Source organism: Pleuronectes platessa, chromosome 24 (genome assembly GCF_947347685.1).
Source record: "Pleuronectes platessa chromosome 24, fPlePla1.1, whole genome shotgun sequence".
In the NCBI taxonomy this organism is placed as follows: domain Eukaryota; kingdom Metazoa; phylum Chordata; class Actinopteri; order Pleuronectiformes; family Pleuronectidae; genus Pleuronectes; species Pleuronectes platessa.
In genome coordinates, this window is record NC_070649.1 from 3,295,138 (window position 1) to 3,409,859 (window position 114,722).

The 114,722-nt window shown below is 44.5% G+C and overlaps 2 protein-coding genes across 2 annotated transcripts; one reads left to right on the plus strand and one right to left on the minus strand.

Annotated features, from left to right (window-relative positions):
- Positions 1–2,727: 2,727 nt before the first annotated feature.
- On the minus strand, positions 2,728–40,276 carry LOC128430841 (R3H domain-containing protein 1-like). Its single transcript, XM_053416925.1, is given in 29 exon segments — positions 2,728–3,827; positions 3,829–3,940; positions 3,942–4,032; positions 4,854–4,938; positions 5,057–5,154; positions 5,544–5,688; positions 6,285–6,466; positions 7,953–8,053; positions 9,481–9,614; positions 9,939–10,096; positions 13,200–13,443; positions 13,658–14,017; positions 14,957–15,067; positions 15,477–15,631; positions 16,082–16,351; positions 17,734–17,966; positions 18,604–18,657; positions 18,853–18,878; positions 19,228–19,323; positions 19,470–19,578; positions 19,830–19,970; positions 20,057–20,116; positions 20,368–20,446; positions 22,084–22,207; positions 24,842–24,931; positions 25,533–25,550; positions 28,278–28,476; positions 31,856–32,015; positions 39,974–40,276. Coding segments are annotated over 27 exon segments (3,639 nt in total). The 5' UTR covers positions 28,437–28,476; positions 31,856–32,015; positions 39,974–40,276; the 3' UTR covers positions 2,728–3,623.
- zranb3 (zinc finger, RAN-binding domain containing 3) lies at positions 40,119–103,509 on the plus strand. Its single transcript, XM_053416926.1, has 22 exons — positions 40,119–40,379; positions 41,698–41,887; positions 48,265–48,289; positions 48,552–48,730; positions 50,921–51,152; positions 54,880–54,965; positions 56,462–56,633; positions 60,239–60,373; positions 64,307–64,426; positions 67,579–67,698; positions 68,538–68,717; positions 69,100–69,276; positions 70,775–71,231; positions 75,597–75,905; positions 80,210–80,364; positions 85,634–85,738; positions 89,006–89,148; positions 95,315–95,455; positions 98,213–98,371; positions 99,286–99,478; positions 101,985–102,116; positions 102,830–103,509. Exons 2-22 carry the CDS (start codon positions 41,715–41,717, stop codon positions 102,926–102,928), a joined length of 3,492 nt encoding a protein of 1,163 aa, XP_053272901.1. The 5' UTR covers positions 40,119–40,379; positions 41,698–41,714; the 3' UTR covers positions 102,929–103,509.
- The last annotated feature ends 11,213 nt before the right edge of the window (positions 103,510–114,722 follow it).

The window sequence follows — 114,722 nt, forward strand, 5'->3', positions numbered from 1 at the left end:
CCCTACTGTCCACTGATGGTACAGGATTCTGATTAAAAGAAAAGCCTGAAAACTAATTTTCAAGTTGTTCAATTATTAGTATTAATATGATTCCTTCTGGCATCAGGATGATTTTGCACTAATACGCAAACTTATTCTCTTTATATTCAATTATTTCTAAATCTGACGTCACAAATACTTAAAGATGTCGATCTTGGATCAATACACAACAAACAAAAATGACAGTTTTGTTAAACTTGATATTCTCCACGGAAGGACGTCTGTTTTTCTTTTGTCAATCTGGCACAAAATATACAATCAAAATAAAAGTTGAACCCATGTGATGATGGAGTGAATGTCTGCACGACAGAATCAACAGGAAGTTGTGCTATTGGACGACAGGTTGGCGTCTCTCCGTTTGGTTTCTAACCAGAAGAGTATCTGTTTTGAATTAAGATGTGAGGAGGTTAATGAAGATTCATCTCTGCTGCTGTGAGAACCTTGTTTGGATTAAGACCTGGTGTTTGAAAGAGAATAATTATTGATCCATACGTGAACAAAGCTGCAGAAACCGAGACAAAGAAACATCACAGGAGGATGTGTTTCAATTAAAATCTTTGTTTATTCTTTATCAACAGAATATTAATACATTTCTAGAAATATTATTTGTGAATCAAATTAGTTGTTGAGCTGCAACTACAAACTTTTATTATTGTCAACAAAATAAGACAAATGGCTGTAGGAGCTGCTGTAATGAATATGCAGCACAGCAGCACCACCCTGTGGCCACTGATTATTACATGTATCTATTCAGCTCCAGTCCCCCCCCCCCCCCCCCCTCCTTGTAGAACAGGAGACTGGAAACTGAAGGGCTGACAAATGTGAGGCAGGAATCCTCAAACACAAAATTCTATTCTTTGCAGATCTGGACGAGTTTCTGTCTGTGAGGCTTCCTGTCCTCGTCCTCCTCGGAGACTCTGAGGTCTTTCGAGGCCTCCTGGATCCTTGAAGCCGTCATGGCGTCCTGCTTCTCGCTCAGCAGAGTCCCCAGGAGGCCGGTTCCTTGAACCCACTGGACGGACACCTCGAGGCCTTCCAAGCCTCAAGAGGGACGAAGCTTCACGGAGACAGCTGAGATGCTCTGATCTGATTCCTCCAGATAGTTTGTCCTGTTGTGGACGGAGCTCAAATGATTCTCCCTGAAATCCTTTCTTGTGTTGCTCCCTTGAGCTTTGTGTGCGTCCATCCTCTGTGGACAAACCCATGATGAGACATTAGCCTCAGATTGAGGAGGGATCTTCTGGGCCCTGCAGTGGCAATAGAGAGTAAAACCGTGGAATGAAGCAGTTTCAATCTCTTGTCCGTCCTTTTCCTCCTTTTGCACAAAGATCTTTCGTCTTATAACGATTGCATAGAAATTTCCCGTGCACACAATCTGACTCCACTCATCACTACGTACACACGCATGTTTCCTTTATCTTTCACCTCTCTACACACTGTAGCTTTAAGTTATTCCAATTACAGCAACAGTTTATTTAAGGTATATCAGGGTTTTCATTTCTAGTAAATAATAATAAAAAAATACATTTTGCCTGTTTACGCACATCCTGGCTCTTAGGCTTTTTATTTTATTTATTTTTTATATAATAAAATATTAATTAATACGAAATAATGAAACATCAAAGTGTCCCTTCCTCTAAACATGTGTTAATTCATGTTGATATTTCATCGCTCTTCACAGAGCAGAGGTTTATGTGTTGGGTTTAATTCCACGTTCACCTGAATGTGTTTTTCTGCTCTCACCTTAAATCTTGAACACTGGTGACGTCATTACTTTCTCAGACTGAAAATAAAGTTGGATGACGTGACAGGTCCCTACAAGAGGTCTCCATCGCCACCTGGTGGCTGGCTGCAGTAATGGTCAAAGACCCTGCCTGCCCCATGTTAGTGGATGGGACATGGGGGGGGGGGGGATACCTTAAGAGGTGGCTCAATCATGATGCTTCAACCCGTTTCATAACGTACATCATTACATTATTAACTAACACTGACGAGCTACACTGCAGCACCAGGTGGAGGTTGAGACATTTTGGCTTCACTTTGGAGCATGGTCATGTCGGCCATCTTTAAACCAGATGCTAATATTATTATATGATCTTTAACAGGTTTGATTAGATGACAGATGAATTAGCTTGTAGCCTGACTTTAGCTCATACATTTGTTTGTACCTTCAGCTTTGTCCAGTGACGTGTGCGACTCCGGCCATGTTGGAGACAGTGACCTCCTCCACGTCTCCTCCTGCAGCTCTGGAAGTGAACAGTCCGCTTGTCCACCGTCCTTCAGGTGGACAACAGGTGGTCGGGGACACAGGACACAAACCACCACCCTGCTACTGTCCCCATCACAGTTCACTCTGCTTGAAGCTGTGAAATAACATCTGCAGTTACACCCTTTGGCCACTAAGAGTCGCTGTTTCCCCACATTTGAATCACTCTGCAGCTTTAAATGCAAACCGGCTGATTTATGCAGTTGGAAATGAGGCTACAAAGAAAAACAAATATCTGTGCAATGCCCAACAGGCCCAGATACAAGCTGCACGGCAACATGCACAGAGAAGTTGCCTCATCTGATACGCTCTTTTAAAAACATCCTCCCACGAGCAGACGTTCAATTAGAGCGTCCATTTGCTGGCTGTGAATTATTACTCGTCCTGTTTTTTGGGCTTTCAGAGAAAGTTATGTCGACACGTGTGGTGAAAACATTTATTAGAGTCGAACAAGAATAAAAAGAAAGGCCACGCCGGACACAGAACTCCTCTTATGAGTCACACAAAGAGGAAAAAAAACCAAAACAAAATGAAGTAGTGACAAACTCGATTGCATTTTTCTTGTGCATATAAACATTTTTAATTAAATATAAAAGAAAGTGGCCTGGCTGAGTGCAACAAACAGGTATGAGGGGTTAAAAAGAGGAGAATCCAGGCCCCGTCGGATTCAAATCAAATCTCCGTCCTTGATCGTCACTTCAGTGCAAACGCAACATTCACTGTGTAGAAACGTGATGTTAAATTATTCAGGTAGTGGATCTATTATTCAGTGTTTATTATTGTATGGGCTCACATGGTACAAGTGCTGCGGCGTGTTTTATTGTCAGGAGCATGTTATACAAGAGACGACACCCGTTCATGTGATTAACACACTTTCACACTGGAGCACGGCAACAAATGTACTGATCCACGTCAATTAAATCACTTAAATTAACTGAATTCGATGCGGATGCAAAATTGAAATCGAAATAATATCCTCTAATTGTCTAAAGCGGCCAGAAAAACCTTCTCGAACCAGACTCCGGTTGATTATGTGGATGTTATGCTGGATATGGTGCTGCGGTCACACTCGTGCACCTGCTATGAAAAGAGCCACAGTGGAGACACAAACACTTTAGCTCGCAAATAAATCCTAAAGCTTTTGGAACACTTTTAAACAGCAAACTTTTTCTTTTCTTTTTTTTTTTAGAAAAGAGGAAGCCTCAAATTGATCTCAGCGGCCATTTTACTAACGAGCCCCGAAGTGGGGGGGTGCTGCTGCCTGTTTGGCCAGAGAAGAATTAAAAAGAAACTAAAACAAAATAAAAATAAGGAACATTCATTCTTCAAACATTAGATACTGTTTTTGGATTTGGACAGGGTCTGGGGAGACGGTCCAGACTGAGGCAGCAGAGGCAGGTGGTTGGATGTGCGTTGATGTGGCGCTCCTTAGGTGCACCGAGATCTCGGCGGCTGTGAGGCGGCTTGTCTCCGAGTTGCGCCGCTCCCGCTCGTGTCTGGTGTTTACTGGGAGTTTAAAAGGAAGCCCGGGGGCTGCGGTGGTGGAGCGCGGTGCTTGGGACAGCGTATCTGGAGGGTAGCATGGCAAAGAGAGAGTGTGATGAGGCCAGGTCTCTGCTGGGAGCGGCTCTGGTGGCCCCCGTCACAGAGCTCTGCCAGGAGGTGGTTGGAGTCTGTACAGCTGATCCCCTCTGGAGGATCTGTCCCTTCCAGGGGGTGAGTGCTCACTGCAGACACACACACAGAGACACACAGACACACACAGTGAGCAGCAGTGGCAGTAAATAAATACAACTGTCATGGGTGTAGAGAAAAATCAGACCTGGACCATCGGGAGGCTTCGATAAACGGCTGCAGTCGGTTTTAAGTGTTTGGGTCGATCGGCGGGCAAACCTGTTGCAGTGCGCTCCAGCTAATATAATATAAAATATATGGTTGGGTTTTTAATGCTTTTTGGTAGATTAAAGAATTTAAAAATAGATTCTGTTCTAAGATAAGAAATAACCAAGAGGCGGCTGCATATGAGCTCCTCCCTGTTGATTGGACCGGAGGGATTGTTGACGCGAGCACCTGAACAACGCAGGAAACAGCTCGGAGAGTGAGAGAGAAAATTACGCCGCCATATTTGAAATAATCAGCACTTTTCTTTCTGCAACAATACCGCCAGGGCTGCAGGTTGCACTGCCAGGTGTGGATTCTGCCCCGTCTGTAATTTATTCTGCTTACATTCACAAACACGACGCCTTCCTCCGCGGCATCGGAGCGCAGCAAGCATATTCTGACACAATAAAAAAAAAACGTTATTTCAGTTAATCTGCCGAACAGACGACGCAGCAGCTGGATGTATCACGGGATTCACTTTTATGACTGACGTCTTCCAACCTGATGTTTGACAGCGAATCGCCTGAATTCCCGCACAAAACTAAGGAGGTAAGACTTCATTATATAGGAGATTGATATCGGGCGCCTCTTGCCGCGGAGAAGACGTCTGACTGCCGGCGACACGAAGGTTCACTGAGCTCAAGCCTCCCTCCGGACTTCCTTTTACCTGGTTCACCTACACTGAGATCTGAAGACAGAGGTTTCCTGCTGGCCTTCCTCACATGACCGCTACGCCAAACCCCCAGTGGACCCTGAGGACACAGAGGACAGTTAGAGGTGGACACGTGGGAGGAGCGCAGACCAATAACATCATTTTCTTAACAAATCCCATGTGTTAGTGATAGAAGACGTTTGGTGAAGGTGACCAACCTGGTGTTTGGTCACCATGTGGGCGGTGTGGATCAGCGGAGGTCTGATGGAGGGTTTGTAATGCAGAGGTTGGCCCAGTAGAGAGTAGTGGGCTTCACCTGAAGGTCACAGCAACAACACTGTATGAATTACCACTGTATACAAAATGAAATCATTTGAATTTGAGCAAACAGGAAGTCGTGTCTGATTGGCTGCCTTAGTGAGCGTGCACGCTAAATTCAAAGTGTTATGAGAGACGTTATCATCGAGAGCTCATGGTGATACTTTCAGATTTTCTTTATTTGCTGTAATGAAAATCATTTTTGTGAGAAAAGCTTCTCGACAAAATATAATTAACTTGACTGCCAACAGGTTTTTTTCTGTGATTAAAATGTACCAGACTCGGGATTAAGGCACAAACATAATTTCCTCTGTTTTAATTAGGCGGCCATGTTGGCGAGCATGTCTTCTGCTGAACGTGTGACTGAGTGAAGTCCAGTGGCCTGACCTTGTCCACTGTGGCAGAAGGCTGTAGGGAGCTGCGGGTGGTGGGCCATGACAGGGATGGGCGTGATGCCTGGTGGGAGCAGGCCCTTGACGCTGGGCGGCTGGCCGGGCGAGGGAGTGAGCGCCGGGGACGAGGGCAGGCTGCTCTACACACAACACACCGACGGGGGCGGCGGGAGAGGGCGGGGAGAGAAACACAAAAAAAACACTTTCATTCAACAAAAAGCAAACCTCAGCTCCGGCTTCCTTCCACAGAGTCATTTTGTCGCTCGAGCCGTTGCTTTAATGCACCATTCCACCCACATTAGTCCCACTAATGTACCATTACAGCCTAATGCTAAGGACTATTTTCTCCTCATTTTCAGGTTGCAGCAGTGCTGACTTCATTTGCAGAGCCTGTTTACTCCGACATTAACCTAACTGGCAGCAGGGAGGCTGCGTTTAGCCCGAGGAGACAAGGCTCAGTCAAACACACACACACACATTTAACACTGACATCTGCACTGTCCTGTGAACAACCTCTTCTCAGCACACTTATACTCTAACTTGAAATGCTCAGGAAGAAGCTGAACCTCTGGGCCACTAATTAAATTAAACGTTTTCAAAAGGCACAAGACAATAAAAGAGGTTAAAAGGTTGTAAATACAATCTTATCACTTTTAACCATTATGGGGAAAATGGCTTTTATTGTATTTTGTGCGATCCTCTCCTCCTAGTCTTTGCACTTGGGCAGCGTTTGTACCTGGGTGAGGTCTGGAAGCGGCGGGAGCTCGGTGGGTCTGCGGCTGCGCTGGTTCTCGGGCCCTGGGTGTTTGTAGCCGGGCTGCTTCCGCTGGCAGGGGGAGGGGGCCCGGGGCTGCTGGCAGGGGGCCGCTGTCATCTGCAGCATCATCATGCCACTGGTGGGGGCCGGCGGCAACAACCCTACACACACACACACACACACACACACACACACACACACACACACACACGTCAAAATAAATAGATGCAAACACAAGCTGTAATATAAAATGACAGATTGGTGTTCGACAAGAGGAAAATCATGTCAGACACCTTATATAAGTATTTTTCATTTAATTCATCAGCTCAACTCGTCATCTGTGCACCAGAGTGAACTCAAACTAAATGCGTCTGGGCCCAGAGCTGCCTCTCAGCACTTCTGTTCGGCACCGAGCCTCATCAGTGAAAACTCTCACACCGTTAGCTGCTGAACAATTAGGCTCTAAGTGCCTTGATTATAAAAGGCACATCCGTGGTGCATTAACAGAGCGTTCCCTTCTCCGGCTAAATCCACCGCTGTGATCCGAGCGATCCAATTATCTGACGAGTTTCTGACGCATGCCGGTGAATAATGTGACTTTAAAGGAAAAGAACAAACACGTGGAGATGTGACCTCCTGCTCGGTGAACTCAGAAAATCATACAACACGTTTCCATCTTATTAATTTCTCTTTACATAGTAACTGGAATTCGTATGGCAAACTTTACTCAGCGGACGCCGCTGTTGATTTATGGAATAATACCTAATAACAGTCGCAAGGACAGTGGATATTTGGACTTAATCTGCCGATTATTTCTGGCCCCGGCGCAGCCAATTAAAAATGTTTACTGGTGAGGCTGTAGGTAAGGCGGCCGCGAGACCTTCATCTGACCTCATTACTGACGAGCTGGAAATGATGGCTCCCTCCGCTGCTCTGCCGTGATATCAGACATGAATAATAAAGGTCATTAGTGAGGAGGCCGCCCCGCCCGAGTCTCTGGACAGTGATTCTGAGAGTCTTCTAAAGGCCAACACCGAACAGGCGAGACATTAAAACACTGTCTCATACCTCAAAAAGACCAATCCCTGCTAGAAGCCATTCTACCACCTGTACTCTTCCAACTGTTTAACATCTTGCGTTGTACAGATCTTTGTCGTCCATCTTGCATTGGTCACAAGAACGTACAATTTATCTATCGAACTCAGCCAACATATCGTTATCACTTTATTCAAACCCTGAAATGTCAATACTGGTATTGACTTCAATAATCAAGTCAGGACATCCCATCCATCATCCACTTATTATGTTAGTAGCTTGGACTGTGGAAATACTAAAAAATAAAGTTTATTAAGTTTCTGTGTGAAAAACGTTAATACCACATTTGATCACTTACATTTTTATTTCTTTAATCAAACATAATACAATTACTCCTTTATTCCTTCCCTGTTACAAGATGATTAAAATGTATTTATGAGGAGCTTCTTGTAAATAGCTGTGCTGCCATCACATGATGAACTACACAGAATCTTCATTTAGGAGGACACAGTGGGGGAAACAATGAATTGAATGGACAAAGTGAAAACGCTCATTTCACCACATGATCCACCTGCAGATGTTGGAGTTTCAGAGCTTTAGAGGTGAGCGTACCTGCGTACTGGCCCGGGTGCTGCTGGGAGACACAAGGGGACTGGGACTGAGGAAACTGGAGCTGCTCCATCATCTGGGCGGGCAGGAAACTCACCGTTGAACTGGGAACGAACACACAGAGCAAGTTTTTCGAGGGGGTTGTATTAAGACATTAAATACTTCCAAGTCTAATATGATGCTCACAGTCACCGCGGCCTTTTCAAAAATCCCCTGTGAACCTGCACAGACGTGAATCTGCCGGAGCTGCAAGATCCTCGCGCTGCAGCTGAGGTATTAAATGTGAAATTTATCAGCTTGGTCCATCTGCAGAGTCGGCAGGCGGCACGGTGAGCAGCCCGTCTGCAGGGACTCGTGTGCAGCTGGTGAAAAGCCGGCTGCAGGTGGACGGTGGATCCTCGGGGGAGAAGAGTGAGCTGCTCGGAGCGCTGCCGCATAAATCATCCACCACGACTGCCCTACTAACGCAGCCTCATTTTACAGCTGGGGCAGAGAGAAAGTCACCTCTCTGTGCGCACGTGTGTGTGTGTGTGTGTGTGTGTGTGTGTGTGTGTGTGTGTGTGTGTGTGTGTGTGTGTGTTTCGTTGTTCTCCTGCAGGTGATGACTCCGTGCGCGCGGTTGTGTTGGTGTCTGGTGTTTGTGTACGCACGGCCGTCCCAGTAGTGCCCCACTCAACACTATCCAGATTGATTGGGTCCACGAAGAGGAAACTAATTACATGTTTTGCTTTCTGCGAACCAGTTCTATCAATCAGCCATAATGAGAGAGGGTCTGGTGATGCACACTGCTCCACAGCAGCAGCAGCAGCGGAGGAGGACTGGAGGACTGGAGGAAAAGGACCCCGGCTCTAGGAGAGGGTGTCGGAGTCGACATTCATCAGCTGCAGACCCAGTTCGCCAAAAGCATTCTGGTGATAACTTCATTTCTCCCCCCCCGGTGAACAATGATGACCTTGGCTCAGAGGGGCTGTGGGGATTCACTCATCAGGCCCGTTAGGTCTATAAATCGAGAGGCACCTTCACAAGTGAGAAACGGCTTCGAGAGCCCGCAAATCGGTTTGTGGGACGGAGCCGAGCTAATAACTCAATGTAAACCCGATTAGAGCGACTCCAGCGATTAGAAGCTGTCATAATACAGGGACAGCCATAAATCAGAACAGGTGCATTATCAGTGTAAACATGACTTAAGTTCATTTGGGCCGCAACAGAAAACTAAATTAATGTAAATCGGATTCTTTCGGACTTTAAACTGATTATTAAATGAGTCAATGTAAAGTGGGTTAGTGCTGAAATCATGTTAACACCAGAAAATGTAGGAAATATTGCTGCTTACAAATTTCTCCAAGGAATCAAAACAAATAATTAGATTTTGAAATGTCAGTATTTTATCTTTAATATTAAAATTTTACGCTAAATGTTCTGCTCTGAAAAACTTAAAAGCCACGATATCGATTTGATAAATTCTGTCCTATTGGTCAAAAATATAAAATAAAATAAAAAAGGATTTGGAATGCTCGTCCTTCAGTCGTACCTCATGGTGGTGTGCTGGTTCGGGGGGAGCAGGCTGTAGTAGGGCTGCATGCCAGCAACAGCCATTGCCCCCTGTCCCGGCTGGCAGGACACGAACACTGGCTGCTGGTACGTCTGCTGTGGCACAGAAACCTGCTGCGGAAGAAAACAACACATTGTACAACCACGAATCAAGTGAGTCACATAGAAAACAGATTTTATAAGCACACAGAGAGAAATGTTAGATCATTGGAAAAGGCTTGTGCAAATGAAAAGAACATGCAACTAGATTTATTCAGGACAAATAACTCAGAGGTCAATAAAAACATGTTTGTGCACTTGATTAACCTCGTTCCTCTAAAAAGACCAAGATCAGCCTGAAAACAGCAAATCTCAATCATAACTAAATGAGGTGAAAGCTATTTGATGATTTTATAATATCTGACAGTCATAAGAAAAGCCTCCCTTGATAAAACCTACCTGATAAGACTGCATTGGAGGGTACTGGACCATCATGCCTTGCATCTGGTTGCCCATATTGCTTTGCTGGTTGCCAGTGAGGGCGAGGTTGGGTGTTGGCTGCACGCCCACTACAGTCTGGTAGCTGGACGCTGGGTTTGGCATCACGGCTTGGTGCACTGGGGCAAAAGGAGAAAAGGCATAGCGGCGTGACCGGATGAAAGGTGACTCTGGATTATAAGAATATGTCACATGAAACCATGAGATATTCAGGATTCATGTGCAACACAGCAGGAGGGGATGCTTATAAAACCAGTTGAAAGACTCAAGATTTTACAAGAAAATAAAAGACAAATAGCTGTTAAATTTCCTTTTAAAAATAATTAGACTAAAGAGACATTAAATGAAGGAACCTGCAGCAGATTGAGAGACAGTGGAAGTCGGGACTGTGCTCAGGGAGTCGAGCTGTTACAGCTTAGCAGCTTTGAGGCTCTTGAAATAAATGAGAAAGTCAATATATTTGATTTAGCCTGTGGTGGCCTGGACATGCAACCTGAGTGTCCGGGGCCACGTCACTGCCTGGGAAAAAAAAATAATTCTACGAGTGATTTGGTCGAGTGGGTAAACACAAAATAGGATCGCACTTCTAAAGTACTTATTAAAAAATGCATTTAGAGCACGCCAAAGAAAACGTCGCACAAAAAGACGACAAAGTCACACAGGTACAGCCATTTTGCGGATTGGCCTAAAATGGCGGCGCCTGTTCCGAGCCTGAGGGGAGGAGGGGGGTAGAGACGGACCCTTAAATGTCAAGGTGACAAAAAAAGACATTTGAAAATAGGGTCCCTGGTGACACACAGATGTGGAAATCCAAGTGACAAAGGAGAGGACGTCCTTTTGTGAAGGTGTCTCTACAGTCTGCCGCCCTGGGAGGAAAGTACAGCTAGACAATGAAAATGCTCCGAGAGGAACCGATGGGGGGAGGACTATTTTTATCCACCCATCTCCCACCTTACAAACCGAGCATGAAATGAGCCTAATATCAAATGCACACAGTTTGATTCCGTACCATCGGGCAGCAGATGAGGGGAGACTGTGCTGTCTTTATTTAGAACATTCCTTCAGAGGCAGGTTAATGAGAGTCCGGCCGTCGATCACTGCCCTGCTTGTGGACGGGGACAGTTTGGTGCAGTTTCAACAGGGATGGAGCAAAGAGTTTTTAAGTTACACAACTCCCGTCCTGGTTCAGTGACTGCTCCACAGTGGGTCTCCGGTCACAGAGACTGACGGGTCCCTGTACGTCCTGCAGGTGAGGAGTGAGGGGCTGAAAAAGAGACCGGTTCACTGTGAGATTCATAGAGGTCTCTCAGACAGCGTCCCGGCCCCGCATCCCGCCTCTCAGACTCAGGACATCCCACACACGATCCATCCCTCTCCGACCAGAGATCTGAACCACATCGTTTGTATGCAATAATTATTGATGGACAATATTTATTGGATTTCTAGAAACTCGCACATTTCTTTATTGGTAAAACCCAGGATCTGTTATAAAATAAAAACGTCAAGATGTTTTAAAAACCCAAGATGAGAGGGAATTGTAACATTTAAGAACCACACAAAAAAATGTATCTGATTTCTGACTATTTACCTGCATCATTCAACCCATAATTGATCGTGTTCAACCTTTGCATTTTTTTCAATCAATGGCTGATTAATTTCTCTGTTCATCATTTTCTCTCAAAAGAAGAATTGCTTCTTCAAATTAAATTTGTATGACAATCATCATTACTTATAATAAAAGCTGGTTCTTTCATTTTACAGTAATATTAATTTAATTATCAACCTTTTTGACAATCTATTAATCATTAAAAAGCATTTTCCTTTTTTGATTCAGCTCGTGAAAATAAGCTTCCCCTCATTTAAACTGAATATTTGGTTCTTTGACTGTTGCTGGATTGATCCAGACGTCTGATGACATCCACTCTGGGGTCGAGGAAACGACGATGGGCATTTTCATATCAAAGAACCTCTTAATAACCTCTAGCATCACATAATAGTAAAGACTAAAGAAAGATCTGTCGTTCCTTCACATTAAATATGAAAGGCTTTACTCAGAATGACCATGACTGAAGCCGAAGCCCTGTGGTGACCGGGACTGTCTGATGCAAGTGAGTGGAAACATTCACAGGTTTCTCTGTGGACACCGACTGGGCCCTCGGAGAATTGCCACTGATCAATTATTTATTGTGTGTGCCCCCCGTGCTGCCGTGTCTTCACCTTTAGATGGTCCTATATGTATTGTTTTTAATTATGGCAAAAAAACAGGAGGGACACGAGGCGCTGGAGTCATTTTTCCCACCATTTCCCTGAGAAATAATTGCTGTCCTTTGCCTTTGTAGGTCAGCTTCATTTGTCTGCTGTCTATTCCCCGGGTCCCCAGCAGGGAAGGAACATTTGCAATCTACAGATGACAGAATAGTGCCGCAGCCACTTAAAGAGACGTGTGTGCAGTGTGTGTGTGTGTGCATGACTGTACAGGCTACAACTGTACAAAGACTACATCCAGCATTGGGAAAGAGAGGGAGTGTGAGTGTGTGCATGTGTGTGTGTGTGTGTGTGTGTGGAGAGAGAGACTGAGCAGGAGCTAACAATCTCAGCTCCTGTGGTGAAAGAGGAAAAAAAAAAAGACGACAGAGAAGCAGAATAATCAAGCAGATGACTCCCGGGGAGACATCTGAACTCGTACAAACAAACAAACAAACCGGGAGGAAAGCAAGGGAGAAATATTTGTCCTTCACTAGAGCCGTCGGACTGCGGCTGGTGCAGATCCCTCACGGAGAAAACAAATAAGACGAGGAAGAACAACAAAAATGCAATCTAGGCACTCAAAGCAGGAGGTGAACAAAGTCTTTTGATAACGCAGGAGGGCCGGGCCTCGCTGTGAACCCCACGAAGTCTGGAGATTCAAGGAAAAGCTGCTTCCCCATCAGAGACTATGGATCTTATTCATTAAAATACCCTTTGATTTGACCAATGTAACTATTTCAAAGCTCTACTTTAAAGACACAGAAATAAAAAGACGACCTGCTGCCTTCTTGGTTCCCCCGGAGCGTTTGCTTTGCAACTCAATATTTAATAGGATATAATGACAATAAAGGTGAAAGACAGACTTTTTGTAAAAAAAAGGGCTGTGTGTGGATGTGTGTAAAATAATTGGACTTTCTAGACAAATTCAAAAAGCAATACCTAACATGTATTTCTGTATAAAAAAAGACTTATTACCTTGTTGGGGCAGGTTTTGGCTCTGAGGGCAGTTATAGGTCAGTGTGTTGACGGGGGGGCGGTAGTGGTGCTGCTGCTGCTGATGATGATGCTGCTGTTGCTGATGATGCTGCTGTTGCTGATGCTGATGATGCTGCTGCTGCAGCTGATGATGATGCTGCTGCTGCTGCTGCTGCTGCTGCTGCTGATGATGCTGAGTGGAGCAGTGTGGGTGGTGGGCTGAGGAGCAGTAGCATGTGGACATCTGTAGGAGACACAGAACACAAATTCAAGGATTGTGTAACACGTCAGCCGCCATTTAATCCATTCCCCAGCAACAAGAGAAACGAGGGATTAGTCATAAAAGCTGGTTTCTGCTGCAGGAACGACACATGGTTACAAATTAGCACATTTTCAAACAGCTTTGGAGAGAGCGCATGATTTGAGAAGCACAGCGGGGGGGTCCGTACCTGCTGTACCTGCTGTACAGGCTGCTGGAAGTAAGCGTGCTGCTGGAGTAACGGCTGGTTCAACGTGGCCCCGGGAAAAGCAGTGGGGCCCGGTGTGGAGCTGGAGTAGGCTTGGTTGAGGCCTGGAGTTGGGAGTGGGACAGGATGACCCTGCAGCACCCCTGAGTGTCCTCCTGATGGCCCTGCCATCATGTAGCCAGCAACCTGCTGTTGAGGGGCTCCCTGCAGCACCATAGGGGAGGGGTGGTGGTGGTGGTGGTACAAAGTTGGGTAGTGGCGGGTGTCTTGAGCTGCGGCTCCGCTGTCACTGGGAGGCTGCTGCTGCTGCGTCAGAGTCATGTGACTGAACTGGGCGTTTAGGACGTCGGGCTGGAAGGAGAACTCAGGGTTACATTTGTGAAGAACTAAATTAAATCCAATTTTACACACACAACACAAATAAACACACAACACAAGCAATGACAGTGAAACCTGGGTCACAGTTTTTAATTCTCTCAGCATATGGATCAATTAACCTCACCCCCCAGGGACAGTCAAATGGTTTCTGAGCTCAGTGCTGAATCAAAGACATTTGTCCGATCGACGTCCACGTGAGGATTTAAACAACCGGCGTATTTAAATCTGACCCAGGTCTGCAGAGACGAGCTGACTCCAGTGAACTGTTTATCTGTATCGCCAGCGCTCACTGGTCCAGGTCATCTCTGACATGTTGTTGGAAGAGTAGTGTTTTAGTCATGGATTATTCAGCGCTAACATCTGCTGATGAATTAAATATTAATGGGACTTTCTACAGGCATAATTAGTCACAGAGGCATGTCTTTCACTAAAACCAGGTCAGAAATGAGGTTAAGTGAATGCATGATCTATATATGTGGGTAATGGCTCCTGCTGGATTTAGATGCACCTTTACACCAAGAAAAAAAAATCTAAAATGGAATAGTTAATAGGAGAAATAATAGGGTCTGTGTTTGGAAGGGGAGAGAATCTTGAGCTTGATTTTACATATCACTACAAAGACCTTATTATACTAAACCTGCAGTAACGAGGAGTCGACAAATTGATAAACAACTAAATTCACAATTTAAAACAAACATAAAAGCCACGTAGATAAAAGTATGAAGACCTGGATCAAAACAGAGCTCAGAGCTTTTCTTAAGCTTGAGTAGAATCTTTCTGGGGTTTTCTAGACCTGTTTAATTGAATTTCACAGCTCAGAGAAAAGTGTAGATAAACCCTTAATGAGCCAGGTCTGTCAGGAGATGGGACGGAGGAGGAATAATAAAACGGAAGAAGAAAAAAGTTCTGTACCACAGTGTACTGTTGGTTAGGACAGATGGGCAGGAACTGAGAAGGAGGAAGAGGATAAGAGACCATTGGGTTGTGGACAGGCTCAGAGGACGGCTGGAGAGGACAGATCGGCTGAGGGAGGAAGGGGAAGAAGAAGAAGACGGACAGAGGGACAGGGCATGAGACTTGGAAGGGTGTTGATAGGAAAATGGTGGAAGCTTCAAGTGACCATTTGCTAAGTTGCTGTCACTGCACCTGTTAGATGCACAGTTTACACAAATAACGTCAATTTTACCAGTTGAAATGGGAAGTGGGCCACCAGCTCAAAACTCGACTTGTCAGGCTGCGATATGGGAGCTAGGTGATGATTGGACGATTGCTTTTTGGGGGGAGGGGTTTTTGGTGAATCATTAATTAAACGGTTTTGTGAAGCTCCTAACATCCCACCATCAGCTCCAGTTTCAACACGATAAGTTAGTGAGGTGAAAAAAAGGTGACAAATCCCACGATCCAACTGGAACATTAAGCCCCACCCACTGACCTGGGAGTGCAGATGATTGGTGGTCTGATGCTGGCCTGCGGCAGAGATTGGCTGCTGTAGGGGTTTCCCCTGCTGTGGATTCCTGCCAGCAGCGGGGACGATGCTTCCCGGGTTATAAAGTACAGCGCTGCCGTCGGGATGGATGAAAGGCTTGCCTGTTAAATGAAATGCATAAGGAGACACTGATGTGAGCTGTGTGTGCACGTACTAATAACTCAGCCTCCTAAAGGAAAACACCGGATTGATGGTGCTAGTGACAGTGCAGGACACAGCCAGTGCTCGAGAGGAACTGGCAGCAACAGAAGTTCAGTTTGCAGCTCATCATGAATATTTTCAGATTCCTCTCATCTGTCCGATGCATTTTCATCAGCCTGCTTTGGTCTGACAAACCGAGTGCAGCCTCATGCCAACATGTAATTCTGTCCCGATGCAATGAAGTTTCATTGGGACACCAGATATTTAAAAAGGACATGGAGATTTATTTTGGGGAAAAAAATACTTTAGATTTAATTCAGGAGATTGGGTTTGGGTTTAGAAAATCTTTTTAATTTCCTGGTGATTAGTGATTCGCTGAGAGAATCACTGGAGGGACGTCTATCACCCACCTGTGTGTGGGTTGACCAGAACGCTGCCAGGTGGGATCGCTGAGGGTTCCAGCGGCAACACGTAATAGTTGGTTGTGTCTATAGCTGGCGGCGGCTGCGATGGGATGCTCTTGATCATCTCCGGGTGTCCGGGGCCTCTGGAGTCGGCGGCCGGGTGGATTAACTGCGTGTTGAGGAGGTTGGATCGGGTTGCGGCCGAAGCTGGGAGCGGCAGCTGGGGACGGGAGAGCGAGCTGGACGAGGAGCCGACGCTACTGCATGATTCAGAACCTGAACAAAAATCAGGAGCAAAAAACATTATCATCTACTTCAAATAATAATGAGTTTATTCATAAAGCACTTTTCAAAACACAGCTACCAAGTGCTATGCAATAAAAAAAGAGATATTTAAGAAAGATAAGACAATAAAACAAACTAAGAGTACTAAAAACTAATGACATTATAAAACACAAGGAGGAAAATTAACTCAAAAGCCATAAAGTTAAATCCCTGAAAAGCACTTTCAAACAAGTGGGTGTATTTCAATGAGGCAGAGTTCGGTGCCCTGATCTCCTCAGGGAAGTCATTCTGAAAAGGCTCAGTCACCTTTGTTTTTCAATCAAAGGATCCACGAGCAACACATCTGGGGATCTGAGGGCGAGGGACATACATGGCAGAAACAAATCTGATACACAGCTTGGGGAAAAAGCTTCTCAGAGCTTTCTTAGTAATCGATAGAAATTTAAAATCCTGAAAAGGGCCAGTGAGTGAATTTATCCTTTCAAAGATGAGCTCCTTGTTTCAGATGGAGTCGTCTCACTGCCTGTTGCAAAGAAAGGTTATTTTAGGGCCGAGGAGGACAAGGCTAGATGTCTCCTCCACTTATGCTCCCAAAACACTAAGCGAGGGCAGCCAGCCACCTCGTAAACAACTTTCTAAAAGAGCTACTCGTCCAAGAAGCGTAAATGAGAAGACGAGCCCGCAGCGAGGAACGCGTTTCATCTAATCTCAGCCAATCAACTTACAAATGCATCATTTTGTGGAGTAAGCACTCACAGCTGGGGAGAGGCCCTAACTTCATCTTGGTGACTCGCGTGGTACATTATGCAGCAGCTCCTCATTGCTGAGTTTGATACTGCTGCTGTTACAACACTTTTTAAGAGCCTCGTCCATCAGTGTGTTGCTGCACGGTAATTACTCCTGACAGCTGTCCGGCTCCGGGGCCGGCCCACAGACGTTATTGACCACGGCAGGACGACAGACATTTGTTCTCATAACACCTCAAGTGCCTCGAATGGCAGAGGGCTTTGCTTGACAATGCTAAATGTACGTTTCTGTTCCTCCTCCGCCCATTTGTAAAATAAAATGACTGAATTTTTCCTCTAAAAGCTGAGATGCAGTGTTTCTTTCTCGTGTCTGGGGAAAAGAAAAAAGAACAGCTACACAAATCCCTCTGAATTTACATTAAAATATAATTACCATGAATCATAAGGTAATAAAGCACGACTTGTTTTCTGTGTTGATGGCAGAATATCGTCTAATACTGTTGTTGTGTTTTAAACATCATTTTAAACAACCTGAGGTTATTCTGAGAACGTTGTCTGCAGCATCTTGGCAGATTCTAAATATTGTATAGCGGCCGTGTGACGCAGCTCCTCCTCTGCCTCACTCACCTGTTTTGGAGAGCCTCCCGGTGCTCTTGCTGCTGGCTGTGCTGTCCCCTCGGACGAGGCCGGGGGAGATGCCGCTGAAGCTGCTGGCCTTGGTGATGGCGGGTCGCGGGGCGAGCCGGTTGGAGCTGTCCGAGCTGTCGGTGCTGCTCCACGGCCGAGGCTCGCCGTGCCGCGGCAGCGTGTCCGTCTCTGAGCTGCTCTGGCGGCTGGCGCCTGACCGGCCGGCCCGTAGCCTGTGGAGGGAAACCACAACAAGTTGAAAAATGATTTTTATCAACAGTCCAAAAAGGAGTTCAAATGACAAGTAGATGAAAACTTAAGATTACTTAGAGAATATGGAACGAGGGCATTTTTGACATTAATCATTTATCAAATGACTCATTGCTTCATCTACTTGTTTCAGATCTTATTTTCAAATAAGCTATATTAATTTTTTTTGCTGTTCTGCCATAAAATTAAACACCAGAGTGTATATTGTTTATTTCTAAATTTCTCAATGGCCGACACATTAATCTTATCAAAACATATTAATCAATTCTCTTATAGATTTAACAGCATGACTGCGTTTTTACCCACAAAAAAAACTATTCTTGATCAATAATAGATGACATTTAGAGAAATGCTTTCATGGTTTAATGGTTTAATTGGCCGGCTTTGGTCCGAGTAGCCTGTCCAACACGAAGAGGCCTGGGCTGAAAAATCCCATTTCACAGAAGCTTTCTTGAGCAGCAGAAAAACAAATCCTCAGATCAGCACTCCTGTTCCTGAGCGAGCCGATTAAGACAGACGCTGATTCACAGGGTCCCCCCCACCCCCGCGGTGCAGTCTCTGAAAGGGGCTGAATGATGTGTGACCAAAGGGTGGGCCTACCTGAACATTTGCCGCCTCTGTTGGGTGCTCATGCATGCGTCTTCATCCTGCGCGCTGGAGGGAGGAGAGAGCTGTTACGGAACAGGCGATGACACAATGAGACATCCACCATTTTAAAAAACATGACGGAGCCGACAGGAAAGAACCAACACAAGTGATTCGTTTCAAAAAGTTGCTCGATTAACAATTCATGCAGGAGAGGAGAAGAGAAGCTGGTGTTCATGGGATCAATGCAGTTTAACAGCTTACCTTCTATCTAGTATATAGTGATCTACCTGTGGGGGAAAAGAAAATTACAGTCAATTAAAGTAGTTCAAAACATTTAAGGTCTTCTTAAAGGTACATCTCCAAAAAATCCTGTATCTTTATGGATTCGATTCTATAATATTTATCAATTTATCAATATATTTAAAACATTTTACATTTCCTAGCAGTTGCTTTGAAGCCAGTACAACTGCCTGCAGGTCTACAAAGGGGAACTAACCGTCTAGAAATTCATAAATCCAGCAGTGGTAATTGGTAGCAAGAAATCTACCGAATTTGCACATGAATAGAAATGACACAAAGATTTGTGCAACATGGCGCCCCACCCCCCCCCAGCCCGCCTACACTAACAGCTCTCACATCATGTGCAAATATCCTTTCTCTGGCTCGCTGGTACTCCTCCTCCCGCTCCTCCATCGATTTGCTCCTCTTGTCAGCTTTCAAACGCATTCGAATCTGGCAAGGACACACCACACACACACACATGCTTCTTTAGCAGCTATGTATGGGACGCCAGATTGTCCCACTCTTACCAACACGTCAGAAATGAAAGTGACAGCTTGGTAGAAGAGAAAAAAAATAAAAAAATACCCAACACCCACCGCGCTGTCTTCACGATCAAAGCTGGAGTTGTCTCGTTTGAGAATGTAGCGTTTCTGAAAGTCGTCCGCCCTGTCATCCTTGATGTGCTCCGAGAATTTCTGATCGGGTCTGTCGGGGGGGAATTCACAGGAGTTTTTAGTGGCAGCTTCATTCCAGGCAGATGCTGACAGCAACATATGCTAAGTAACGAGGACGGGCTGGAAAATAACTCATCTGTCAACTGACTTCAGCTTTTAAGGCTACAGCACATTTACCACCATTTAACAGGTAAATGGATATTATCATGTCTCCTTCAAGTGTCTGATACTAAAGTTATTTATACTCAGTGTTTGAAGGGGAATCAGGAAAGAGAGGCTCACATTCTAGTGTTGGTGGTTTTGTTGATAACCACTGATTTTCCACTGGGATCCACATTGTGGTCCATTCCAAAGTAGGCTGCCACTCGGTGTAACAGCATCCTATGGTAAGGCGTCATGGGTGGAAACTTTCTCTTTTGACTTCTAGAGAGGGAAATATGACATTTTATGAAATTATGAAATACACCCATACAGTACCAATCACTGGTGTTTAAATTATTGTTTCTTACTCGTTATTGCTGATGAAGTCTAAGATGTCCTGTTCCAGTTTCAGAAGCATGCTCCGGTCCCTGGAAAAACAAAAACGTGTGAGCAGGGTTCTGTAGCCACACCAAAAGCTTGAGTGCCTTTCAAACTCATCAATGGTCACACCAGGAAGGAGCACAACAACATTCATACAGGAGTTCTAACAGAATGTGAGGATCTAGAAGATGAGTTTTAAAGTTGTGTGAGATTATGTGGCCTCAGTGTGTTGAAGAGGTGTAAACTGCTGGTATGAGCCTTTGGAGGGTCAGTGCTTGAAGGTTAATGTTGAACATACTTGGGGTTGCCCTTCAGTGTGTTGACCAGGAACTCATGGAGATCTATGCCAGTTGAATCTGTGTAGTCTTGACTGGAATCTGAAAAAAGAACCGTTTCAAGTGATCAAAATAATGCAGCTCATTTCTAAAAAAGCAGATTCCATAGTTATTGTTCCCTGCACATTAAGAACCTGCGTACACCACTGCAACACAACTATCCTTCAAATACCAGAGAAGAACGCTGTGTTCCCAGTAACACTGGGCGAGGCAGATGCCTGTGTATGGTGATGGGGTGCAGTGATGCCAAATTTAGCTGCAAACTTGTAATAAGACCTAGCAGTGTGAATAAAATGTACAGAAACCAGTATGTAGCCGCCATTGTTGTCATTGTTTCCAGTAAATGCTCATAACACAAAGCTACATCGGGCGAAGGGAAATCATTGTTTTCCAAATGCTCCGTATTGCAAGGAGTAAAGAAGTAATCTCCATGAGCTCAAACCTCCTGATTTATCGAGCAGCTCCTCATCTGAACCTCCTCAATATGGTTTCCTCTCCATGAATAATAAAGAACTGTTCCACCTCGTTAACCCCCCCGAATTAATGATAAACTGCTAATGGAACGGCCGTTATGAATATTGATATGCAAATCAGGCAGCTCGTCATTCAGCTCTTTGTGAGTGACTAAGTAAAAGTCACACGACACTGCGGTGGGAGAACAACTTCACAATGTGAGCAAGGAGGAAGAGAGAGAGAGAGAAGTGTGGCAGCTTGAATCAGCAGCAGTGAGTTCTGAAGTGGACGGGTAACGACGTTGACACCGGAAGAAAAAAGCATGTTCCCGTGTGCCAAGCCGAAGAATAGGAGCCGTCAGTGGGAGTCGGGAGACGCCGGCGCTCACTCCCCTTCTGTGGGTGTCTGCTTTCTATAATTGGAGGCTGCCTCATCAGGAGTGTTGCTCCACAGAGGGAAGCAGACACCTTTCCACGCCTGTGGGAATCTGTATAATTGCTTCACACCTTGAGCTTGTCGCAATTAACTGAATCACGCCAATTATCGGCCCATAATGAGATATCATTTCAAATGGAGAAGTGCTTTTGGTCAAACTGGAGGGCACGGCGCCAGAGGAGGGAAAAAAAAAATGTTTAGGATCGGATTTTCCTCGTGACAAGGTAAAGGATGTAATTATTAGAAGGCTGTAATTTGGCTGAGTGACAAGGATTGTATGATCAGTATCATTAAAGCATTTGGCTTCATTTCCACACTTTGCCATCAGATACCCTGTCACCATGATATAATGGATTATATGTATTACATTAACGGCGCACGCCACAATTTCCTACATATGAATTCCAAATTCCGGATGTAGGAGAAGCACATGCTCCTTCCCAGCTGCTTTTTGGGAGTAAGCAATGTTTATAAATGAGGCCCCAGGTGCGTGTGATGTAAAGGAAGCTGAGGTGTTGATGGAAATATTCCAGCTCCCGCCTCCGCAGAAAAGTAAATCAGTTTCGGTCTCATCAGGACTTTATGAAAGATTTTAACCGTAAAAATCAAACCAAACCTGTATAAAATAGATTTAAATACATCTTTCACTGAAGGATCAAGGACATGAATCTGTTTAAAATGCACCAGAATGAGAAGTCAAGGTTACGATGTGCAGGGAAAATTATAATATAGCAAAGAGACAACCCCCAAAAAGATGAATCGTGCACCGTGGGTTTAATTTCATCTCTCACCTCTCGACAGCCGTTTCCTCTGCGGTTTCTCAGGTTTGTCCACCTTGTCACAGACGTCCTCTTTCTCGGCTTGGTCCTGCGTTCCTCGTTCTTCCTTTTCAAAGGGCTGGAGAGGGAATCCATCCTGTTCGACGGGGGGGGAATATCACCAATTTTAAAAAGGTGCGCGTTTGGTGGAATGTGTGAATTTAACCAAGTCTGACATATCAGCATTTTTGAGATAAACGTCACCCAGGACTCTTCTGATCGATGAGCAGGCGTAAGATATTAATTTAGAAAGGAGGTGTTTTAATACGAGGCATTTCATTCTCCATGATCTTGCCCGAGGTTCGAGGTTAATTAGAGAATAGCTCGGAAAAACAGAGGCCACTGTAAGACACCTAATAAACTCTCCTGGTTTATCTTCAAAAACCTGTTTCCTGCCTGGCAATAATGCGCCAGCGTCCATTAATTCCAAATCACTATGGCAATTAATCTGCCGGATTAGCTTGTTTTTATTAAGCCATCTGAATTATACATGAATCGGATCCTGAAATCAAACAACACAGCACATTTTCATTCCATAAAACTTCATCAGAAATGAGGAGTTTCACTGTCATCCCAAACAAAACTGTAAAAATAAAGAAATATATTCAGAAGATCAACTGGTCTGGATGGTTTGAGAGATCTATTAAAAATGGCCTGAGTTTACTCCAGTCGTACGCCTCCTCACCACACACACACACACACACACACACACACACACACACACACACACACACACACACACACACACACACACACACACACACACACACACACACACACACACACACACACACACACACACACACACACACACACACACACACACACACACACACACACACACACACACACACACACGACTCAGAGCAGGATCTGATTTGCTTTTCAGGCGGCTCCACAAAGCCTGAAAAGGAAAGCTGAATAGAGGAGAGGGGTTGCCGGTTCACGGTAAGTGGATTAAACACAACTCTGAAAAGCTAACATCATAGAGAGAGAGCGTGTGTGAGAGTGTGTGCGTGTGTGTGTGTGTGTTTGTTAAGAGAGAGAAGTGAATGAATGAAGGCGTGAGAGAAGGAGGTGACCCAGTGGTCAGGAGAGCAGCTCAGAGCCGAGAAAGGTCACGGGTTTGATCCCGGTAACAGCTGCGGAGCCAGATAATGAGCCGCTACGTTCTCCTTCATTTTAAGACGCGGCGATTATATGTGAAAATGTAATATGCTAATGAGAAGGGGACTGACTAATTGCCTGAGCGAGCCTGGGAGAAAGTGAAAATGTGTCTAGGATTGCGTGTTCTTGAAGTGACAGCGACTTTGGATGTATATATATGTGTGTGTGTTTTTCAAAGCAAAAGGACCCCCCCCACCCCCCCGCCTGCTTCTCCTGGCATGAAGCGCTGATGTTTGCTACTTAATGCCACCCTCGGCATCACGTGCACGCCGCCCGGTTGATGTGCAGCTGTTGCGAGCCGCCTCATTTGTTTCCTGACATCCATTTACCTTCAGATAAAAGAAGAACAGCGGGGAAATGATGGCCCTCTGAATACGTAATGAATGTGCTGTCAGTCTGAAACAAAAAGTGCGCTGTGTATTCAGACACCCGCGACTATCGGGCCGTTGATTCGAGCTGACAGCCAGGCGTGCATGGTGAGGGTGGTGTGTGGTTCTAAAGATGCACCACCTTTAGAACCACACAGGCCTTTTTCCCCTCATATTTTGACAGTGTGGTGTAAAATGGTGAACAACGGGAAATGTTTTCGATTTGACTGAGAATCTGTGATCCTGCAGCTGCATGTGTACTCCACTAATGTGTTTTCCCCCCCTCTTTCTTTATTGCTTTACCTCGTCCCCTCTAGGTTAGTTTGCCGCAGAAGGAGTCTCGACTCCGGGCCCAATAACAGTAGCGGGGGAAATATCAGGAGTATTCAATTAGAGCGCTCCACAGCTCTCTGCAGCTGACGTGTGGAAATTGTAATTTCCCGGACATGATTGATGGCAGTAATACAAGACGTCGTGTGAGTGCAGACGATGCGAGACTGTTGTGGGAATAACACCCGCCCTCTGGTTATGGAGCTCGGTGCTGACTGGCTGAAACGCCGGGAACAGACTCACCTGTGTGTGTCTGTGTGTGTGTGTGTGTGTGTGTGTGTGTGTGAAAGCATGCCGGGAGCTGTGCAGAGTGGCATGTAATGGACTAAGTTTGATAGGCGAGGGGGGGGGGCTCTGTCCGGTCATTCGGTGTAAAGAGAAGTTGAATTAGCAGAGTAACGACCGGCTCGCCGTCGGCGCTCCACGCCTTCTGTTTTGATGATGGTGATGTTTTCATCAGGCGGTCCCGGCCAGGTATTTAATCATAGCTGTCAGACGAAGGACACTAATCAAGCATCAGAGGTCTACCTGCTCGGTTATAATGAGCTGGAAGGGAGAACTGATCCAGGGTCAGCATAACAGAGCGCTGCATGTGGGCCTGACGTTAACAAATTGGGCTGAGGTGTCGGGGGAAGCAGCTACTTCACACTGGGCTCGATGAGATGAAGGTAAATTGAAAAAAAAGAAAAATCTACTGAATATGAACAGAGTGTAGTTTCAATTAGAGAGGTGCCAGTATCAAATATTCAAAAAATATATATTTAAACTTTAAGGAAAAACTACCTTCACTATGATTCCCTTAAAGTTAGAAATCTAACCCCATCTCCAATGTGAGTGCACTCTGGGTATTTACAGAGACAGTTTACCTGAGGTGCTGCTGAAGGCTCAGGAATAGGACAAGGGAAGGACTCTTCACACACTGCCAGGCTCCGCACCAGCTTGAGCCTGGTGTTGGACTAAGGGGGGTGCAGGTAGGTGGGTAAAGTTAAAACCATGCACACACTCACACAACTGCATCAATATCATCACGCATCACAGTGACAAGCCAAAGTAAAAAGAGAGAAAACAGCCAGCGAGCACAATCAGGTCGTGCAAGCACAAATCATACAGATTTGATATTTCACATTTTCGCTGACAAATCTGGTTCCAGAGCTTTTTCGCCGCTGAGATGAAGATCAGCTGCAGATTCTCTCCGATAACTTGATCAGAACAATCTTAAGTCAAAGAAACGGAGTAAGCGTTTTCACATAAACCTAATCCTCATGTTTTTTCCTGAGGGAACATCAACAGCAATGCAGCAAGCACACAGGATATGTCCGTTTCAAACTATCTGTGTTCTCAGGCACAGCTCAGACTTCACTTCACTTAATGGCATCTCAATATATTGTACTGGAGGAAAGTTTATACATCCGCAGCAATGTGTACGATGACAACTTGCTCGACAGGAAACACAGGTACAACAACTTCCAACTCAATCCAAGCAAACAACGCAATCCAAGTGCACATGAGACGCGTTCGGAGCAGCCTCCCACGACATGCATATCGAGCGTACCGTACCTTAGAGTACTTCACAGGCTGTCCATAGGAAGGAGGGGGGGTGCAGGGAAGAGGTGCACAGGAAAAACAAATCAAACAAACCACAGAAGTTTGGAAAGGGGAGATGAGGATTGAAACTTTTTTTGAAAAAGTGCAGAAGTTTGAATTAAATATGACTGGCCTACATTTTGTGCATTCACGCACTACCAGCTCTGCAAAAGAGCAGAAACATTTCAAGACTGTGACAAAAAAAAAAAAACATCATCCCGAACTGCCTGCGATTTAATGTTTGTTCCTAAAGTGAAACATTTTAGAGGCAGTGATCTGGCAAAAATAAAAGAAAGAAAGAAAATCCTCTTTGCAGCTTGAAATCTCAAGTTGAACGTTCACAATTTCCTGGGAGCGTGAATTAATTTCTGCAGCATATGGTTCTGAAGCGGTTGCACTGTAGGGCCACTTTCTCTCTCTCTCTCTCTAACTCCCTTTCTCTCTCTCTCACACGGAGCTGAAAACAAAAGCCAGACATTCGGCTGCACAGGCGTCAGGTCAGTTCTATGTGCAGATCCCGGCTCCATTTAGCTGTCATGTGAATCAGACCCAGGCGCTGGGGGTGAGATGCAGAGAGCAGAGAGAAACCAGCCGCCCAACAGTGTGTGAGACAGCTCGGTGCCTCAGCGCTTTACGCACTAGTGGCTTTGTGTGTGTGTGTGTGTGTGTGTGTGTACGTACGTATAAACAGAAGGTCGCTCAGTAAGTGCGCACAGAGAGGGGGGGGGACCTGGCAGGAGTCATTTCAGTCTAAATTGTAACAGAGCCAAGTCCTCTGATTCCTGATCCCAACATATATCCACACACACACACACACACTCATGCACACAGAGCTCTGTCCTTCCCACCTGTCCTCTAAAAATCAAAAGGACAACCCCTCCCCTCCCTCATTGAGCTTCAGGGCCAAATAACGCCAATAAAAAAACCCTGAAATGGACCAGTGCTCGCCCATCTCCAGCGCCTGTGACCTGCCGCGCCCCGTTTCTGTAGCAGGTAATGTGGATGTGGAGGTGGTGGTGGTGGTGGGGGGAGAGGACTGGGACCGTGAGTGCACCGCTACACCGGCTAATTGAGTGGCGTGGGGCCGGTGGGGAATGAACAATGCCGGCAGGAGATAAAGGAATGGGGAAAGGGGGGAGAGGGAAAGGGCTGAAGTCAGCAGAAGTAGGGCAGCCACCAGCCACCTGTCCTGCTGCAGAGGACGGAGCTGGAGGCAGATGGTGGCAAAGTCACCCAGTCTTTGTAACCCCCTCCTTTCTCCTCTGTCGGAATGCTATTCTGCATCCCCCTGTTCCTTCTCCTCACTCCCTACCTCCTCCCTTTCTCCCACAATGAGTTGTCCAGGCGTTTAACCGTCGCTGGTACGCAGAGCGGTGGAATTAGAAATTACGATCAGAAAGGTCAGGGGCTTCAGAGCCGTCGGCATATGTTGGCATATCCCATGGACACGGTCTAATCATGCCAGGGTGCGTTTGAGGAGAAGGAGCAGAATGAGTGGTAAGTAGTTAGCCTACATCTGGAGAGGTCACAAGAAACACCACAGGGGGCTCGGACATTAACTACTTCAATTAAAGGGTAGAGTTGAGCTGGTAGTTAAAACCATATATTTTTTGTCTTTAGAATAATGATAAATGGAGGAGAAATCAATCTTAATTCTTATATTGTCCTTTTTCTCCTGCTCCTCCTGAGACATTTTCTCCAACACCATCATGCTCCTCTACCTCCCTCCTCCTTACCAAACTCTCAACTCCTCCCTCCCTCCTGCGCCCCCTCCTCTCTCGACTGAGACTCCCCCATGCTGGTGTCATTCTGTTCCCCGGGCTAGCGCAGACACAGGAAGTCGGTCGATAAGCCAGGATTTGGGCTCCAGATTATCTGCTTGCCTGCCTCCAACCACAAGGCCAGATTGGCCTGAATCCTATTTTAAGGCTGCGGCCAAACAGACAATCCTTTCCCTTTCCTGGATTTTTGTTTCCTTGACCACACTTGAGGAATTGTTTTGCCACTTTTGCCTTTTTTTTTTGCATCCATTCCTCTGTGGCCACAAACCAGTCTGCACAGGCTTTACTTTAAAAAGGCAAATTAACAAGTGAATATTTTCTGTGGTCCCCAAGCACATTTGTTGCAGTGACATAGTGACCTAATTAATTAGCAATTTATCTGAGGGTGATCTCAGCTGTCCAGGATCCCCAGTAGAGTACTGCCTAAATGTCTCCCATGGAGGATACATGAGATTCACACGACCAGATGATTTCTACAACAGCAGCGAGGAGCCTCTCTCTCTCCCTCCCTCTCTCTCTCTCTCTCTCTTTCTTTCTCCCTCTCTCTCTCGCTGACTGACCTTGTGGGGAAGTAAAGTCGTGCAACACATTATTATTTCAGTCTGTGCACACTCTCTACTTTTCAGGAATAATTTTGCCCGCTGAAGCAGCCGGGAGAATCATCTCCAGTGCTGCAGGTGACAGGAGCTCCCGGAGGCGGTTTGTGTTTGACGCTGACTGTTACTGAATCTTCATGGAGACGAGTTTGGAGAAAAAGTGAAATTATTCGGTAAAGTGTCAACTGTCCTCGGCCCGGGGTTCGGTCAGGCTGCTGACGTCTGGAACCCGACACTTGCTTTAACAAAAGTGCCCAATCACTGTGGCCGGTGGGACCAGGACCTGTCTTCAGAGTGAACATGAATCTCAGTGAGTTGCAGGAGACGTCTCTGTTTCTTACCTGAACGTCCCTCGTACTGTTGCTGCCCTGCTCATCGCTGCAGCTCTGGCTCGGGTCTGAAACCTCGGACTTGGTGGCATTGTGGTTTGGAGACGCCGCCGGGTCGGGGGCCTCGGAAACCTTCGTCGCTTCACTGTCGGCGGTATCGGACATTCTCATTGCAAAGTCTTACTGGGAGGTGCTGGCGAGGAGAGAGAACCTGAAAGGAAGGGGTAGGTCTGTAAGGGGCCAAGTTCTTGGAGGAAGAAGTTTGAGACTGCACTTGAATCTGAAAATACTGAGTGATACATTACAAATATGACAAAGACATTGTTTTTTATTGAGAATCATGTCAGAATTCAGAAGTTGCATTATAGTTTATTTTTCACCTGTAAATACAAGCATCACATTGCACATTTTGTGATTTAGATTTATTGTTTCAGAAATACCACAACTTAAAAACAAGCAAATTAATGTTGAAAATTCACAATTAAGAGACACAAGTTAAAAACAAATGTAAAAGCAGATTTCTGTGAGTTCACAATAAAAATAACACAACAGACGTGGAGGCATCATCATCATCTTCATGTTTCTTCTCCTTGAGGCTGTGACAGATGGAAAAGTTCAGAATTATTTACTTTTCTAATAAGAATTTCGTATTAATTGATAACTACGACAATGTGGGCGTACATTTTGACAGTGGGTGTTTCCATGTGGTCGGCATTAAGGTGATAAAAATATTTAAAACATTTATTTACTAACTGATAAAGCATAAAGTAATGAATGAAACTTACTTGCTCTTCATTTGTGTGGCTGTCCACCTCTTGGCTTGAGGAGTGTTAAACATCTGCATGAATCCACCCACTGCCTTATGGGTATTATTTTAAAAGAGAGAATAATACTGCAGGAGTAAAGACAGTGGGTTTGCCTCGAGTAAAGATACGAATTTCCCAGAGAGCAGCCGAGCAAATACGTTTGTGTTGCACATGACAAGTGGCTGAGACTCTGTTGTGTATCCACGTCCCTTAACAGCTGAGACATGGAGCAGGAGTCGCTTTCTTTAAAAAACTGGTTCAACTGATCATTTTAATAACGGCTCAATATGTAAATTCGGATTCAGCCATTAATAGAGAACAAGGCAGTGTCGTCGACCCTGTCTGTAGTCGTCAGTCACTGGTTCCCTTTCACAGCTCTGCAGCTGTTCAGAGACACAATGGACCTGACTGGACAAGACGCAGCAGGACGGTTTGCTCCTATGAGATTTAACAGATTTAAATTACTGTCTTCATTTCCACTCCTACTCACCATTTATTAATTTTGTCCTTAACGTCACTTGGTATTAAACTGGTGTAAAATATGATTTGTTAGGTACGTTATTAAATTGCGTTTTCCCAAAAGAGACCTCTTTCTTTCTTTTTGATTCCTGGAACAAAATGATATTATAGCTAAAATCCTCTGTGTATAAGTCGTAAACTTTAATTCTGCTGAATAAAAGGATAGTTTTCAAAATGAAATAACTTCAAGTTGTAACTGATTGTGTAACATGATTTGCTCTGCACCTGTTGTAGGAATTATCTGTGTAATACTTTGACCTCCCTGTGTTGAAGTCGTGGTGCGAGTTCATCCTGCTGATATGCCCTCATTATACAGTTAGGCCCCATGCAGTGAAACACACACACAGACACACACACACACGAGGAGGGAGGGCAGACATCTGGTACATGAGAGCTATGATTAATAGGTTAATTAGAAACGGGCTCATCAAATTCACTTTGTACATCAAAAACTGGATCCACACACACGACAGCGCCTCCTCGAGTGTGTACGTGACCGGCTGCGTGTGCGTCTCAGCCAATCAGCGGGGCCTCCACCTATTCGCCCGGCAGTGATCAGAGTCGTTTCCCTATCTGATCGCCGAGCCGCAAAGTGGCCGGCTGAGACTCGATTGTTTATCTCCGTCCCGAAAGAGCTGAGACGGCGAGATGGAGGCGCTCTCTTTAAAAAGGTGGCATCCAATTCCTCTGTGTCAGAGCAATTGACTTTGAGTGAGGTCGGCTGCCTGGCAAATGGACCGCTCAGCCAATGCTGCGCGAGGCTCAGAGGTGAGCGGTGGCGAGTGGCGAGTCAGATGTTGAATTTCAATGACCTGTCAGAGGTTTGACAAAAGCAACACCAGCTGCTGCTTTACATTATTTTTACATTCTGAAAGAAAACAGCTTAATACTCCAGAGTGCCGCGCACGCCTCGGAATATTCAGTGTCTGTCGCTGACATTTTGATGAGTGAAGTCTCTTGAGTCACTCGCTTGAAGATTTGCAATATTGGACAGATATTTTCAAGAGCCGGGCTGGTGATGGATAGCTATTTTGTCCCTCACCGAATCACTCATTCTTCCAAACACATTTTATCATGAGACTGGAGTGTTGGAGTACATTTGGCTCCAGACTTTGATGCATTCGAGTTCCACCGTCTCATCTCTCAAGGCTGAGGTAATTGCACTGTGTGCCTGTTTGGAATCCCTGATGTTTTGCCTGCATAAGTAATATGGATCATCATTTGATCCTTACTGTAGCATTAAAGAAACGTCGGAGAATTCAGGGGAAGCAAATTGGTCCCTTATGAGACGGGGAACAGACAGCAGCATATATTTCCTAAACATATATTATATATATATATAATGTGACATTATGGATCATAAGTGATGATCAGAAGAGGCTGCAGGAGGGAAACTTTTAATTTGAGCCACAACCAGTCATGTGTTTTGCAGCATAACTGACAGATCTGAATTAATTCCCACTTTCCTCGACTCCACAGGTTAATAAAGACACCGACTCGTTTCATTTTAACACTGCACCAAACTATTCCATCGGGGTCGAGAGTATGTAAATGTTCAACGTTTACTTTAGTTTGAATTTAAAACATTTCCATGATTCAATTGTGCAAATATTACCTTTGTATATGGTTCATTAATATACTTTATTTATATTTAGGAAGACACCAGTTAGCACAGGGTGATTCAAAAGAGTTCTGAAAAACAAACACTTTTGACTGATGTCATTTTCTCAACTGTAACACTGTTAAATTGGTGTGTGGTTTCCTTAAGCTGAAAAATACCATCTGATACAATGAGGGAACGTCTGAGACAGAATATGACAGTACATCATATTATCTATTGACCAAACATGTATCATAGTTCTTACATCAAAATGAATCCAAATAGAAATTCAATCACAGTTTATGACAATGTGAGATATTCTTATTATGAAATAACGAATATTGTACCGTAACACAGCATTAAAAAGTATTATTAAATATTATGATGCCCAATTTCTATTAAGGTGTCACTCACAGACATGAAACCAAAAGGGAGGTCACACTTTTACCATGTTTTCCACCATTTGAGATTTGACTGGGGATCTGTTAACTTTGCTTTCTATCTACTGTGTCCCCTTCATCTGCAAAAGGTTTAATGACAACAATTAGACGACTACTTCATAAGAGCAGTGGATCGAAATACATAATTTCCCATTAAAATGTGTCCTGGGAGATCCTCACATTCCCTAAACACTCTCATCAAACAGAAACAAACAGTGGACGTACTTGATTCGAAGCCAGTGGTGGTTGTGGCGCAGGAGGATGTAGCTGGTGAAGTCGATGAGGCTGGGCCTATCGTTGCCATCCGAGACTTCTCTGGCCATGTCTGCTTCAGCTGCTCTGAACAGCGACCGGGGCCTCCGACACCCTCATGACCCCTGCTGACCTGTGGATGAAAGAGGCACGGGGTTAGCACTGTGGGGTCACAGAGGTCGCAGGTTTGAAGCGCCCCTGACACAGAGGTCGCACACGAATTGACAGCAGTCGGGATGTCAGCAACTCTGAAATATTTGTGTGAGTCAGAGTAAAAAAACAGTAAAAGTGGGGTGAGTGTGTGTTCCTGGGCCTGTGCGTGCCGATGTGCCATAAATAATGGATGAGCGCCGGGATGGGAGTGCGGCGGAGGCAACAGGAGAAGGCCCCCCTACCAACCTCGTAAAAACCAGGCATTAGGAATTCAGAGAGCAGCGGGGGGAAGATAGCACTTCTCAGCTGAAAATCCGCTGCCATTTGGTGCCACACAAATTTCAGATCGTCTAGTGTGCAATCTCTGCTTCCCTGCAAACTGCTTTATAGCCTCACTACAGGATGACACCGGCTGCGCAGGGCGGACAAATGGAAACACCGACAACAAAGGAGCTGCAGATAAAGAGACATATTGTTGGGAAGAAATGTGAGAATCAGATATTTTCTGTGCACTTCACTTGACAATCTGACGAATGAAAACTACAATTGGTTACCAGCCTGCGCTAGATTGTGAAATTATGCTTGAAGTTGCCAAATGAGGCAGTTAAATATCAGATTAAGGCAGAAAGTAATGATTTTTTTTTTTCAATACATAGTGATCTCAGATTGTTTACTCCATTAATTCATTGATTTCTTTGATCTATAAAACATCAGAAACCCGTGAAAAGACCATTTAAATTCCCTGGAGCCTGAGTTTATGTGAAACCTCTTGTTTTGTGCAACGAGCAGTTTAAACCCAAAAGATAATTAGTTTATGAAAATATGAAACACAGAAGAGCTCAAAATCCTCTCAACTGAGAAGAACCAGTTCTTGTTTGGGGCTTTTTTTTTTTTAAACCAGGGAATAAAAGTTGAAAGGTTCTGAATCATTTTCTGACAAACAACCTATCAATGACTAAGTCAAGCATCAGATCACTTAATACTGTTTATTCTCCTCCATCAAACCCGGGTCCAGGCTTCTCACTGTCTCCCTACTTCTGTCCCCCCCTCTCAGTCAGCAGGCGAGGTGCCACGCTGACTCTGGCACCCGACGGTGCCAAGGCTTGGCTGCTGCTCCCAACATGGTCTTGGTGCGACCACCCCCCCCACCGCCCCCCCCCCCAACCTCCTGGTGCCAGGCAAAAAAGGTCAAGTGGAATCCCTGCTCACTTCATAATCTCCTTTCTCATGACACCGCCAGTCGCAGCCGGAGCTGACTGCAGACTGAGATGATGATGATGGGTGGGAGAGACGTGCCGAGGAACAGTCGCCATTTGGTGCAATGCTTTTGTTTCGGCTGCCTCACAGAACCCAGAGTGTTAACGCTTAACGAGACAGATAAACAGAGATTACAAAATCTGATTGGCATCTTAGCGAATCTGTGAGGAACATTTCTCCTTGGCTTCGGCAAACGGTCGAGTGAAGCCCCAGGCTGGATCCATTCATCAAGATTACATCTGGAGAGTGCGAAAACCAGTAAATGCAGTTTGTGGCCAGGTAATCTGACAATGTATGTTTCTCATCTTAAGACAGAATCACCTCTCCCCTCAGAATCTCTTCCCTCTTGTTATAAGATGCTCTTATCGTCAGCACTTCGCTCTTTTCTCACCTCTTATCTCGTTTTAAATGCAGCCTGAGCTTTTTACGTCTTTGTTCATGTGTGACAGGACTATCATCTCTGTGCGGCGGCTCTAGGTGTTTGCCCTCCTTGCTCCTGGTTGAAGGCACAAGTGTTGCCGTTTCCTGCCGTTGCACTAAGGAGTGCAAGCTAAATGTCTTTAAAGGAAAAATGTGTGTAATTTAGTGCCGCTCCTGCAGCTATCACACAGACACACACACACACACACGAGCAGAGAGTAAAAGTTGCTCTGACAGCAGTGCGGCTGAGTCTGGCCGTGGGCGCTCCAGGTTTTATGACCAGAGCTGCTGAGCGGACAGTGCAGCCGCGGCTTAGCTGGCTGGCTTCAGGACTTCACACTGAGCCTGTCTGTGTGTGTAGCATAGTGTAGACTGTCCAATGAATGCTAATGGTGCAAACAATGCCTGCCTACCCCCCCCCCCCCAATTTATTTTTGACAGACTGGGACACAGAGAGACATCACCCCCTGATTGATGCTCAACAGCCTCTCACACAGCCTCCATCCACACAGGCGTAGCAGTGAACTCATAGTTACGCTCCGTCTGCCTGTGCGTATTGTGCTGTAGCTGACAGGGAGTGGTTCATTGGTATTACAGTCGCCGCAGAGCGCAGCCACCTTAAAGAGGCTCCCTCAGGCATCGTTCAGTGACACACCGCCTCCTCACACCGCCTTTATCGCCTTGCTCGATGGCACAGCAGCAGAAACACACACACACCCGTACACATGCACATCATACCTCAGAATTAACACACAATAATAAATAAAATGTATATACGAATTTATTAAAATTACACATATGCTAACAAAGATGAAAAATGCAGTGATTGCAATCAATAAGCAAAATAAAGCACCCAATAAAAATCGGAATACTCTAAAAAATCATTAAGGTTGTTGCAGCAGCCCTTCAGGCACACATACAAGTGTCTGCACATTAATTCTTGGTGGAAACAAATTCTTATAAAACCCACAGCGGGACGAGTCTTTATGGTGGTCGACGACTGAGCAGAGCTAATCATACACCGGGCTCTTAGAGGACCGCTCTCACAGACAATTATGTTTGATGGCAAGCTAATGAGAAATTTCTCAGTCATTGCGAAGCGCACAGGAGCCTGCCGCTGATGGCACACAAACACAAACACACACACACTTTTATTCCTCTTCATACAAGCACAAACACACACCTGCCTCTCTCTCATCCTCGCTGAAGCTGACCTTTCCCTCCCACACCTCTGCTCTGTTGTGTTCCGCTCGGCGCCGCGTGGATCAGGGCTCTTGTCTTGGTTATAACCAGATCCACTGGAGGTGAAGGACCCTCAATCCCTCCCTCTATCTGCTGCTCTATCCCCGGCTGTGCTCCTGACAGAACGAGGAGATGAGTCAAACGCGGGGTGGAGAGGAACAAGCCGTCACCTTCACAAGCTCCTGAGTGATCACAAAGAAAATCCACCCAGGATTTCCAAGCGCCTGAGCAAAGAGAGAAAAAAATATGATAAAAAAAAAGGGAAAGCAGTGGAGGAATCTTTCTTCATGCAGGCGCAGCTCGGGTGTTGGGAAATAATTCAGGCTTTATTGCAGCCGATGAGCTTTCGCAAGTGTCACATAAAAAAAGGACAATGGCAGGAGCGGCGCCAAACATCTGGGATATTGTCTGCCGAGATGTTGAATACTAAACAGAGCTCTGCTCGCTACCAAGAGACAAAAGCACTGACACAAACACAAAAGGTACTGCCATGTCTGTGGGTTACAGCTTTGTGTCACCGGCTTGCCAATTACCAGGCATTCTTAGTTTCTACAAACACAGAGAAGGCTGCCAAACATTTTATGGCAACGAAATTGATTTCTGACTTGCACACGCAGCCAGAAAGAGACAGATTTAGGGTAAGCCAGCCTCAGCAGAGGGCAGGACGTGCACCCTGGCAAATAAAATCAAGCATCAAATAAACTGTTAAATAGCTTTCTAATACTGGTTCACATTTGTGGTCCTGCAATAAAATTGATTTCTGAGTTTTGCTAAACTGAGTTTCTAATCTCCCATTTTCTAGCCGTTTCTGCTAATTGCAAAGCAAGAGAAGCACTGACAGGGGAGCTATATAATTGCACCAGGAAAACGATTAGTGCAAAGCCTATGAAATGATATCACTTTCATACACTGCTCGCCTCAATTTCAGGGCGACTGAGGCGGTGTCAGTTTAAGGAACCGCCTGTAATAGCTCAGATGGAATTAACAGAAAAAACATAAACAGGCACAAATGAGCCTCTAATTGCGCTGCTCTCTGCCTCCAGGTCACATAAGGCAGTGAGAGTGTGGTGTGGCGCAGCAGAAGCGCACCAGCCAGCATTAATAAATTAAATTCACGGCAGAGCATGTAGGTAATCCATTACCTATCCCATAGGACAGCTTCCAGGGGAATATCAATCTAGGCAATTAGAGGAGAAACAATAAACACAGAAAACTAACATGCAAGTCTAGCAGCTTTAATCTACGGAGCCTTTTGAGAGAGGAATATCTCAAAAAGTCCGCCAGAGTCATTAAAAGTCAATTTGCACACAACACCTGCAGAATAAACAGAGAGAGCCGGGGAGACGGAGGATGAGCTTGGCTGGAGAACAATGCGGAGCAGAGCCTCTTATTGGCTGATCTGGGGTAATTATCCTCCTAATGAAAAGCAGAAGCAGCTCTGGCAAACTGGAGGGGAGATTTTGAAAAAAAGAAAAGAAGCTCTGGCTCGGCTCCGTGAGTAGCACGGCACTGACAGCACACCACATCTCACGCTGGGCTTAGTTTAACAAGGCAAAGAAAAAGACGGCACACTTGCTTACTGACTTGCTACCATGCGAGGATAAAAAGAAACAGAAAGCTGCTGCAGCTTCTCGTGTCACTTCTGAAGCAGCCGTGAACAGAACATGTGTTCACTTTGTGTGGCGACAAACAGCAGAAACAACAGCTTTAAAGACAGAGACAATGTTCAAAAACACAAAGTAGAAACATTAATTGGAAGTCAATAACCAGAAAAAGGCAAGTGAGGTCCATGCCCACTCTCTAGCAAAGTGGCTGGAAAGTGTGGGACCTACCTGCCCGGCAGCTCTGCCCTCCATCCCTTCTGCTACTCGACCGTTTAGTTTCCATTGTACAGGAGGCGCAATTGGCTGGAGAGGAGGCTGGAGTCGCCTCCCAGCTCGCTCCTCGGCAGCTGCCTGCTGCCTCTTGTACGCTCGCTCAACTGAGTGAGTGTGTAAGATGGGGAGAGGGGAGTGTAAAGGGAGAGGGGGAGTGGGTGTCACAGAGTGAGGAAGAGAGAGAGAGAGAGAGAGAGAGAGCGAGAGAGTGCTGCGCGAGCACAAGTCTACCTGCCACAAGCCATCAAGCCAGCCAGCCTTGGAGACAGCGCCAAATCAACAGCTGGCCCCTGTGTGATGTCAGAGCCTGAACAGCCAGTCACGGCAGCCGAGGCCGGCCGGCGCAACCGAGCGCTGACTGAACTAAAGTCCCCGGCTAAATGGGGCTCTTCATTAGCTACTCTGCTTTAGGATGGAGGCGGGGTGAGGAGGAGGAGGAGGAAAGGGCAGCCAGCGACATGGGATGGATAGAAGGAGAGACTGGGAGGAAGAGGAGGGCGGGTGGGCGATAGAGCGGTGGGAGAGAAAAGGCAAAAGAAAAGCTCAGAGGAAGCGAAGGAGAAAGAGAGGTGACCAGCAGCGAGGTGGAGAGGACAGGGGGACAGGAGCGACATGTCCGCAGCCAGCTAGGTGCTCAAAGACCAGGTGGAGAGACGATGGGGAAGCGCTGGCCGCTGAGAGGCCGAGCTGTTCACTGGGCTACCTTCCCATTAAAGCTGGCACCCTGCTTCTCACACAAGGCTACAGATAATCCAAGTGACTTAGAGAGAGAAACACCACCTGAAATATGCCCAGCACCGAAACACAAGAGTGAAATACGGCGATGAACATCTCAAATAAGCTTATACACGGATTAAGACGAAAACATAGACGAGGAGCAGCTGCTTTTTTATGATAAAACCACGCCCCTGATTCTCCTCCAGATCATCCACACCTACCTTTAACGACTTTAGAGGATTTAACAGGGAAACAATAAGCGATTATCACCTCCTCTTGTCCTCGATTGGCCTGTTAATTTCATTAAAGATCGAGTGCTCTGTGGAGGAGAGAGACTGGATAAGAGTGATAATTGGGCTCTAAAAATAATCTACTTCATGAAGCTTTCACCGCTAAGTGACTGACAGGCTGTCAAAGACACAGGAAGTCACACACAGAAGTCTAGACTGCCGTAATGTGATTGTTTTTGTCCTTTTCAGTCACTCAGACTTCAACAGCAAACACAGTGGGCGGAAAAGTTCCTGCTGTCACTAAGCAACCAACACCGGGCTGCGACAACCGATCCGATCCGGCCTCATAATTGTACCATTCGTTATGCCAGGTCTCTGAAGAATTTATTATTGTGCTTCCTTAATCCCACGAAAAGGTCACCGATTGAACAAACAATTTATGGATAGGCGGATGAATTATTTAAGCGGCCCTGACCAAATATTATGGGAAAGAGAGATTTTCACCCCCCTGGAAGGCGATGAATTATTTAGTCATCGGGCCACATCGCTGGTGAAAGCTATTACACAGGATCCTCAGCCTCCATATCTGATAATGTCATCAGCTTCAAATATACGGCCCCAACCTGTGTAATGAATGTCAACAGAGCCGCGGCTGCAGTGGCCCGAGCGGCAGCAGGTGAAACAGTTCCGGCAAACAATTATTGGCATTTTATTTAAAGCCTTGGAGGAGACGTGCGGCGACCACAGGAGAGCCTCCGAGACGTGATCCGACCACTTCACCTCACCGCGCAGGAGAAGCAGCTGCTGAAACCCATCACTCTCCCATTAGGGAACTTCCAAATGACTGCAGCTCTCACAAATATCAATTATGGTCACGGTGCTGCAATGAGGGCATGTTACAGTGAACACACACACACACACCTAATAAAGACTAGGATGCCGGACAGCATCGTAGAGACGAACGCCATCGTCTCCCCTCAGCAGCCGCACACGAGGACTGAACCAGCAGCCACTCTCCACCCACCAGGCTCCACCGGTGCCTTGCTGGAAGACAATACCACTGTGGCAGCTTGGTCTCCGTAGTAAGTTTACACTTCCAATCTCGGTCCGAGTGTGTGAGGCGAACGCTGTCAGTGCATGGGAATGACGGTGGATGGGGGTTTCAGGTTAACAAGGAAACCAAAGTGAGCTGTTAGATGAATGATCTCTGGGCTGTCACCGGCGTAAATGCGTTTATAACCTCTGACAGCAATCGTGTGGTATTGAAATAGTGCACGTGTCAATGTTTAAAACAAATATTCAGTCAAAAAAGGGTCATACAAATCAAATGATCAACAAAGACAGATTGCATCACATTCATTTCAAGTCAATTTTACAATTAATTTCCCTGCTATTGATCTTTAAATAATAGATTTGCCCTTATTTGGTCAATTCTTCTGCTTGGGTCCCCTTGAATAATACATGTGTTTGACTTTGGTGTGAGACGTGTTCTTCCACGAGTCCATGGAAAAAAGAACCAGTTATATTACCAGTCACAGAGGAAGAAGATGTGCAGACAGCCAGTCGATGTTTGCTTTGCTTAATCCTGCTGAACGATTTAAATAAATTGTCTTCCATAGTTTTCGCTCGTCCACACCAGACCCCATTGCAAATTTGGCTATTTTAAACGTTTTCTCAAGATCGACAACCCCCGGATCACATGCAACATGTCAATCTGAAAGTTCATAGTACAAACTAAAATTCGGCTGATAACAAACTTAGCCAAACAGCGCATTAATCCCATGACAGCTATATTTATCGCGCTGGCTCCCAGTCCACCTCAGGACACGCTACTCGTTGCCGCATATCGCTGGAGAGGAGCGGGCCTGGAAGTTACTGAATCCCGCTGTGTCTTTAGCCGATTTATGGGTTTCACAGACATGCAGCAGAGATCGAAGATGGCCGCTTACAATGTGGACACGGTGTCTACTTTATTTCTGCCCAGGACAGAGCCATCGCAGCGGGCTGCGATAGCGCAGGATCGGGGCTAGGCTAGCCCGTATCCAGCGGCAGCGTAGCCGCCTGCTAACGCGAGAAAAACGGCCCCGACACCGGCGCCCTGAGCTGTCACGGGTGTTTACCGCTAACGATCCCGTACAGACGCTGTTAACCCCCGGACCGATGAGTGTTGGACGGGGTGTACGATGCTGTCTTACCGCTTTGGTTTGACAATCGCTGCACGGTGGTTGTCTCTACCGGGGGGTGAAGGAGCGAAGCAGCGGCGCTGGCGTCCTGCGGGCTGGGGCGAGTGCGTCACCTCCTTCACTGTCGACGCGGAGGAGGGTGTTGGAAATGTGTCACGTCGTGTCGCTGCCGGGTCGTCTCCTACTCGAACGCAGTTGCTCTGACAGTTCCGCCACGCAACGCACCGCACATCCCCGTTCAAAAATCACGCAAACACTTGATTCCTTTTAACGGGAAGTGAGTACAAATCAAACCGCAGAGTGTGCGGAAGTTGCAGACACCGTTTTGCCGCGACTGCCCGGTGATACAAACCGAGTGTACCTCGAGTTTGCCGCGAAACTTTTCAGTGTGGTGTTTACACTCTGCAGGCTAACCGGGGTAGGCTAACCTCACTGACCAAACTCTATATCATATATATATATATATATGTTTGTACTTATGAGCTAACACAGCAGTTTAAAAGATTTGTTATGTGACATGTGACTCGTCAGGGAATCACACTGACTCGTATCTGCACAGCTCGACCCTGTGGTGTCACGTGTAAACATGCATTAGCATACGCAGCTAGCCTTCTAGGGTTTTTAATGGGGCTGTCAGGTAGCTAGGTAGCTGCTAGCTAGCAAAGAGCAGAAAAGCGTTTCCGGATTTAATATTAAAAATGGTAGAGACAGTTTAAAGGGTCTGAAAAGCTGAGGTCATCATTTTGAACACGACTGGGGTTTTTATTAATATTTGCAGGTCTATTTACTTCCTAGTTTGGGGTTGCTAGCTCTAGCTAAATGCTACTTTAGTTTGTTTACAATAGTATCCCTGTGTGTAACAGTGAAAAAGCTTCTTGTAACATCTCCTACAGGTTATATTGGAAATGCTGATGAATGCTTTAGAAGTGAATACTTATCCATTCATGTAGGATGAGTAAATTACAGTTTCAATATATAAACCAAGATAACTTAATATTAATTGAGTGCACATCTGTAATTAGCTCAAACACAAATACTTCACTGTTACATGATAGTAAACATAACCATTAAGGGCTAGGCAATATGTCTATTCTAATATAATCTTTTTCCAGAGCAATACAACACACAAGCATTATCGAAATAATGCTTGTGCACAGTTTGGATGTTTAGCATGTGATTTATCGTCCTAAAATTTATAACATCTTTTGCTCAAAACCAAAACCTTCAAACACAAGCACACATTTTTATACTCAATAAAATCAATAATATGACATTTATCGTGACAATTATTGACATCAACAAAAATTACATTTTTATCTTGATATCATTTTTGGTAATATCGCTTTTTCTGGACCACACTAGGATTACTGTAAGCGTGCACTTCCTGACAGTGAGGATTCTGTGGGGTTGTTAGTTAACCGGGGGGGGGGGGGGGGGGGGGGGGGGGCAACACGAAGCAGGTGTTGCTGCTGTGACTGGAGGCGGCTGAGACAGGCAACTTTTACCATCTCATTTACTATTCTGACTTTCCTTGTCCACTTTGCTGCATCACCCAGCTTATAATAATGGGTACTCCTGTCAGTGCAAGTAGGCAGCAGAGCAGTGCTACGCACCATTATAATAAAACATGTTGAAAACCAGTATGGTAAAGAAATGTGCTCTTATATGTCAAATAGATGCTGTGGTTTATATTCACGGGTAACAGTTGAACGTAAAGGTTCTCCTTTTTTTTACAGCTTATAATCTGAGCCCAATGAATGAGCAAGAAGCTGATGAGGACTTACTAGTGGAAATGGATGATAATGGCCCAAAGACCTCTCACTGTGACACAAGATGGTCACAGCAACTGTCAGGCCTTCCTCACAAGCTCCTGCAGCGCCTCATGGCATTCCAAAGAGAGGGCGTGGAGTTTGCCTTGTCGAGGAAATGGACGGTAAGCAGCACGGCCGCTCAGTCGCTGACATCACAGCCTCGTTGTTTGTTCATCACAGTGTTTTTGCAGTTTATAATGTTAAGTTCTGTGTTAAGTTACATCTGACACTCAAAGATTGAAAATAAAGGTCAACTTGCATCTTTTTTGCAAAGTCAATGATGGCAAAGAGAAGACAAAGACTTGCAGATAAGTAGATGTGTTGCTCTTATTTGAGTGGCTCCATTTGAGTGGAGTGAATCCCCCGCCTCTGGGTTTGCAACCTTACACTTCACCTCTGCAGAGTGTAAATATAGATTTATCTCTGTGAAGATGCTTTTAACTCAGGCCTATTGTCGTAACATAGAAGAACATGAGCTTGAATCTTTACTCCACATTCTTTCCATTTTACTTTACATTGAAACATTTTATTAGGCTTCAGAAAAACTCATAATGCAGCTTTATGGGAAACACTCAAAGTAAAAATAACTTTATTCATAAAACAATCCTGCAAGGCCACCTTCACCATCTACATAAAACACACTCGCTTTGCATTGCTTTACTAAACGACACTGAAGAGACAGGAACCTCTTTAGTTCTGTTGGTCACTGATGGGTTAAGATGATGGAGATGTTCAGCTTGTGTCCACACTTACAGAAATTCATCTGCGCATCCCTCTCAAATCCGTAGCGTAACCCATTCTCCTCTCTATTGCTGCCTCAGTGGGTGATTTAGTCTAATAGAAAGGCATTTTTATGTAGATAATTTGCCTAATGGAGCTTTAAAGTAGGCAGCCCTACCCACCTCCATAGCGCAGTGGGGAAAATGTGATTTCCAGCCATGCTAAATGGCTCAAGAGGAAAGTAAAAAGTCCTGAGAGTGTGTGAATATATTCTAAATCCAGAAGGTCAGATAGAGTCCGATTTATATCTTCGAAAACAATTACCAGGCCAGTAGGAAGTTTGTGCATTGCCCTTAGATCTGCAAGTGTTTGGCTGTGGTGAGCATAAGCTGCAGGAATGCAGGGCCGGGACTAAACCCTTTCCTCCTCCTCGTCCAGTCGATTCTCGTCCAGGGTTCTCGGTAAGGTCAGCACAGGGGGAGCCAATCTGAGCACCGCCGCTGTGATGCAGAGCGGCCATATTGATTCAGGAACACTGGGAGGCACTGCTTTGTTGCACGGGTGGGTCAGGAGTCAATTGTCTCTAGCTGCACCGAGGTGACAGCCACCTCAGTCAATTGGCTTCAGTTTGACAGTAAGAGCAGTGGCCGGCGTCGCTTCTCTCTGGAGAACCGGCAGAAGTGGCCTTAGCACAAGGTATTATAAGTGGAGCCAGATCTAGAAGGAGAATGAACACTGTTCGAGATGTCCAGCTTATTGAATTACAATTATACACACATGTAAGAAAACATCTTCATTCTGCATGTCTGTGACTCCATCGTCCATTTTTACCAGTAGATTAATGTAAATATGCAGAATCAAATACCTCTGATCAGTTCAACAGGGACTTAAATACAGATTCTACATTTCTGTATCTTACTTCTCTACTTGGCCTGTTTTTCTCTCACTTGCATGTGCTAATAGAAGCTCTACCTTTACAAACAGGTCAGGCTGGATGAGGAGGTCCTGACTCAAACTAAAGCTCTCGCCCCAGAGGGTCTTCATAGATTTTAGCCACTTTAAGTCAAAAGTTCTCTTCCTTTAAAATAGGAGAAGAAAAAGCTGCTTCTCACACTTTCATTTCACAAAATAATAAGTGTGGCAGGTTTACTGCTGGGAATTGATGGCAATTGTTTGAAACAATGGGTCCTTGGTCTCAGAAAAAAAAGGTGGGCAGCTCATTATTACCAGCTGACCGATGGCCAATTTTGCCGCCAGATTTTATCTATAAATATAATAAAATGAATGTTTGCTTCATGAGCTTTAAAAAATGACTTGACGTGACTTGATGAGTGTTTTTAATCTGCATTTAAAAGCTGGCTGCAAGATATTATTATAAAAGCAGTGTCATGTATTGGTAATCCACAAAAAAGACACGTGCATGTGAATTTACAGAATCTTTAGGCGAGAGACGAGCTTTAAAAGCTTAAAAACATGAAGCCAATTAAGGAAACCATCTAAACCACATTCTGGGTGCTACACTTTCTACAAGCAGTAATGGGATATAATACAGCTGCTATGTTTTTATTCAAATGTAGCTCACATTTTAGACGATTCTTGTGAAAATGGTGGCGAAAAAAAAATGAATTAATGCAAACCACAACCCCTGATCCACATCTCCCCCCCGTGCACTCAGAGACAGACAGACAGCAAGGATGACTTTAGCTTAAAGTGATTGTTATTGACAGTAATCTTGATCTGATGCTCCCTGCTGTTCTTTATTTGTTCCTTCAGCAGCCTTGGAAAGAACATCAAACCAAAGCAGAAGCCGATTTATTTTACTGATACTCAACAGACTCATTGCAAAGGCAATAACCTGAATAGACCTGAGTGCAGTGCAGTTTCACACATGTTGGATTTTGAGGAAGGAGTATAACAATTCTGGGAAATGTAGGATGACTACCTGAGGTGGAACTGGATGAGGCAGGCTGTCAGACAAAGAAATAAATGTCAGAGCGCTTCATTATAGAATAACTCCTGAAATCCACAGAACGTCACGGATTGATGTTAGAGATCTAACGGTGTAGGAGGATCCGTGGGTGCATTTCCTCCTTTAAATCTCACCGTCATTGTGCTTTTTCACAACCGGAGACATCAAGCGTACCGAAGCAAAACATCAAATGTTGTTGCAATACTCACGGAGTCCGCCGCATCCGTCTGTGTAGGAGGGTGAGTGAGTTTTATGGAGTTAGACGAGGGATAATGTGGGACAGTTGTGTCACGGTATGATAATAAAAACCCATGAGATGTGATTGATAGTGTTGTTTGGAAAGTTGGGCAGAAGTTTGCATTGGATTTCTGAAAAGCAGTAGAGGGATATAATAAAATACACTTACTTTGTAAAGCACATTTCTATCTATTTATTTGTACTTTTACATTAAATGTTGAGTACTTCCTTCACCACTGTTTGGATATACCCAGGGTACATTTGTAAAATGCAGTACTCTGAGGGGGGACTATAAGTCCATCAATTAAGTGCTGTTGTAAACTTCGATTAAGATGTCGACTGCAGCTGGAAGCAGTGCATGTTCAGCCTGTTTTCACTCATCCAGAATATTTTTCTAAATGGCCGCCCGTGCTTTGATTGAATATGGCCTCCTCTCCTGATGCGAGCAGCGATCGATACACACACTGTGTTGTGTCTCCTTGTGACGGTCAAATTACTGAGAGAACTCTATTCCAGAGACGGAGCCTGTCCTCTGAACACACACAAACACACAAGTTCATGTATTTACACCACACTTGTACTCTCGCCTATGAGCCTATATCGATGACATCACCAGGGGTTGTTTTTTTCTTCTTCACGCTTTAGAAATCTGCCTCCGAGGCCACAAAGGATGTTATGGATCTGTGTTCACACACTGAGAAGTGACTAAATTGATCTGATCCTCATGTGTGAAATCAGCGGAGAGCCTATTTAATGTACACAAAAGGAGATTATGAGTCTTGGAAGTGATTCACACAATACAACAAAATCACATCTTCATCTTTGATCCAATTCTGACTATTGACCTTATTATTACGATTAGGAGGCTTATATGAGTTGCTAGTACAATATTCCATTCATATTCCTGCTTGGTCTGATAATGTGAGACATCAACATTAAATCCTGTTTTGTCTGGTCCATGTCCTATCAGCTAACATGGAGGGACCTGTACTGCAGCCAGCCACTAGGTGGCGATCAACACGCTTTTGTCGTACGTATTTATTTACAGTCTACGTGTACAGTCAGACTTAAATGTTGTTTTGTTTTGCTCAGGAATTAAATTTGTCATTTGTATGATGAACATGTAATTTAATGGGTAATTTGCCATCTAATGATGTTATGTATATTTTTGCAAATGTCTCCAATTTAGACGTTTGGAAATGTGATGTATTTATGCAGATTATTTAAATGTCACTCTGTGGTTGGGATAAGGTAGTTAAAAACATTCAAGACAAGAAATAGCTGGTTTGTGTATTTGTGTGTAACAATTGTACATCATGCACAAAACTTTATTTTTTTAAGCACCACTGGAAAAAACAGGGATAAGAGCTTTTAGATGAAGTGCAGAAGAGTGGGCTGAAGTTGGGGATCTTCGATTGCCCCATATAGCTTTTCCTTTTAAAGTCCTACACGCTATTCAAACAGGCATTCATCTTCCATCTTCCACCAGCATGAGAAAAGACACCAGCCAAAACCTTTCCTGCTAAAGGCTACTTTGATTTGATTTAAAGAACATTCACACCACACAGCAAATGTGCACCCTGAACCCAGAGCTGTGTGTGAGTGAGCTCAGTGAGTCCGAGCCGAGTGCAGGGGAGCATCCTCCGAGTCAGCCTTTTGTGCAGCGTCCACCCTCTGAGCCGTTTCCCCCGCTGACCACGGTGCACCGGAGCTCCGGTCCTCAGAAGAGAACCGGAGCCGGGCTGGAAGATTGGGGTTAGACACGGGGCCACACAACACATCACTGTGCAGAGGTCGAAGCCATCAATTCATCGTAGCCAGCTCTGGCGGTGGGGGTGTGGGTGGGTGTGGGTGGGGGGGGGGGGTGGGGAGCCCATTTCCCTGACACTTTGGGGCTTGTGGGTTTCAGAGATAACATTAAAAAGATGCGTTTGACAGGGACCGTGCCGTCGTCAGGCAACAGCACCGCAGCATCCTCGCAGTCTCAAACCGTCAAGACGACGCTCAGGTTATTTAAAGGAGGATGATTAATGTGTTGAGAAATGGCAAGCACCTGCCCCAGCCGCACTCCCTCCCCGGTTTGTGGGTGTGGGTGCGTGTATATATGTGCGCACACACACACACACACACACACACACACACACACACACACACACACACGCACCTGCACAAATATACGTTAACATGTGTGGACTTCCTTTTGTTCATGTGCCTGTGCATTCATTGTGTATTTTTTTGCATGCATTTTTCCTTTGTGTGCATCTTTCACACACATAAGACCCATTTGAGTGTGGCGTGTGTGTGTGTGTGTGTGTGTATATGTGCGTACGTGCACACATTGCGCTGACTGGGCCGGTGTGCTGGCAATTAGAAAAACCACCAGTGGCAAGGTGCACATTAATCATGTTCCTCAGCTGAAAGAGAGAAATGGGGCGGAGATGGGGGGAGGAGGTGGAGGAGGAGGAGAAAGAATAATGAGAGAGTGTGTCTGAGGTATTCAGAGCCGCTCTGTTGCACTATTTGCTCTGACACGATGTTGGAAGCGTTTGTGAATAAGCAAGGCAACGACAATGGGCCCAAACGCAGTGGGCAGAGAGAACCAGAGGTTGATCTATTTGCACTTTTTCCACGGGGACGAGTTCAGCGGAGGACATGTGTCCAGCTCTCATTGTTCCTTATAATGTGCTTTGTAAAGGGAAGTAGTTTGATGTTCTGTAGCTTCACAAACATCATATCAGAGCACGAGGTGAACTGATGCTGTTAATCTCACCCTCTTCAAAATATGAAAGTGAAGATGTAAAAGCATCATCAGGATTAGCAGGGGTAGATCGCAGATTACATTTCTGTTGACTCACTAATCGATTAAATGTTAATTGTGCTAAAAAACCTTGGTCGCTCGTGCTGCACCTGTCAGCAGCACCAGAAGAATGTGAGAGGGGTTTGTGTGTGGCAGCTTGTCATGTCCTAAATTTAGATCATTAAAAGAAAAGAACAGTTTTGTGTATCGTTTTAATGTTATTATCGTTTTACTTCGGGATTTAAACTGTGATTAGATGTCGCTTGCATGAGCCACACGTTACTTTCTCTTCCAGGTAACCGGATGAACCCGAGCACAGGGAACACTCTGCAAAGTCTCTCCGAGGACTCTCAGCTACAACACAATCTGAAATATTCATTAGGAACAACAGCATTAATATTAAATAGCAGCAACAATTCTCAAACTCAAACAAAGTGCCAGTGCATCCTTAACTCACAGGTTAAGGTCTCACGACTCTTCACTGTGGCCAGGAAGGTTTGAGAGGTCTGGATGTGACAGGACAGTTTCTGGTATGAATCCTTGGACAAGCTGGGCATGTGTATCAGAATAAATGCCCCCCCCCCCCCCCCCACCCGATTAATGCTGTTGTGCCCTTGAGCAAAGCCCTCCTGCTGCAGGGGGCTTCTGTCCTTTAAAACTTTCAACTATGAACTCTGTCTTTTTATAGCAACTAGGATTTGTCTGGCCTACAAAGTAATTTCCTCGTCTCAGCACCCATCTGATAAAGTTTCCTCTGTTTCCTTTTGTTTTACAGATGTATGATTGCTGATGAGGTAAGCACACACAATGCTGGCTCAGGAAATCTGTTCCCCCCCCAAAAGAAAACTTACCTGAGACTTCGCTGCATGCCTTCCAAATAAATTTGTCAGCCCTGTGCAGCACTCCCACGTGCCTAATCAGTTTTGACACAAGAATCATTCTGAGACCATATTACTCTTGGGCCTCGCATCAGCTCGGCCGTCATATGCAATTTATCACAGCGTCGGTGACTTGTTTTTCTCTCCCCTTCGCCGTGTGTTGATTTGCTCGGTCCAGATGGGTCTTGGGAAGACGGTGCAGGCCATCGCGGTGGCATGCGCCTTCCGGCAGGAGTGGCCTCTCCTCGTGGTGGTGCCCTCTTCCATGAAATATCCCTGGATCGAGGAGCTGGAGAGGTGGATCCCCGAGCTGCGGCCTGGAGACATTAACCTGGTGGAGAACAAGAGCCACACCATGTAGGTCATCCCACCGCACCACCAACACCTGCTCCAGGCCACACGTGTGTGTAATGATGTTAGTTTCAAATATTGAACATGAGCTGAATGCTTTATCTTTTTCCACAATCTAATTCTAAGTCCACTTCAAGATGGCTGTGTTCATATGTGGGGTATTTTAACTTTATTTCTGTATAGTGGGAGGAAGAAGAGTCCAGTCTATGATTTCAACCTCAAAGTAACATCTTTATTTTGCTTGTTTTGTCCAATCATCAGGCCAAAACCCCAGATATTCAATTTACCATCATGCATGACAAAGAAACCCAGCACATTTGACTGTGAATTTTAAATTCTTCAGAAAATGCCAAAACAATAAATCGTTATTTATTTAAAAATCATTCACGGAGAAAAACGATGCATTTATCGAGCAGATAAGAGGCATTCTGCACATTCAGACCCAGAGCCTCTGTGGGAGTGCACACCAGGTCTCTTTAGGGCTCATAAATATGTGTGGGATATCGATGCAAAGTACATAATCCACAGGATTATGTTCATCGTACATAGGATTACCTAAGTGAAAGGCTGCAGCCATTATTTGAACTAAAGGGGAGGTTGTCCTCGAAAAGGAGTGTGGCAGCGTTTGATGTCAGCACCTCTCCTGCTCTCTGCCTCTACACATTCCAGTGCTAATGATTTACCTAAAGAGATGCTATTAGGAACCTGAGCGTTCTTGGCCACTCGGTGTGAGAGTGAAGCCGTGTGACAGACAGAAAAGTTGTGGCTGACAAATTAATCTCAAAATGTCCCACGGTGTCAGGAGCCAGCAGAGGCCGGTGTGTGACAGACCTGACAGACAAATCATGTCAAGGCGTCCACTGCAATATTGAACACGAACTGAAACTTTATTTTTTTTCCAACGCAGGAAGTGGGAAAATGCTGTCGTAGAGAATTGAGACTCATTTTCTCAGCTGGTTATATTGGTTCAGGTTTGCTGTGTCGAGTGTGAGCCTTGAAAACAGCCACTTTCATTATCTCCTCAACTTTCCCCTAGTTCCCTTAGTTTTTTTAATTTTTGAATGAAACAAACTTTCTGTATTTGTGGCATAGAGAGAGAGAGAGAGAGAGAGAGAGGGGTAAAAAAAAACCTTCCCACCTCACATCACAGATGGGGTGGGAAGAGGTTGTGAAAGCCTTCTGGGAAAAACGTGTCCTTGAACTGGATGTGTTAATGACTGAACAAGGAGGCAGGAAAAAAATTATGCAGCACCTCCTCCCTGTATTTTGATTCACTTGTTCTTATGTAGAACAGGAATGGAACCTGAGGTTTATTTCAGCTCGGAAACGTGTGTGTGTGTGTCCGTGTGTGTGTGTGTGTGTGTGTGTGTGTCCGTGTGTGTATGTGGCGAAGGCGAAGAATTTGAGCTTGACAGATGCTGGAAACGTTTTTTGATTTCTTAGAGATGCTTATTGAGTTTCATGCAGCTGAATGTCGCTTCTGTGTTTGTTTGTTTATCCGTGAATATGCTTGTGTGTGTGTGTGTGTGTGTGTGTGTGTGTGTTTGTGTGTTTGTGTTAGCTCGGCGCACAGCCTGGATGATATAGAAATTGCAGCACAGCCCAGGAATGGATTTCTTAAGTGCTCCAGAAGAGGAGATTTGTGAAAAAGCTGCAGTCGCAGTACGGCACTGTGTCCACACCTGTGTGTCTTCCCCGGTCTGTCTTCACATTCATCACGTCCACACGGCCATTTTCAAAAGTTTGCTGTTCTTTGCCTTAATGGCTTTGCTGCCAAGTCAGTGAACACCAGAACATCTGAGCCGATTTTTAGTACATATGTGTTTAACTATTGATACATATATGTCAAGGGTAACATGTACTATTGAGGGATTGGGGGGGGGGGCATGGTGGTTGTTCTCTATGTTTCTGCATTTTGTTGTTTCAGATCTTCTAATGTGAATATTACTACTTGTAATACTTTCATTGTTGTAGATTTAATATATTAAGGGTTTGGAATACTGGTCAAACAAAACAAGCTATTCCAAATGGACAATTATTGATTATCTGATGTGTTATTGAGCAAATGATGAATTGATAAATTGAGCCTTAGCCCCTGTTAAGCAACAAGTAAGAACACACAAAGTAATGTTAACTAGCCATCCTTGTGTTGATCTGTGTGTGTGTGTTTGTGTGTGTGTGTGTGTGTCCCTCCAGGGGTATCAGCAGCAGCAAGGTGACGGTGTTGGGCTATGGGCTGCTCACCACAGACTCGCGCCCCCTGGTGGAGGCTCTGACCAGGCAGCAGTTTGCCGTGGTCGTGGTGGACGAGTCACATTACCTCAAGTCTCGGAATGCGGCGCGGACGAAGATTCTGGTTCCGTTCATTCAGAGAGCCAAGCGGGCCATCCTGCTCACCGGGACCCCGGCCCTGGGTCGACCCGAGGAGGTAATACAACCGGATCAAATGGAAAGAGCATAGACGTTTAACAGGGGACAGGAGAGATGTTTTATTTTTCAGACTGCAGATACCTTACACATCCAAAATTATTCTAAACCCCACATTGGATTTTTTATGAAAAATTAAAGATGTTCTGTAGCTAATGAGGGGAAAAACGACACTCAACCGATTCCGATATTACCTCCTTGTGAGCCCGAACTCAGGAAGACAGATTAGTGGGCTGACTCAGGATCAGCCCCGGCTCTTAACAAAAGGTGGTTCACTCCACGGTGCAGGTTGATCGCCATGGTAACTTGCTCCCGAGCAGGTAATACTCGGATCCAACATTGAAAAAGCCAATTAACTCTCTCTGGCATCACTTATCCTCAAGGATCCCGCCGACTTATTTCAATAACCTTTGTTGCAAAAACTTCATTTACAAAAGCCCGATATGAACAGACACTGCACCGCAATAAATGAGACGAGTAATAAAAAGAAGCACACGGGGGAAAACTATTGAATTTAGAGACAATAAGGCGGGCTGTTCACAGGACCACGGTGTGTGGAGCAGCACCGGAGCCGTCCCCCTTCCCCATAATGATTTATTATATCATTTTTATATATGTTATATTGAGGATGTAGATTGCGGGCGTATTCCATCACCGCAGCTGCAGGGGATGAAGTGGACTTTGTGAATAGAAAATCTTTTCAGGCTCTCGATGTGAAGACACAATACAGCATCAATAACCAGTGCTCTATGACCACTGTGTCCTAATGACGGGGCACAGATGCAGCTTTGTGCTTTGGCATTTACACTCGAGTCCTCCACTGCAGCCTCAGGAGCGGTGCTACTTCTGGTTTTACCATGTTTTTCTGTTGCTTAAATCATCATGATGATAATCTGCTAAATAATTATGGGTTATACGTCGATGTATTTATTATGTTTGCAGAACCAAATATACGGTTGATGTGCAAAACAATCTTTTTTTCTTTTTTTTCAATTCCGACTGCTGATTGTTTTCAGAAAAATTGGAACATATGCAAAACATCCTGTTTATGAATAGCTCTCCAGTAAACACACACACAACACACACACACACACACCGCCTCGTAATTATTCATAACCTGCGATGTAGCTTTTCTATGACTCTGTAACTGTTGCACATTGAATTTTATAAAACTTTACTTCCACACTATTCCCAAGTCGAGAAAAGATGCATAAAATAATCATTCCGACAATAATAGCAACTCAGCCCCCCCCCCCCCCCGGAAAACATTGAATCACATCTTTAGTATTTTTTCTACGAGATAAATATTCATGATAAATAAGCAATAATCAAAGTGTAAGTTCCAAAAAACATCTTGTTTCCAATTTTTTTTCAAAAAAGTCCCTAATAGGACTGTTTGACAAATGTTGATATCTTATTTTAAATTGGCCACGTCCACTGGTGGCCGGCTGCAGTGGACGTCATAAATCCAGCTTCTTCCTTATTAGCAGATGGAACATGGAGCAGCTCGCACTCTGGCTCCAAATGTTCAAGGTGTCAGTGTTTGTTTCTCGGATATTTTGGCTTTATTTCTGGTTAGTGGGAGGAAGTGGAGACGCGTCATCCATCTTTTATACGGTCTATTGTGTGCACACAAAGGCCACACTGTCTACTCAGCTGTCGTCCCCTGACCTGCTGTAGTTTCATAACCAATTTTTTTTCTGTGTTTTATATACCTTTATTTATTTGTGACCAGCACCACATTTTCAATTTTTCCTTGCTATTTAAAAAGAGTAAAATCCTTTTTCCACTCAGCGTCAACTTGCACCCACACACACACACACACACACACACACACACACACACACACACTGACAATAGACCCATCTTTCATCGTCACTCTGACTATAAACAACATCACATTTGGTCTTTTATGAACAGCAGCGATGCAGCTACGTGTTTATTTACATACAGAGCGGCGAAGTGAGATCCGATAGCGAATGGCCACCGGAGACACATTCTAATGATTCTATTGACAGGTGTGAATACGTACTTAGAGCTGTCTGCTTTTGATCACATCACCGTGAATATATATAATATCACCAGAGTTATTCTTTAAGAACGACACTTAACATTAGAATTTGAAATGGGCATTAAAACCTGTTTTAAAAAGGGATTAAATCATAGGTCACGCTCTGGTATGCATACGATCAGGATCTTAGCAAGTAGTGTTTAAGTGTGAGATCAGGAAAGAACAGTAATATGTTTTCATTAAATATTAAAATCAATTCTTATACTGACCGGGAGCTCCTGTAGAATCACAAGCGCTGGTGTGAAGTATTGTGTTCCAGATTCTGTCCCTGTTGTGCAAAGGTACAACAACGTTACAGGATTGACATCACAGGTTTTGTGTTGACTGTGTGTAAGTGTGTGGGTGACACACGACTCAGATCTCACTGTCATCTCGCTGCTGTGAGCAAAACTTAATTATTGCCGAGACCCGATCATGATAATTAACTGATGAAATTCAGGCGGCTAATTAATTCCAAAAATGAAGTGAGGTTCGTACTTGTAAGAAATCTTTGGAAGGTGTGTCGTCGGGAAAGTGTGTGTGTGTGTGTGTGTGTGTGTGTGTTCCTGAGTGTGCGAATATGTGAGTGTGAGACATGCCATCTTGTCTTCGCCTGCCTGCAGTGGTGAGGTTAGTTTTCTCGATATCTCTCTCCCCGTCTCTGCCACTAGAATCTGAAACTGGATATAACATTTTATCATCTGCAGCACAAACCTGATAAGACCTGTCCCTGCCTCTGTGCCAGTCTCCTCATTGCCATCATTACTCACTGTGGCTCTGACATCGAGTTAGCACACAGCTCAGGGCATGGTGCACTGTTCATGATGTGCCCTCATTCCACCCACCTATTATATCAACAGTGTGAGGGGTGAAAATGCAAAGCTCCTGTTGAACAAGTGATGATTTTAGAATAGCGGTTTATCCAGATCGCCCGGCTGATGATTACCTGTCATTACTCCAGAAATTGCTGCAAATACTCAAAATGGACACGGATCCTTAGAGGGTTGTGGCAGTGCACGTGATGCCGTCTGGACTTCAATGTGAGATAAACCACATCTGTCCTCTGACGACAGAAACCGGCAGCTCATAATTTATCTGTATTTCTAAAATTAAGTCCCGAAAAATGATCTTGTGATGACGCACGATTTTTTCCGTGTCAGCAGCGATTTAGCAGCTGAGCGTTGATATTTGATCCAATTCCATTTCCCTCTCAGATCCGTATCTGCCGCACCACGGTTTGACCTGGTTAATTGGCGCTGACACAAATTACCACCCAGTCCTTCTACCCAGGACTGGTAAACTAGGCGAAGGGCGACGGGACCTTGAATAGATTGCACACAAGATTTCCTCTGTGACAGCAGACTAATCGTGAGCGCTGGTAAGCTCTGTGTTTCAAGCCCAAAAAAAGGTTTTGAGCGATGGTGTGCTCTCACCTTTCACAAGCCAGAAGTTGAAAAGTTGGGAGGTAGAAAGCGTCTCCATGATTTACTGCTAAGTCTTCCCATTTTGTCTGGGAGATGTTTTTCAAATGTATATGATGTTATAGAAGAACCACTTTTTTTAAAGGGTCATGTCCTGGTACTGCAATCAGGTTGGTTGACGTGATATCACCATGACCATGTGAGCTACGTGGGGTGAACGGCTCAGATCTATTTTCTGTGTGTTTGTATTTCCACAGCTCTTCATGCAGATCGAAGCCCTCTATCCAAAGAGCTTTGGGACCTGGACCGACTTCGCCAAGAAATTCTGCAACGCCCGTTACAGGTGAACTTTCAGCACTGACCCACAGAATAACACACTCGTCACACAAACGTATATAACCTCATATCTTCCAATAGTCTTTGTTACATTTACTGTATTCAAATTTAGTTTATTGTATAATCCACGCGATGATGTAATTTATATTTTTCTGTCAGAAATGTAAGAATTTGTGGAAATAATACACAAACCTCATTAATTCATCACATAACCTCCGATTAAACCACATCTTATTTTTAACACTAGCACAAATTCAACAAGATAAGATATTACTTTCCCCCTCTTCATTCTGTCTTTATGCTGAGCTCAGATAGCCATCTGATGGCTTCAGCTTCATTTGGAACTGACATGAAAGTGCTATCAATCTTCCTAAATAACTTAAATATATATTTTAAAACTCATTTTCTCCAAGTGTACTAATACCTGATTTCTGTCTTTTCTTGGTGAAATTAGCCGAGTTTCATTAAACCTCACTTACCATTTAATTCTCAGTCTTTTTGTTAAAGTGAGCATTGGGGTAAGATGGCCTCTACCTGAGTCTGGAGTGGCGGAGCTGCAGAGCAGGTTTGTTGTCGGAGCCAGACGGCAACTGAAGCCAAGCTTTAAATGCCAGTTGGCTGCTGGTTCCCAGTGACGATCAGTTACATGTGTGAACAAACACATCAAATACATTGTTTTGGATGTCCATCAAAGTCAGCGGCTCGGTTGGGGATGGGCCCGACGCCATTAATGATAACAGTTTGTATATAATGGCACTTAGTGTGGCTGGGGAAAACCGTTCTGAGCCACACACACACACACACAGACACACACACACACACACACACACACACACACACACACACACACACACACACACACACACACGGATTCATACAACAGAGGAATCACAAGGCGGTTCCATAACGTGTTCATATTGCCGTCCCTTCCTAATAGTGAAGTCCAGGAGTCAGCTGCATATTTCCTGGTTCAAATTCTCACAACCAGGCATAAATGTTGTTTTGGAAGAAGTGAGTCGGTTCTCTCTTCCTTCAGCAACTTCAAGTTTGAAAATCGAAGTGTGAAACAGTGAATTCTGGCAGTGCCTTGTTAACTTTGTCCACACTTCCAGCCAATATGGCAGATAACCAGCCTTTGTATTGAGGGCCAGTACTATTCTAAAAATCCATTTGGCGGATAAATTGTGAAAGTTGCTGGTGAGTTTCGGGATGAACCTGCTGCTGTGGCCATTAGACAAAATAGTTTCCATTCTTCAAATTGCCCTTAAGCAAAAAGCTGATCCCCGGACTGCTCCAGCAGAGCCGCTCAGCGATAAACAGTGGAAGGCTGTTGTGCTACTGGGCAGCTCCCAGGTGGGAATGTTTATATGTGTTTAACTATTCCTTCAGGCCAGTGCTGTAAATAAGTAGGTTTTCTGAGGAAGTTTGACTCTGTGAGAAACGTGTCTCTGAAAAAATACAAAATAAAAATGCCGGCTTCAGCTCCAGTTCCATGTCTCCCAGGTACTTTGGGAGTCGCAGACAGTGGGACTGCCGCGGTGCGTCAAACCTGGAGGAGCTGCACCAGCGGCTGAGTCAGATCATGATCCGTCGTCTCAAGGCGGAGGTGCTCACTCAGCTGCCCCCCAAAATCCGACAGCGAATCCCCTTCGACCTGCCCAAGGAGGCTGCTAAGGTACCTTTCTGATTGGGGGGGTGGAGGGAGACATTTTGTTTGTTTTACCCATTCATTTATTCGTCAAAACAATTCATACATGGCCACAAGGATAACTTCAAAATGACAAATCTACTGTGACATCCTGATTAATTATGAAGGCCCAGTTTCATGCTGGTTTCCAATATTAAATTCTGTAGGTTCTCAGCACACGGGGAGTGATTCACTGAACTTTCCCCAACAAATCACACCGATATTTGTTAATTTGTTGTTGTTTGCCTCAGCTAATTTTCATTTCAATTAATTGTTTTTATTCTTGTATCAATCAACACCACCAAATATCGAGCTCTTTTTCTGAGTGGGAAAAAACTCTTGTTTTGATTTTAAATGAATCTTCATGCTTCAGCCTGAGTTTAAATGTGATTTAATTTAAAGTTCCTCTATAAATTGATTAATCACACTATAATTATTATATTTGTTAAGACTATTTTGTATTATTCATTTTAAATCTGAAAAGTAAATATCAAATAACTGTAGTGGAATTAAAAAGTACAATGTCTGTCACTGAATTTTTATTGGAATAGAAATATAATAAAATATTAAAGTAGAGTACTAAAGAGCATTTTTGATTTATATTTTAAATCTATTAGCAAGTTTCTCCATGGTAACTTTTACATTTCAGTAGTTGTAGACAATTCTCTTTCTTCAATAATACATTTGTCTCTGAGGGGAAACATAACTGATTCATTATGATAACTGACAAAGTAATATCACTGTGTAATATCCTGCTTTCCATTTCCACGACTGTATTCACATTTTCCACTTGTTTCCATGACTGATACTGTTTATATTTGTTATGTTTCTATCTGGTTTTTGACACCGGACCTGAATCTCCACCCGGTTAAATCCTCCCTTTCCTCCGGTAACATTGTTTCTTATCAAACTTACCCTCAAGAACAGAACATTCTCATATGGACACAGTGAATCCAAGATATAGAAAAATAGCAATAAAACGTTCCTGAATGATTTCGGACATTTACTAGAATAAACAATTTACAATTATATTTAGTAAGAATTAATCATCTTTGTCTTTTGTTATCGCAGGCTTGATAAGAACTTGATATTTCCTGTTTACTCATCCTTTCACTGTGTCCAGTGTAGAAAAGTGTCTATTGCAGCATCAAGATTAAATAACTCCCCATTAGCCCAAAGTAAGATGCAGCGATATCCCTCTCCCTGTGTTCTCCTTCTACCATCTATTCCTGGATCTATTTGGAGATGCTGGAATGTCATGTTTGGTGTGTAGGTGTTCTCTTCACTTTTAGCCTCACCCAAAGTTATGGTTGCGGTTTCTGCCTCCCACGCCGTGCTGGATGCGTGGGAATCTACACGTGAATGCTAATGCGGCTCTGACCTGGCCTTCGCGCCTGTCGCTCTCCGCATCGGCTCACTGGTGTCGAGGCTACGAGGGGTTAGATTCCCTGCTGTGTGCGAGAATACGCCGAAGCATCCACGAAAAAAAAGCTTTATTATATTTTGTATCATATCAGCAGGAGTGGAAAAACACTGGAGGAGCTCTTTCAGCAGTAATTATGCACCGAGCCTCCGTCCCAGGAATGACACCATAACAAGGAAGTAACTCAGGAAAGTGATGATGCAGGAGTTTACCCAAGTCTCCCTAAATGTTAAGTGACGCTTTAATTGGAGGCTAAATATGGTCAGTGGTTCTACATTGCGGCGCCAATTAGGGCCACTGAACGTGAGTGTGGAACTCTGGGAAAAGTTCATGTCGTGTCATGTAGCTCTCGCTTTGCTCTCTTATCTGGAGCCGGCTGAAACAGCTGCGTCTGGTCGTGATCTCCTCCGAGGAGTGAGCTTACAGATCATTTGTCTTCTGTTGAAAACAAAAAAAAAACACCACAGAAGCTGTTCTGCTTTGCAGGTTACGTTTTGCATGCATGCATGTTTTTGTTTCACGGCGTCACAGCGACAATGGAAGTGGTTTGAAGAGAGGAGAAAGGACGCTGTGAAGTGGTCACTCGCCCAAATCTGCAACCAGGGAAATAGGAACAATAGAAAACATAAAATACGGAGTGGACCTTATTTTCCTGACGGTATCTCCCACGTACCAGCACCCCTCACCAGTTCATTCCTCCTATCTCATTTTACTCCCTAATGATGGCTTTTATCATCCGCAGCCAGACACTTTTTTATGTCCCTGCTGCCCTTTACTTCCTCAGCCCTGGCCTTTTGTCAGCGTTACTCTACTGAATTTCATCGAGGCTGGAGTGTTTAGCCACTCGTGTTATTTTTCGTATTATTATTCTTTTTTCCCCGGCACATTATGAAGAAATTCTCGGATGTAAACTTTTTAATTAAGATAAAAAAAAACACGGCGAGACAGTCTGAGCTGCGTTAGTGGAGGTGCTGCTTAGTGAAACATCTGAGGCAAGGCATAAAGGAAACGCAGCTTTTATGCTCCTTCGATATGATAATATTTATTCATTCCAGCGTCCTTGACTTTGACGAGGTTTGAATCCACTGAAATGCTAATTATCGCAATAAATGGTGCCGTGCTTCCACATCTCACCACAGTCCTTTCATGGCTGCAGTGTAGAACACAGGGAAAGATGCGGTGGAGTGAAACCTGCTTGAATTAATAAGACTTCTCTCCATTTCTCACACGTTTTATTTCCTCCCCTCCGACCTCCTTCACACACACCCACCACGATGTGCATGTACTGTATGTGCTTCCTCACACGCCGCTGCCTCTTCCTCACTTCACCATATGGTTCACAGTTTCTTTTCAGTCGTTTGATTTGCGGCGCTTTAAGACGGCGCTCGCTCCTGTGGAACTTTTACACGTTTTTTCTTTTTTGTGTGTGTCATCCTGCCGCCTGGATTTAGACAGATTCCATGCAGTGCTCTTGCAAAAAATAACCCCTTAATGACAAAGTGGTTTTACGGTTAGACAATTTAATAAGGAAGGACGTGGGGGTTCGTTGTCTTCCAGAGCACCTGGAATTATTAGTTATTGCAGGAAAATTGAATCAAAAAACACGTCATGCTGCTTTTCTTGTCAGATTTCTACCTGACGCACAATGTGCTGAAGCCTGCTGTTAATGAACTAACTTCTGTGTGAGGCCTGTTTTTATGATAAACAGGCCTAACCTACATGTGGACGCAGCAGATGCTTCCCTTCGCCGGCAGCCGCTCCCACTGCGATCCTCTCCGCTCGACGCTCCGCCTTAAATACTCCTCGCCAATCACCTTGAGAGCACGCGAGCCCTCTTTGATTTATCGTACCCGGCCCGCTCGCTTCTCCATCTTCGACCCCAGCTTGTCACAAGAAGGCTATAATTGGGAGACGCTCATGACCCACCTAACACAGCAGCCCAGTCAGAGGGGGTGGCATCCTTGGGAATTCTCCCCCCCCTCGCTCGCTCTCTCATTTTTTTCCCCCCTCTTCCAGGGAAAGTAGGACACCCGGCAGCACCATTAATTGTTCTGCCCTTTATACCTCAAAAACAGTAGCGAACAAGAGAGTGAGAGAGAGAGAGAGAGAAGGGTGGATGATGGAAGAAAGGAAGCAGCCTCACCGTTCTATGTGCTCTCCTTGTTTCCAGGAGGCCTCAGCCAGCTTCGCCAAGTGGGAGAGACTGATGAAGGGAATGGGGTCGGGGGTCTCCGCCACGGACAACCCCTTCACCGAGGTCATGGGGCTGGTCACACAGATGTACAAACAAACAGCTATAGCCAAGGTAATGGGAAAGCAGGTGGTCTCAGAGTATCTTGTCATTATACCCTTCAGTGTTTCTTCAAGGCTGAAGTTCAGCTTTATTCTTCTGAATCCTGCTTTCGAGTGTTGTGCTAGTGTATCCGAATATTTTTTATATATTTTATTCATGTGTGATTGAGATATTTGTTTGTCCCCAAACTTGATAATTAAAACATTTTGAATTAAAAACACATCCGGCAGCCACACTGTTACACTGGCTGATGTGTTCCCTCATTAGCATGAACACACTCGTTTGAAATGAATCCTAAATACGCTGTCCTGCTGCTGTAAATACTCACTCTAGCACCAAGTGTTGTCAATACCTACCTGAAAATAGTCTCTACAAAGAGCTGTATTTACTCCAGTTGAGTGATGTTTGTTTAAAACTAGTGTTCAACTGCCTTAAGTGAGATATTTCTCCATTTTTCCAACAATGTCACAGATATGTCCTGACCCATTTATTAAAGATCTTCATTAGGAACCTGTGGGTTTGGTGCTGAGTAACCCATCAACCCTCTCCTTTTAACTCCATAGCAAGTTTGATGGTTTGATGCTGAGAGTTCATCTCAAGGTATTTGTACCTAATGCACTCAAACCTCTATAGACGGTGAGCTACAGTCCAAATCTAACATTAGCTACTATCAGCTTTATTATCCAGAAGAGGCAGAAATAGAGTTGAACCTTTCAGCAGCTCAGCAAACGCATCATTTCAGGAGGCGGGTTGGATCTCAAGCTTTGACCAGGGGGTTAAAGTGTGGATCATATTGAAAGTAAAGTAAATCAGATTCATGCAGACAGGAAGAAAACATTTGCAAGTATAAGATGGACAAGATAGATGGATTTTTGACCGGTTTAAAGAGGGAAAGTGATTTTCTTTTGTGTCTGCAGCCAAATATCTGTAGAAATTCCATGCTTAATGGGCTAAACAGCAACCGACGTTCCTCCCTGTTTAAACCCGCTCTTCTGATTGAGTTTCTAATGAAGTGAAAGGGGGATAAAAACCCATTAATAAAGTTTATCTGAAGTTATTTTCATTGTCCCTCCCTCTGTATAGTGGCCTTGGGTACCTTGAAAGGCTCTATATAAACCTAAGTTATTATTATTACAATATGCGGCTTCAGCAGTCTGGGGGTTGACAAATCTGATTTATATCTTCAGGACGTTTTTTTATGCCAAATTCTGTTTGTGTTACTGTCTCCAATTTGTCACACTGACAGTTCATCAGGGCGGCTTCTTTTATTTGCCAGTAACCTTTGTCTATTTGTCAAAACTACAAACGCCCCCCCACTCAAACCATTTTTCATTACCATTTACAAAACACCCATAAAAAAAACAAGGGGTGGTCCCTCATGGTGATGTTTTGTTCTGGTTTGGTGATGATGTCTGAGAACTCTGGCAATCTGGGCAAAGATTGATAATTCTGCAGTTTTAATACATGAACTCCAGGAAATGTCTTACCCCGTCATGGTCAGACATTTCCATTGCCAAACTGGAGAAGACAGGCCCCATTACATGATTAGCGCCACTATTGACATGTGGTCAGCAGATCTTCTCCAAAGGAAACGTTCCCCGTGTGGTAAGATTTCCAAATATTTTGAACACACAACCCAAATTAACAAAGCTTTAAATATGGAGCGATGCTTTCCCAGTATAGGAACTGGTGACTTGATGGTGCAGCATTGCTCGGCCGACCCCTCTGGGAGATTTCACAGGGAAGCATCGCCATGGTAAACAGGGCCTAATGGCGGCCAGTGAAAGCACTTAGACAAAAGTAGGGAGTTATAACAGAGGTGGTGTTTCAGTTGTGTCCAGCTCAGCGTGATCACCACCTCATCTCCAAGTTACACACCGCAACTCTGTGATGTTGTTGCTATGGAAACTCCGTCAGCTCTCAGCTTGAAGACACTTATTTTTTAATGAGAGAGAAATAACCAATGTGTGTGTGGGGGGGGGGGGTGGGGGGGGGGGGGCTGGATGCATAGAGGAGGAGGAAGGTTGGGATCAGAGCAACTGGTGACGAGGTTATAAACAAGTGTTTCCACCTGTGATCAGGTCCCAGCTTCTCTTATCTTGATGCTGGGAGGTAGTTCCTGTGGTTGAGTCAACATCTCCTCCCAGTATCCTTTCCCTCTCCGATCATCTTCCCCGTTCCCGGGCTGGGCGTTTCCCTCTCAATTAGCCCGACGCCCTCAGCCATGAGGAGCGTGGCCCCCAGGTTAACGAAGACCGGAGATAACCAGCGAATCCAATCATCGACGCGCTACCATGCTCAGCCTGCCTCCAAGCTTGGATCTTTTTTTTGTGCCTGGCGTTGTTTGCTGATTGGATTTCTGCTCAGTTTAGCCCTAACACCGGACCTCCTTTCATTACAAAGCCCCCCCCGCCCACGTCCAGCCCACCTCAAAAGCCGATACCGCCGGCCCAGCCTCATTTTCTCTCCTATCGGTTTTTTAGACTCACACACACTGTCTTTACTTCAGAGGGAAAAAATAGGTTCTTCTCTTCTCTTGATCATGGGGAAGGTGGACTGGTGTGATGGATTCACACATCTATGTCACTCTGACGAGCGTCACGGCCCCTGCCCGCCTGCCCGTCACGGCCCCTGCCTGCCTGCCAGTCTGCCATGTGACGGAGCTGCCAAACGCCTTTGGGGTATTTTTATTGCTTTACCCGCCAAGCATCTGCTCCCAATTACCCAGAGAGGACAGCTCTGATGCTGGACTTTAAAGCAGGCCAACGGGCCGCTTCAGACAGCCGAGAAGTTGGTGCACTAATTAAACTCAGCGGAAGGAAGCCGGTGAAGCCAGGCCGTCAGTAATGAGGACCCCCCAGATCAGAACGGGGTCGGCAGGCCTGGCGGAGAGATTCATTATCAGGCGCATTGGCTAATTATCAGCAAGGCAAAGCAGAGGTTCTCCCACCAGAGCAGGTGTGATGGCTGCAGAGGTTGTCAGGTTGCTGGAGGTGTGGAGAATATAAGTGTGGGATTCACACCGTGGAGAAAGGCCTGTCTCCAAAACCGTCTAGTAAGGGCTCTGCTCAAGTCAAATCAGACCTCGGTATTTCTCACTAGTTGGTGCTATTCTTGGGAGCTTCGTGGCCTGGGGCTCTGCAATGAGCCGGGCCCGGCTGCTCAATGACACGCTCATACAGCACATCCTCTCCAGCTTTGCAGCCGGTAGCGGCAGCGGCCACAGCCATCACAGTGTGATCGCCGGGCAGCAGTGCACGGTGAATTGATAGATACGGATACCTGCAGGGTACAGTTAACTCACTCACACTTCTGCAGCTTCCGTGCTTTTTGGGGATTGTTAGCCTTGCGCTGTCAATCGAGGGCGTTCGGTAGAAACCAGCGCGGTGCTGTTAAATCTGGGCTGTGATGTTTATCAAGCATTGTTACCACTTGACTCCATAAATAAAACAAGACTAACAGGTAGAACAACTGCCTGGCATCAATAAAAACAAAGGCTGGAGTGCAGTGCCTGAGAAGTAGGATGTTTGTTTTAATTAAATTAGAAAAAGGGGCTTTATCTTTTCTTAAATGAGAGATTCTGGGATTCATTAAATCGTCGGATCCAAAGGGAACATTTCTTGTATGTGGCTTCAACGACCCCTTCCCAAAGAAAAGCAGCGCACACACCAATCATATCTCCAAGTTGTGACTTATTGATTTGCTCTCACTATCTGCGAGCGGACAAATGCGCCCCAGTCGCTCTGTGTGCTCTATCCTTTTAAAGTCTGGATCCCCGGCATTCAATAGGGAATCGATCACACAGAGAGGATGCCGCGGTGATTAATTGACTTCTCCACTGATCTAGCTGATTCCTCTGTGTGCGGTGGACCAGTAAAGTGATGGATTCAGTGGCTCCCTTTCATCTGTGTCTATTTCTGTATGTGCCTGTTTGTGTGTGGCCAGGCGGGAGCTGTGAAGGACTACATTAAGATGATGCTGGAGGCCGAGGAGCTGAAGTTCCTGGTGTTCGCCCACCACCTCACCATGCTGCAGGCCTGCACCGAGGCCGTCATCGAGGCCAAGGTAACCCCGGGCCGTCCACACGTTATGGATCCTCTAAAAATCACACGTTAAGAGAAATAATGATTCACTGTTCTCCCCATCCCCTAAACTTGTTGGATCCCAGTTAAAACTATCTCTCACCACATCACACAGCCTCGTTCATCCCTTTGTCCATTTTCCCTCCCTACTATTCTGATTAACAGGCAGATACAGGATTCTACGTCTTCACGAAGTTTCCTCCCCTCTGCCACAGCAGCTCTGAACACAATAGCCTTCTGATTACAGGGACACGCTCATCTATTTATGGATGTGTGCGTATACATATGGATTTACATGGACCTTTCTATGTGTGAGTGTCTCAGGGAGGATGGATTTCTCTAAATTACCAAAACGTGGACAATGCACATAATTAGCCCTGTTTCACTGCTGGAACCTCACGACCCATCACATGCATCCATCCTGATGAATTCCTGGAAATAAATGAACACTCATTTCAAGTTCAAGGTGCTTGCAGAGGTCGATGGGGTTCTCACAGCAAAAGGATGACCACAGAATCTGAACTGCCCCAGGACAACTAGTACCCCCCCAAAAATAATATACAGTTATTGCAGTGGCCAGAAATACAAAGATGACTCAAGATTATAGAACATAAAGGATCACATTGCACGTAGCGAGGCCATGGACTATAAATAAAGATGGACTCCTCCCTCTATCCAGGAATGAAGCTAAAATATCCTTAATTCCAACATTTGTAAAGCCCTAATTCTAAATCTACAAATCTAGATCTGACAGTAGAGTCACTAAAGAGAGTTGGTGATTAATGAATTAGCCGATTGCTTTGAATTTGTATTATTTTATGTACATGTACACTGATTTAAATCAGGAAAATGTAAAATGCAAATATGAGTTTTTATCAGCAGAGTCAGAAATAAATCAGCTTCCTGTTCCTGTGCACTTCACCCTGTGCAACAAAGTGCTCTTAAAAAGTTTCTTCTGACCTTCAACCTCCAAGACTGGGTGAAAAAAACCCAGTCCTAGAATTCATGTTGGTTTTGCAGTAATCACTTAACACCAAGAGGGAGCACTGGTTTTACATACTTGATATTTCATTCTGGCACAAATGTTCATTCCTGTCATTTCCATTTAAGAGATTCAAGTTGTTTCCAGCTGCACAGACCTGAATTGGCCATTAAGGGTAACCTGGAAGTACTCAATGTGCAGAATGTGTTCATATCTCACTCCTGCTTCCTGGATAACCAGAGGTAATTGGGCCCTTACTTGATTTTTATTCCTTCATCCATAGTCCCGCTGTGTTTATAAGTCAAATCCCTGCCATCCATGATTAACTTAGACAAAGTGCTGAGCTCTACGTTAGGCTTGTGCTGCAGCAGGGGAAAACACAGCAGATGTTTAAAGTCATGAATTATTTACCTCTTCCACTTAGGCACTGAAGTCAGGTGCAATATTTAGATAATTACAAATTACAATTTTTAAACAATGGAACTAAAGTTATTCTCTTAATCATCATCTGAGAGCGTCACGTTCATTTCTTCTTCTTCTTCTTTCTACTCTTCATCCGTTCTTCCTCCCTGAGAAGAAAGTAAACTTAACTTCCACGACTCATCTGCAAAGCTGCATTTCACAAGTCATCACAAGCAGAAGAAAGTCGCTGGCAACCTGTGAGAGTTCGAGTGTGCGGCTGCGTCTGTGTGTGGCACAGGGGTCGAGGAGGTGTTGACTGAATGTGGTGCAGGGGTACGACGTGCGATCGCACATCGCCCCGCGACAAGCGCTCGCTCTCTGGTTTCATTCGCACTCGTCAATTAACAGAGACGAGCTAAAAACAGCAGCGACAGTTTGCATTTCTCACCAGGTGTCGAGCTGGATGGAAGGTTGTTTAGTGAAGTTTTTAAACTAGCAAATAAAGAACACTAAACACAACTTTTCTGAGACAGCAGATTGATTCTATATAGTTATTTCGCTTTTCATTAATGAGAACATGACGTTTGCTTTTATTTTTTCGTCTTGTGAAGCACTTTTCAAAATTGTATTGAAAAGAAAGTGCTACCTAAATAAAGTTGATTATTATTATCACGATGAGTTCTGCTTATATATTTGACATTTTATTTTTTTGCTGGAAATGTCAGCCGGTCCTCTGTGGTCTCGCTCAGCACGGCTCTCCTTCATATTCATGCAGTTACAGTTACATTCACACGTGAGAGCTGCGCCGCACACAACCCCCCCCCCCTCCCCCCCACCGCCGTCCACCGAGCATCTCTGCAGGAGCGGCGAGTCCAAATCAAAAAAGAGAGCGGCCGTGCATTAGCAGCACAGTGAATGTCAACTTCCAGTGCAGGTTTAATGATCATGCAAACCACTGCGCTCTTTGTCTGGACTCACATAATGTCACAAAATATTGTGTTACTGCCGCGTTTCCACTCAAAGGAGCTGTTTTTGTTGAACGCCACCGTTTCAGAGTTTTGTATTCATTGCTTTCATTCACAGCTCATGTCATTGAAACATCTACAGAGTGGAAAGCAGGATAACACAGAGAAGCTCATCTCCTTTAGTGTTCCAGCACCAGCTTTTTAAACGGGGACAATACCATCGCTCACTAGATGGGGGAACGTTTAAATGGGAAGTTCAAACCACCTCAGTTACATTATCTACTCCCATTGTTTGCATGATCCTTCCTGAGATGCATGAGCATAAAGGAGAGAGCTTCCCCCCCCGATCACAGCCCGATCCAGCACAGCTCCGACAAAATAATGTAACGTCTCTATTTGGCACAAAAGACCTTGTTGGTTCCGGCTTTGAACATTTTGAATTAAGTTCTTTATTGTGCTCGAGAAAAGTTGAATCCGTAACAACTTGGTTTGGGGTTATCCATCTGTGTTTTTTTGTTTCTTTGTTTGTTGGTTAGCAGGATTATCCAAAAACTATTCACCCAATATCTGTGAAAATGTGTGAAGGGATGGGACATGATAAAAGGAAGAACCCATTAACATTTTAATATCTAAATTCATTGTGCTCATCCTGCAATTATCAAAGCTTTACCTGCTTTCTTTTGAAAAGAGGCACAAAGCTGAAAGCCTCCATCACTTCCTGGTTTCACTTCACCACTGTCATCCATTGTGAATTGAGTTCTCCATCTGTTGTCTCTGCTCCGTCAGGCCGGTTACATCCGTATCGACGGCAGTGTCCCGTCCTCAGAACGAATCAAGCTCGTGCACAAGTTTCAGAGCGACCCTCAAACCCGGGTGGCCGTCCTCAGCATCCAGGCGGCCGGCCAGGTACTCACTACACACACACACACACACTTATACATCTACATGTGTTGTTGCTTGTTGATCACCTCAGTTCTTATCAATTCATTTTAATGTCTTCCAATGATCATTATCCCCCTTTCTGTTGTAACCACTGAAAATATACATCCTGCAAATGCACAGCACTCTGAAGTGGCCCAGTCTTAAAATCCTGGAGTTTGTCATTGAAAAGTTACCGTGTTTCTTAAACAACAAGATTCATAAGAGTTAAACAAAATTTAAATGTAAATTTGGTGCTTAATTAATTTGTAATTAACCGAAACCCATGAACACAACAGTTTCCTACAGACTGGCAGAGCTGCTCGGTCATTAGAAGAGAACCTAACAAATACAGTTTTTCTGTAATGCAACAATAAATATTCTAATAGAGTCATTTGCTGCGTATTAGCAATGATGACGACTGTCATTGGTTTTAATGAATCACAATCAAGTAGAAATAAATGCTGAAATTGTTTTATTTACTCTTAATAATAAACTCACTGACAGCCATTATTCTGAGTGACTGAATATGTGCAGAAATGTGAAGCAATCCAGCCAAAGGATATCGGCACTCGAAGCAATTAGCATCTAATATTCTCTTCTCGGACCGGATTTTTAATCAAATTAAATTCCATTGCGGTGGTTAAATTATGTATTTTTGTTCTGATTTGAGTACTGTGTGTGCGTGTGTGTGTGTGTGTGTGTCTGTGTGTGTGTGTGTGTGTGTGTGTGTGTGTGTGTGTGTGTGTGTGTGTGTGTGTGTGTGTGTGTGTGTGTGTGTGTGTGTGTCTGTGTGTGTCTGTGTGTGTGTGTCTCCCGCTCTCCAGGGTTTGACTCTCACCGCAGCCAGCCACGTGGTGTTTGCCGAGCTCTACTGGAACCCCGGTCACATCAAGCAGGCGGAGGATCGGGCCCACCGCATCGGGCAGACGGCCTCGGTCAACGTGCACTACCTCATCGCCAAGGGCACCTTCGACACGGTCATGTGGTCCATGCTCAACAAGAAGGTGACATGAGATGAACTCTGTGGCAGCACCAGCCTCAGATCTGTATTTCACCAGTTAACTGTTGGTGTCACATTTAACGTGGATGATAAATCAGTGAAATCGGACATGATCTCAGTTTTATTGCTCCTGTATTGACACAGCTTCACCCACATGTCTCCTGTACTTAGCTGTTTATAATCTATGCATGCTTGAATAAAGTTTGACACGTGTGTGAAATTGATTTGCATATCAGAACAGGCTTTAGGGATTTTAATTAATAATCATAGCTGTTTTACCATACCATATTTGTAATTAAAACTGAATTATTCCACAAAAACGTGATACAGCTCATTATAGAGCCGACTTTGAAAAACAAAAATCTGAATTTTCCCACGTGCCTCAGGAAACGGTGACGGGCAGCACGCTGAACGGGAGGAAGGAGTACCTGAAGGCCGACGAGGGGGACAAGGACAAGTGGGAGTTCCTTAACTTCGCCGACGCGTGGACGCCGAGTGAGACGGTCCTGCCGCCGCTGGAGGGACACCCGGGGGACGGGAAAGACGAGCTGTTCTTCTCTCATGTGAGTCAGCGGGAACACGTCAACACAAATTATTGTATGTTTTCTGTGCTGTTGTCGTTCTCTTCGTCTGACTGTCGGAAGGATTACTTAAAAAACAACTTAAAGTATCTTGATCGCCCCCTGGTGGCTGGCGACAGTGCAGGTTAACTACCCCGACTTCTCCTTGTTATTGGGTCGGACATGGACCAAACTAAAAACTGCAATTTCTCTCCAAGATGGTTTCAGTCATTGTATCAAACTGATGTTTGTTCAGTTTGGGTTTAATTAGTTATTTGATGTTACAGAAACATAATGAGACTGACTCATTGGTGCTAATTACTTTTTCACCTCTTAATGCTAAATACTGAAAGTTTTCACTAAACTAATATTTAATAAAATAACTTTTATGTTCCATTTTATCTTTATATATATCTGTAGACATGTACACATGTACAAATCTTATTCAGATACACATTCACAAATCGCAGTACACACACACATACATAGAGATACAGTATCACATCTTTCCACAGACATTTGTAAATAATACTTTTCCAGTAGAACCTCCAAACCTTAAAAGCTGAAGGAGCTCGAGGGTGAATAAAAGTATATACTGAACATACTTTAAAAATCATGACCCATTTGAAATATAGGATTATATTTGGACTTGGAGTTGAGTCTTCGTGGCAATCAAGGTAAGTGGGTACTTTTCTCGATGACTAATCAGGAAAGAAAAGAGTTTTTTTACAGAAACAACCACATCAATCAAGACCTAATTGGTCCTGCAGAAGGCCGTCAGTCACTCACCACATGGACGTCATCACTGTAAGAAGAAATGACAAGTTCTAATATTACTGCTGAAGTCAAGGGGGGGTAACGATGTGAGGAACTTTGCTGGTATGACAGCAGTCGCTAGCATTGTGTCTTTAGGTCCCTTATTCACTGTAAGTACCAAATATTGTATTTAAGAGGCATGTACCATAAAAAATATAGAAACAAATCCCTAATACAATAAATGCAGGTAAATAAATAATGTCCAATTGGCACAATGTCCCCATTATGTAGTTCTCGTCCTCCTTGTCTCTTCCCATGTCTTCACCAAACTGAAACACACAGTGTGACAGACTTCTTCTTCTGTGTGAGTTGTGTTTCTCTCCCTGCTCCATATTCAGTGTCTGTGGAACCTACAGAACCTAAAAGTCAGGTTTTCTCCCGGTGCTGTAAATCTGCTTGAGAAATGATAGCCGAGGAATTTCCCCCTTTAAACTAAATTGTACAACGTGTAGTAAGTCGCACAATAAATTGAGTCTGAACCTCTAACTAACTGAATCTGAATATTCACCTGTCATCTATTGAAATGTGCAAAGCTACAGTGAGTCACTCGCATGAACTCTGGAACAAACAGAGGGTAAAATTGCTCTGTGACTATGATGATAAAAAGGAATTCATCACAAGGTTGCTTTATCTTAACTTTGTGCTATGGAGAGTAAAACTTGAACTTCCATCTTTTCTTCTGCAGTTTGAAAGAGACAAGCAGCATGACATACGAGCCTTCTTCTCCCCGAGCACGGAGAAGAAGAGGAAGAGAACAGGAGATGAAGAAACATCTCCCTCCATCTCTGCAGAGACCACTGACGTACCGGCCGGTAGTATCACGAGCTCGGAGAAGAGGAGAGAAAAGTCCCAAGCTGCCGCCACACCTGACCGGGACTTCTCCCCACAGCTGAAGAGGCTGCGCTCCCAGCATCCCAGCCCGAGCCCCAGGTCTCGATTTGAGGGGAAGAGGAGGTCGGCAGCTGGGGGGATCGGCGCCGGGAGCCCACGGTCCCCGAGCTCCTTCATGGTCCCGCGGATGCTCTCGGAGCCCGGGCCTTCGACTGGGACGTGGGCCTGTGGGTCCTGCACCTACTCCAACAGCAGCCTGCTGCCTTACTGCGAGATGTGCGAGTTCCCGCGCTCCTCTTCCACTGCACCAGGTATGATCAGGAAGCAATAAACAAATAAGGACGAATCATTGAATCTATACTCCCCTATGTGTGTGCGTATCTGCCCGTGTGTCCCTCCCATTTCTTCTTTTTTATTAATTCTTAAACCACTGTTTGCAAAACACAAGAAAAATGACAATAATTCCATCATCTCTTGCTCTGAAATGCAGCAAACGAAGCTGAAATCCATTCATTGCATTATTTTCCCTCCCGTCAATATCAATCGTAGCAGTCTGTTGACATAATAGTTTTGAACAGCATTACAGATTTCACCAGATGGAGATGCATGATAGCGAAAAGATGGAGGCACGCTTGCCAGAGTCTGAAATAGCTCTGTTAGGAGAATATTGTCTCTCTCTCTCTCTCTCTCTCTCTCTCTCTCTCTCTCTCCTCTCTCCCTCTCTGCAGATGACAAGGACACAGTATAATTCTCACCTGTCAAATAGAGAGGGAGAGGGAGAGAGAGAGAGAGAGAGAGAGAGAGTGCAGGCGCCTTCTATTGCTGCGAACGAACTTGGGGAAAAGTTGAGCCGGCTCGAGCTGATATCTCTGACAGCCTATGATTGTATTCTGCAAGAAGATGGGGGGGGGGTGGTTCTGACCTGGTAGCTGCAGGTCCACGCTCTTTAGATGTCTGAGATGCATCAGATCATCTCGGAGACTTCTTTAAAAAAAAGTGTACGATTATTCTGATCCAGGTTCGGCAGCAATAACAACGAGGCAGAGTGAGTTTTAGTTCTTCTTTTAATGCAGGCTGTGTTGATATTAGAAACCCTAAGAAGACAGAGAAATCGATGTACCTTCACACCTTGCTCCTGTTTTTACGGCCACAACATTCAATAGATATAAACATGAGGAGACAACATGCAGACCAAAGCCCTGTCTGAAGAGAAGAATGATCTCAAACTTAAGATGCACGATCCTGAAAATAGATGGAGGCGCAAAAACATCACAAAAACAAAGAAAAGAAAAAATTCTAATATTTACATATGAAAACAATCTTTCCTTTTCCCCCTGTTTACCCCATCCATCTACCTGCACAATAAACACTGGTGTGTTTGAGGCCTGGTCCAGTTGAAGTGATGATAACACACTTAAAACACACTGTTCAGACAAGAATAAACCCACACACACACACAAACACTTTTCAACAGATTTCACCCCTCACACACACACACACACATCTCATGCAGCAGATGCTTGATAACTATTCGACAATCACACCCTCTTCTTTGTCACAGGCGGCTCTCTGCATTCACAGCAGCAGGCCGTGTCAGCTCACTAGACGCAGGGAATTTAACAACCTGCTAAATTTGTAAATGACAGACTGTGCTGAAAAATAACAACTGTATTTATGGAGATATCTCTCAACTCGGCACCGCAACTCTCGGCTGGGGGGAAATGCGAGAAGATAATCAGCTCAGAGCCCCGTGGCACGACTTGAGAAATGTTATCGCTTCGGGAAGAAAGAGTTTCTCACAACAGATGCAAAGGAAGCTGTGACACCGTGTCACAAGTCCTATCGCTGGTATGAGGACGTGTTGTGGAGCATCCGGAGATATTATCACGTGACAGAGCGTCAGAGCTTCGTGTTTAATGTAACAGAACAGACGGAAATAAAACAACCCTGCAGCTGTAGAGGAAGAATGCAGGAGGATATTGGTCTGATGGTGCCGGAGGGAAATTAAGAAATTAAGAGGAATGAAGGATTTATAATGATTTGATGAAATACGTTGGAGCTGGATGTGAAATAAAAAAAAAGAGGCAGAAATGTCCGGTTGGAGGACGGCTGCCAAATGTCAAAGTGGAGAACTGAGTCGCTGGAGATCACTTTGCCGGATTCCATTCTTGAAATCCATGATAATTTTCAAAATAATTGGTCTTAAAAAATCCTGAAGTGGATCCAGAGCTTGACAGCGCTGCCATGAGCAGGGTTGCTGAGCTGTAATTGGACACTTGCCTATTTGAGTGGAGCAGTTTAGCAAAACTGTAAAAGACGTTTATTTTAAATTTTGGAGACGTCCTTGGATAGCTGTCGTTTTTTTTTTTTTTTTTTTTTATGCAACTCGTTTGGAACATGCGATTTAGAAGTTGGATTTTCTTTCACCATCACTTCTAAAACTTTATTTTATTGGATTCAATTATCTGTGTGGCAAAAGTTTCTTACATTTTTAATCCAAAATTATCAATTTATTAGGAACCAATTGAATCTTGTGCTTCACTGCTGGTACTGTAATTACTTTAAATAAAGCTGTCATGGATTATTAGCTCCTTATAGAGCGTTCCTTCTCATATGAAGAACCCAGCATGAGATCGTCCGGGTCACACCAACAGGAAAACGTTGTACAAAACCAGTTTGCGTTCATCTCAGCCCAGTGCTCGCCGCCGCAGCTGTGAACCCACTGGGACATTTTCCTGAGGAAGAGTTCAGGAAGCTTTGGGGACATGTCCAGGCTTCAGTGCACGTCTGAAAGCAGCTCATGGTTTTATTATCTATTTTATTTTATGAGCAGAGAGCGTGGGCTTGGTTTGGTCCTTCAGCTCTTTCACCAGACGACCAGCAATTTTTCTCACGGCGACTAGTGTTCGAGGAAGAGGGCAATTTTGTTTTTCTCCCGGCACTCGACATCTCTCAGCCAGCACTCTGCCCCTGTCCTGCTGTTTAGTATTTAACAACAGAATGGAGTTGAATGAGCACCCAGTGCTTTCCGGTCCTTTGATATGTCTTTGTTGCCGACTGCAGCGGCTTGGCTCCCTGCAGACTTCAATACAAGCCTCTCCTGCTTTATTCAGTAGGAAGGTTCTATTTTTATGCTATTCCTCATGAGGTTAGGTTACTGGCTCATACATGGGATCCCATGCTTTTCGAATGTATCTGTGCAGAGTAGTATGTTTGTGTGTGGGTGGAACCTTATCCAGCCCTTATAGACATAATGGGGCTCTTACTGCAGGGGCCCGGGACAAGGGGGTCGCCTGTTGAAGTCGAGGCACGGCCCTGCAGGATTTCCCCCGTTAACATCTTCCTCGGAGGGGACGGCTTAACACAAATTGAGCCGTCTCGCTCGGCTTGTTAGTGAGGGGGGGCAGCGGCGGGGCCAGGAGCCCGGAGACTCGGATGACATTTGAGGGAGCCGACTTAGAGGCTGGCCTTTTGAAGAAACAAGCCACAGAGAGGCGGGATCACTAATTAGCCCTCTGCGTCCCCCAAGTCGCACAACTTACTGTCTTGTTAGATTTCACACCTCAAGTTCAACAATAATGTGAGAGGATAAGATTTAAATTTAACGAGGGAAGACGGGAGAAGAAATTGAGCGGCGCTTCCCTCTTGAAGAAGTTTGTACAGACCGAGTGTGAAACTTACATCTGTCTGTTAATGTTATCTTAATATCAGTGGTGCTGCCTCGGAACATGACTTCATAGCCCAATTTTTAAAATAATTTGAAGTCCAGGAACGGTAATGGCTTAATCCCTGCATTCATTAACATTTGTGTGGCTTGGATTTCAGCTTGACCTTAACAGAATTACACCATTCTGCATGAATAAGAATCAGTTGAGCAGGAGTGGAGGTGCAGAGGGAGCTCGATAGTGCGTCTACAAGGGGCCGTAAGCCTGTCCCCTTTTTTACAAGCCAGATCTACGATTGGCAGTTGGCCATTATCAGCTGTTGGAGCAGCACCCGGGCGCACAGATGCAGCAGTCACCGGTAGTTATTTTGTTTGTATTTGATTGCGCATGATGCAGACGAGCAATTAACAAAACAATGTGACACAAGCATAATTCATTCTCCCAGCAAATTATATTGGCTGTTTGATCCGAGAGCTGGTGCAAGGGGGGGGGGGGGTGGCAGGCAGGTGTTCCATCTGCAGCTCTCTGCCTCACTGCCGACATGCTACTGAGCAACGACAACAATGTTCACATCTCCAGTTAGAGGTGGACAGGCAGCCGTCAGCCTGCAGGTAATGTGATGATCTGAAAAACAAACCTTGGATAATGTTTAATGTGAACCCTAAATGATAAAGGTTAACATCCTCCCTAACAGACGTGTGTGTTTACATATTCCACGACATCCGTGCTAATGTCTTTCCATCTCACACGATCACATCCCCTGAAATCATCAATAAGGACTTACGACAGCTAATAATATCACTAATGAGCCATATTGAGTTTTACTTTCATGTCGGCGCTCATTTTGTCACACTGGCACACTCCTCAGATGATGGATATCTCGCTCGGGAATGAAAGTCTTCAAAGTCTGATTATACTCTGCAACTCGGCCAATAAAGTGATCTTCATCTTTCTCTCCCTCTCTCCCTCTCTCCCTCTCTCCCTCTCTCCCCCTTTTCTCTGCTGGCTCAGAGCCACCCAGGCCTCAGCAGCCCCCCTCAGCCGAGAGGGACCAGACGTGCGTCGTCCTCTCCAGCTCCGACAGCGAGCCGGAGCTCAGGCTGGGAAAAGCCCAGCCTCTGAAAGCCTGCAAAGACAAACAGAGCAAGGAGGAGGAGGAGGAGGAGGAGAAAGGGAAGGATGAACTGCTGAAAGACAAACAGAAACTAGGAGAAGCAGAGGAGGAGGACAAGCGGCGGCTCAAAGGCAAACAATCAGCGGGAGAGCGAGGCGACAAGGTGGCTGGCGGTGGCAGCTGCCTCCCCCCTGACCACACACCGGGTAATCCCACCTGCAATCTTCTCCTTTTCATATCTAGGGAAATTGACTGGTGCTTCATTGTCACCTGCCCATCTAATGCTGTTTAATATCAGCACTTCAAACCAATAAGGGACTATATCTCATTCCATATGGGGCTAGGCGTTATTATTCTTACTATTATTAGTATCTAGTTTGGCATATTGCCTATTTCTGCACTCAAGAAGCTCCAGAGTGCAGCTTGTTGAATCAAGTGACCTGCTTCCAGTACTGAAATACACACAATGCTCGATAACTGTCCAGCAGGTAACTGATGAGCTCCTGACTGGCTGTTTTTAATAAAGTGAGCCGGTGTCTAATTACATAAAAGGCACAGGTTCCCCCCGTGCATCCTGTTTTCCCCGTCCACTCTGGTTATATGTGCACATGTCTGCGAGTCTCTGAGGGACGTGAAGAAACAAATTCCCAATTACACAGTGTGTAATATTGCAAATTAAGACCTCTGTGTTCAAGTACTTGTGTCTCGAAGGGATACACAAAGCAATAAATTGCGCTAATTACAAAGAACTAATTACACCGAGTGCAATATGAAGAGCTCTAAAAAAATTGCCAGACTGGCAGAGTCTAAGAAAAGCCTGTGACCTGGGTGTTGCCTCTGAAAGCAGGCGGACATTTTGGGTCAGAGTTAGTGAAGGATGAAACTGAGCTGATAGCAGGTACTTAACAAGGGAATGAATATTGCCCGAGCCATTTCAGTTTTAACAGGCAAGCTATCAACCCCTTCTCCCCTTTAGCTTCCTGAGATTAGTGTGCAACAACTTGGCACATTCCTTTCCCTCACACACACACACACACACACACACACACACACACACACACACACACACACACACACACACACACACACACACACACAGAGACACTTTGACATCTATTAGTGCCGAGAGATTGTCAAGTGTTTGATTTCATCATCTCAGTAGCTGCATGTGCCCCCTAATGGTCGAGGATCGGATCCCTCTGCAGCCTCCCCTGCAGTGCCTTGCCTCTGCCCACACTCAGTTCCCGAAAAACTCTATAAAGGTGAGCAACAAGGCTTTTCTTTTAGAAAGAGGACTTTCTCAGCCTTTTTCCCACCATGGCAGTGGGAGCGCTGGTTCGAAAGCCGGCGCCTATTCTCAGATTTCTCTACATTTCGACAGCCAGAGAATCAGGGCTTCTTGGATGGGAAAACTGGTTTGTTGGTCTTGAACTAACAACTGCTCTGAGACCGGGGGGCGGGATTATGTTATTACTATCTATCTATCTATCCATCTGTCCGTCCATCCATCTATCTGTACATCTTTCTGCTGTATACATCTCTACACCCATCTATACATGTATCATCTGTCCGTGCTTTAGCCTTGTTGGTGGTTAGTGAGTTTGTTAGTCACATGCCGTTGCCAGTCTGTCTCCGACCGTGTGGGTTTTAATATGAAACACAGCAGTTGTCCAGTAGAAGTGACCTATGGGGTCAGCAGCGGTGTCTAATAATTTTTCCTCCACCTGCCTGTGGTTTTAGAAGGCAAACCGCAGAGCTGTCGGCCGCCCCCACCTCTTGATTGCTCTGAGATTACTTTCCTCACTGCACAAACAGGCAATCACTCCCGCTCCACCTCTCCGTCTCCCGCCCTCCTCGCTGTCTGTCGCTCCGTCTATCTGCATGAGCCAAACATTTAAAAACGCAGATACACGTTTTCTGGAATGTTGGTTCAAATGTTTCCCGCAGCATCAGCTGCAGCCGAGCGCCTTCCCGTTTGAAGAGTGTGGGATTTTCATATCTTTTTGTTTCGATCCTGCAGAAGATGAGATGACTCAGTCCAATTAGGCGTTGTTTTCTTTCTCTCACAGTAAAATAGCGGATAATTCCCTGGGGGTGTTCTGAAGGCACTGTTCATACTGTGTAAGTGACAGTCTAATAAGACGGCTTTGTAAGATGAATTGCCCCCATTGTATAAATGGCCCACTTAATGCTGCTGGCGCGTTCCACCACTGCAAACTGGGGACATGGTGGTGGTGGTGGTGGGGAGGCACGCCTTCAACAAATATGGGGTGCACATTGCTGAGCTGCAAGGTTTCATAACAGATGAGGAAGGACAGATATATGAGATTCAGTGAAAATCTATCGTCCTGAGAATATTTTGGTTCAAGGTTTATAGATCTATATTTTTGATATTTCCAGCAGCCGCACGTGCTGAGATCAGAACAGCGTGTGCCAGAGCCGGGCAAATTACACCTGGAAGAATGGCGAGAATAAAAATGAAAGATGTGGACGTTGTGCAGCATAGGTCAAGAGGAGGAAATTACTTGTAACAATGATCTCAGCGTGAAACAAAAAGATTTTTAACGCCGTATTCCATCACAGATATTAGCCAGGTCAGTGGTGGAAGCTATCATCAATTCTCCAATGTGGGCAGACATTTTAAATATGATTCACTTTTGAGTTTTGAGGCTGTAACGGTGAAGAATAAAGAAATGATTGGTGTTAATCAGTGAATGAAACAGTAGCAGTCTGACGGCAATAAATAAATGAATACAAAATATAGTGCATTATGAATTTATCAAAAAAGACAAACAGAACAGAAATATTAAAGGATGATAATATGAAATATCAGTGACTGTTGGATCATATAGAGCTTCCCAACTGTTTAACAGCTGCACCTCAACATTAAATCTCGGTTATCTTTTCAAAGTACAGACTTTTGGCTTCATTACTGGATAGTGGGAGGAAACAGAGACCTGTCGTCCATCTTTACACACAGTCTATGGTTCCAAGCAGTTGTAATCTGGCTTTCTATAATGCCATGGTACCTTAAAGTTCAAATGAATGGCTCAATTGGGCTGACAACCTTGGGAGGGATATCTTTATTCCTCTATGTTCCAGTATAACCATCATAGACCTCGTCCAGGTAGATGGCTGCACTTGTTCCACGGGAAACAGTCTTGTCCCAGACTGTGTCGCTATTTTACTCCATTATCAAGCCAAATGGACACACACACACACACACACGCATAGACACACACGCACGCACTAGACAAGGCAGACAACTGGCCACACGAAGTGATTTAAGGCAAGTATCATCAGAGTGTTATAGGTCATTGTCTAAATGAAGCGTGGTCGAGCAGCGGCGGTCTCATTTCCAGCGCCTGACCTTTCCCTGCTCGGCGCTGGCAGGATGAGCAAGCTACACAGCTGACATTAATGACCCGCTATGTCTCTTCTCTCCCTCTGTTTCTCTCCTCCTGTGACTGTCATTTTATCACTCTCTCTCTCTCTCTCTCTCTCTCTCTCTCTCTCCCTCTCTCCCTCTCTCTCTCCCTCTCTCTCAGTCTTTGACTTTCTTGCTGTTCTTCCCGTTGTTCAGCAAATTCTTGGGCAAACTTGTGAAAAATAATTTGGAAGGTGCCTGTCAAAGAAATGGGCTGCAGTGTTACACAATAGAGTGCAACTGAATAACGACAAGTTTAATTTCTACACACGGCCTGATCGCACTCTCTAGTATCCACTGTGTTTAGATCCACACTATGTGTTGTGTTATCAAACTAGAGGGGGTGTTAGTCGATGACATGACTCGTTGCCTTTGTCAGAAAAAACAAAGCATGACTCTGCAAATGCACGGCTCATTTTTTTCCACCTATTATTAAATCAGAAACCTGAAACTGGTGATCTGGATGTGGTGTGACCGACCAATCAGGTCCAATTTAGGGAGACATCCTGTCTGTACTCCAGTCAACTGTGTGTTCAACACTGACAATATGGCACATAAGAAATTAATCCTGACATGGGTATTAAGATAAATTACCTAAAGACAAAGAATAATTAAAGATATTAGTCATTTTAAGAAGTTTTTGTGGAAAGATTTTGAAAAAATATGTATTTGTGCTTCTATTAATTGAAAAGAACCAGGAACAGTGAGTCGAGATCTCCACATGAAAGATGGAAGGAGGGAAAATTCATTTCTATTTATATGAAAATGTCACAGATAATTACTTCAACATTTTCATTTCATATTGTAATTATTTGATTCTCGTATCCGAACCCATAAATATAGGATCACACATTCAGACCCATAATGCATATGCATACTCATTTCACACTAAAAATGTCATATCTTCTCAATATTGTGTTCTGTGTAATTACATTTACAAGCTGCCGAAGTTTAATGTCTCTGCTTCCCATTGCATCAGCGGCCGAGCAAACACAGACACCAATAAAGCTGTGAAAGCCAATGATGAGCCGATAATATGTGCTCAGTGCGATATTAATCAGCCTCTCCTCCTCCTCCCGGCAGACCTGAGAGCAGCCGCGGGTTCGTCTTCTGCTGCTGATGCTAATGACGACGATGAGGACAATGATGGCGATGACGGCAGCTCCACCCGACCCGTCTACCCGGGCCTGCAGTTCTGCGCCAGCCAGTACACAGACCGAATTTATCTGTACTCCAAGGTACTGCGAGAGATTGATTATGCATGTTTAATCACCCTTGGACTCCGAGATGTTTTACTCATGCTGAATAGATGATGCAGGAAATGCTGGAAATTGTGGGACACTTGGGGTTTGTCTGTGTGTGTGTGTGTGTGTTTGTGTTTGTGTGTGTGTGTCGATGCCAAAAAGCAGTAATGTGGTAGTAAGAAGTAAGAAAAAAATCAAATCCATGAATCTGAATTGGCGAATGCAAAATGTAATTTCAGCCTATAGCGATATATCAATCAAAGAAATCAAAACTAGTTTGATGAAGTCATGAAGCAGAGTAAGATTAATGGAGTTTATTTTCCAGCAAAAACCCAAGTCTGTCTTCAAGGTCTGTGTGATTTCTCCTTCCTTTCTCCTTCCATTCTCTTCCATGTATGCGTCTCTTGTGCTGCAGTGTGACACACTGTGACCTGGTTGAATTCACTCTATTATAATATCAGGTGTTTAGTTTTGGAACAAAATATTCTTGAAGCCATTTATAAAGAAAGCCAAAGTGCAGAGCTATCCTCTGCAGTGTCAGGAAACAGGAGCTCTTTCTACTTTCTAAATGAAAGTCAGAATTGTCTGATGTACTAATCATTTCAGGTCTCAAGGCAGTGAGAAGAAGTGAAGCTGCACAGGAAGGTGGAGTTTTGATACTTTCAACCTCCTGTTTGTTCCTCGCCAGCTTGTTCCTGTCATATTCAGCTGAACACTGAACAGAACTTAATTAATTCCTTGTTTTTTTCTGAAAGGGGAAGTCTCTCTGAGATCAGCATCTCTTTGACAAGATTGAGCCGCGAACAACAATGCAGTTATAAAAGCAAGAGACGTGCTGTTCTGTCACACGTTTCCAATTAGCAAACGGGAGGGATGTGAGAAAGTACACACAGACATCATTAAGGAAGTCAAAGCTTAAGAATAAACCAAAATAAAGGTGATTAAAACACCTGCAAATCATTCCATATACAATCTGTCTGGCGCCGAATCCAACTGTGTTTAATTCACACTTTAAAAAGCTGTGCAGGTATAGGTTCAGCTCTGTATTAGAGAGATCCTGAATAACCTCGACAACCTTGATTAATAATCCTGTCTATCGCTGCGGGAACAAAACGCTGTCTGAGTCCGTTCAGATGTTTTTCTTTTCTTTTCTTTTCTGCCTGCGAGATTGATCGGGGCTGTTTGGTAAAAGAGGAAAGAAAAGCTCTTTGAATCCATTAATATTCTCTCATTCAATACCAGTGAAAGGTTTAGGAATTACCAGAGGATTACCAAACCGATCGCCAAACTTCTCCTTGTCTTTCATCTCCAAGCCTCGTGTCTTTATCAGCTCTCAGGGAGACTGTCCACCAAGGACTTCCTTCAATATATCTGGTCTTTTCAATAATAATTGAAATGGTAAATCAAGATCATTTAAATTGTCAATTCTGAAAAAAATATCCCTGATGATGTCACACTGAGGGTTTTAAGTTGAGTCTCATTTCTTGGTTCTTGGTGGATTTTGGTGCCAGTGGCCTCATTGTCTGTCTCCTTCTTTTGATTGTTACCATATCTCAAAAACAATGTCAGGGTAGGAGAAACCACAATGGCCACAGCGGGAATAGGAATTACATCACTCATAGATTTACAGATATCTTCGAACAAGCTTTTATTAATTCATTTTCAAAGAGCTGATCGAGAAAGAGCAACAAAGGCCCTGAGCCAGAGAAGAAACTCCAGAGAGTCCCTGGCTGAGGGCTTTGGTTTGAGGACGTCAGGTGTTTCCTTCAGATGATCAAGTAAAATGTGCTTTTGCCATCGAGCTGAGACAAACCATATAATTTAACCCTGGTCTGACAACGACTCCACTTCTGAGAATTCTCTGCTCTGCTCCTGAGGGCCACTCGCCAGCCGACCCCTGCATCGATCGCGTTGGGATACTTAACACCTTTTGTTTCATTCATGAGGGATCAGCTTCCTTCCCCACGAACGTAGATAAGACACAAGGTGGTTTTACATAGAGAAGACCAAAGCACTGAACTGAATCACCAATGGAATATTACCCTGATGGCAATAGACAAGTGTCGCGTACGCGTGGCTGAGACGATAAGCCGCGGAGATAAATGTCCCCCGCTGTCGTTTAAATGATAAACTGGAGGAATTCTGTCTGGAAAGCTGTCAGGTCGGGATAATCCTGGACCAGCGTGTGGGATTCACTCAGGGGGCCGCTCGGCGCACAATCAGGGGGAGATTTGTCACCGGGGATTGGATGAGAAATATTGAGAGTATTAGGAATTTTATGTCCATTTTCTACACATCAAATTGTTGTTTTATTCAAGGAGTCAGGGCTCCTGTGTGCTCTGAGGCGGGTGGGGGGGAGGGGGGGAGGCAGATGGGTGAGGCTTACCACATCAGGATGCTCCTCGCACACGTTCTACTTCATTTGAAATCCTTTGCTGTGACTCCCCATATTGTGTGGTTCCCAGTATGACTTCACATCATCATTCAAATCTCACATATAAATATATATATATATATATATGTGTGTGTGTGTGTGTGTGTGTAGAATTAGCCACGAGCATCTAGTGAGTTGATAAGAGCCCTGGGTTTTAATAAGGTAATAAGTTAGTGGATAGTTTTGTGCAGAAACTGGTGAAGAAGAGCACACACACACACACACACACACACCCACACACACACACACACACACACACAAATCCTTTTTCACTATCTTCAGTTGGAGCCATCTCATTAGTTGTGACTGCGACTCACTTGCATCCCATGTTTGCTAACTAGATCTTGCATGCGAGTGTAAACATGTGGCGCTCAGTTAAAAAAGAAATGGAAATGTGGGGAGAAGTGCTACATGCAAACATTCACGCTCTGAAAAATTAACATTACTGGTAAATAACCCCGACAGGAGCCCTTGGTCGCACAAAGAAATGAGAACGACAACCTTGCTTAGCTATTTTTTATTGTCTCTTTGTCAGTTGTGTGTGTGTTTAACGATGACTTATTTCTGAAGTTATTGTTACCAGATTTTTAATGACACCGGATGTTTAAACACTCATGAGCTTGGTAGTGTCGACGGCAGTATTCCTCCTCCCAGTCGCACCAGAGCTTTAATCCTGCTCCGTGCTGCTGCAGCACAACCCGCTGCACCGCTCCCCTGACGCCCCATGATATTTATTTTACCATAATCCAAATAAACACGTGGGCCTCTGTGCACGGAGGATGCAGCACAGGAAAAAAACTTCCTGATGTTGATGTGTATCTCCAAATCCACGTGTCGGCTGCCAGTAGGTATTAACCTTTCAGACGTGATCCTCTCTCCTGTCTCCTCCTCGTCCTTCATCTCCATTCCTTGACTTCCACAAAGTAGCTTTCACCTAAACTCACTGGTCAGCTTCCTTTTCTTGGTGGAACGCCTGTCTGTGGTTTGAGTGACGTTAACACCGAGGGTCAGTGGTTGCTTGTGCTTCAAACTGTCAGTAGTTAGCACTAATGAAGCTGTAATAGCTTTTTGCTTATTTTTCACAGGTGCATCCAAGACGCCACAGTATGATTATCTATAATCACAGGGAGGCACCTCAGGGTATATGGATTTACATTATTTCTGGTACCGATACACATATAGTGTCAAATGAGAACCAGCGTCTCCTAAGTGGTGAACATAATAGAATAAAGAGCAGGAACGAGAGATCCTCCATTACCATGGCAACCAGTAAAGAATAAAGTGCGTCCAGATTACAGAAGTTGAATTTAATTAGACTCGGCAAGTAAGTCATTAAAAATCTGATTGCTTTGCTGAAGAGACTTGTAGCTTCGGTACAAATTGAGCTACAGTGAACTGTGTTGCGTGTAAAGGCAACAACACCTGTTATGTAGCTTCTAATAATAGAGAGACGTCTATTGTTCTACATGTTCCATACGAACGTTCAGTAGGTGCTGCACACTACTTATTACAAGGTTGCTCGTTGTGTGTTTGTTGTTTTGTTTGGTAGTTTTTGCAGGATTACGGAAAAGCTGCTGAACAAATTTCCATGCAACTTGTTGTTCGGGTGTTTTTGCTCATTAGCCCTAAATACAGAGTTTAACCGAGGCTGCACTTATTAGTTTTGCAGGTATTCGTCAATAAATCAATAAAAACTACTACTACAAATTCAAAGAAAAGAATATTGCACTCCAAATAATCACTAAAAATACACAATTATTTATGTATAGCATATCATTTAAATACTGGGAAGTTGAGGGTAACGCCCCTTTTAATTTCTCATCTTATAATTCTCTCATCCCTCATAAAATTGATATTGAATTGTTAGCATAAAAAAAGGCGTGTCTGTGATCGCTCCATGTTAAACAACCCCAGTATCGCCCTGACTTGTATTCTGGCCAGGCGAGTGAAACAATAACTCGTGTGTTGCGGCGTCACTCGCTCAGAGAGACGCTGAACGAGGGAACCATGCGTGGTCGTTCTTGTGTTTGCTTTGATTGCACCAGTGAGTCAGCAGCAGCGTCCCACGTCTCACCAACTGTTTGGACAGGAAAACACGAGGAGCCGGGCAGGAACCTCCGAAGAACACGGAGGGACTGTGTGTGTGTGTGTGTGTGTGTGTTTGTGTTTTGTGCTTCAAAGAACCCCTGAGTGTGTTTTGTGGGTGTTTCTCTCTCTTTACTGTGCTAATTTTGGTCCAAACTATTGTGGCTCTTTTCTATGCACTTGTATTTGTGATTTTGCTTTTAAAAAAAAACTGACTGAAGATTCATCGCTGGTTCGTTTTCTATCAACTTAACATCTCTGCTCAGATTCAGTTTAAAGGCTTTAATCACCTGGTGCCATTTAGTGTCTAATGAATCTATAAATTATAAAATGATTTAGCTAATTCTCTTAAAATCAAAGAAATGTTTCATCTTTTAGTCAATTGTCATTTCTGATTATATGATCCTTCATTATCATTTACACCTGTTTAATCAGAGTAGATGTTTAAAGTATGATTTATCACTTAAACTGTCTTTATATCTGCTTAAAACTACATTCTAATGTGTTGTAGACATAAAAATACATAAATTATACATGAGTCACCATTTGTGTGAATCAACCCCTCAGGTTCATAACAACATTTTGTGTGTTTTTGTTTTTGTTTGCTGGAAAGAGAACTTTGCCAATATTAACAATGCTCCACAGACGATCCGGAATAAATTTCAGATGATGATGGTGGTGTGAGTGGAAACAAATGTCTCTGCTTAAGGCCGTCTTCTCCGTCCCTGTCTCCTCGTCTCTTAGGACGGTACCGCGTTGAACTTGAGCTTCATCCCTCTGGACATCAAACTAACCAGCTGGGACGACCTGCCCGAGGCCTTCACACGGCGCCGGGAAAATCGAATACAGGTCTGTCCTTCCCGCCAGGCTTTATATGTATGTGTGGGTGTGTGTGTGTGTGTGTGTTTTGCTGCTCATGAATGCGTGTGGGTGTTCATGTGGATTGGAGTGTTAACATGAGGGAGGTGCTCCCGGTTTAATGTGTCTTCACTGTACGAACGCTGGGTTTGACTTCTAGGCTGTAAAATGTGCCAATATTTTTCTTCTTGTGGTTGATTACAAAGACAAGACTGGATCGGCACTAAGTAGATCACACACCAGACACACAAGACTACACACACACACACACACAGGTATCAGTCGTTTACATCTGCCTGATTCTCTTCACTTCTGCATTATCATCTTTCTTAATTTGTACAATATCGCAACCTCCTACACCGTCGCCATGTTTGATGATGTCAGAAACTCTTGACTCTGTGCTGCCCTGCAGTGGATGTATTGCTTAACAACCATGCAGAGTTATAGGATGAGAGTATGTGGGCGGGGACGGTTATATCGTTTTTTGTATGTTAGCAGCATAAATGAGCCTTTAAAGTTAATGGGTTCTTTCTTTGGCGCGTGCCCCACACTCCCACCATCTTTCAAGAAAATCAGTTTTGGCGTAATCCTGCTGACAAACAGACAAAAAGCACCGGCAACACAAACCTCCTTGGTGGAGGCAATAAATGCAACTGCATGCATCCACACAATTCCCAAGAAGACAGAAAATCCTGAGTATACTCTTGAGTGTAGTAGAAAGTTTCGGCTGCTTTGAGGACGACCTCAATTTACCTTAAAGATGAATTAGTCTCACTCGGATCCAGTGAGGTTGAGGCCATGGGCTTGTTAAAGCTAACAGATATAAATGTGTGAGTGTGTGTGTGTGTGTGTGGGTGTGTGTGTCACTGCCATGTGAATCTAATCACACCTCCCATCATGAGGAGGAAGATCGGGCAGCGCTGCACCAGCAGCCTGACAGATAGGTGGAGTGCGGCCGCCCACCTCCACCACTGCAGAGCCTGGAGGGGGAGCGGGAGGAGGGGTTGAAGGAATTATGGGTAGGGAGGGGGGGGGAATAGAGGGGGCGTTTTGGAGGTCTGGGCCGCCAAGGAGACCTGCAGAAGAAAAACTGCAGTTTTATGAGGGTCGTTAAAGGAGACGGCTCATCACCTCAAACGACCCCACACGCCAACCAGCAAATATTAAATCCTGCAATCCGCCGAGCCGCTGACAGACGCCTCAGCGATCACCTTGTTTATGCCGGTTTGTTGAGCAGAGGCGTGAGCTGCATCCATCCTCTGACCCATCACTTACGCCCTGTTACACTCCCATTGTCCATCAGAATCAATACTGAGCAGCAACACGTCTCGGACCGGGCGGCAGCCGCGCGGAAACTCAACTCGCACTCGGTAAAAACCACGGAGCCCGAGGCCGCTCGAGCAAACAGCTCTGAAATAAAGTCATGGTCAATCATTATACAATTGAATAATAACAGAATAATCTATATTTCATTAAACAAATATATATGGTTTTAAAGGAATGAGACAATGCAATCTCAGCTGCTATGCACACTGTGCATTTATGTGCTCCTGGGGAGGCCCCTCTTCCTGATTTGTCAGGTCGTTGCTCTGATTCTGTATTTTCATGTGCTTTGAAATCGAACTCTAGAAAAACACATGTTGTATTAACGCGTTTAAACAACACGTTGACACCTCCTTCCAATATTTGCATGATAACAGAAAGCAGAGAATAGTTATTAGGTGTGACAGGTAAATATATTGTGTTCGCTTCTGGCTCCAAATGTGCAAGATGGCGTTTGTATTTGGATATTTTATTAAAGTAAGATTAAAGATGTGGCTAAATAACCTTGTACCAGGCTCTGGACACACACACGTCACACTTGTCAAAAGGATCAGTTCATTGTTGGTTTTGTTCTTTTCACGTGGCAAGAACAGAATTTTGCCACCTTTATTCTTTAGGAGTTAAAAGCAGGATTAACATACGACTCTGTGCAGCTTCATAGAGCCAAATCAAAGGCTTCCCACTCTCCACCCACTCAATGACTGCTACTCACAGATTAACCCCTCTGACCTTTGAGAGGCTGGAAGATGGAAACACCTCCCACTCTCCTCCTCGTGTCACGACTTTTGACATCCGATTCAACTCCTGGACTTTTGCACGACCCTTTGGTGACCTCTGGAAACTGTTGACGTGTCAGGGTGTCTCCAAGGCTTCTCCGTCGTTACTTCCTGTCAGGGAGTCTCCAGAAAATCCAGTGAATGTAGAGCAAGGTTCCTTAAAGTGTTCACATGCAAACAGTTGCTCTATGTGACGGAACTTTCCACTCGCGGTTCAGACTCGACCCTGGAAGAGATAAAGGATTCTGGATCTGAGCTCCCGACCGAGCTCTCGAGGTGGCTCTTAAGAGGTGAAGTGTTTCTTAAGCAGGGGAAATTGTGTTAATTATTTAAGATAACTTTACCAGAAGTGTTTAGTATGTTGTGTTATTTCTTCCCTTGCTTTTAGACAGTAACACAAACCACCACTTTACACACTTTAAACAATTATGCGAGAATCTGCTCTGCTTCCTCTCTGTATGTTTGACTCTTTTTCTACATATTCCATCTATGTCATAGATCACTGTCTTAAAATACCCTCATTAATAATCATTAATAACCATTTTCTCCCACATCCCCCGGATCAGATCAGGCTTTTTATCGTTTGCATCTTCTTCTACAACGTCTCCTCTCCATTAGAAATGCTTTTTAAGAGCAGTAAGTTATATTTCTGTCAGAAAAATGCATTATTCAGCCGCTAAACCATCAACAAAGCAAGCCTGGCTGGCTTTGAAAAGTGTCTGTATAATGCATGCTGAGTTTTATCTTCACTGAAATAATCTTTGTGCGAGAGAAAGTATCATCCATGGAAAAAAGAGACACCTCTCAAATGTAATATACGTAGGTAAATTGCCCATTAGGCCTTGGTGCTTGGTGAGCTATTTTCTTTGAATCCTTGACTTGGCTGAGAGCATATACAGCTCTCTCTTGGTTTGATGAGTTTTGTTCAGCTATCTGGAAAACCGTCTCTGTGTGTGTATTATTGTGCATTTGTGCTTTAGATTGTTTGTTTGCAGCTCGGGTCCATTTTTCCAAATTGAAAAAGTGAAGAAATATTTTTTTGCCTTTTAAAGAGGCCCCAGCGTCCAATCTATCAATTTGCGTGGAGGCAGAAGGCTGCAAAGGTTTGAGTTTCCAATTGAAATTGAATACAAAGTGAGATGTGGTGTCCTCCGTGCAGGTGCTGAGGATGGTTCAGGAGTGGGGCAGCCTGGCAGCCATGAAGAAGAAACTGCTTCGTCGCAGCGGCCTCCTCTTCCACAGCCCCACGCTCGGCCTGCAGCAGCTGGCCGCCGCCCAGCGCCCTCACTCCAGCACCAAGAGGTCAGTCTCACGCTACTTTGACTTTCAAAAACTTCGCTGTGATTTAAAATTCTGGTGCTGATTTGCTAAACCCGTCATATCCCAGCAGCTGAAGCTTTCTATCGGCTCTGTCATGCTAGAGATTCAAGACAAAAGGAGAAATCTGAATAAACGAGTGGAGAAACCGAAGGAATGCAGATGCTCCCACACAGGAGCACTGTAGGATTAAACAATTAACATCCAATAATGCTCTGTGGCATGTATGAAAATGCTAAACAGGCCCAATTGATTCTGATTTTGTATGAAGGCGACGAGAGAGGCTTCATTGTCGGAGCTCAGATGGCAGGATGACGGCTCCACTGGCTGCTGCTTCAATGGGAATAATGAGTGAAGTGACATCTGCATGGAGATCTAGTGAATAGACTCAGATCGAGAGTGATGTGTAACATCAGAACATTAGGTCCAGAAGTTTTTCCTTTCACATATGAGGAACGTAGCAGGAGGTTGTGAGGGTCAGACACATAAAAGGAAAAGTGAATATCTGAATGTCCATAGTTCAGTGCATGTTTAAAATCAGCTATAGAGAGGATTTCATATCTGGCTGCACTCCTCAAAACCCTCATCTCAAACTTATGAGAGTTCACTGGTGCAAAAACCACAGGCACTGGTCTGCAAGAAAAATGTTCTTCAGACAGATGAGTCTTCCTCCACCATGTTCTTAAGGAAGTGGGCAAGTGCATGAGTGTCGTGACCCGAGAGGACGGTGCAGTGACCCCGACCGTGAGGGGCCTCTGTTGTGCTGTGGGGGGGGGGGGGGGTTGTTGGCATGGTCCACTGGCCCCCTTAGAGGTCACTGCAAATCAATATAGAAAGTATACAAAACATTTCATTTCCATCCTGATGGTAAGGTGTCTCTTCCAGAATGACAATGCCCCTGACCACGGGGCACGAGGGGTCAAGCCTGTGGCCCTGGAAGTCACCTCATCTCACCCCCGTTGAACTTAATCATAAATGGTGTTTCGAATGATTTATGGGAACTAGCTTTATAGACAAGCAAGCAGAAATTAGCTCAAATCTGGGATCAACAGTTGTCATTTCAGATGACAAATTCTGTCTTGTAAATCTTCCCCTGTTGTAATTCTGAATAAATCTGTAAACACCGCAGCAAGACATCAAATGTGTTTTTTCCTCCGGGCCGACGAGCAAATAAATACTTTGACCCGGCACCCTATTGTTCCAGTTAATGTAAATTTTAAAAACAGTGAAAAAATAGTGAGATGAATTAATTCCCAGCATCATGTCAGAATCCAAGGGGAGGATGTGTGAGATTTCAGAGGAACGAGCAGATTTGTACAAACTTACTGCCCCCGGGCATCAAGGGAAGGCTGAATAGTGTGTGTGTGTGCGTGTGTGTGTGTGTGTCTCTGTGTGTGTTTGTGTGTGGGTGTATCAAAGGGTGTCAGCTGAGGCAAAAGAGAAGATGAGCGCTGTGTACGTGCACTTGTGTGTGTGTGTTTTTTTGTGTTTTTTTTCGACAAACAAGCATTGTTGCTGGCACACTAATTACAGCTGGCGTAGATAGAGGCAGGGAGACTTTGCCAATTACAGGGAAGTCTCGTGGATGTGTGCGTTAGAGAGGGAGAGTGTTTCTCAACCGGGGGAGCGTGTTTGGGTGCATGAACCTAATCAAGGTGCGAGTGGGAGGCAATTGGCCCGGCTTGATTTGATACCTGTTTGATTTATTCACTAATCAGAACCAATCAAGCTCCAGCTTCTGCTCAGCGGGGTGATCTCGGCTCACCTTCGCAGCACCGAGACGCTCGGTTTTCAAACGCCTCAAACTTAATCCACTTTGCCCGGGTCTCCGACACTGTGTGTGTTTCCGTCATAAGCCACTCATGGTGATTTACAGTGATTTTAGAAGAGTTGAGAGGATTCTAATCCGGTTTGCTTCCAGCCTAAGCACGCGTCATTGCTAAAATTACAGTAAACACTGGGAGTAAATGATTTATTGCTTCTATAATACACCGTTGTTGTTTATCTTGCACAATCAGTTTGTATAGGCTGAGCTACACGTGGGCTGCAGTAGTTAGTAACATTCAAACTGTGGCATTTGGTAAATAATGCACATATTTGTACACTTATGTTTTAACTTCAACTTGTCATAACGTCTGTCGGCTTAATGGTGAAACTCAGATAACTGCATTATATTTAATCTCCAAGAAACAAAACCGGATTTTTCACATCTGACATTAAACACAGCTCCTGTTCCAGACGTGTCTCACTGAGGACAGTTCAAGAGAGCAGCCATCAATCACAGCAGCTTCAGTCGGGGCCTGACCGGCACAGCAGCTTGTTAGTGTGGTTTCACACAGACGAGCGGTGTCTGGCCCCGGTGTCTGATCCGCGGGCCGGCCTGGCCAGAGCTTGAGCTGCTGTCTGTGGTTCTGCGGGGCCGGTGGGTCAGCAACCCGCTGCCACCACAGCTCCTCCTCAGCTGTGCATCAAATGGCTCCCCGCAGAAAACCATGTCCAGTTAATCCAGTGCAAATCCAGTCAGCTGCTGCGTTTTGTCGGAGCTGCTGCAGCCTCCGTCCACTTCTGTGTTTACATCGACTGCAGCTGTCAAAACTATTAAAAATTATTTTTCGCTTAAATATGAAGCCATCACCAGCAGCCAAGGGGTTACCAGGCAACAGGAGGAATTCTATATTTGCTTCTTTATGCCGGCGACAGAAACAGCCGGAGGAATTATATATTTTCAGTTTGTCCATCCATCCAATTCTTGTTAATATGCTATATTAGGACTGTGAGGAGTGTATTTGTATCTGGTACTTTTAGCTTCACACTTAGCTCGTTAAATACTGATAAAAAAGCAATTAAGTGTATTTCCTGCGATGGCACATTTTTCTTTTAATGTTGCCCTGTAGAATTTCCTTTTCACACAAATGTAATGTTTTTTTAAGCGTTGTGTTTGTAGTGGCCAGAACTCAAAGCTTTAATAGACAATATTTTGGATTTTTATCACACATTAAATATATCACATGTTTATTACGATGGGAAAACTTTGCAGGTGTCACAAAATACGCCTGGTTTCCCCAGAAGGATGAACTTGGCCGGGGCCTGTGATTCTGGAGGAGGTTTGGATCATGCACTGCAATAGGAGGGAGCAGCAGTCATCTTGGTTTACAGAATTACTGGCCAAGCCCCTAGCCGCATACAAACATGCAAACACACATCCACGCGCTCCCAGTAGCGCAGTTGGACTCCAGTTTAGTGTAAGGTATCTCGTTTCATGCAGCCTCTGTGCTGGGACTGTTTGGAGCAAAGGAAGCTCCTGTGTTTGATGGAGACTTACCTTCTTCCTCATCTCCCCTCAGCTTCCACAGAAATGTCTCCTCTTTGAAGTGTCTCCCTCCTCCACTTTCTGCCGCCTGTCATCCATCTTCCCTTTATTATTTTTTCTCTACCTCCTACCTTCTTTCCATCTCCCTCCCAAAGAAAGTATTCGGTCCAGATGGAGGTGGTGGTAATGCATGAAAATGTCACTGCATAGCCTGCAGGCCCGAGTGGAAAAACTCTAAAAGCAGAGTTTAACAGTGGCAATACCTTCCTGTTAGATGTAAATACCAGAGAGGTATTTCATTAATAATCAGGACAGAGACACGAACCGTAAGTGGAATCAAATGAACTATTTACATCCAACTTTCTTTTTTAATTAAACAACTACAATCAGCTTTTAATCGTTGATTCAGTTAGAAAAATTATCACGAGAGTATTAGGGTCATATTGAAGAAGACAATTCAAGTCCTGATACTATTTCTTAAAGTTAAAACGATGCTCTACATTCCTCATTTTAACATATATAACGATTATATTCTCGTACAATTACACCTTTTCACAACATTCTCATAATCTATGTTTTTTTTTTTACTGTTCCCGTGGCCTAAAACCCTCCATCGACATTTCAACTAAACATATATGTTTGTGATTTGATGTCAGTTCCATAAACGACCCTTCAGGAAAACGAGCCAATGTATTTCTCACACACAGCCACCGTCCATTTTTATTTGTCTTTTACTGTTTGGTAAATGTTCCCTCTCGGTTAAATTGTGTTAGATTTATTTTTCCACACGTCCCATCGTTCTAGGAGCTGCTCCAGGTATTGATTTTATTTCAAAGGTGGCAGAGCGACCGTTTGTGTGGCAGCAATAAAGTTTGAAACTAACTAAGCTCAGGAATCGACACCTCTGTCATAACAAATGTTTGGAAAAATAAAAGCATGATTATCGATTCAAACAACAATTAATCAACGGCTTTAATCACCTGAGTTGATTGTCTGTGAAATAACCCAAACGCTCTCTTCATCCATTTGTCTTTTCTGTGCTTTTTAAAGTCATTTTCTTCATGTGCTGATCCCCTTGAGTTCCTCTGGCATCGCTTCACTCGTTTATTTTATTTCATCTATGATGCAGGTGATTCAGTCACTGATTTCCATAATTGTAATCCATTACTCCCTAATCAATAAGGTAATCAATCAGGTAATTAGGCGTGTTGTTTGTTGTAATCCCTGCTGTCTTCAACCCTCCACAGTGTTCTGTCCTCTCAGTCCTGTCATGACACATGTTTTATTACAGAGGTCACATTTTTTAATTAGCAAATGTTAAGGGGCTCGTGGGAAATGCTGATTTCATAATAGCTACTAATAATAGAAATATTATACGATGGAATATGATTGTTATTAAAACAACATTCTCATAGACAAATGGAATAAACCATGTGACACATTATGGATATTTAGATATTCTTTATAATGAGGTGTTTATATGAATTTAAAACGTTTCCCTTTGGTTCTTTATACGACTGTGACTCATTGTGAAAAACTGAATGACTTGAAATGGGTAAAATAACTGCTCGTCATATATTCTTCAAGGAAGCTGCATTTTTGTCAGTTCTCTAATTAGAATAAGACTCATGCTGCATCTCTAACTGGGAAAATAAAAGTAACACCAAAATATGATACATAAAAACCATCACATAACCTGACTGACTCAAATTATACCTCTGTTGACCTATTAAATAACTATTAAGACTCGGAGTCCCCCCGGACAATCTCCAGCTGTTTTCCTCACATGTGAAAGTCAAGTCTGAAAACGCCTGGGCACTCTTTTGAAAAGCTCGATGGTACATGAGGACATTCGGTCTCTTTCCTCCAGACCACCAGCGTTTCCTTCCCCCAGAACAAACAACCCAGTGATTTTATATTTTTCTTCTCCCAAGCTCCTCTCCTCCTGTATTTCATGTCAACTCTGACAATCCTTGGGTCATTTTAATCCTGCCCAGATTGACATGTAGCGTTCGGTGCAATTTTCAACTTGCACACCTGGCATCTGTATTACAAGGGCCATAAAAAACAGTGGCGGGGCAGATGGATTAGATTAGATGATTGACGATGCCCGTGGGGAAATTAGATTGCTGCAGCAGCAATAGTAATAGTAATGGGATTCAGCAGGAGGAGAGGACAAGCAGAATAAAAGCACATCAACAGAATAGAAAATAAGCCATGAAAGGAAGAATTTCTGCAGTTTTTGCAGAGACTGGTGCAAAGAGAAAGTTCATCGGTCACTGAGGCCTTCTGGCAGTTCCGTGGGTGTTGGAGTAGTGAGCCCCAAATCCCTGCTGTGCCGACAGTGTGTGAATGATGCTTGAAAGAAAAAGTGCAGCATATAGAAGTGGGACTTGAATGCAACTTGTATATATATATATATATACAATCTATATAAATACAGTCCATCGTTGGTTGTGGGTTTACAGCAGCTCCTTAAATATTGCTAAAGGTACATTAAGGGCCCTAACGTGTTGGTATTAAAATGAGCTATGGTCAGCATTGCTCTCTTGAGGTAGTGGAAAGCAATTGCAAAACAAAAAACAATTTTTTTCCAGCGATGCAGTGTTTCACTGTTATTTTAAGGATGCATTATCAAGATAGACGATGACGCACCTACATAGGCAGGCACACGACGCATGGCCACTCAGAGATACACAGAGATACTTGTGCTTTCACAACGAGGACAGCCATGCAGCTACTCCCCCATGCTGCACACGTGAAGCAGCTCTCTTCATCAAGCTCTTTGGTTATGTAAAAATCCTCCATTCCCTCACAGCCCCATCTATCCCATCTCCACAGGTACCTCAGTAAAGATGAAGTAGCCGAGGCCTCGCTGAGCAAAGTCCAGCAGGAGGGAGGCAGCGTCCGACTGGTCGTGAAGGAAAACTTCTTCACCAAGAGGAGCTCTGCCTCTGCACTCACGCCACCTGCCCCAGAGAGGTAGGTCAGAGGGGCAAACATGTGGGTGGGTGTTCAGGGCAGGAAAAGGGGGCGAGCTGTGTTCACATCTTTGAAAGACTTACACAACTGATGAGAATAACATCTAAACTCACCTCTAGCCTACACATTTCCTATATATATACATATTCAAACAGCATTTTAACGGTTCATAAATCACGCCGAGGTGCAGCCGAGGTTTTTAAAGATGAGGTTTCGTGGTCGGCACATGAAGGTGGTTTGTTTCATCGCTCGGATTCTCTCTTTGGAAATCTGTGTTTTCTGGTTTTCCTTCCCTCAGCCGTCTCCATGGAGATCCGTGTGCCTTGTGGGAGAGGCACAAAGGCCCAGTGAGTGTGTTAGTACAGTAAATATAGACCATAACACAATCTACTGGGAGAGATGCAATGGCCAGCTCACCCCAGGAGGGGATATCTCTATGGAAACCCGCAACACACACACACACATACACAAACAAACACATACACGCGTACACACATGTACACCACACCTGGTGTTACATAGAAAATGCCTTGAACTGAGGACCTATAAGTGCTATGCTAACATGCTGGCTACATGCATGGAGATTTCTATTACACAAAAGATCTAACAAGACATTTTCTTAAAAATAATGTTGAAATGTAAATAAAAAGCCAGCATTAGTACATACGATTATTAGATTATAAGTATATAAGTCTTGTCCCTAGAAAAAACAGTTTTTAATATAAAATTTTTTGCTAAATACTTCTGGTATAAGAACATATTATATTGTATATTTGTTTTTTTTATAGGTTTGGTCATATTTTAGGATTTTGCATCACTGGTGCTTAATTTACACGATGATAGTTCTTTCTTTCTTTTAAGCTTATTTGTCTCTAAAATTTAATCTGTATTTCTTTACTTAGTTTTTACCAATTGAAATGTAGAAATCATAAATGCCTCTCCCGAAATATTATATGTAGATGGAGGTTGCCCTGGAAAATGTACAGTAACACAACAATCATATCTCCCCAAATCTTGAACTTTTCCTTTAAAACCTGGGATTTATGTGATGGGTAATTAATAAATCCTTTTTGCACTTCCTTACTTTGGGACATATCACTTGATTTTCCCAAATTAATCCTCCCCTGCAGCCTGTGTCCGAGTCGCCTGGCTGTCCACAAGAAGCCACAAATTAGAACCTGTAAAACCGACTCTGCCTCCAGATCAACGCTCCACAGATTGACAGGTGGACTTAGCAGCATCGGATCTTTCCCCCTCTGGTGCCTCTGGTTTCTCTGGTCTGAAGCATCACAGAGGAGCCGCGGTGGTAAACATGCGGCTGAAGGCATGTTGCACGATTCCTGGAGTTTGAAGTGAGGAGTTTTCAGAGAGTTACCTCATGCTGTGAAGTCAAGCAGTCAACACGCTCACTTGCTTTGTGCATACATTAATTTAAATGGCTTTGAAGCTACATGCAAAGTACATATATTAATCCAATTTAATAGATACACGTTCTTGGATATGTTTTTGATTTCTTTGACTTTATTGTCACAGTCACCAGCTCACCAAGTATTTCTGGGTTAGATATTTTCTCTCCTGACCACCAGTGCCTCCACCATCCTCCGTATGGGCACACCAGTACAAAGTCTATTTCCGTCTCTCTTTCATCCACTAGACGTTGCTGGCACAGCATTTGTCTCTTGGTACTTTTCAATTTTTGGTATCTTCTCAACTTTGAAGCGGCAAGGTTCCTTTTTTAGAGGGTTTTTCTTCTCCATTTCAATGATTAAATCTCCCTCTGTAGCGCTCTGGCTCTTTGTTCCCATCTCTGTCTCTCTGAATCGTGAACCGTGGGGAAAGAGAATTTAGTCCATCTGTCCTCTCCAACGTGGCTCCAGCACCCTGCTGCGACGACATGGCAAATGCCCAGAACTGATTTCCTCTGCCAACAGGATGGGCACGCACATACACATACTGGAAATGTTCTGCGTCCCCATCACACACACACACAGACACACACACACACGCACACACACACACACACACACACACACACAGCCATATGTCTCCCAATTCCCTCTCGTGCTCGCTCCTCTGCTGATGTTGGAAAGCTTTGCATTGAGCCTGGATGTTTGCAGCACTGAGGTCTTTGTCACGCAGGTCAAGGGAACTTCTCTTTGAAATTTGAAGGTAAAAAGAATCGTGATATTTGTACATCATACAAATAAAGTAGCATACGTGGATGTATGCTCTCTCTGCCAGAGCTCTCCCATCTGGCACCTTGAGATTCAATTATAGTCAGAGCCTTCATAAAGAGAGTAAATGTGTTTTATCTGCATCTTCACCTTATCTCCTGTCAATCAGTGGATCTGAATAGTGTGTTCTGTCATATTTGCTGTCACTTAATTTCATTTGTTTAATTCATATTCTTCTCCACAGTATAATAACCGAGTCATGACATGCTCACTACTCTGATTCAAAGAGTGACTCCAGCATTTTGACATATAAAATATATCTGTCAGAAATTGAAGCATAGACGTCGAGAGACTTGTGGTGCAGAGTCTTCGACAAAATTCAGTAACACTCGATCCCACGTTTCCCACTAGTATCTTCAGCTTGTTAGTTACTGGTCCCTCTAGAGACAAACTGGTCTTTTCAACTGGCATCTCACTGGTGTGAAGTTAAGGTCAAAGGTAACGGAAGAAATCGAGCTTCCCCAGAGCGAACACAACCTTTTTTGTTCTAATGTCTGAATGTAATCAATTTCTGTCCCTGCAGGAAGGACAAGGAGTCCGGTGAGGCTGCGGAGGAGCAGGCATCATTACAGTCTGCGTATCTGCAGGCTGTGGACACTGAAGGTGTCCCCCTGTGTCTGTCCTGCCAGCAGGCCTGCTCTACCTCCGGTGGGGCCTGGGACACTCGATTCTGTAGCCACAGGTACAGAGACACTAAGTGCACACGGCTCAGAGATAAATTAGACGCTTCTGGGTCTTTCTTTTTTTTCTTGAGTGAAGTGTTTTCACAGAAAGTTTTAAAGAAGCATGGCACTGGCGATACAGATCTCAGCATTCCCTGCTCGGAGCACCAGTCGGGTGGAGTTTAGTGCCACAGGAGAATTTGGTCCTTGTCGATCAGAGAGGAGCATTTCTTAAATTAACTTTCTTAAACTTCCCTCTACCCGCTGTTCTCTGTGGCAAAGCCCCCCCATCTGGCACCGAGAAATTCAATTATAGTCGGAGAGTATGTGTGTGAAACCAAACTGAAAAACAGGACGTGCACGGCGTTGACTTCACCTTGGTTTGCTTCGAAGCAACACTGTGTGCTGATGACTTAAGAACATTGCTGTTAGAAGATCAAACTGCAATTCTTCTAGTTATTTTGGTCCGCTGGTCTAATCCTTTCTTATCCTAGTTGGTTCAAGATCCTGACTTCACACTCACGTCACCGTTATTATTCTTACAGTGCTATGATATTGTAAAGTGGAGGAATGCTGCAATGTCTTTCTGTCCTTGAGGAACAAGGCTGCATCACTTCCTGCTCCCTCTGAATAAGATCTGCTAAATTCTTTTAACTGATAAAATGTGTTGCGGCTGTGCCTCCTCTCGTCGCGCTGCCTATTTAAGTTAGAAATTCAATTTCCTCAAGTGATTCTCAAGAGCCAAATTCAGGTCACTCAGTCAAGGTGAGACACTTCACTCCTCTGTGCCGGGATCTTATCAGAAATTAACACAGCTATCTCTGTGCTCCGAAGGAAAAAGACGACAGCTCGCCTGTGTTTGTGAAAAGCGAAGAAGAATTTCTGCCGTGAATATTTTAAAATGTGAAAGTTTGGTGTTTCCGTGTTCTCCCAGGTGCCAGGAGGAGTTCCAGTTGCGCTCCAGCCAATCATACATGCGCTCGCGGGTGCTGGAGGTGGAGCAGGGCATCTGTCAGCTGTGCGGCCTCCACGCCCACGACCTGTACCTGAAGGTCCGTGACGCTCCGCCCCCCCAGCGCAAGGAGATGCTGGAGAACACTTGGCTCGCCCAGCTGTCACTCAAACAGGTCGGACAAAAGAGCAAAGGAAACCAGAGTTTGAAAATGTTTTGTCTATTGGCACATGTAGGCCATAAGCAAGATACAACATAGGAAGTGAATTGAAAATAATTAAAATAAAATAATTAAATAACTAAATGAAAAAAATGTATGCGATAAAAGGGAGTGATGATCATTAAATATATATAAATCAATACTAACATTTCAATAAAACTAAATAGAATAAGATAATCGATCCGTAGCTAAGCTAGCAGCTCACATAAATGCATAAACGCCATTCTGGGGCTGAGGGGAAATGGTGTTTCTTAAAGACTGATAAACAACCTTATGATTGTTTTATCTGGAAAATATCATCCTTATTTTCTTTTGACAAGATTTAAGTGTAAGGTTTTATAAATATAAATCTTATAAACTTAAAGTAGGTCCCTTAAAAACCCTGTTGGAGTCATAAGGATTTTAAATGATCCCCCATCTCACTAGAAGCTAAAACCCGAACTTCTCTCTCTCTCTCTCTCTCTCTCCCTCTCCCTCTCCCTCTCTCTCTCTCTCTCTCTCTCTCTCTCTTATTAACCGCCGACCCCTCAGATTCACCCTGAGACTCAGGAAAGGTTCTAACCCACAGGTTGATAACCACAGGACATGAACCAGCTAACTTTGCAGAGTAGTTAAAAATAGCTCAACCACCTACAGCAGTGCAGTTCTCCTCTCACGTTGGTATTAACAGATAATAATGATTGTGTAACCACTTTATTGGATTTACTTTACAACACACACATCTCGAGTCTCCCGGTGCGAGAGAGAAATAACTGACAGGGAGAGACAGTTTTTGCCTTTTGTGTTTGAGTAAGTGCAGAAAAAGAGTGCCCTCTACTCTTCATCCCACCCACTCACACACACACACACACACACACACACACACACACACACACACACACACACACACACACACACGTTGATCTGCACTCCAAGGGGCCAGCTCCCAGTAAATGGATTGCTGGGCCCATTGATTTTTTTTCTCCCAGTGCCAGGCCTCGACCAGTAAGCCTGTTTGATTTGGTTGGCTGTTATCCTGCAAAGCCACCCCCCTCCCTACACACACACACACATTCTCCTTCCCAGTGCCGGCGGCGGCAGCATCAGCACCAATCGATGCACCGAGCTTTAGAGGAAACAAACTCAGCCACATGATAAGATGCCGCAGCGGTGGAGAAGCCTCAAGATTAGAGGCTCATTCTTTGGTTCAAACCAGGGGTTTTGGTGTGTGAGTGTATTTGTGTGTGAGTGTGAGTGTGTCTATGTGTGTGTGTTACAGACTTTAGATGCCCATAAGCATAATTCTGGGGTAAGTCTGTAGTGGTGGTAAAGCAAGGTGCTTGGTTTTGGCAGAAGAGCAGGTTCATTTGACTGAAATGTGTGTAATTTTGTGTGTGTGTTTGTGTCTTTGTGTGTGTGTGTTTGTGTGTACATGACCTCTGCCCCTACGAGCACGCCTGCTCCTCAAGTCTTCTGGGATCAATTCCAGCTCGCTGCCTTAATGTCGGCAGAGTAGCACTCAAAGCAGGAAAATTGATTTCAGGCCCTGAACTCTTCTCATCAGGCGTCTTTGTCTCTGTTTTTTAATTCTCTCATTCATCCTCCGCTCCTCTTCTTCTGTGTTCTCTCCTTTTTAGTCTGCATCCCTGTTTCTTTTTCTGTCTTCACCTCTTCACCTCTTTTTCTTTTAATAGATCTATAAAATATAAGATTACATGAAGGAGAACCTGTGGAATCCTTCAGTTGTCATACAAACTCAAAAGGTGTTTAGTTTGTCCAGTCTGGGCTACTGTAGCGGATCAGCTCCAGATGTGTGTGCATATATATAAATTGTTTAAATAGACAAATTTGTACAATTTTGATGGAACACATTAGTGAAAACATCACTAGGATTATAATATTTTCATTTTCTACCAACAGATCGCACACACTGCTTCAAATCCAACTCATTTCATGTAATTCACGAGTTGAGAGAATTCTTGGTTTTCTCTTAAAAAAACTTTCAAATTCCACCTGGAATGTGTGTATCCCATTGTAGCTTGTTATTCCCTGTGGTTTATTTAATCAAAATTCTGTCTTTTGCCTTATAGGCTGATTTAAGTTTCCCTACAGACGCCCATTATATAGGCCAGAACATTTTTTGGGGGGGATTTGTTTGCCTGTACCTGAGGCATCTGTCGGTGACGGATAATTGAAAGTCAAAGTTCACTGTCATTGATTTGGTGCAATTATTGTTTTCATCAAGCGGACTTATCCTCAGAATCTCTCAGGCTTACTTTCATCTCAGCATTTAAACCTTTATCGGCATCTGCTTGTTGTTTTCATCACTTCCTGTCGTGGAGTTTTGTTTTCCAAACAAATCAAATCCGATCAAGGAGAAAAGTTTAGCATAGATGGATGATTCTGGCAATTTGTGATCACATCCCCCGGGTGGACAGTTCCCCGAGATGCTCACTGCTTCCCCCCCTCTGTGTGTTTCCAGCTGAATGAGATGATCCGAGCTCCGGTCGAAGGGGATTTCTGGCAGGTCGACCACATCCGGCCGGTCTACAGCGGAGGAGGACAGTGCTCTCTGGACAACCTGCAGACACTGTGCACCGTCTGCCACAGATCGGTACGTGCTCACTGCACATCACTGCACCAACACCAGCCTCCACAGCCGCCTCCACAGCCACAGGGCTTAAAGGGGCAAAAGCAATTTATCCAACATTTAAGGTGCACAGTGCACGGACCTCTCCTTTATCCACGTTCAAATCTCATCACTCATGTTGAGGATCATGTGCGATGGCATTAATGTGATACCTGGTCAAACACATTGATCAAAAGTTACAACGTCCCTCACACAGCTATATATTCTCTATAATAACATCACATGATGTGGTTGTGTGACATATTGATTTATTGCATTTGTAGCAACGTGCTATATAACTGTCTCGGGAACATTTTCCTTTTTCAGCTCCTCCAGTCGATATTTCATAATCACAGACAATTCACTTCAGGGGCAAAAAAAAAAAAAAGGAACTGATTTGAGAGCAGAGGTTTCAAAATAAAAGCGCGGCTTGTATTGTAACCTTAAATGTGCTTAACTTCCACGCTAGAAAGCATTTTTGTCCGAGTGGGTGTCGGTTTGTAAGGAGCTGCTTTATTCGTTGACGTTTATAAAGTGATGTGGAGAACTGCGCGTTCTGATAAGGGGATCCTCTCGCTGTTTATGCCACCGCTCAGACACTTTAATCTAGAGATGCTCAATATATTGATCTCACTTTTCTCTTCTGCGCCGACTGCAGATTTAACCTCTTACATCATGTTCCCATTTTTTCTCCACAGAGGACGGCTCAGCAAGCCAAAGAGCGCAGCAGGATAAGGAAGAGCGCGGCAGCCTCCAAGGTTGCATCAGACATCAGTAGGTTCTTCGTCAGGAAATGAAATGACATGAAGGTTTAGAGAGGGTTGTGCGTGTGTTAAATTCCCGCCGACATGATTTCTGACGGTTTGGATGAAGATGCATCGTGGTTCTTCAAAGACAAAACTCAGCAGAGTATCAGAAATGCCAGGAAAAGGGCAGATGTTCTCTAAATCCCCGTCTCTGCCTGTGCCTCGCTTTCCGATGATATCACCGCCGTCCTGTTGGACTCAGCTGCAGGGGGGGGGGGGGGGGCTGCTGTAACAATGAAGAATTAAAAAAAGAAAATGGTGACAACAACAACTTCATGCAAATTCAGCTCTTGTCCCCGAACCGTCAAGCGCGGTAGTTTTGATTTATGGCGGCCCCCTTTTGCTCGAGGCTGAAATGGAGCAGGTTGTTTAGAAAGAAGCTGCTATTTTAAGATTCCGCAAACTTGGTGAAAGGAAGCGGGTGAGAGATGAATTGGGGGCTTTGTGATTAAAGCTCTACGGCAGAAAACAGGACCGAGCGTCCTCATTGGCAACAAGTGGCGCCTTGTAAATCTTTCTGGAAGACAGGTGGACGCTACCCGAGTGAAATAAAAAAACCTATTTCCATCCTGTTTCATGTTGTCTCCTTCTGTTCTCCAGGAGCTTTAACCACAGCTCGGACTGTAAATACACCAGGACGCCCGGCTGCTCCGACAAGCCAGCAAATCGCTTCATCGCTTCATCGCCTCGAGTCAGGACCATTATTGTCCATGTCCACGCATCTACCTCCTCTTCAGCTGTGCTTGATGATCTGAACAGATCCAAAGTCAGTCAAGGGGGCTATGTTTAGAGACGGAGAGCAGAGTTACTATGGAAACAAGGCTTCAGGTTCAGCACTGTCGGGAATATTGAATCTGTTCTTGGGAGAGTTATACAATGAGCCAGACAGACATCAGAAACTCCAATCAATATCTGCAGGCTCCTGTGAAAATGAGGCCGTCACATTCCTCCGCAGCAGGATCTGACTCCCCCCCCCTCTCGGTGTCGAGGCCCCGGCGTCCATGTCGCGGATGTTGTCATGTCACGATTTGTCCGACTTGCCTTCCGTGTCAAAACGGTGAACTCAGCAAATCCCGAAGTTTAAAAAAAAAAAAATTCCGACAGACCCAACTCCTCTCAGCCAATCAGAGCGCCGGGTTGAAACCACAGCTTCAAACTTTCTCGGAGCCCGTGTGGGTGCACGTGTGGGTGTATGTGTATTTCCCCTACGGCTGCTCCAGGTCTCCACTTAATAAGGCCGTTGTTCCTCTCCTGTCCAAACCGACAAGCTTTGTGAGTAATGAACATCTCCCAGGCAGCCTTCCAACAACAGCAGCTCTCAGTGTCAGTCCCTGTCAGCAGCCAATGACTCTGATCGGCTGTTTTATTACACCCAAAAGGTGTGTGTGCATGTGCTGCACACAGAAAGAGAGCGGAGAAGGAAAGTCGGGAGAAAGTGTAGCCGAGTGTGTTGCCCTGCATTACACAAACAAGGCGTGTGTGTGTGTTTGGCTGAGGAGAAGTGTATTGAAAGAGGGACTGTTTGTCAGCCTCGGCCATAATGAGGCAGCGCCCCAGATGAAGACGTCTCATGCTCTTCCCAGAGGGGCTGCTGGGTAAAGAGCATCGCCGCAGCCGAGCGACACTGTTTTCTTTGGACAACCTATCGGCCCAGACGAAAAGCATTACCCCCCCCCCCACCCCACCCCCCCCACCCCCCAACCCCGCAGGTGGTGACAGTAATAAAGATGGACTCAAACACCGACGGATGGCTGCAGAGGTGTTTGCCCTCCGTCTACTGAGCCCCCTCCCGTTTTTTAAAGTCAGCATCAGAGCGGAACCCAACTCCCTTTTTCCATCAAGTGCAATCAACGTCTTTGCCTCGGTGCCACTGCGGCAGAGACGTCTCAACAGGTTACATAGCAACGCGGCATGCACTGCACGTCACGCGGCCCAAATTAGCTGAGCAAATATGTAGCGGAAATAATAACATATAGTTAGAAAATCAGAGTGTAGGCACAGAAGACAAGGAGGAGAAAGAAAAGAATGAAGGTCCAAGCAAGTAGAATTCACTAACAACACCACAGCAGTGAAGACGAATGAATGCAACATCAATTATTCTGGAAGACTGCAGTCCTGTGAACCCTGGAGCACTTACATAATTTGTCTATTATTTATATGAAATATTATTGCGACAATATGTTATAACTCCAACGATGAAGATTGAGGTTTGATTGGATCATTCAATCATATTTAATAGATTTTATTTTCGATCCCTCTCCTGACTTGACATTATCCACATATTTGACTTCAGCCAGAAATACAGCACCGAACAGAAGATTACGCTGCTTCACTAATATTTATATTTATATTTAAGAATAAAGGAATATTTTTCTGAAGACCAACAATTATTGTGTGTATATCGAAAGCTTGATATATTTTCTTCCTATTTAGTTACACACTTCATTTCCAAATACACAAGGATACAGAACTTACATGTTTAAGTAAGATTTACTAAAACCAACAGTGCCGAGCATTTATTGTTGGTTCATTTTATCCCAAATGTCCAAAAAAAGAAGAAAGAAATTGAAGAGCGATGCAATACCTCGAGATGCCATCATCAGTTCCCCCCCCCATGTTCCTCGATGTGGGTCAGCCGATCTCCTGGGGCCTCGTCAGGCTCATGGGGGTCCACGGCAAATTGAGAAATAGATTAATATCACTATAACTCAATTCCATTAGAATTTCCCCAATTAAAGATTTTATATAACGTGGAAGAATAATTTTTATCATTGTAGGTTTCATTCTCAGCATTCCCCTCCCCCCCCCCCCCTCCCAAAAGGTTGAGCTGACAGAATGTGTCTCTTTAGGCGCCTGTGACATGAGAATGTGAAGAAGTTCTGCTCCAACCAGACACCAAGTGACAGGAAACTATACAAATCATTCATAATTCAATCAGGATTTGCATTCAGACGGCACGGCGTTATATTTTGGCGCCATTCCAGTGGTTATTCCATTTCAACCTCGCCTGCCCCCATAATCTACTTTGGCCTTTTCAGCTGAAGGAGGCGCTTCTACAAACCCAATCTTGTGTGACAGGTGTGATGGAGAAGGGCCAATAAAAGCCTGCACGGCGCACCGCATGCGGCCGTCGGCTCTCCACTCCATGGCTGGATCCTGCTGTGGTTTGATTCCTGGCTGCCACACTCTCCGCTGTGTTCCCTCTGTGTCTGTGACCCTCCCCGCCCTTCAGCAAGGAAGAGGAAATAGACGCGAGGGAGGCTGTACCCTCCCCACTCTCCTTCAGGCATGAAAAACAGGAACGCCACCGTCTCCGTCTTTCCCAAGCACCTCTGATATTCTGTCATTTGATGGGACGTGAACTGTGAAACCTCATCACAGGAAAGGAGCGGACCTCTGTGGTGTTGTGCCACAACATCACAAAGGCTTGTATTCTAAAAGGCTGGATCCATATCGTCTAATTGAACATTTAGGAAGCAACTCTTGTCTTTAAACAGCCACAGTTGATGAGAGGCTTTCGTCTTTATTGTCATTTTATCTCTGGGGAGGCTGATGAGATGATTAATCATTTCCTGCTGCAGCCTCACGCTCACGCTCGCACGAGGCTCGAGCCGCAGAGCGCGACGCCTTAGGTGGAGCAAAATGGTATTATGGCCCAGGTAATTGGTGGAGGACCATCACTCATAAGCGATCTAATTAATCTCATTAAAACAGCCTCTCTGGTTGATCTTCCTGGAGGAGCGCGGCAACAAAAGGCGTTTAAAACCAGGTCCCGGGAGAAACCGCAGCTGAGGCACGTAACACAGGAATCGATGCGGCTCCACACAAACCGCGGCTGGCTATTTTTCTAATGTCGTTCCCAGTAGTCGGGGACGTGCGGCGGTAGAAGGATGCTTTCTCACGGCTCAGCTGGGGCTGGCTTTTGTCAAGTCCAAATTCTATTTATTCAAGATGGCTCCCCGGTTGTCTCCCAGGATGCGTGGCATGCTGCGGATTAAGACCAAAAAACGCAATCAATTCACCCAGCAGGAGATCAGGAGAAATAACAGATAACGTTCTTAGCATAATTCATACAGTCCCCAATCTGGGCTAGGATTAATGTATGTCCTCGCTGCAGCTCGCGCTCATTTGTATGGCGGAGCTCGTGTGGGGCTAAATTGGCACTTCATGTGGCCCATTACAATCAGGCTTTGTTTGGAGAGGCCCCTGTGAGGGCTGGATCTGACCACATCGTTTTACAAGGCATGTGTACCTAATGCAATTAAGGACTGATGTGATCTCATCTGCATTTTATTATCATTAGGATCTGCTATTGCACTTTACAACAGGCTGTGTCAGCATGGTAATCTGTGCAGAAACAAAGGAGCGGTGAGTATTTAATGGAACAGACATAAAAACACAAATGTTTGCGGCGTTAACCAAACATATATGATTTAAATGTTGCCGTTGTGTGCACATGCCTCTCAGCACTTGACTTCAGGGGAGGAAAAAGCCACAGTAGGCTTCAGTCTTGCCATTGTCCCCATTCACTTACGTGGTGTTCAGATGATTGGGGTTAAAAATGGAAAGCCGAACAAGACGCCCTCCGACAACTTCTCCTTTCATGAGCTTTAAAAGACATCTTTTCATCTCCTTTCTCATTTTGTGTCCATTGATCAGCCATCTTTCATAGATTGCTTCCAGACATCTATTCAGCTGCTCCGCGGCTGCTCAGCATGCCTCCATTTCACAGGTCTTAATGGCAAGGTCTGGCTTTTGTGCTTGGATTAAAACCTGATTCGCAATCACATCAATCACCAGTAAATTCACAGCAAATTGGGACTTTGTTGAAAAAGTTCCGCAGTGCGTGCCTGATGCTAAACAAGGCAGTTTTTTTTATATATACATTTGGGGGCAGAACAGCGGCTCTCTTGCCTCATCTTGAAATATTTTGATTTTTTTTTTTTTTTATCCCCCTTCAGCACCAGAGCCAGAAAAAGGTCATGTCAGTCTTGTGACAAGAGTGACAGGTCTAGGGCATCATTACTGTGACTTGGAAGGTCTGTGTAAGCACCTTTGGTCACCTCAGGAGAATAGAACCCCACCACGCTGCCGCCGGCCTAATGAGCACGGTCAGCCCTGCATCTAATGAGGAGAGGGAGATTGCGACACTCTTCCATCAGCTCTCTGCTCCCGCGGCACAACATCCCATAATGCCTTGAACACGCTGCGTGAGCGGGTGAACAGCGGCGGATATCCTGTCACACATCAATGGCAGCGGCTCGAAGGAATCTGCCAAAATGTCTCCGCCGCAGGTTCAGAGGTGTAGAAAGAAAAATGTGACCATCTTCCTTTTTAGGTTGATTTGATGTTAATCCACATTTCTACACGGTCAACAAGCTCATGTGACCAAACGTCTGCAGCCTCTCCTCGATATGATGGTTTCCTCTCAGTTGGCAGGACCTGTTACATCTACTGAAGACGTTCCCAGTCCAACAGTTCTTTCAACTTTTAGAAATCTCCCCCACTCCTGATGACTCACTTTCGGTTGTGCTCTCCGGCTCTTTGAATTCCATATTGGAGTGTGTGTGTGTGTAGTGCTTTTGGAAACGCCGAAAGGGACTCACCTCCTCACACAGGCTGCAAATCCTCCTGCATCTAAAAGCAGAGCTACAGAAGTAGCTGCTGTGTCCACCTTCTGAAAGGTCATGTGTTCACGAGGGTCTCTTAAAACTGTGAACATCTTTCAGTGGACAGATTGGCTTTGGACTCGGCAACAATTGATTCGCTCTTGGTTCCGCTCCAGATCTGGGATTTCTGCCACTAGATGATTATCACCTTTTAGCCATAATTATTAAAAAACTAGCGAGTTGATTCCAAAACTTGTGGGATAAGTTTGCAGAGGCCAAAGTGTAACTCGAGAGCCAAGTGTTTCTTTTGGGTGTAAGTTGGAAAGTTGTTGAGCGTCGGCGGAGGTTTTCCGGCGCCTTGTAGTTTGCGAATGAATCCAATCAAATCGGGGGGGGAAAGGAAGCGGTCGCCCTTTTATTCACAGCAAATACAAATATGCACCTTCTGTATAATTATAACGGTATTTAATTTATCAGCCGAGGCTTTTTAAAGCTCTGACGCAGATTGTGGTGAGGTCCTCCCTCCTTCGTATGATATCATCATCAACCAATAGTTAAAAAACCGCTGAAGAGCCAGGTTAATAAGGAATGAGCCTTCTGTCAATTTGATATCATGAATTAACAACAATTAAAATAGTACGAGTGCTTAAAAGGAAAATGTGCAGCCAATCTGTCACAAGCCTTTCATCATACATGCAAATCTCCTGCTCATGCAAAACCACTTCCACCTGTGACCACGTGCATTGAAAGTTATTGATAAGTACTTTCACAATTGGCTGTTTGAGTGGGTTGCATTTGGCCACTCAACCGTGGACATCTTCACGCCCACGCCACGGTTCTTTTTTTTCTTCCATTTTTTCATATTCAGTTATGCCAGTTTCTCAATTACTGTGTGCGTGGGCTGGTGGAAAAACGGGGGGAGGGGGGGTGGGGGGAGCTGGCAATAGCAACATCCACCATCAGCCCACACAGAATTATTCTATGTGATGATATAAATCTTGTTTAATTATGTGATAGTCGGCAGGTTCGCCAGCCGTGATGAAAGGAGCGAGGTGTTTCTGAAATACCTGGAGAAGCTTCTCCTCCGAGTCTAAATCCACCCGGTGTGTTTACATCACATCGTCTCCCTGTGTTTAAGGCTGTTCAGAACACAGGAGGGTCCCAGATTCATGTCGGGATGAGGTGTGTGTGAGAAACCACCAGGAAGCTGGATGGTGGTGCTGCTGCTGGGATTGCATCTTGTCACCAGACCAGTGACGGTCAGTTGTGATCAGACTGGTTTTTTTTTCTGTGAGAAGAGGAACACAAACTCTGCAAGAGGGAACAATTCAGGGAGCAAGTCTCTGGAGAGATTCTCTAGAAGGGCAACGTCAATAATTCACAGCTCGTCTGTATCTGTAGAATTCAGAATACATGATGTCACCTTTCAACACCTCAAGCTAAATGAGAAAATCTACCTCTCATCTCCACTTCTATTCAAAGATCTTTATTGATTCATTGTAGGAGGCTTCTCTCCTCAGTCAATATATATAATTATCAAAGTAATGTAAAGATATAGAAAAGAATAAGCACGTAAATAGAAACAATACAACCTGTAGCGTCTCAATACCACAAACCAGGTGTCGTGTTAATCCGTGTATTCCTTTTTGCGATGTCCTGCTAATTAACTATAAAACAAATTTAGAACTACAGCCACAGCCGCAGTTTATCTGTGACCACGCTCTCTCTGTAAATGATCTTCTCTGATATGCAGGTAATATTGTAGAATGTGAGAATTTGCATTAACAAACATCTTCATTCAGTCGAGCTTCTTTGTTCGAGGCTTCAGACGACTGTGACCTTGGCATCGTCCAAAAATACCAGGTTCATATCTGCGTCTTCCTCTTCTTGTGTTTCTGTCCTCCCACACACACTCATCATCACCTCTTTATCTCCCAAGACTTTTCTCTCCCTTCAGCCGTTTCTCAACCATATAAACACAGAATCCATGAAAGCATCAACTTCCTTTCATGTCACTTCCTTGTTTAATTAGTCTTGCTCATGAGAGCTGCCCACACGTACAGAACGACTGCACCGTCGACCACTTGATCCACGTCTCGGTTCACACTCGACTGCCGTGCGCTCCTCTACATCCTGTGCAGCATCATGCTCGTGTTCGGAGGAAATGTTAATAATGTCTGCAGGGAACTAAAGAGAAAAAGTGGCTGTGTAGAGAGTGATGAAGACGATGCCTGCAGTAAATACAGCAATCAAACATATTCAGAGAAATGGAGCGAATAAATAAAGGTACAGCATCGTTCTATAAGGGCACTGCATAAAGATTCCGTGCATAAAAATGCTCCACGAGCTCTTCATGTTGTCAGGCGTACTGTAACATATGTGCTGGAAGGAGTGAGTGAGTCTTTGTCGAGTTAATGAGAAGCTGATTGAAGAAAGAAAGGAGGAAGATAAGAAGACATGAAAAACACACTGGAGGAATTATCCTGCAGCAGGTGCATCTCCGACACACAGAGGATTAGCTTTGTCACAAGCACAGATGCATGAAGCTTAAATCACCACTAAGAAATGAGAAGGGGTGTAAGGTGGGAGTTTTAGAGGATCCTCAAAAACCCTCCAGCCAAGTATGAGGTGGATCTGACGAGCGGTTGTTGAGCAGATCGACCGACACACGGACATTTCTGGATTTATTCGTGGGATGTAAACGCTGTAATGCTCGACATTATATTAACAAACCATAACTGAACAATGACAAACATGTTAAATATTATTTTTTTTAAACGCCGACACCTTCCGTGTGACGATTGTAGCTGCGTCTATTCCCACAGCAGGAATAGAAACGTATAGATTTGAGTGTTTGTCATTATTGTGTAATATATCTTATGAAACGGCAGTAGTTATAGAAGTGAGATACCATTACCATCTCTCCAAACCACCGTCACTATTTCCATCTGCGCCCGCTTCACCTTAAAATATCAATAAACCCTTGGCAGCACCCCCACTGCTTCGCCCTGCTGCTGCGAGCACAGAAAAAAAAAAAAAAAACGGATTTCTATGCTCTGTCAACCCAGATCCAGCTCCGGAAAGCCTCAACACCTACCTTTCCAATTCAGCTTTCTCAATAACCAACTCATCCTCCTCCTCACACTCCCACTCGGCCACATAATCCATAATGTTTTGTTTCGCTGTTACGCCGATGACACCCAGCTATATCTCCCACGGAAACCCGATGATCCAAATAGCACTTGTGTCGTGTGGAGCATCGGGCTTCTGAGGACTTTCATCAGCACGGTTATTTTCACTAGCCTCCACTAAAGCATTATTATAAGCAAACCAGGCAATTAATTTGGAGAATTAGGGTCAGCATGGCTTTAGAAAATCAGGTTAAGAAGGTTTAACACACATATCTTGTGCTCTGCAGATTTTTAAGAAGTGCATTCATGTGATTTTGTTTATTCTTCTTGCATTAAACATCAAAGCCCCGTCTGCTTTGGACTTCCTCTCAGCCTCTCGTAGATCGTTTTAAAGTGTGAAAGCTCCGACCTCAGAATACTTCTGCTCTGGACATTAGTTCTACCTGAAGCTGCTCGACACACAGAGGCCTCCTGAAAACTCCTCCCTGACTCATTTCTCGCTTCTTAACTTTGGTAGCAAATCCAGGTTTACCTCCTTTTTTATATTGGTGATCAGTCATTGATTGTTATCATGGAAACATAGTTCTGTGATTTTTAAAGGAAGCTAACCTCTAAAAGCTTTCTACTGGAGGAGAGGAAGGGGATATATATAGAGCCTTTTCTGTGTTTCATGCCACCCGGTGGACACATTCGATTTTATAGTTGCTCTGTTTTGGTCTCCACCACCTCTTGTGGGATTTATCTGGCTCTCTAGCGGCAAGTTGCTCCATGAGTCCGGCTGTTTATCAGAGGTTATGTTTGACTGGTGTTGATAGAAACTAGCTTGATACGATTAGTGTGAACAATACAAATCATTAAATCTGCAGTGAAGCCAAGAAAATTCGCTAAAAGACGCAAATACAATTATTTGGGTTCCTCACTTTGAGTTATCTAAAACGACCTTTTGCTAAAGGGTCAAGATATTTACAACACGATAAGTTTCTGATGATCCAAATCTGGTATTTCTGGAATATCTCCCACAAGCGTCCAGTTGACGTGAGATTTGTGACTGTGACGGCCGTAGAGTGTGATTCATATCGTTTTCACATTCATTAAACCAGTGAGGCCTTGAACCCTGTTTGGAACCGTGTACACTCATCAATTCAAATGTATTTCCCTTTAAACAAAACAAAACTAACCTGTACGATTGTTGTTATTGACATTATTGTTAATCTTCTTTAGTTTTTTCGAGCCGCTGCCGACAAAAGCCATCGCGGAGTATAAACTGAACCATTAGGAGGAAAAATAATTATTAGGGTCGGTATTTTCTTGGTGTTGTGAATGCAGGGTCATTATGCTCTCCCTAATGAAACAAACCAGCAGAGAGCCTCCATCTCGGGCTGCAGCCGTTATCATCGCTCTTCAGAGAATATAAAAAGGAAAACACTTCAGCAGCAGGCTAATTAAAACCAGAGAGGTCTGGATGAGGAGGCCAAACAACCTACACAGGTGGCAGGCACGTCACTGTGCATGTGTGTGTCTGTGTGTGAGTGTGTGTGTGTGAGTGTGTGAGCTGCTGGAGCACATCATGTTTATGCATGTCTGTATGTGACTGTGTGAGTGTGGGTGTTTGAGGCAGCAGTTCATTCTTTTTTTTTTCTTTATCTGTGTGTGTCAGTGTGGTACATCTGTGAGTGTGAGTGAGACAGCAAAGGACGATGTTGTGTGTGTGTGTGTGTGTGTGTGTGCATGTGTGTGTCAGAGGTGTATGATTGTTAGAGGTGCTTTCCATTCATTTTAATGGCTTCAGCCTCCACCGCTGTCGCTTCATTCTGCTGCCTCCACTGCTGACAGGAAGGACCCGGCAGCTTTCATCTGACAGGACCTTGCTCAAATAGGCCATTGGTGCACCATAATTAGTTCAAATGTTGAAGCTGGTGAAATATTGATGATTGGGGACGAGGAGCGAGGAGGGAGGAAGACATTTCACACCAACTGTGTGTGTGTGTGTGTGTACGTTTTTTTTTAGCTGTCTCTTTTTTAAAGGACAGCTGGTGCTCTGCGGTTCCCACCACAAACATGAATCTCTGGTGTTCAGGCCACGAGGGGATGCATTTGCATCGGGCGGAGAAATAAACTGGGGTAGTAAAAGGACTAATTTCAGAGGAAACTGTAAGATAATGTCTTGTTTTTCACGGAGAACATCTGGCTACAGAGAACCTTGTGAGAAACACATAACTTAGCACAGGTTGGAAACAAAAAGTGAACCTCACCACGAGGACAGAGGCTAATATATGCTCCTGCCAATCATTGGATATAATTGCGATTCCATGGCATAATGGCAGCCGGGGCTCAGTCATTTCCCCCTCCGGCTGTATGTCAGGTACTTGGAGAGGTTTCCATCAGCTCCTGATTTTTCAAGAGAGAACTCTCAGACTGGAATGACAATGGACTTTCAGTGGTTTATAATTATGCCACTTTCCTGCACAAAATGTTGAGGGCATCATTTGCATTAAGACTCGTACGGTAAAAGTGCACCACGCTCTACCTCAGCAAAAAGGGAAAGGCCTTTCGATCGAGTCCTCTGCAGGAATCACACAAGTTCCACCACTTTCCCCGGAGCGTCTCTGAGCCTCCACCGTCCGACGATTACCTGAAGCTGTTAATTGGATGGATGGAGTCCAGAGTTTGTGACACTGTGAGGCGACACGTGAGAGTGTGACTGTGCCCGTGGATCACAAAGTGGGCAGAGAACTACCTTGGATTCACCACATGAATCACTATGTCCTCTCTTCAAGGTTATTCCACACTGTGTCTTGTTTGGGCTTTTTTCTTTTTTTTTGGAGACTCCTGTAAAAAAGAAAAAGGCAAATGATGCTGGATGAGATCTGTTCTGCTGGTGAGGCCAATTGTAATACTGCCATCTAGTGGCCATGAGGTGAAGAAGCAGCTGTGGATCACAGATACATAAGGAGAATTTTGAAGCTGCAGATTTATGAAAAATAGTTGATGTTGTTCTTGCCCCAAACAAAATCAATCAAATCAATGCATCTTTTCTTTGGATTA

Bases quoted from the DNA above. Each gene is read 5' to 3' on its own strand.
- zranb3 (XM_053416926.1), top strand. From the start codon at position 41,715: ATGAATGAGCAAGAAGCTGATGAGGACTTACTAGTGGAAATGGATGAT. The intron at 71,232-75,596 runs GTATGATCAGGA...CTGCTGGCTCAG, and splicing joins CTCCTCTTCCACTGCACCAG to AGCCACCCAGGCCTCAGCAG. The intron at 85,739-89,005 runs GTCTGTCCTTCC...TCCTCCGTGCAG, and splicing joins GCCGGGAAAATCGAATACAG to GTGCTGAGGATGGTTCAGGA.